This window comes from Natator depressus, chromosome 5 (genome assembly GCF_965152275.1).
Source record: "Natator depressus isolate rNatDep1 chromosome 5, rNatDep2.hap1, whole genome shotgun sequence".
In the NCBI taxonomy this organism is placed as follows: domain Eukaryota; kingdom Metazoa; phylum Chordata; order Testudines; family Cheloniidae; genus Natator; species Natator depressus.
The window spans coordinates 4,950,077-5,087,339 of NC_134238.1; the positions used below are offsets into that span (position 1 = coordinate 4,950,077).

General features: G+C 45.4%; 4 protein-coding genes and 1 long non-coding RNA gene across 6 annotated transcripts; 2 read left to right on the forward strand and 3 right to left on the reverse strand.

Annotated features, from left to right (window-relative positions):
* The first annotated feature begins 774 nt into the window (after positions 1-774).
* LOC141987170 (uncharacterized) lies at positions 775-19,090 on the forward strand. Of its 2 annotated transcripts, XM_074952267.1 has the most exons (5): positions 775-1,402; positions 14,368-14,508; positions 14,860-14,925; positions 15,599-15,689; positions 17,727-19,090. In XM_074952267.1, the coding sequence occupies exons 1-5, from the start codon at positions 1,252-1,254 to the stop codon at positions 17,929-17,931; spliced, it is 654 nt and encodes a 217-aa protein (XP_074808368.1). In that variant the 5' UTR covers positions 775-1,251; the 3' UTR covers positions 17,932-19,090. The 2 variants fall into 2 exon arrangements, 1 of the variants encoding a protein (XP_074808368.1); XR_012639463.1 differs by lacking the exon at positions 14,860-14,925 and having other exon boundaries at positions 784-1,402; positions 17,727-19,088.
* Positions 18,687-29,698, reverse strand: NUDT2 (nudix hydrolase 2). The gene is made up of 3 exons (XM_074952268.1): positions 29,580-29,698; positions 25,489-25,638; positions 18,687-20,761 (listed from the first exon to the last, which is right to left on the reverse strand). Exons 2-3 carry the CDS (start codon positions 25,622-25,624, stop codon positions 20,448-20,450), a joined length of 450 nt encoding a protein of 149 aa, XP_074808369.1. The 5' UTR covers positions 25,625-25,638; positions 29,580-29,698; the 3' UTR covers positions 18,687-20,447.
* A 140-nt stretch (positions 29,699-29,838) lies between these two features.
* KIF24 (kinesin family member 24) lies at positions 29,839-70,069 on the forward strand. Its single transcript, XM_074952269.1, has 13 exons — positions 29,839-29,977; positions 37,870-38,508; positions 43,787-43,976; positions 45,756-45,853; positions 47,322-47,537; positions 49,730-49,817; positions 51,850-51,971; positions 53,173-53,278; positions 55,909-55,980; positions 58,104-58,213; positions 59,055-61,517; positions 63,106-63,199; positions 66,996-70,069. Exons 2-13 carry the CDS (start codon positions 37,883-37,885, stop codon positions 67,134-67,136), a joined length of 4,326 nt encoding a protein of 1,441 aa, XP_074808370.1. The 5' UTR covers positions 29,839-29,977; positions 37,870-37,882; the 3' UTR covers positions 67,137-70,069.
* LOC141987175 (uncharacterized) lies at positions 51,907-64,953 on the reverse strand. Its single transcript, XR_012639464.1, has 3 exons — positions 64,789-64,953; positions 63,680-63,835; positions 51,907-51,949 (listed from the first exon to the last, which is right to left on the reverse strand). It is a non-coding gene; the product is annotated as an uncharacterized LOC141987175 (long non-coding RNA).
* Positions 70,070-73,311: 3,242 nt separating the features above from the next.
* Positions 73,312-129,993, reverse strand: UBAP1 (ubiquitin associated protein 1). Its single transcript, XM_074952279.1, has 8 exons — positions 129,830-129,993; positions 100,366-100,406; positions 92,088-92,212; positions 87,347-88,261; positions 80,099-80,134; positions 79,321-79,521; positions 76,624-76,725; positions 73,312-74,563 (listed from the first exon to the last, which is right to left on the reverse strand). Exons 2-8 carry the CDS (start codon positions 100,397-100,399, stop codon positions 74,423-74,425), a joined length of 1,554 nt encoding a protein of 517 aa, XP_074808380.1. The 5' UTR covers positions 100,400-100,406; positions 129,830-129,993; the 3' UTR covers positions 73,312-74,422.
* Positions 129,994-137,263: the final 7,270 nt, after the last annotated feature.

Below are 137,263 nucleotides of genomic sequence, written 5' to 3' on the forward strand. Positions count from 1 at the left end.
GACTGAGCTGTGTCCATTGTCAGGGAGCACATATGTACTAGCAGAACTGTAGACATCTGATCCGGGGAGCTACAGACTGTGTTTCGTTTGGCCATAAACCCGGCTGGGTGCCTTCGTACCTTATCGGAGCCTGTGGTCTTTGGGGGTTCTCTCGGGGTCGGCTGTGTCAGTGATCTGTGCAGAGCCGGGGCAGCACGCAGAGGGAGCACACGCACGCAGCCGACTGTTATCAACATGGGATAGAGCAGAGCACCACACTGGTGGCGTCTGACAACCAGGGCCGGCTCCAGGCACCAGCCTTCCAAGCAGCTACTTGGGGCGGCAGTTAGAAAGGGGCAGCAGTGTTTGTGCAGCGGCGGGAATTCGGCGGCGGCCCCTCCGTCCCGCCGGCCGTGGCGGGAAGTCGGCGGCGGCCCCTCCGTCCCGCCGGCCGTGGCGGGAAGTCGGCGGCGGCCCCTCCGTCCCGCCGGCCGTGGCGGGAAGTCGGCGGCGGCCCCTCCGTCCCGCCGGCCGTGGCGGGAAGTCGGCGGCGGCCCCTCTGTCCCGCCGGCCGTGGCGGGAAGTTTTTTCACTGCTTGGGGCGGCCAAAACTGTAGCGCCGGCCCTGCTGACAACAGAGCCCTGCTACCTCCACCATCTTTCTGTTGATCTCTGGCCCTACTTATGGGAAATCTGCTGTGGTTCCATTTGCCAACAACCACTTTTGTAAAAGGCTGTAACTCAGCACTTACAAAGGCCACCTCCAATCAATCATCCTAGGCTCTGCAGGAGCATGTCTCTTTAGAGACAGCAAACTCAAGCAGCCAGTGCCAGAGCCACAGTAACTTCAGCGTGCAGCATTCAGTAACTGTCCCGGGTACCGGGAAACTGGCTGCTCCAGCAGCTTTGTCTGCACTCTCCCTTTCTACTCCTAAGCCTGTCTCTGGATCCTTGGCCAGCCCAGGGTCTTTAGTATTCTCACCTCGTTGCCCACTAAGCAACTGCAGCTGCTGAGGAGCTGAGCTTTATGGCCTCTGACTGCTTTGCTGGTCCGTTTCCCCTGGTCTGGATTGTCATACAATTTCCCATAAGAGATCCGCAATTCCCAGCTGGGCATGGGAGCAACAGCCCCCTGATTGGAGCAGCAGGATTCTCTGGAAGCAGGAGCTGAGCAGAGTGTGGCTGGAAGCTGGTTCTTTGCCAGTCCTACGGTGCTAAAACAGAAAGTGGGGACTTTTTTCTTTCTTTCTTTTCCTTTGTCGTTGCTTTTGAATGAAAACAAGAGTGAGAAAAACAAACCAGCTCCCACTCTCCAGTCCTGATCATTCTTTTCGGGGGCTCCTCTTCCCCCTTTGTTGCTGGGAAACAATGGAGCTTTTCAAGTGGAGCCTGCACTGGATGTGCCTCCTTCCTTTGCTACAGGGTAAGTTTTTCTCCTTGGCAATAGCCAAACAAGAACCCCTTTGCCCCGTAGACCTGAGTTCAGTTTGCTGCGACTGTAGAGTCTGTATTTGTTTTATTGTAAAGCTCTAAATCCAGTAGCAGTGAAATGTGTTATTCTGCAGGTGCCTCTCCACACAGCATTGAACAACAGCTGGGTTTAAATACATCGAGTGACCATTTGTAGTTGTAAGCAGACATGCATCCCATGAGGCCAGAGAGCATTTCCAATGGTGTCCCAGCTGCACGGGGTGTTGAGAGGCATTGCTGGCTAGTGGTATGCAGGCAGAACTCCTAGGTTCTAATTCTGCTTCTGACCTTGGGTAAGTCACTTAACTGTCCCATGCCTCAGCTTCCCCATCTGAAAAAGTTTGTCAGAATGCAATGAATTAGTATGAGTGTTCAGGGTGTGCTGGGGAAGATGCTTAACTGCTAGAGCCTGAAGGACTACAGCTCTTGTTGCTCATGAGGGATACTTTCTTTCAATTCATTAATTTTTGAAACTGCAGACAGAAATCACAGCTGTTTGCAGAGACGAACCAAACCCATTCACCCCAGAGCTTAGAGGAGCTCAGGCATAACAAGACTCCAACCCAAGCCAGCCCGACTTTTGGTCTGCAGGACCACCGCCTGCCTAACAAGATTTTGCAAAGCCACAAGGAAAGCTATCTGCATAGCATGCTCAGGGCTGGAATATCTCACAGTACTTTTGAGATCCTTCCCAGCTGTCACTCAGAACAGCAGCGATGAGCTCCAAAGGATGCCCTATCCCCAGGTCAGAGAGAGCCACCACTGTGATGTAGTCTGGGTGATGTTGGGCAGCAGTAAAGAGTTAAAATTGGGGGGAACCTTAAGCATCATGTCCCCACTCAAAAACAGGCACTAGTAAAATGAGCAGGGACCGATACAGCTGTAGATCAACCAAGGGGCTCTGGGTTATAATGGATGAACCTCTCCAGCGGTTTGCATAGTGAACGTAGCTGCCAAACTCTGATGCCTTTTGTCCTGCATAACCCCAACCTGGATTTCCCCTTCCATCCGGGACAGGCTGAAATCCAAGCTGGTTGACTTACAGATCATGTTGTAATAGCATGGGATGTGGATTGCACTCTGCTTGGTGATGACTGAGAGCTCTGAAGTGATAGTAACATTAATCATTTGGAGATAAAGGACATTTTCCCATTTATCCCAGCCCAGGCTGGGTAGCCTCAGAGCGACCCCCTCCCGCTTTCACCATTTCCTATTTTCATCATAATAACAGGAAAACTCTATCCACTTCTACCCTAATAGCAGCCATAAACATGCATGCCCCAGTTCCAGACACATTCTCTCTAGGCCCCTGTTGTGGGACAAAAGTGAAGAATCACCGAAAGCATTGCTTTCTTCTAACACTGACCAAGGAACTTTATTGGAATAAAGAAAAACAACACGGTTCCTCATGCTTCTTTCTCTCTCTCTGTCTGTGTATTTCACTCTAGAATGCGGGTTCTCAACCTTTTCCTTTTTGAGGCTCCCCCAACATGAGAACCACTGCTATAGAGCTTTTCCCTAAACCCCAATTCCTTCCTGCTGTAGCTTTTTAAAGAAACAGTACACACCCTTATACCTCGGTAGGAGCTACCCTGACTCCTAGCTGACAGGATAGCAATTTGGGAAGAAAGTCATCACTGAATCTCGGGGTTTAGAAAGCAAGCCCTCATTGAAGAGCTTTGCCGTGGGCACCAGATTTGCTTGAATGGGCCCTGGTTTTAGTTACCCAAAATCACGGGAGAGAACAAAAGTCAAATTTCTGTGGGAGAACACAGTGCATACAGCAACGTTGTCCTAGGCTGTAGCCACTGGCTGCTGATTCTATGAGCTCTGCGCACAGCGAGTCCTTAAGAATGTAGGACAGAGAAATCAAAAGGCATCATAGTCGGAGTGGCCAGGGTACAGATTCAGCTTGAATGAGCAAAAGTTCAAACCATCTAAAGATCACCCGTCTGCAGGACTGGGTGCAAAATCTCAGGAGAACAGATTTCGGAACAGGAGATTTGGGATACAGCTCTTCCTGCAGCTCTAGGGACAGAAAAACTGCAGATGGAACCTGGAAGCTCAGAAGCAGAAAGAAAAAATAAAAGGGGAAATGAACTCCTTGGCTGAGTTCTGGTGGAGCAGGTCTGGATCTGCCCTGGTTCTTATCTGACCTGTTTCTCTGCAGCCACCACTGGTTTAGTTGTGAGAGTAGAAATCACAAGTGGGCACCTCACGCTGTTTAGAATATCAGAGCATTACAACTGGTCTAAACCAGAGAAATTACCCAGATTAAAGCCTCTCCAATATTTGTAAAACACTCTGCAGACACACACCCAAATGCCCCAAATGGTCTAACGAGCTTGAACAGATGACCTTTCATCAGGTTTAATAACCAGCTAAAGCTTAATAGGTTTATTCTGAATCAGTTCAGCACCAGTTCAGCACACAGACAAGCTGAAACAGATCAGTTAGTTCTAGGGTTACCACCCTTGAAATGCAAAAAAAAAAAAAAAAGCCACCTCCCCCACCTTCAAAACAATCCCACTCAAACCCCAACCACAAGGCAACTCTGCATCCTCCCGCCCCCCTTCCACAGCCGCTTATAGTGACTCACACCCTCTCTCACTGTTGGAGGGCTGACAGCTGCTGTATTTTCAACAGTTTTGATCTACCACTTAAACTGCAGAAGTGGGAACACTACAGCATCCTTACTGGACACAAACTTTGAACATTAGATACCCCAGTGTATTGCAATAATAATGCAATCTTTAAATACACGTAAAAAAAACCCCGGCAGATTAAATTATTTTTCTGGCAACTGGCAAATCCATAAAAAAAAACGGTCAGGCCGGTCAGATATTGGCCAGGTGGCAACCCTAGTTAATTCTCTCAGGGCTGACAATGCCAAAATATCTCCCAGAATGCACTGTGTCTGGGAGCGAGTCAAGAATTATGGGATATGTACCAGATGGTGGTGCAACTGAAAACAATCTAGGTGAATGCTTAAACCCATTCAATACAACTTTCAGAGTAGCAGCTGTGTTAGCCTGTATCCGCAAAATGAACAGGAGTATTTGTGGCACCTTAGAGACTAACCAGTTTATTAGAGCATTAGTTATTGTGGGCTACCACCCACTTCAGCGGATGCATAGACTGGAACATATAGTAAGAATATATGTATATATACATACAAAGAAAGTGGAAGTTGCCATACAAACTGTAAGAGGCTAATTAATTAAGATGAGCTATTATCAACAGGAGAAAAAAACTTTTGTAGTGATAATCAAGATGGCCCATTTAGACAGTTGACAAGGTACTACAAGTTCTCCTTTTCTTTTTGTGGATACAGACTAACACGGCTGCTACTCTGTAGCCTCTTACAGTTTGTATGGCAACTTCCACCTTCTCTGTATGTGTGTGTGTGTGTGTGTATAATCTTCTTACCATATGTTCCATTTTATGCATCCGACGAAGTGAGCTGTAGCCCATGAAAGCTGATGCTCTAATAAATTTGTTAGTCTCTAAGGTGCCACAAGTCCTCCTGTTCTTTATTCAGTACAACTGGTTCAGTTCTGTAGTCTAAACAGGGCCTAAGAAACCAGACATTCTCCTATCTGCAGCCTCTTTCTCCCCCACCCCTAATACAGTCCTGTCCTGCTGGCATCTTAAAATCCCTCCCCACCCCCCGCTCCTCCTGCTGTGTGCAGCAAAGGAAGTGTATTTCATTTACCAGAACTCAAGTGTATTCAAATTCTCTGCTGGGGTGTAATCAATGGAATTATGCCAGCAGACAATTTTGGGTCAATGTTGTTCACTGGAAATCCCCTGCAGGAGAGCTGGGGATTTGAGCCTCCAGGTCTGTGTGCAGAATTTTTTTTAAAATGAGAAACCTCTTGTTTGTAATTGTGTGAATAACTCACTGCTGTAACTGGGCTCACGCGAGACCTCCTTCCCCGTTTTCAAAAGGGCTCCACGTTGTCCTGACTCTGCTCCTATTGAAACCAGTAGTAAAGTTCCCATTGCACTTACTGTATTGAGTAGCTGAAATAGCACTCTTGAAATAACCCTTGCCGAGCGAGGCTGTTCCTTAGGGTATGTCGCCACTGCAATTGAAGGTATGACTGCAGCCTAGGCCAGCATGCCTGAGCTAGCTTTCATCTAACTAGCATAACTATACATGGGCGTGAAGATACAGTGGTAAGCCTGCCTGGAACCCTGGGTATACCTTAGGGTCCATGCACGGGTATGGCTAGTACTCAGCCCTTTTGAAAATCACACCACTTATTTATCTGTTTCTCTATGGTCGTAGTCCCCTACCTCTGGCCTTCATCTCTCTGTGCCTCACTTATCTCTCTCTATAATGGGTAAAAACTCTTCTTACCTACCTCACTGGGGTATTGTGTGGCCTCGTTGCCATATGCAAGCTCCAGCGATATATTTGGATGTGAGGCAGCAGCTTAGATCTATGGAAATCAGAGACGGAGCAATACGCGCCTCACTTGAGCCTCCTGTTCAGTGCATTGGAAGATGCACTCCTTAGGGTTTGTCTACACAGCGCGGCGATGAGCACTTCTCTAGACCTCACACTTCCGGTGTGCGTGTTGCTTTGCCGTGTAAACCAGGCCTAAGAGGGGACCTAATGCAGGGATGTCAGGCTCATTCTGTCCCAAGGCCTGAATTACCCTTTTGGTCCGAGGTCACAGCAGAGTGGCAGGTGGCAGCAGAAGGTGACTGACAGTCGGCTGGCAAACGAGCGGCTGGCGGGGCCGTCAGCCAGCACAAGTGCTCAGATTGTGGAGCGAGCAAGGTACTTTCTTCCCAGGTGGGAGGTGAACTCACAGAGATGCACCTCTGAACCCTGCGTCCTCACTGACCAAGGACAACCACTGTGAGTGGGGTGTGGTGAGGGAGCAGAGGAGGGCACAGAAAAGGAACTTTTGGTTCTAGAACTCAAGAACACGAGGCAGAAGACCCTGCCCCACGCACTCGGGGGTGGGCGTCCTGCTCACAGTTTTAGGTTTATGAATCCTGCTTGTGGCATTTTCCCTAATTAACGCTGAGTTACTTCCCTCCTTTCATTAAAAATGTCTTTTCTACACTCAGACTGTGTGCTGCAAGAGGGGAAATATTGCCTCTCAGAGGCACCCAGGGGTGGTGTGTAATTTTCCCAGGTTACTGGGTGGGGGCTCGAGCCAGTTCGATGTTGTATTGTTGAAAAGGAACCCCTAGGTATTGAACCCCAGCCCTGGCTGCTGCTGGCGCCACCTGGCAGAAGGGTTACAGGTGACGGGCTGTTTGAGTGATGAAATTGACCTCTGTGCACGGGACCAGTACAGGGCTTATTCGCTACTTAACATCCTCAAAAGAGGACTTAATCCCCATATAAACCTTGTGCTGGGCTTTGCACAGGGGCAAATTTCACTGTAGAGGAGCTATAAGAGAAATGGCCACAGACTCACCTGTGGCATAAGGAGCTGTCAACAGGGAATGGCAGCCCTGCCTTGGTAGTATTTTCCAGAGATTGTATTAACCATAAAAGCCTTTGATGGTTATGAGTGTTTAACCAGCTGCCTGCTGGGTTTTTCTTAGAAATACTCTGTGACTGTGTGTTTCTCTGTCTGGACTTGAAACATGAATGGGCAAACACATGTATTAAAACACTGTGGTGTTTACAGCCCTGCTTCAGGAAAATGAAACCACCATGCCCTCCTTTGATTCTGGCATGGGTTGTTAAGGGGGTGCCCTTATTTTAGTTCTCGACACTATGATCCTTCCTCTCCTTTCTTACATACTTTGACATCTGCATCCAGTGAAATGGACGGGGTAGTTCACGCTTCACAGCTATGTTTCAGGCTCTCTGCAAACTCAGATGAGTTCATTTGGGTCACATTTTGAAGGTTTTCTCTGCAACCATAATAGTTAGAGACTAACTTTTTCTTTTAAACAAAAGCTGAGACTCTGGAGAACAGCTGAAAGATCTGTAAGGGCCTCCCCTGGCAGCTGGTGCTTCACACCCTCAAGAGAACACACCCTATGCTTTGGATAATGCTGGTATGCTGAGGTCGAGGGTTACACCAAAGTACAGTTTTTCCTTTGGGACTGCTATTTGGAACCTAGTGCTCTTTGTTATTATGATATCTTCTCTCCCTCTCTTTGTCTGCCACCTTATAACTAAGCAGCTAAGCATGAAAGGGTAACATCCACCCCTGTTCAGAGAGCATGCACAAGGCCCACGTAGCACTTGCCTTATGCCCTAAAGGGGTTTGAAATCTGGATCCAAATTTCTGTGCTCTCCAATTGCTAATATTTAACTGTTTCCCCTATATTATTAACCTTCAGGCTTTGAGCTTTAGGAATCTGCGTTTGCTTTTACAACCGGGCTTTCCACTGCTGTCTTCCAAATCGAGGCACTTTAAAAACAAACAAAACCCTCCTCGCTTGGCAAACAGTCCTTTGACTTTGCTGTGAGTCTTATCTGTGTCACAACTGCTGGATAAGGCCCAAAGGGCAGCTACCAAAACAGCCATCCTGTAGTACTGCCCTCGGCTCTTCTTGGTTTGAGTCCTTACTGATCTCTTTGCTGATTGCCAGGGGCTAGGCCCTCAGCTGATGTAACCTGGCATGATTTCCACGGAGCAGTGCTGCTTTAAACCAACCGAGACTCTAGCCCAATAATCAGGAGGGTGAGCTGGATTCATTCCGCCTCATGCATCAGCCATAAAATTGCCACGGCATTTCAGCTGCAATGTCTATTACCAGGTGTGATGGAAGAGGCAGAAAGACACAGGGGTAGATTCACCTCTGAGCCGTTTGTATGTCCCTATTCAGCAGCTACAGGGGGCCAGTGCAGGCTGAGGCAACTCCAAGGGCTGCCCTAGGAGGTACCTTTGCTTCATTGGTCCCTTTGGGGCTTTGCAAGGGTGCAGGTCCATTGCAGCCATGCCCCCACCCCTTCCTCCTCCAGTCCACCTCTGCCTTGGAATTCCCCTGTGATGAATGTTGCAATCCCATGCAGTATGTTTGGGGACCGCATTGTGTTAAGTGTATGGATCACTGTGGGCCAGAGACTGTATGCAACTCGGGGGTGGGGGGGGTGGGTTTACCCCAGCTCCTCCAGGAACCAGAAGCAGTGGTGGGTGATTGAGGTAAACCCCTCCCAGAAGGGCACTCCCCCCGCCCCCACCCAGAGGCTCATACAGACTGTCTCAAACTGGATTTTCAAAAGACCAGCAGACAAAGAGAAGATTTTGGATATAAAACTGGATATATATTAAACTGACTCAGGGCCTTCTTTCTGAGCCAGCAAACAGACAGGACCTTCTGTTCAAGGGGGCCCCCAACCTTGCAAAAGGACTGGGAAAACGTTGGCCTACTAGGGCCCCATAAGACTGAGGGGTGATTCGTGGTATGCTTAGTGTGTGTTTATATCTGTTTGATGCTTTTGATGTTTTCTCTGTAATACTTTTACCTTATAAATAAAGGTGCTGGCTTAGGAAGCGGTTGGTGGTAACTTGTAACTGCTGACAGTACTCTGATCAAAGCCCTCGGAGAGAAAGCAATGCACCAGTGCTGGCCTTTAGGAAGACTGGCTCACTGGGGTTATGACAGTGTAAGGCAGGGAGATGTGAAGCCCTAAAACTCCCATCAGGAGGGAGAGAGGCTCGGGTGTCCACCCAAGAGAAGTGACAGCTCAGAGCTGGGAACCTTAGTGGGTGCCCTCAAAGGACCATGAAGGTGCAATACAGGTGTAGTTACCCTTGACATTATGACAATGCCCAGATTTGCTGCAAAGGTGGTGCAGGGCCAGCGCAGGGCCTGGGAGGGATAGAAGCTTTCTGCCTGTAGGGGTATTCCCCAGGTTGAACTATGCCTGCTTTATGCCACCTTTGCACCAGTCTCACTGTCAGCCCAAGACACGTCTTTATAGAAAGGGGGTTCCCCTGAATTCTGCTAGATCTCAGACACTGGAGATAAGTTTCTCAAGGTGGGAGAAGTATATAACCCACGCTAGGGGAGGGTCTTGGTCCCCCACTTCTAGTGGCTGGTCTGTACAAGAGGATATGAGTCTAATACAGGAAGTTATTCATTTAACTCAAGCATTTGAGGCTGTTGCTTTTAGAACTGCAGTTCCTGGGTTCAAGCCCTGACAGCAGCGTAAGCATGGTGATTTACATCCACCAACTGGTTGACATGAGTCTCATAGCTTGCTCTGGAGGTCCTCAGGACCTGCTGCAGTTTCACAAGAGCTGTTCAGAAGCATAGCGATGAGTCTTGGAGGAGCCCTCCTGCAGCTTTTGGAATTTGCTGGGATTGCCTGGATGACTTACAGGGCAGCTGTGGAGGCTGGCTGGAGCTCCTGCTCACTTTAGTTCCAATGGTTTAACCCTGATGACAGCTGTGCATTGGTGGGGTTAGATGATTTGTAAATGACTACCTCAATTCTCAAGGCCTGAGAACATTCTGGGGAATTGGCTTGGTCATGAGGCTACTGGGGCCATTTGTAAAAGCCTGAAACTATCACAGCCAAACTGGGATTTCTGGTCACCATGTCTTTCCTGCTACCAATACCTTAGCAAGGGGCTGCTTCAATCATTTCCCTCCCTGCTTTACAAAAAGGCCCATGTCCTGGGGATACATGTGCCACTGAGAAGAGGGGTAAGTGACTGGGGAAACCTATTCATTCGTTTTCCTCTCTCATAACCAGGGAGGAAGGCTGCATCACTGAGAAAACAAACAAACTGATATCAAGTGCCATTCACTGGATACATTTACACTGTTCCTGAAAAAAAAATTTGTGGATCGCAGATTGGATGTGGATACAAATTTTGTATTCGCGCAGGCCTCTAGAGATACTTACTCTGCTGTGGACCATACTGTAACCCGTCTATGGATAAATGGAGCACTTCACCGTGTAGGCCTCTCTAACCCTCCTTGTTCACCAGCATTAAGCATTTAATTTATTAATATTTAAATGAAATAACATTTTAGAAGCTGAAAAGTGAACTCCGTCCATTCTCTTCTCAGTAGGTTCAGGAACAGCCAGAAAGTCCCTTAGTACTTTTTCCTGAATTAACAAACAATATTAGACATGTAGTCTAGCAGGAGACTGGAGTTTCCTACAAGCAAACCTAACAGTTCTTTAATCTATTGTTTCCCTTCGCACCCTGCTGTGCTCGAAGTTTTGTTTTGCGTTGTCACTCTGTCCCTTCACATACTGAGTTAGTGACTTGGTGCCAATGAAAAGTATTGTTCTTTGTGCCAAGAGGGGAAATTCTGCAGAGGAAGGTGTTAAGATCATTATCAGGATTCCATTCTAAAGTCGTCTTTCAGTCTCCTTCTTGCTCTTCACATTTCAGACTTTTTCCTTCAGGCTTTGCAGGTTTTAACTCTCAGGGTGAATGTGAGAATTTTTCACCACTGAGGGAATAAATGATCAAATTCTTAAAGTTACAAATATTATATAAATGACCTAGGGGGAAATGTGGTGAGAATCTGAAATGTTTGTTTCCATACCTCTCTCTTCAAAACCAAATTATCATTCAAAATTTGGTAGGGACATAATATGTTTTATGCAGCAGAAGAGACGCATCTATTAGAGATGTACGGCAGAGTGTTTAAAGGGTATTTCAGGATGCTCGTGGGTCAGATTTATGGTTGATTTTGGAATGAATACAGATGAAATCCTTTCGGTTGGCTGGCTGGTATCTACCACTTAAAGGTCCCAGAACCTTTGTTGCTCATTGCAAAAAATGATCACTACAGAAGCTCAAAAGCTAACAGTATTGTGATTCGGGCTGTCTTCCTACAGTTATGAGAGAATTATAGGGCAGTTCTATGGACCATCCAGCCCATCTGGACACTTACAGGAGGGACAGAGTACACACAGTTTGACTGGAACAACTCAGGATCAGGCCCTTTATAACCACACAGCACTGTAATTTATTTCTAGTGAGAACAAATATGTTTATTAACAAAGGTTCGGATTTTAAGAGATAGTAAGAACAACTGGCTACGTGTGAAACAAAAGGTATAATATGCTTCTTAGAGTCTAAACCTGATTTTAACAAGCTAAAATCCCTGTCTAAAGCTGTTTCTCACATAAAGCTTCCTTCCAGCATCATCAGCCCACAAGGCGGGGATCCACCATTCATGGATACAAAAAGCACTGTCCTTTTTGTTCCTTCAGGGGTGGAAAAAAGAGGGGTCCTTCTAGTCTTCCTCCTATGCCCCAATGCTAATTGTCTTTGCACCCCAGTGATAGGACAAACGCCTGCAGTTCTGTCTCCAGTGTCTTCCCATGCTGACATCACATCCTTATGTTAACTGGGAATGCAAATGTAGCTCCTATTGTATTTGGCTTACAATGCTTAATTTTACTTTGGAGACAGGGATAAGTGAATAAACATGCTTTGTCTGGCAGAAAAACCTGTTTGTCAACTGTGCCTTGTTACATAGTTTAAAACATATTTTTAGTAGGCCCATAGAACTCCTTATACAGTATGAGTACATACATTTCACAGCAATAGTAATGACCAGTGTGTCATCAGCTTTCATTTGATACCTTACAGGACACTTTTTGGATAAATACTATGAAAGTAGTGTGATAGGTGTAGTGAATTTGTCAGGCCTGACAAGAGTTGCTGATACAGAGTAGTTGGCACTGAGAGGCTCTTAGGGTCACACATGATATTGGAATTGGGAAATAACCAATGAAAAGTATAGTGGGGGGAGCTTGGTTGTTTCAATATTGCCAACCCCAGATGTTTAAACCTCATGCTGGGCCCTCCAAAATAATGAGATCATCTTTGAAATCATGATATTTCATACTGATAATTTTGGGGTTCTCCTTATTTGCCTTCTGGTTTGCGGGCCTTTAGGGTGCCCTTAGGTCACGTTTTCAAGCCTTCTTCAATCATGAGAAACTTACTTTATGTTTAAAAAAAAAAAAAGAAAAAAGGCTGAGGGTAGATGATTCCACATAATGAAACTTAAAGACGAACACCAGAAATCACAAGACTTGTGATGAAATCGCAAGAGCTGGCAATGCTATTGGGAGAGTTTTCTTTATGATTTCAAACAAAGCGTAATCTACTGGCTATGAGTTCATAGCTCTGTCCCTGGTCCTACCTCAGGGAGCTGGGCAGTGCAGCTCATGTGGTAGTCAGAGTTAATTTCTAAGAAGGAGAAACTAATCCAGAATCCAGAGGCAGCCTGCCAAGGAGCTAGAAAATCCTTGTGGGTCCCTTGGCATCACCATTCTTACTAGAGACTGGAGACAATATGGTCCGCTGGCCTGAGCGCAGGTCTGAGAGCCAGGATCACCTGGGTTCTAAACCTGACTCTGCTCTGGTACCTTTGGGCAAGTCACTTACCTTCCCTGTGCTTCAATTTCCTCATCTGTAAAATGGGAGCACCGCTTTTAAGTGACTGTTGCCGTCTTAGTAATAGATGTTAGAACAGATTAGACGAACACCTCTCAGGATGGTCTAGCTAATACTTAGTCCTGCCTCAGTGCCGGGGACTGGACTAAATGACCTGTCTAGGTCCCTTCCAGTCCTACATTTCTATGATTCTGTGCTTTCGCTAGTTCTAGTGTCTAAGCTCTAGGCTAGCTCTCAGCAATAGATATCAGATGTTGGTAGCGTTTCCAGGATCTTTAGTAAGAAGCAGTGTGGATAATTAGCCAGCTCACCATCCAATCAGATTCCTCCTTCCTTTCAGCCCATTTGGGTTATAAACTGGGAGGTGGGTTCATGACAAGAACATTTTCCTTACAAAGTTGTCTACGGAATTAAATACCTGGAGATCACATCCGTTCCCCACTCTTCAGCTCCAGGGTCCACAAAAGGATTGGGACATGCAGTGAATGTTCCAGTGCTTTCTGTAATGGTTCCTACCCATTCCCCTGGGGACACTATTTCACTGTCACAAGGTTTTTCCTGATATTAAGGCTTTACTCTTCTCTTGGGTTGTTTGAGTTGCTTGGTAAATTAGTCCCTTTTCCCCCACAATCCCTTTACTTTCTCCAAGACTAAGACCAGCTGGACCCCCCAACTCTTCATTCAGACAATGAAGCTGTCACCCCTGGAGTGCAGGTCTCCTTTTATTCCTTACACTGCTTGGTGTAATAGCATCACTCCTGGTTATACACACTGCAAATTCTCCAGAGAGGCTGGCATGTCACCTCTGCTCCCACAGCAGCGTCTAATGGAACAATTGTATCCCAGAGGCAGGGAACCTCCTCTCCTTCTGCTACCCAGTCTAGACTGATGATCAAGAACAGGGAAAGGGGGCTCTGATTTGCCGCTCTGATTTGCCGCCCAGTGCCAAGGTCAATATGCTAGTCATGTACCCCCAGACCACCCGAAATAACTCCCCTAGTCTTTGGTGCTTAGAGCTCTCTGATATTTAATCACCAGCATTTGAGAACTGAAAAGCTTGTGCCTACTTCACTTGTCAGTAATGCTCATAGACAACATATCCTATCATTTAACATCAATTTGGCCACGTCCAGTCATTTAACATGTCGGGAAGGCGTGTGCGTGTGTGTATCTCAGCTCTGACTCTGCCTGTACTCTCCGTCGTGCTTGATCTTTTAATGGTTGGTTTGTACCGTGCCCATCCTCCTTAGACTGGATGTTCCTCAGAACAGGGACCTCGTCTAAGCCCATGGGCCAAATTCTGCCCTGACCACCGGTCTGATCTTGCAAGCTGCTGAGCACTCTCAGTTACATTTGAAATTCATGAAAATGGAGGGCCCCACTGGATTGGGCCCTTGCAAATCATGCAATCCAAATTGCCTCAGGGAGGCTGCAGGAGAAATAAGCCAGGGCAGGCTTTGTCCCAGTGTGGTTTTTTGAGGGACACGCAAGCCCAGGGTGCTGTATAGAGGGAAAACACTAACTGTCTGCATCTTTGTTCTTTTTTTCTAAGCTAAAACCATCAGTTCCTCAGCAAAGAGCCACACCAGCTCCAGGGGCTCTCTGCTGGAGTTGCCTGCCTCCACGTTGGCTGAGTTTAACAGCACAATTCCTCCACCATGGAGCCACCAGATGCTTCTAGCAATGGAGGAGGGTGGGTACTTTGCTTTCCTGAATGCACGTGTCTGAAGAGCAGCAGCAGCTGCAGTTTGGTCCCGGTCACGTCCCACCGCTGTGATGCTTGTCTTGGCAGTGGGAAGCAGTGCACTGAAGTGGGGCTATGGCTGCCCCAGATGTGCTACAGTCAGAACTATAGTGGCGCACAGCCACTCTTAGCACGATGGCACGTCAGCAGGGCTCCCAAGCTCTTCCCACCCTGATAGCAAGGGGTCCTGCAACTAACACGCAGCCATAAAGAGAAAGGAAAATGCAGTGCAATTCTCCCTCCTATTTGGCAGTACAGCCCACTAATGTGTGCGTCTCTGCTCCTTCCCCACCCTCGCAGAGGTGCCTGGCCAATTTAAAAATCAACCTGGACACCGAGGGAAAGGTGCTGGGGCCAGGTCTACAGGTATGTTGAAACAACCAATGAGAAAAGGGAAAAGACAGGGTGGAGTGCGGGTACCAATATCCCTTCATCTCCCTACAAACAGGAAACTGATCCTGTGGGATATGCCCCCCACCCCCTTGGTGCTCTCTGATGCTGATGCTGCTCAGTGCTCCAGAAAGAACTAAAGCACCCCCCTTCATGCAGCTGCCTGCTGTATGCCCTGGGGGAGAAATTCCTCCTGGGGAAGAAATTCCTCCTAGGGATCAGCTGCACCCCCGGCATGGGAGTAAGAGTTACTATGATTGAGTGCTGAATCCCATTCCACCCTGAGCTTACTGTTGATATCCAACAGTCGTTGTCCCTTGCTCCTGCCACCCCTTGCATCCCAGAACTCTGGATTGTGGGGCAAAGAATTTTGAACATTCATTACCCTCTGAGAAAGGGGGGGAAACCTGCCAGGGACAGGCTGTAAAACTGCAGCCCTGAGCATATGGCAAAGCTGGCCCATGACCCCATGAACAAGGAGACCACCCATAAGTCATCTCCCCCACCCACATCCTCTGCTACTCTTGATGGGGCTATAACAGTCCATTTTAGTCTGGAGCGATATTACAGGGGTTTTTCTTGAAAGAATAACAGAGCAAAGGTTAAGTGAGGAAAATGTGTGTGAACATGCAATTTGATTCCATTTCAGCCACCAACTGGAAGACAGCCATGCTAGTCCTCAGCCCCTTCGCATTTATATTAGGGCTGATTATACTGACACTGAATGTTCGTTACAACAAGTAAGTGGGACGAAGTTTCTCCCTTAGCTGCTTTACTGTTGTCACAGCTGTGCAATTAAAGGCCTGAAAGCCACAAGTGTACTAGCATATCAACCTCCAGGCCACATGCAGGCCCCCACCCCTTCCCATCCCCATCTCTGAAAGTTTTGTCCACGTTCTGGTCATCTCTCCCCTTGGACTACAGTAGAACCTCGGAGTTACAAACACCTCAGGAATGGAGGTTGTTCGTAACTCTGAACAAAATGTTATGGGTGTCCTTTGAACAATTGACTTCATACAGCGTTGAAACTTTACTATGCAAAAGAAAAATGCTGCTTTTAACCTTTTAACAAGCACCAGGACAGTTTCCTTACCTTCTCAAATCTTTTTTTTAAAGGGAGTTTAACACAGTACTGTACTGTATTTGCTTTTTTGTTGTCTCTGCTGCTGCCTGATTGCGTACAGTAACTCCTCGCTTAACGCTGTAGTTCTGTTCCTGGAAGATGCAACTTTAAGTGAAACGATATTCAGCAAATCCAATTTCCCCATAAGAATTAATGTAAATAGGGGGGGATTAGGTTCCAGGGAAATTTTTTTCACCAAACAAAGGTGTGTGTGTGTGTGTATATATATATATATATATACACACATACACACACACACACAGTATAAGTTTTAAACAAACAATTTAATACTGTACACAGCAATGATGATTGTGAAGCTTGGTTGAGGTGGTGAAGTCAGAGGGTGGGATATTTCCCAGAGAATGCCTTACGGCTAAATGATGAACTAGCACTCGGCTGAGCCCTCACGGGTTAACACGTTGTTAGTGTAGCCTCACACTCTACAAGGCAGCACGAATGGAGGGAGGGGAGACAGCATGGCAGAGAGAGACAGAGATACACACGGTGTGTGAGAGAGAGACGCACATTGCCCCTTTAAAGTATGCTGACCCCACTCTAAAAAAAGAAAAGGAGTACTTGTGGCACCTTGGAGACTAACAAATTTATTTGAGCATAAGGTTTCGTGAGCTACAGCTCACTTCATCGGATGCATGTAGTGGAAAATATAGTGGGGAGATTCGGATACAGACTAACACTGCTGCTACTCTGAAACCTGACCCCACTCTAAGTACACTGCCTTTTTAAGTGGATCAGCAAGTTGAGACAGCAGCTGCCAGCAAGATCCCTCTGTTCTGAGCCCTGTCCTGCCCCCCCGTGGAGATAAAGTGCAGTACAGGAGCAGGGGGAGGGGGGAACCCTGACATTAGCCCCCCTCTTACCCCTCTACGCCCAACTGCAGAGCGAGCAGGAGGCTCCCAGGAGCAGCTCCAAGGCAGAGGGCAGGAGCAGCACACAGCATTGGGGGAGGGACAGCTGAACTGCCCAGCAATCGATAGCCTGCTGGGAGGCTGCCATACAGGGAACTTAGGGGAGCGGGGAGCTGATGGGGGGGCTGCCGGCCCACCCTGGTTTCAAGCCCCCACCAGCTCGCTCCAACGGGCTGCTCTTCCTGCAAGCAGTTGACAAAGCAGGTGGCTGCCAAATAACGTTATAAGGGAGCACTGGGCAACTTTTAACGAGCATGTTCTCTAATTGATCAGCAACATAACAACGAAACGTTAACCGGGGCAACTTTAAGTGAGGAGTTACTGTACTTCTGATTCCAAATGACGTGTGTGGTTGACTGTTCAGTTTGTAACTCTGAGGTTCTACTGTATAATCTTCTCCTCTCTGGCCTCTTGCTGCTTCATCCCTCCTTCCCTCCAAAATGCAGCTGGTAAAGTCTTCTCCCTCTCCTGTTTCGATCACATTATACCCAGAGAGGGGCCGGTCTGTGTGAGAATCTTGCTGCTGCTGCCCATTGCATACCTGTTCTGGGGATAAAGGAATTCAGGCTCCAGGGCTGCTGATCCAGCTCTAAATTCACATGGGAAAGCAAGTGGCAGGCAGATACAATTACTGAATCTGTTGAGAAGGGCATTGCCCACCTTGGATATAAATGAAATTTTAGGCAAAATAACTGATTTTTTGGTCCCACTTTTTTCTGTCCTTCTAGGAAGAAGAAGCTCTCTGCTTTGAAGAGCTACCCAGAGAGCTGCAGCACAGCTGGCTTACAGGAGCAGTCCCCATTAACGGTGACAGCAGGCAGCTGGCAACGCAGCATTCCAGACTCTCGCTCCCCTTCCTTGCAGCACGGGGAAATACTGATTGAGTGGAAGGATGGGACCGTCACTCCCCTTTTTGATAATGCTAACTTTTAGATGGGCTACCTCAGCACTAACTGAGCCCGTTGCTTCTATGCTATAGTGCCCTCTGCTAAGATACTCCCACTGGGAACAATCTGTCCTTAGTGATTTTTTTTCAGTAGCCTAATGGCTTTGGTAAAAACCAGCAAACACTATTTAACACTTGAGAACAATCACATGATGTGGCACAAAGTTGTAGCAAGCAGGGCAAATTGTGTTCTGTTTGTTGCGATGCACAGTGCTTAACCGTTCTCAAGAGTTCTGATTTATTCTGTAAGGAGACCCATATGTAACCACAGAGTGCCTGGCTGGTTTTTAATGTTCCTTGCCTTTTGCTTTCCTTTGGATTCTAGCACCACTGATCACACAAGAAATGTTATTCCTCCAAGTCAAATGGAAAGGTGAATAAACAAATCCTGGTAGGTTTGATTTGACTTCAAAATGGAAACCTGGATCCCCGAGCCAGCTATGCGCTCAAAAAGCTGCTCAGTGACTTTGGCCATAAGAGAATGTGTCACTTAGCAGCTCCGCCTTCAGCAGCCAAAACCAAAATGATTGTCCCGGACATTCTCCAGCCATTTGCTGAAGTTCCCCCCCCCTAAAATATTAAGGGAGAACAGTTTCTTTTTTCTAAATAAAAGACATCACACTCCACCTTTCCATCCGGAACCATTGCAAACCAGCTGGTGGCAGAGCAGCTGACTCACCAAGAGTTTTATGTTCCTGGTACACAACACTAATTTACAATTCTACAGCACTTTTCATCCCTCCAAATCATAAAGCACTTAAAGAATGCTACATATGCAGTGCCATTAACATGCAGCTACCAACCATGGCTTCAGCTAATACACCACTCTTTGTTTTGGCCAATGGCTGTTCACCACTGTTGACTGAGTAGAATGGGTTACTTGAAAATGGCTCTATATTCTTGTTTAATATATATTCTTGCACTTAAACAAAGCAATGCCATTGTTTACATGGTGTTGGTTAAGCAGAAGCTGAAAAATAATGAAAATATGACTGTGAAACAGCACACGTTGTTAGTCATTTTCTCTTGCGTGTTTATGGATTGATTTTCTTTAAAAAAAATAAATAAAAAAAATCTTTGCTCTTTTGTTGTTCTGACAGTTACTAACACAACACCCCCCACATGCTCTTCATCACTCGCTGGCATTTGGTTTGAAACAGTGTTCATAATAAAGCTGAGTTTAAAAAAATATCAGGAGAATTGAAGTCATTTCTCTTGCTAAGGCACAATGCACTGCTGTATCTGTGCAAATCAGCCAGTAGAGATAAAATGGTCCCAATCCTATAAGGAGCTGAGTGCTCTCAATTCCTACTGATGTCAGTGGGAGCTAAAGGTGTTCAGGTTTCAGAGTAACAGCCGTGTTAGTCTGTATTCGCAAAAAGAAGAGGAGGACTTGTGGCACCTTAGCGACTAACCAATTTATTTGAGCATAAGCTTTCGTGAGCTACAGCTCACTTCATCGGATGCATACTGTGGAAAGTACAAAAGATCTTTTTATACCTTTATATCTTTTTATAAAGGTGTTCAGTGGCTTAGCACCTTGTGAGATAAGGCCCAGAGACAAGAGTTAATTCTAGCTCTCACCTCTAACGTTCTAGCTTGTGCGTGCATAGCACTGCCAGCTATTGCATGGAATGCCAGACATGCTCAACAGCAAGCGACCACATTGCCCACTAGGGACTGCAACCCATAGATACTATCACAGCTACTGGAGATCAGCATTAGCTTAGATTTCTAGAGCAGAAGGTCCTCTGCTCAACGTAGGCATAGACTCATTATGCCACCAAGACCAAGTGTATAATATACTGCTGACCTTCAACGGGTGAGACAGAGACCAAAATAAGAGACAACAAAAATAGCAGAGGGAGTTTGAAATTATCAGTTAAATTTTGTTCATCTCTAACACCTTCCATCCCAGGCTCTCAAAGAACTTTGCAAACTTTAAACGTACAAGGTAAGGAAATACAACTCATGTTACAATTGGCAAAGATGAAATGGTTTGCCCAAGTTACCAGAAGGAGTCAGCGAAGCTGGGAATAGAGCCCAGCAGTTCTGGCTACTGCTCTTCTGCTCAAAACTCAGGACCTAATTTTTGTAATTGTATTTTATTATTAAAATTCTCCTTATGCTCCCTTTCTCAATACCGTCCTTCTGCTGTCAGGAGAGGTCAAGGATTCAATTTTCAATAGGACCTGCGGCTGCTCAGCACTTCTGAAATTCAGGGCGTAAGTGACCTGACAAAAGCAAGAAGGGGAGTGATCGTCAGTGCAGGGATTTGATCTCAGAGCTCTCTGGTTCATTATTAGATCAGACCATGCTTCTCTACATGAGCTAGGATAACCTAGGGGAGGTAAAAGCACAAGCTCCACAGAAGCTCAGAGTATCTTAACCCCATACAGCAGGTTGGTGTAAAATTTACATTTCTGCACAACCCCCATTTTATTCTTGTTTAAAGAGCAGCCCAGGTTTCTTTAAAAGTCCCCATTTCCCTCCATGAAAGCATTTACGCTTTGGAACAAAGAAACTGATGCACAGCTCGGAATGCTGCCTGCATCTCCTTATACTCAGCACATTTGCAGGCCTCTTCCAGCTTCAGCCAACGAAAAGCCTGATGCTCATCTGAGAGCTTGATCTCCGTGTTACAGTCATTCATTTCTGCCAGCCAGTAGATAACTGTTTTGGGTTTGTTTCTGACAGTGTATTGCAGTTCCTTCTTAAACCCTTCAATGAGAGTGAACTGACTGGAATTGAGTCCAGCCTCTTCCTGTGTCTCCCGCAGGGCTGTCTGCAGGTCATCTTCACCTGGATCCACATGGCCTGCCGAGGGAGGGGAGAAAAATAAGTTTCTGAGAAGAAAACTGGCTGTTCTGATTGTGTTCGTTCAATTGGCAATAGGGAAAACACATATGCAGTATCTCATTTGCCATGAAGAACGGCTCACGTGTCCTGTCGTTTAGACCCATTTGCATTAGAGATTGCAGAACACATTACATTTCAAACCTTTTTATGTCCATCTCAAGGGTTTTAGGATTAGTGTTCATCCCACATATGCTGACACTGCCAATCAGCACCCAGTGCCCTATATGTGCCAGAAATCTCTTCCCATGTTATTCTCCTCCTTTCCAGTTCTGTGTTCCTATCGGAGCCCTGTACACCTGCAAAGTCCCATATGAAGAGACCATATTTCTGGCTAAGGAGAACAGGATTCATTAATGCTGTGCCTTAAGTGGCTTAAGGCCTGATTCTGCATCTTTTAATCAAGCAAGCAAGCCCATCAAAGTCAGTGGGATGTCTCCCATGAATACAAACTACTCAACAAAAGGGACGCATAAGCAGGCCCTCAGGAACCAGAATGAGGAAGTCAACAAGCCTGATGCTCATGAAGGGCAGCACCAAGCACTTGATCTTCAGTTTTCATCATTGTTTTATATCCAAACATGAAAACTGCTGAGTAGTGAATAAAACCAGGCTTCCCTTCCTGCCCAGGGCATCTAAAGCAGTCAGCCACCAAGACTGCTTCACAGACTGGCAAAAAGGGAACTGATGAAGGAAGAAGGCTGCTATATCATCTTATGAGATGTCACAAGCCACGCTAATCTGGACAAAGTCAATACTTGGGTGAAGGACCTCGAAGGAACACCTGGTTTCATGGGTCAGTAGGACATGCTCTTTCCTCTGAATCTAGTAGTGAACCATTGGCCTGCTGTGGGCACTGTGCGCAGGAAGTGCCATCTTTCATCCGAGACATGGAAGCGCGGTCCTGAGCACTTATGATCATTAACAACCCCCCTGGCATTTTTAATAAGAGAAGGGTGCTAGCCCATGTCCTGGATCCAACACGGGTACATTACGCCTACCTACATTTCCCCAGGCAGTTTGAATCAGATTTGGAATTCTTCTTCACTTCTTGTCCCAAAATTTTTTGTAGTTGATACAAAATAATTATTATTAGTGTAGCTGTGCAGTGTTAAAGAGGAGCCGTGGTTCACCTCCCCTACATGTGGCTGCATTTCAGTGGAGAATCAAGAGATTATGAATACAATAGATATACACACACAGTTAGTAATGTTTCTGAAGTGGTTTGGATGGAAGCTGCCGTGTAGCTGTAAGACCAATATCGCTGCAATGGGATGACAGTATGCGGCATGCAGCAGCTTAGAGTAAGGGTATTTCTCTTTCCCTCTACAAGCCAGCCCTCTAGCCAGACATGTTACTATTCTAGTTCTTTCCATTCGCGCTGGATTCCTCAGGATCACAACTGCCATTTCAAATAGGGATAAATATAACATTCCCAAGTTGTTTTTACTTTCCCTGAGAAAAGCCAGATTTAGTTTTCTCATGAAAACTCCAGACAGGAACATAAATAGAACAAACCAGGCATGGGCTCAGAAAAGCACATGCAACTGGGAGTCAAAGTAACTTTCAGAAGGAAAACAATATAAAGGGCTCAGTTCATTCATGGTGCAACTCTATTGGTTTCAAATAGAGGGCTGTAATGGGATGTGCAGCCTCCCAGCCATATATAGAGGGAAAGACTCATTTCATACCACTATTTATAACTACAAGTCTAGGATCAGCAAGGGGACAAACAGGCTCCCAGTAGTGGGCACTAACTTGATAATCTGATAGCAGACATCCTCCAGAAAGGCAGAGGTCGATGTACCAGTTTCTCTAATAATTTCCCTCTCCCTATCAGCACCATCTCAAGTTTATTTAGGTTGAAAACACTGCCTTATATAATTTTGTTGAAGCTCAGATACCATGCTGATGGGAGTCAGTAATCCAGATGCTTTTCATCCACCCTTCTTAAGCACCAGGGGCATATGGGCAATGACACCGACTACCCCAGCTAAGGAAATGGAGGAAGGTTATGGTGAAAGTAATGGTAAGACAGCTGTGGCATTATCAGGAGTGAACATGTTTTCTGGACTCCCTTCAGCCTGTCTTTAGGCCTGCTATAGAGACAGCTATAGGTTTTTTTTGGTCCACACCTGATGATGGGGAAAGACAAAGACCCAGATCCTCAAAGGGAAATCAATTAAAGTTAGGAGCCTAATACCTTTGAGAATCTGGGTGAGGGAGTCTGTGTTGATTTCTGCCCCTGGATCTGCAGCCTTCAGTGTGACTGATCACAGGGTTTGTGCACAACACCTGCAGAGCCCAGAGCTGCCCTCAAGTGGCTCTGCTCTTTTTCCCCAGCGAGAACCAAAGACATGAGTGGGATCATTCTGCCTTTGTCCCAAGATATCTGCCATGTGTACTATAAAGCTCAGTACTCCTTCCCCTCCTGTTAGGTACGCATGCAAGGCGGCTATGGGGGATGTGGTATTGAAAGCATCACCTGCATGAAGTCCTGCTGTAGCATGATGGTGAGCTTCAGATGGTACAACATGCAGTAGCCTGTGCATGAAAGGCCAATGAGAGTACATCATACTGGGGCTCCCTGCTCTCCAATGACTCCCCATCTGAGACCCGATTCATTTAAAGGGTTAGGCTGTCATGCCATTAGGCTGTGGGAGGACAGTTAGCTCTACATCTGTCTTCTCATCAGGTTCAGCTGACAGTGTCAGTTTTCGAAGTATTTAGCTGAACTTGGGACTCACATCAAAGGAGATGCAGTTGATGCTTGTAGGCTAAGGGAAGCATCCGGAGACGATGAAGCAGAGCTCGGCTTGCCTTTTGGTATTTGGAAGTACAAAGTGATACAATGGGGCTGAGAGCTGCATAAGTTACTTTTAAATGATTAAAAAACAGCGGTGGCCCAACGTGGCTATTCCAACCAGGTGCTCTTGGCAAAATGGTTATGACTTTTTCTTTCAAACCTGGACCTTGCCACTTTTATCCATGACTTCATCACCTCCAGATTTTATCAGTGCAATGTGCTCTACCTATGTCTGAAGCCCACTCAGCAACTGCAGATATTGCAGAATGCAATGGCTCATTCACTTAGTATTCCAGGATCTGCAATGGCTACCAGTTTGTTTCCAGACAAAATTAAAGGTTGCCATAATGGTATGGATCTAAAAAGTCCTAAATGGTGTGGCTCCTGGCTATCTGAAGTGCCTCTATATCCCTTTGGGATACTGTGGCAGCTAGGATCAGCTGGAACATTTGTGGCTAATGTCAGGGCATTCTTGATGAGGAATGCTCAGTCACGGAACTCTCTTTATGCAGTGGATGGTAGCAGTCCAGAGTGTTGGCTTTCAGGCACACTGCAAATTCTACTTACCAATGTTTTTGGCTCAGAGGATCCGGAGAGAGGTTTGCATACCTTTCTCTTTATATGGGGCAGAGTTGCACTGAGATTATGGGTTTCAGAGTAACAGCCGTGTTAGTCTGTATTCGCAAAAAGAAAAGGAGTACTTGTGGCACCTTAGAGACTAACCAATTTATTTGAGCATAAGCTTTCGTGAGCTACAGCTCACTTCATCGGATGCATACTGTGGAAACCTGAGATTATGCTATGAGATAGTTTTGGTTAGTGCACTGTACAAAATAAATATTTATCTAGGTGTGGTCAGTGTGTGGGGCATCGTGTCTGGGATATCCAGGAACAATCAAGAGAGAATAAAATCTGAAAGTTAAAAGTTATTTCTGTATTGAATGCTCCCCACCGCCAGTGTCTGAGGGAGATTTAACCAAATGCCTTCTCTGCCATTCACCTTGAGTGATGAGTAAGGCTACGATTTAGTCACGGAGGTCAGGGCAGTCATGGACTCCGTGACTTTACCGGACCTCTGTGACTTCTTCGGCTTCAACTGTCAGCAGCTGAAGCTGGCTGGAGGCAGAACTATGAGCCCCTGCCCTGCAGCTGGGGCCGGATCTTGGGCCATGCACTCCAGACCCACGGCTTACACTGGTGGCTGGAGCTAGGGCTGTGTGCCCCTGCCCTGTGGCTTGCAGCAGGGGCTGCACCTCCTGCACCATGGCCAGGGCTGCAATGAGGGCTGTGGGCCCCCTCCTCGGCTGTACGCCTTTGGCTGGAGTTGGAGCTGGGACTGTGCCCCTCTGCCCTGCAACTGCTGCCAGCTCCAGAATGGGGGCTGTGTCCCTGCCACGGCGGGGGGCTCGGCCTGTCAGTTTTCCCCACAGCCCCCAACAGGACTCCAGCTGTTATTCCTCCCCCAACCCGGTTATTTTTAGTGACATCACAGACAGGTTACGGGCTCCCCTGAATTTCTGTTTATTGCCCATGACCTGTCCATGACAAAATCTTAACCTTAGTGATGAGCCTCTGTACTACGCCCCAGGGCACTGCCTCCCTCCCATTTAGTTATGCACATTCTACTTATCATAGAGCTTGGGCTAATGCAAACCCAAGTCTAGCCGTTGCCCAAGCTTCAGCGCAGGATAAGGTGCATGCAGTTCGATAAAAGGTGGGTGACACAGCTCTGGTGCTAATATAGTTAATTGTCTCAGTTGCCCCAAAAGACTGGTAGCCATTAGACTATTTGCCCTTAGAGGTCTTTACATTCTGTAATGTCTCTGGTTCTTGGATACAAGGAACATTAGCGTTGATTTCTTAGCGTTATTGGAACAATCACCTTTTGGCGGGGTCCAGTGATTTGTGCCATAGGATGTCTGCAGAAGAAGGTATTCAATGTTGTCACCGACTTTAGAAGAAGGGGATCCCGCCTGTAGCCTCCTGTAAATTATCAAGCCACATGCTCTTAGAGCCATGGTCCTCCTACTAACTGCAATGAGAGCAAATATGAATGCAGAGGATTAATCATTACAAACAGGAATAACAAGCACTGTAATGCAGCATCTACGGAGGCAATTGCACTAGATGTGAAGTATGTGATGGGGTAACACCCTTATTGAACCAGAAGTGAGGGGGAAGAGAGCTGATTTGCTCGACAAACTGTCAATCACCCAGAGAGACGGGAGAGACTTCCTTTCTCTGCAGGATTCTGAGTAGGGAAGCCCTCTGTAAAACTTCTGTCTCCATCTCAGCTATAGTCATAATTTTAGGACTGGTCATCTAGAGGAAGCCAGGCCTGTTATAAGAAATAGGGAGTAGTCTGGACACGTAAATGAACTGATAATATATTATAGAAAAGTGTGTTTTGCTTGTTGGGTTTTTTTCTGATTTAAAATATATTTTTGTTATTACTTTTTGTTAAACTCCTCTGAACTGGACCCTGGTGATTTGTTTGGCCAACCTAGCTACGGCACTCTGCTAGAGTTCAGATGGACACCTCAAACTTATCCATGATGTTTATCTCCAGCATGCATGAAGACATGCACATAACAATGTCAGTAGTTATAGTTAAACCTCTGCCTAGCAGGGTGAAAGCATATCCTCTTCCCTTTGACTTGAAACCACCAAGTCACGAACTACATAAAACCTGACACAAAAATCAAGCAAGCTCAACTGGTTCCACCTGGTTGAGCATGAAATCTTAGCAGTTAACTACAAACCATAAAAAATGTTGGAAGAGAAGAGAATAAAACAAAGGGAAATTAATGACAAATACTCAGTTTCTAAGTCTTCTATCCTCAGAGACTCCTTACACCTTAAAACTCACGGGAAGTAGCACTGTATTAGACAAGCTATTTTCCAGACGTGATACAGTTTGTGCAGGGCTGGCCAGCAAGTCAGTGGCAGAAGTGAGAAAGGAAAGCCCAGTGGCCCAGGACCCATTTCCATGGCTCTAGCCGCTAGATTGTAATGTAAAAAGGCACAGAAGTAGTTTAAACCCTAATTTGATGTTCAGTGCCACATTTAAATAATACATTTGAAACATGTAATGTTTCATGTTTAGATTGTTTAGTAGTATACAGAGGTGATACTGTCACCTCCATTTTACAGATGGGAAAACTGAGGCACAGAGAGGAGAAGTGACTTGTCCGGGAAGCTATGGCAGTCCCAGGTTAGTATCCAGCTGTCCTGACTAACCAGTAGCAAGGCTGCTCCCCTACTGTTCAGTTGTTGTCAATAGGCTGCAAGCTATGCCAGTATTTGCACCCATTAATAAGGCACCTGTGGTACGAGGGTAATCAGCAAAGCTCTAAGATTTGTATGTATCCATTCTGGAGGATCTGAAATCATTAGGAGTGATACTACCTGCTCTTCAGGGTCTGTAGCAACGCAAACCAATTATGTAGGCTATTAGCACCATCTCCTATACATGCCTGGAAATTCCATGCTTCAAGAGTGTGGAAGCTAGACATGGGAATAACCTCCACTCTGAAACCTGTCAACAATTCTCAGTTGCAAAGCACATCTGTGTAAAAACAAACACGTCCAGCTGTGAGTTGTGTCTAGAAAGCAGAAACCAGCCCTGCTGTGAAACAGGTGCAAGCAGAACTAGCCCTGGTGTGTATCAACCAGCAAACATGTCCCCCACCGCCAGCTGGTTCATTCTAAACATCTACCCAGGACCTTAGCTCTTTGCATCCTATGTGCATATTCAGAGCTTTTAAGACCAGAAGGAACCATTATATCATCTCGTGAGTCTGACCTCCTGTACAACACAAGCCAGAAAATGTCACCCAGCCATTTCTCCATCAAGCACACATGACTCTCAAGTCCGCTCACCACACTTTTCAAGGACAATTTAACACTACGCCTCTTCAACCTCCCTCTCATTCTTATACTTCTCACAGAGCCAAGAAAAAGCAGTCGGCGCGTGAAGGGAATAACACTTTGCATTTCGAGAGTTCATCACCTACAGATATTAACTGATTCATCCTCCAACCCTCCATGAGCTCTCCGGCTGCCCAGCTCTGAATGCAGTGCCGCTGCCAGGGGCAGCACAGAAGTAAGGGAAGCAGTAACAACCCCCCCCCACAATAACCTTGCGAACCCCCCCACAACTCCTTTTTGGGTCAGGATCCCTACAATTACAACACTGTGAAATTTCAGATTTAAATATCTGAAATCATGAAATTTACAATTTTTAAAACCCTATGATCATAAAATTGACCAAACTGGACCATGAATTTGGTAGGGCCCTATCCATGAGGGAGTTAAGTGCTGTGATTCCCGTTTCACAAAGAGCAGTAGAGAGACATCACTCTCTCTGATGGAGCTGGCTGTATCATTTGTAAGTCCCCAAAAACCCACAGGAGAATTAGGCAGGGAGTAGCCTCACCCTCTGCTCCCACCAACTGCCAGCTAGCTCCTAGCATGCAGTGTTCTGACTTGAACCAAGGAGGTAAGAGTGCTTGCTGGAGACACAGAGTTCAAGGCAGGGTATGAAACAGAGAGACTTTTAGGTAGAGGTGGAGCAGCACACACTGAAAAGTGATGGAAGTGGCTTGGACCACTTACATGGTAGGAAGTGGGGGAACCAGGCTGCTCCACTGAGAGAATAGTGTACATGGGGAATAGAAGGGGGAGCTGGCTTGCTGGAAGTTGAGTAGGAGATGCAGAGAGAAGAGGAAATCCAGGTTGCGCAGAGAAATAATATCTACCTCTTCTATAATGCTTTAACTAGCTCCAGGGCCAGCCAGGTCAGTGGCAGAGCTGGGAAGAAAACTCAGCCAACGTGATTTTATTATGATTCTTGCACTATGTGGTGTGTTTTTTAAAGCCACATGGAAACATGAGACACTCAGTTGAATCTAATCCAGACTGTGGTGCAAAGCTTGAGAACATGACCCCTAGGGGCACAAGCCCTGGAAGGCAGGTACAAAAGAACTCCAGCTGCGTTGCGTTTTTAGACGCCTCGTCATGGTTTTCAAATCAATCCCATGATTTTCTGGGGCCCGACTCATGATTTTTGAAAACGTGGCGTTGCAATGCTAGTAACGGGAGTGGTAGGATGGGAGGGGGTCTGGAACTCTTCGGTCAGGGCAATGCTGGGAAGAGGAAGGGTCTGGGTGCTCTGGGTCAAGAGAGCAGTGCACGCGGGCTAGGAAACAAGGGGTGTGTGCCCCGCAGATTGAACCAGGGCAGCGCACTGTGAAAAGTATGTGCCAGTAAACTGGGAATCGAGGGGCTGGGTCCACCCACTCCCACAACAGTGTTAACTCTCTGCCCTACACTGCCCCAATCAACCCACAGGGCCCCACCCTCTCTGCCCCCTCTCCCCCAATCAACCCCAGTGCCCCCCCTGCCCCCTACTGCCCTCTCTGCCCCAATCAACCCACAGGGCCCCACCCTCTCTGCCCCCTCTCCCCCAATCAACCCCAGTGCCCCCCCAGCCCCTACTGCCCTCATCAACCCACAGGGCCCCACCCTCTCTGCCCCCTCTCCCCCAATCAACCCCAGTGCCCCCCCTGCCCCTACTGCCCTCATCAACCCACAGGGCCCCACCCTCTCTGCCCCCTCTCCCCCAATCAACCCCAGTGCCCCCCCTGCCCCCTACTGCCTTCTCTGCCCCAATCAACCCACAGGGCCCCACCCTCTCTGCCCCCTCTCCCCCAATCAACCCCAGGGCCCCCCCCCCACTGCCCCAGTCAACCCACAGTACCCCGCCCTCTCTACCCCAATCAACCCCCAGGGCCCGCCCTCTCTGCCCCCTACTGCCCCAATCAACCCCAGGGCTCCCCCCCCAATCAACCCCCCCTCTCCCCCACACTGCCCCAATCAACCCCAGGGTCCCTTCTTTCCCCCTCCCAATCACTCCCAGGTCCCCGTCTCTCCTAACCGCGCCTGCCCTGCCCCAACCCACCCCTCTCTCACCTGACCGCCGGCTCCTGCTCTTCCAGGACAAGAGGAACACCGCTAAGGGGCGAGGCTGATACAGACTGACACCAGCCTCAGCCAATCACACATGGAGAGAAGAGCCAATAGGAGGGCTCGATTTGGGACGCTCTGGATGGGATTTGGCAGCTCGCGCGGTCCGTTGCCCACTCCTAGCTTCCGATTGGTCAGCTGGGAAAACTCCGCCCCTTCCTTTGCGTCCCATTCGCTTGTTCCGGGCCCGGGCGGTGCCAGCCCGGGCGCGAGCGTTCGAACCGGGCAGGCGGCGTTGCTATGGGGACGCGGCCTAGTCGCTGCTGCCTGAGCCTGCGTGGGGTGGGAGTCACGAGTCTGCCGGGCTCTAGCCCCGGGGCGGGCGGGAACGGTGCTGCCCGCAGGTAAGTTGCACGGGGGCTCCTGGGGTCAGAGGACAGCGGGGTCAGAGGGCGGGGGGGGTTAGGGTGCAGCTGCCAGAGAGACGATGGGCCCAGTGGGCCCTGACCGGTCTTGGTCCTGGGCGTTACCGTGGAGACAGCGGGGCCCGGTTCCCCCACTGCCGCCGACACCAAGAGCCCCAGGTCTGCCCCTGCCCTGTCTCAGAATGGATGACGCCCTGGAGACAATGGGTCCTACGTGGTGCTCCCCCATCTCATAGAGACACAGAGTCCAAGGCCAGCCGCAGCGACCCCCAGATCAGCTAGTCTGACCCCTGCTTAGCACAGGCCACCCAGCTCCCGGCCCGCGAAATGAGACCAAAGTATTATAGCCTGCAGACAGCCAGGGTATTATGTGCCACAGGCAGAGAATGGGAGGGACTCCGGCCCAATAGCAGGGAAATATTGACGTGAGATACCCCCAGGTAATCCTGGCAAGTGATCCACACCTACATGCTGCAGAGGAAGGTGAAAAAACCCCAAGGTCACTTCCAGTCAGACCTGGAGGGAAATTGCTTCCCAGCATATGGAAACACTGGTGTTGAGAATATGGATTCTAGGGGGCACTACCCCATTGTGATCCAGGTGCCACCACAGAGCTGCCAACTGCCTTTGGGCAGTGCCCTGTCTCGACCCTCTACTATTGCCAAGCCAATGGGTCTCATCCGGCCCTGCCTTATTTCACTGTGGATATTGCCCTGTGGAGACAGGATCTCAGCAGGTGCTGCCCCATCTTGATCTGACCGTCACCACAGAGATGATGGGTACCAGTGGACACTGCCCCATCTCAGTCTGAGCTTTGCCAGGAAGGTGACAAGTCCTAGTGGATGCTCCCCATTGTTTGTTCAGTTTGAGTGTCACAAAGGATGTGACTGCTGGACCCAGTGTGGAATGCTCTGCCTCGATCCTCTTGGTTATCCTGACACATTGTGGCTCCTGCAATCTCAGGTGGACTGCCACCTCCCCATGTCTATTAAGGAAACCAGATTGGCTGCAATTTGCTCTACTTTATCCAAATGAGGTCAGGCCCATGGATTCCTTCCAAGTTGTGAACATGACACCTAGCATGGCCATTTGCCTGCTCAGATTTATATTCAGCTCATTATGACAGGATGTTTATTTAGATTGTAAGCTCTTTGGGGCAGGGACTGTGTCTTTCTTCTATTTATGCAGTGCCTGGCGCAATGGGATCCTGGTCCATGACAGGCTGTGAGGAGCCACAATAATATAAAATTATTAAGAATAATAGTAGAGATAAAAGGCTTTTTGTCTCAAAGCATCTGGCACATGGATATGCTGACACACACCCAGGAATCACTGAAATGCAGCCTGCTGAGGGAAAAGGCCTAATAGATGTTTGAAATAGATGCTGTTAAGTTAGACAACATATTTATAACAATTATGCTTCTTCTCACATATTCTGAAGGAGTTCTCTGACATACCCAATCTGTCTACCTTTACGGCCCCCACTATGTCTGAGTGCCTGGTACTTTCTCTTTGTGTGCACTAGCAATAGCGACCTGGTCACGTTCATGTACCTCTCTGAACACCATATGCCCTCTTTCCCATTCACTCTGTAAGCGCACTGTGCAATGAGATGAACTGCTCATAATTGTCTGACCGAGAGTGTCTCCATAACAGAGCCTAAATTGATTCTGGATTTTTTTTTCTTCTCCACTGAACTAGAAAATCTAAGCAATTGGTGAAATGTGGGGGCTCTTGAGTTGGGGAAACTATAAATACAGAGGAAGCTGGTTGCTATGAAACTGAACTCAGTAAACACATACACAGAGGGAAAGGGTAACTGCAGACATACAGCACCTTGCCTTTAGGTAGTTACAAAATGAAGCAAACATTCTTAACCACTTGGAAGCTTTGCCTGCAAGAGGAGCCAAGGCGCAATTTTCAAATAATCAGCACCCTAATATAACCCACAGATTATTTTTCATTAGCATGTGGTTGAATATTAGACATTTCCCATCTCCATTCAGCTGCTGTTTTAAGCAGTTGTCGAGTATCAGCTGTGGAATGGAGTCTTTTCTGCTGAGGTCATCAGCCTATAATTAATAAGAGAGAATGATTATAATAATTAGCAGGCTTTTGTAAATTAAAAAAACCCTCATTTATTTCAAAAGAACAAAATTAGTGTTTGGTTGGGGCTTTTTAATCAGTTTCAGATCACACTTAAATTTAGTGGTAGTCCAGCTACCAGACTGGGGCACGACGATTAATGTATCAGTAACATAGGGATTAGGAAACTTGGTGTATGGGGAGGATAGAAATAGCTTTTCGTTGTCCAGATGTAAAATGTTTATCGGATAACGTGGAAGATATATGCTCCTCTTCCAAATGCTTTTCTCATACTAGAATCTGTAAACAGTTGTCCTTTTCCAGTATTCAGCTTTCTTCCCTGTTTCTTCAAAATGGGCTTATATAATTCTTGTTCCAGCAACCGACAGAAGTATATAATATCAAGGTGCATAAATACACCGTGAGTTGCATGGTATAATAGTGTGGCCTTGTAAATGTGTCCTCTGCTCTGATAAATATTTTATATCTACAAATCACATAGCTAATTTATGGAAAATTGTGCTCATATTACTGTTACCCATTCCCTCTCACACTTTTGCACCTGTTTTGTTCCCACCCCCACCTGTTGCATTTTGTATTCACTATAATTGTGAGCTCTTTGTTGGAGGGACTGTCCTTTACTATATGTCTTGTACAGTGCTTAGCACAATGGAGCCTTGCCATGGCTGGCACCTCTAGCCACTGATCATAATAACTGATAAAATAATAGGGAGCTACAAATGGTCAGAGAAGTGTAAAATACCTTGCAGAGTGTAATGGGATAATGCACTTGCCCAGTGGTGCGCAAACTTTTCCAGTCGCACTCCCACTTACCATTAACGGAATCTGTCCATGCCCACCCTCCCCCCACATTACTGCACAACCAAGACTTCCGCAGCAACGGAGCTTGGGCTGAAGGTGGAGCTGAGGGCAGGACTGGGGATGGGGGAGGAGCTGGGGCTAGAGGCCGAGCTGGTCTGAGAGTGGAGCAGGGGGGAGGAGTGGAGCAGGGGGTAGAGTGGTACTGGGGACGTATCTGGCGTGAAGGCGGAGCTGGGCTTGGAGGTGGAGCAGGACTGGGGGCTGAACGGGATCAGAGGCGGAGCTGGTCTGGGGGCAGAGTGAGGCTGGAAGCATGGCGCTCACTCCCCACTGTTGTGGAGGCTGGGCCAGGCCCTGCCACATACCCTCTTGAACATTCCTCTGTGCCCCCCTAGGCATACCCCAAAGTTTGGGGACCACTGCACTAGCCTTTCACCTTTAGAGTCCTGAGTTCATATTCAGCCTTGGGCTACAGCTGAAAATCAGTTTGGAGTTCAAGGAAACTGAAGCTGGAGTGAGATCTATGAGGTCATGTAGTTTATCTCCACCCTTGCACCCTAGGCCAATGCAGAACTGTCTGGCTAGACTGGTCTCATTCTAGTCCCCTATTTATATACTTCATAAAACCACCAAGAACTTTGGCATGATTGGCAGTCTGTGCTCAGGAGAGGTTCAGGGCTGGAGTAGTATTGTTGCAGATGACAAGTGAGATGTGTTGGTAGAACTGAGAGCTGGAGAGGTAGCATGCATAAGACTTGCCTGTTCTGTTTCCCAGTTCCTCACTTTCATGAACTTGTTTTTAAAAAGTAGTTTAAAAAGCCAGGGATACTGCAGTGCTAGGCACCATGCAAATACATAGGCAAATAAGGTACTCATATGTTGTAAGACATAGATCGCCAACTATTAGTTAACCTTGTCTGACATCAACTAAAATCACCATGAGTAAAACATTAACAATTAAACTGTCATTAAGATTTAGAGAGACAAGGTGGGTGACGTAATATCTTTTATTTGACCAATTTCTGTTGGTGAGGGAGACCATTTTCAAGCTTACCTCACCCACCTTGTCTTTCTAATATCCTGGGACCAACATGGCTAGAACAACACTGCATACATTAAGCTTTAGAGTTAACATCCCACTGCCTTACACCTGTTGATTTGAAAGGCATCATTGCATTGGTTCACATTTTTAAGGTTGTCACCACTTTGTGTCTCCATTTCCCCATGTCTGAAATGGGGATAAAGATACTCTGGTTTGTAAAGTACTGTGAGAGCTGTGGGGGAAAAGGTCTATGAGAGCTAATTTACTATTACAGTTATTATTATTAGAAATATTTTTAAATTATGGCTCTGATCCTAGATCACAATTTTGTGGCAAGAGGTGGATTGTCTAGCAAATTCCCTGGCTTCAGAAAACAAAGTTTCCATTGGCGTCCACTTCCGTTGCCCAGCTTTTCTCTATCTGTATGTCTTTTTTTTTTTTAGAAAAGCAAAAATCTAATACCACGCACTGGAATTCTTTTCTGATGACAAACCATTCATGGTGTGATTCTATGGTTCTGATGCCACCGTGATGTAAAACTAAAGTACTGTGTTACATCACTATTTATCTATTGTTTTGCTTATATGTATATTAGCCATCTGTTCCAGGAAGTATAACAGGCACAGGATTGTCAGAAGATAAGTTCATAGTATAAGAAAACATGTAGCAGTTTACACTAAGTTTTGAATATAGGTTATGATGATATTGATTTATATTCTCATAATGCTTTTCAACTTACATATATTGGTACTGAAATGGAGCCAGATGGTTATTTGGCACACAGCACTGCACTCTGTGTGTGTAACACTTTGGCACAGGACTCTTTGCCACTTTGGCTGAGGACATTCCAGCAAGCCCCTCTTATACCAAAATGCCATGGCATTTTTAATGTCCATGCACAGCAGACAGGCCCTCATTTTTTAAGATCTTGTCTGAAAGACTGCAAAATATATAAAGCAAATTGTATGGAACTCAGTTTACCATTCATGTAAGATAATGGGCTGAACTGTCTCTAAGCCAGAGATCCTGGGTGTTTCAAATCTGAGACTTAAATGAGTCAATAACTATCCCTCTGTCAGGTTGCATGTATACTAATAACTAGAGTGCTGTAGGTAACAGACTCAATGTATTTCATTTTTTATATGACAGGCCTGCTTCAGTGTCTTTTGTCAAAGCAACTGTGTCACTTTGCATGAGAAGAATGTGAGTATTACAAAATAAAGCTGAATCTTTGTGCCATCCAAAGATGTGAATGACAACCACTTTGAATTGTAAAGAGCTGCAAAATGTCCAGTGTTTCTATGAAGAACAGAAATCTAAAACAAATTGAGTGACAAATTGCTCCCTACACCTGATGTGGCTTGACCTTATAAATATGTTTTGATAGAAAACTCTACTTGCACAGAAACAGCTCCCCTTTTTCCAAATGTATTTCATAGTCGAGTATTTTAACAGATCCTAGGTTTGGGGCTTGATCCTGTTCCCAGTGAAACCAGTGGGAGTTGTGCCATTTACTTCAATGGGAGCAAGATCAGGCTTTGATATTAAAATATTGTAATGAAGTATGTTGTTTTAGATTTTTGCTTGAGAGAACATCATTGCCTGAGGTGTACAAAATGAAAGTACTTGCATCCTGAGGAAAACTCAGAAGACTGATGGTTATTCGTGATAGAAAAATCAGGGAAGTCTCCTTCACCAGCAGATGGCACTGGAGTTAACAATGTACTGTTTCTAGAAAACATGTAAATTATTGGACTAGCCCCCCCTCAAGAAATGAAACAAGAAAGCAATTTTCTTGAAGAATTGAATTTTTTTTTTTGAAAATCAAAATCTGTACTCTTCTTGAAGCCTAAAAAAATTTTACATAAATTAAATTATCTTTTCGTGGGGAAGAAGCCATTCAACTCTTTGTACACTTCATCATGGAATATATATAAAAACTTAATTTCTTACAGAATCTTGGAATTTTTAAAAAAAAACTCATAACTTCTGTACCCAGGCAAGTCTGCCTGTTTTCCCTTCTTCTTCCACTCTCCACAAAACTGAACCGAATTCAGTTATATGGGAGTAAATATTGTAACTGGCTTTTGTGCTGTTGTTTATGTGTTTGTGTTTAATATTATATATAATTAAAGATGGTAAATATAATCTAGGGCATAATCCTGCACTGGCCAATGGGAAATGGAAAACATGGAATCTAACAGATCTTTTCCATTTTGAACGTCTATGATTCTTGGCATCTGAAATTAGTTTGCCAGCCTTGTGTTCCATTTACTCTTTTCATCACACAGACAAGGTCATCTGTACCAGTGAGTGGGATCCTAACTAGAGTTACTGTTTGAACATATAGGCTGGGATAATGATGGCTTAACTTTTCTCCCATTAACTTCCAAAACAGTAGAGTTAGCGGAATGCTGAGTGCTTTTGAACATTCCACCCATACTGTATATGGTGGCTAGACTACTTGAGCTGTTGGATTCCTCACACCTTTCTCTTTTAATTCTCTATTCTTTTTTTTTCTGAGGAACTAATAATCTCAGCAGCAGCTCTATCTTTACTTGGAATTTCCCACAGAAATATTGATTAGGACTCCCCATTTAACAGTGGTTTTGCCTTCAAACTTCTTAAGTTTTATTGCTCAACCACTGGTAATTTTATTCTGGTTGAGCCGTCTTTATAAATCAGACCCCTGCTCCTAAGTCTAATGCAGCTTTTAAATTTCTGTAATATCCTATTCAGTCAGCATATTATTAGACAGAAGGTATATTTTTACTAGACAGACTTAGTTTGCCATTGATTTTAATGATAGCAGGTGAAGATTTGGGTTTTTTTCCCAGCAAATTAATTTTCTTAAACAATATATTACTGTGGAAATGAATGTAACCAGCATTACTGGGGGGGGAAGGCTTTTAGTAACACACAATTTCTTATTTGTAGGGTGATGTTAACAGTTAAAAGTCTCCAGTCAGGACTGAGGCCCCATTGGTTTTAGGTTCTGTCCAAACATCTAGAAAGATATTTTCCTATATTCAGTAGGCAAAGGATATAGATAGTGTTAGCATTTGTTTGTCTTATAAAACAAGTAAGAATTTTTGCAGATGTTAATCATGCTGGAAATAAACATTTGCAAAATACATCATGGTAGGAAGGCAAAGGTTTGAGAACTGAGAGTAATTTTCACATATTTAACTACAATGCCAGATATTTTTTGAAATTTCCAGAAAACCTGAGTATGGAGTTCCAATAATTTTATACAGATTTGGAGACTCTACAATACATTTCAGTTTATCGATAATAAGTTCCTGTCAAATACAGCTGAGAAAATGCAAATGGTACACAGAATACACAGGAAATCTAAACTTAAAAAAGAAAGCATGTAACTATGTCTATGCTGTAGTGTGTGTATTCTATATATAATACATATAATAATCCTTAGTCTTTTAGGCTTGATCTTTGAATCTGTCTTTATCCATTTCTTATACTTTTGTTAATTAATCGTGGGTATCAGTAGGACCACATGCCTGGACATTAAGTTGAGCATCTAAAATTAGGCATGTTACATTCTGTAGCTGGTGGACTGTGTTTCAGTAGCCTGTGGCATTCATTGAGTAGACATCACAAGTGCAGGGAGTCTGCAGCAGTAAGTGACTGTAGATATGTGTATATCTCTGTATGGTGTTTTATTGTACATTTCTGTATGTATAGAAATAATTTGCTTGCCCTTTATTTGGTATATTTTTTCCAGTTACTACATTTCATAATGTTAGACAGTCCAATCTATGGCAGCCTGGATTTTAACTTGTGCCTATCCTAGTTGTAGATAATAACATCTATAGATAGCTGGGGAAATGCTATGTTTTTTCTTTGTTACCTTTGTCAGCTATGTATGGCTCTAACGTTTCATTCGTTTGATTTCTAATAGAGCTTAATTGAAGATGGCATCATGTCTGTACGAATGCCTTTGTGAGGCAGAACTTGAAAAATATTATCCTCAGTTTGTTGCCCTGGGCCTTCAGAAGATAGATGAACTAGCCAAGATTGCCATGAAAGATTATGCCAAACTAGGGGTCCATAACATGAATGATCGCAAGCGCCTCTTTCAACTCATTAGAATTATCAAGATTATGCAGGAAGAAGAGGAAGGAGCAGACACGACCAAGCACGATTTTCAACCATGTGACCTCTACGTCCAACCTCAGGTGACCAGGTCAGGTCCTCGTAGACAACTACATTTTGAGTCCCTCTTTGAGAAAAAGGATGGAACAGTTAAAGACTGTGAACTTGAATTGCAGAGTTTCTCTGATTTCTATGCTAACAAAGAAAAGGAAAGTTTGGTGAAAATGTTAGGACATGTTCTACCAGGAGACTCAGCGGACAATAAAATAACCAGAAGAGACATTCTGACTGTTCCTGGAACATGCACACAAAATGAACTGGACTGTCCTACAATATATTCATCAAATAACATTGTCCCTCTGTTGGGGGATTCTGAAGCTCCGATCATACAAAGAGTAACTCATATTTCCGGGTATAATTATGGACTACCTCATTCTTGTATCAGGTAATAACCATTAACTTTTATTTCATAGACTCATAGAATATTAGGGTTGGAAGAGACCTCAGGAGGTCATCTAGTCCAATCCCCTGCTCAAAGCAGGACCAACACCAACTAAATCATCCCAGCCAAGGCTTTGTCAAGCCGGGCCTTAAAAACCGCTAAGGATGGAGATTCCACCACCTCCCTAGGGAACCCATTCCAGTGCTTCACCACCCTCCTAGTGAAATAGTGTTTCCTAATATCCAACCTAGACTGCAACTTGAGACCATTGCTTCTTGTTCTGTCATCTGCCACCACTGAGAACAGCCTAGCTCCATCCTCTTTGGAACCCCCCTTCAGGTAGTTGAAGGCTGCTATCAAATCCTCCCTCACCCTCCTCTTCTGCAGACTAAATAAGCCCAGTTCCCTCAGCCTCTCCTCGTAAGTCATGTGCCCCAGCCCCCTAATCATTTTCATTGCCCCCCACTGGACTCTCTCCAATTTGTCCACATCCCTTCTGTAGTGGGGGGACCAAAACTAGACGCAATACTCCAGGTGTGGCCTCACCAGTGCCGAATAGAGGGGAATAATCACTTCCCTCGATCTGCTGGCAATGCTCCTACTAATACAGCCCAATATGCCATTGGCCTTCCTGGCAACAAGGGCACACTGCTGATTCATATCCAGCTTCTCGTCCACTGTAATCCCCAGGTCCTTTTCTGCAGAACTACTGCTTAGCCAGTCGGTCTATATCAGTCACTATGTTTGGAGTTAACTGGCACAGTTAATCACTCCTTTAGAAGCTTAAAAAGGAAGATCCTTCTTCATAGACTCTAAATGAACTTTATGTATAACTAGAATCAAACAATGCATAACTTCTGCAAGGGTGATGGAAAATCCTGTGTGGGAGGGAAACATTAACTAGCACTTGGGACTTTCCAACACTAGTAAAAAAAATTCAGTTGAATTCACCAGCTGCTATTTACCAGAATTGGCTAAGAATAAGCTTTAGTATCTTGCAGTGCTTATGCTTTTGTTTTGCTTTTGTTCTGGTCAGTTTCTCATATTTTTCAGTGTAGCCATCTTGTATAATTAAAACTGTTTTTTCACAAAATATTGCACTCCAAGCTGAAAGCAAACTGTGTCACAAGTTTTCCCCAGTAAAAGTGACACATATTACAATGGATATAGTTTTTTATTAAGGGAACTCCCGAGGTATCACTTTAAAAAAGAATCTGGATATATTTAATGTTTATGAAAATTAAGAACTAATAGTATTGGCTTAGACTGGGCAGAGTACGGGCAAATACTGTATAAACGTCACCGGCATGGAGACCAGCTGATGAACTTCCTTGCTGAGCTGTAGCACTCCCAAGTTAATCCAGTCATGGAACTCCCGTACTGAGGTACTGACCACCTCCATGCTGTTCCGATATAGGGCATTTCTTAAGTCTTGGGTATTTTATGATATGCATAGATAAGACTAGAGGAAACCAACAAAGTCATTTTCATTTGTGAACTAAATCAAAATTTGAACCAGAGAGTCTCTAGAGGTGAAAATTTAGTGCATATAATGCCTCTGTGTTTCCCAAAGAGCATTGCACTTTACTGGAAATACATCTGAAAACCTGTTAGCATTTTCTCTTATTTTGCTTGAAATATTTCCATGCACACAAATCCAAATCAGAACCAAAATCACTACATTCTACAGAATGTTTCTGAAAATACTTTTATAGGCTTGGCAAATTCTACAATGACATGATGTTTGTAAACTGCCCAAGACTGAGTTGCTGTCAAAAGCTAGTTTTACAGCTGTACTGCTGGAAAATGATGTGAAACATACTTTGGCATGGAGAATTTTTAATCCACATCATATTTAAATCTATTTTTTCCTACTTATAAATGGGTTTATGATAAAATTAAGTAATATTTATTATTATTGCCTTTTGTATTACTGTAATATTTAGAAGCCCTAGTCAAGGATCAGGACCACAATGTATTAGGTGTTCTACAAACACAGAACAAAAAGACAGTCCCCGCCCCAAAGAGCTTATAGTCTAAGACAAGAGACAACAGATGGATATAGATAGAGGAGTCCAAGGAAACAATGAGACAGTATAGGTCAGCATGGCAGGCAGTGGTCTCAGCACACCAGCAGCTTAAATTGTTAGAGAGTTTTAAGGAGGGAGTGAAGGTGGATAATGAGGTGGGGCTTTGTGGATATTTATGGGGAACTCCTCCTAAAGGTGAGGGACATCACTGGAGAAAGCATAAAGGTACTTCTTTGAAAATCTAATAATGGGTAATGGAGGCTGGCATCTTGGGCCAGTCAGAAGTGGGAGTTTACATTTCAATAGTGAATGAGAGACTAGGTTGGATGGGACTAGGTACCGAAGGGCCTTGGAAGTGAAGGCAAATATAACTACATTCTCAGCTGTCAAGAACACTGTAGAATGATGTCATAAAACTAAGCATACAGAAACATAAATAGCTCTTGTTAACATGTTTTAAAATGTTTTTCACTTGTCATAGCAAATGATTTGATGTTAATGTTAGCAGACAGAGTCACTTGTAAATTTCTTCTGCCCTTATTGCCTCTGCCAGGCTCCCAATTGCCTCTCTTCTTTTGAAGATAATATAAAATATATCTCTATGCCACCTGAGAACAGAATCATTATTTGTTTAGATTTCCTATAAATCTGTCTTAAATGCCGAGTGCAGTACATGGAATTAAAACAGATACTTTGATCCAGTACAAAGTATATGTAATAAAATGTGTCTCTCAACAAGACAGAACTTCTAAAAATCCCTTCTCTAACATCAATAAGGTCTCCATTAAGACTTCAAGCATTCCTTTTCATCAGTCCCTCACTAATTCTCCCTGCTTCCTCAATGCCCAGGAAAAGCCTGGAAGAAGAGTTGACTCCTTCATTGTGTCCTGAAAGTCACCAAATCCAGGCTCTGATAAATTGAGCTGGGAAGTAAGTTCCAGAACTAGTGACCCTTCACTGAGAACGTCTGGCCCCTAGCATTATCCTGCTTATGCAGGGGGTTCCTGGTATACGTCTCCCCCTTATCTGTCATTTCGCATATCCATCACTCATCAATAGGGGAACGTGTTCCGATTCACTCTGATCCCGATCCACATATCCATCACTTCACCTTTTGCATAGCTTTTCTTTCGATGTTTCCCCTGGCGTTCAGGAGGTGCTGGGAGGGAGGGGGAGGAGCAGGGACAGGGCACGCTCGGAGAAAGGGGTGGAACTGGGCAGGAAGAGGCTGGGTGGGAAGAGGTGGGGCAGGCCATTATTTCTTATGGGGAAAAATTCCCCAGTATCCGTCGTTTCAGCATCCATTGCCCTTTTCAGGAACGCAACCCTGACATATACCAGGGGACCCCTGTATCAGGAGGGGACTTTTATCTCAAGCATGTCAGATGATCTCAACTGTAATGTTCTCTCAAGGGTGAAGAGGTTTCCATTCAAATATAGGGACTGTAATCCTTATTCATGTGAGAAGTTCTGCTGCGGAAAATTGATGGGAATACATGTTTGACTAAGAGCTGTAGGATCAGGCCCTATATTGGAATGGAAACCTCTTTTCCCCTTGAGAGAACAGCTGTTAACATTTATTTCTGAGCACTGTACTTTTAGATTAATCAAAACTGGTAATACAGTAGCATTGAAATCGTAAGCCTGCAGTCCCAATAAAAGTGGAAGAGCTGGTACAAATACCCTTGTTATATTGTTTTTAATATAATAGAAGTCTAGTGCATGTTTGCTTTAAAGTTGTGCATTAAAAGATTTTGAAAGAGCTTTTGGACATCAGGACAGAAATTTTAATTTCAAGTAACGCAAGGGTTTGATTAAAATGATAGTTACTGACTAATTCAGATTCAGAGCCAGGTGGAAAATCATTTTTCATTTGGCTGAAGAGTGCTTGAAAAATGGAAAATTGGAAATGACATGTTTTATTTTAATGACAGCATCTTCCATACATTGTATTTCAAGGTGTTTTATACAGTGGGTTAATCAGCTAGAGAAGAAATGATTTAATGTCTCTGAGGGAGGCAGGAAGAGAGTTGAAGTAAACTTGGCAGGCAACACAAGTGAACCTGTACCCCCTCTCCTTCTTAGTTCTTCTTAGACTGAGTGTTTCAGGTTATAGACAATGTCTCATGATTGCTTTATACAGCACCTTGCACATTGTGGGTGCTACTGTCCTACTATAACTAATTATTATGTGATAGGAATTTAAGGGTCAAAGAGGTATAAATTCTAGCAACACCATAGGGTTGATAATGGGCAGATTTACAGCCAAGGGAAATGTGGGAGGAAAAGATCATTGAGAATCAAGTTTGACTGAGATTTCTGGCCTTGGAACATAGGTTATATCTTAATTATGGAGTGTGACAGATATTAGAGATGTGAGAGAATGGGCTTCTTACCAACTAATCAGATTTCAGTCTCTGAAGCACTGAGTAATAGGAAGTTATGGTGTAGTCAGAAGCTGACAAAGTAGAGACACAGACAGATGGAAAAGAGAAGGATTAATGGGTATGTTGAAAGATATATAATGCTGGATGCCAACCACACAAAAGTTGTGTCCACAGTTGAAACTGGCAGTGAGACAAGAAAGAGTACTAAAGGAAGAATCTTGTGGTATTCCACAGTGAAGGGGATAGTTGGAAGGTATAAGCCTCTACCCAAAATGAAAAGGAATGATTAGAAGAACAGGATTCAGGCCAGGAGAAGAGACTGCAAGAGCCACAGGTTTCTTAATGAAAGTGTTCAAGAAGGACAAAGAGAGACCGATATTAATGAAAGCTGTGTGGAGAGAGCTGTTAAGAGAGCTGGGTCCATTATGAGAGGCAAAGAATATGTCATCTCCTGGGGCAGGGCAATCTTCTTATGAAAAAGTCCAAAGAAATTCCTGGTCAGAACAATCTCCAGAAAATTGGATCTTATGTTATGTTATTTTGGATCATCAGTTTGTGGACACCCGAAGTTATGTGGGGTCAGCAATAGGCTCAGAATTACAAGGAAAATAGATATTAAAAAAATCAGTGCTGTCACTTTAACAAAAGTACCCAAAAGAATTGCATCCCCGCTTTTAAGAGACACAATAGAAGCTTTCACATTTATAATATCTAATTCTTGGAGATCTTTCAAAATGAGAGAAACCGAGCTAGCTTCGCTAAACAGTAACAGTTAACAATTGAGTTTATGGCCAAGTCCATGGATATTTTGAATTGTCTAGCATCCTCTTTTTTTAAACACAAATTTGTGATCCTGTGTTCTAGATCTAGTACCTCTGAGAAGGAGATGCCGTGGACAGAGACTGACAAAATCCGAGTGTGTGTCAGAAAACGCCCGCTGGGCCTGAGAGAGGAGCGGCGGGGGGAAGTTAATATCATCACAGTGGAAGATAAAGAAACTCTTCTTCTCCATGAGAAGAAGGAGGCAGTTGATCTTACCCAGTATATTCTGCAGGTAATATGAGCTCCTTTTGCTCTTAAAACCCCTTTCCATTTATAATGAGTAGGAGTAGTGTGCTAGCTGCCTGAGTGGTGGAGCGACAGTGTAATGCATTAACAATCAAGTGAGAGATGAAAACAGGCTTGGGATTTCAGTAATGGAAATAAAAAAAAGACCTTTCTTTCTTTTTCACATTAAACACAGAAGTTTGGGTTCTTCTCTCACTTACCCCATGTAAATCCATTGGAACTACTCCTGATTTACACCAGCGTGTGAGAGGAGAAGCGAGCCCAGAATTTTAATTCCCAATAAACACCTTTTTTTCTCTAAAAACTAGCATTTGCTCCCTGTCTACCTTGCTTGTCAAAAAATTAACATCCTTTTTCTGAGGCCTGGGTGCCAAAAGAAGACCCTCTACCAAAAGCGGGGTTAGAATGCAGTTGCCTGCTGAGTTCCTTATAGCCACTTTCCACAGGATTTCAGTGCAGTATCTCTATTTTAATGAGTCACACACGTCCTCTGATTCTTTCCTAGTTTTCCCTCACTCCAGAGCCAAATGCTTTTCAAAGAGCAGTTCTCATTTGGTCTTTGTTTCTAAATCCTGGGTACCTTCTGCTGACATAGTTCAAATTCTCATTCTGACTGACAGCACCAGGAACAGAACTGATTTCTAGAGAGCAGCAAGCTATACTGACCCTAGTGTGTGTTATTTTTATAATCCGAGGACTGGCAACTGTTCAGGGTAGTAAAATTAAATTTGCTAACTCTCTCAGGCACCATTCATATAACGCCTTTCACAGTCAGATACATGCTGTAATTCCACTCCCTCAGTCTCCATGTAGCTAGCTATCTTAGGTGCTATATAAATGCCTATCACCTTGGCATCTAAATGCTAAAATAAATCTCCCCAGCTAAATTATATTCTGGCAATACTGTCAAAACAAATCTTGCTATAAATCACTGGTCGTGCAAGCAGAAATATGCCATAGCCTTACTGAAACTGATTTAGATTTGCATGTATGTTCGTATGGATCATCTATGCATAATTCATGTAGTCATCAGTTCTGCAACTCTTCTATTTGAGATTACCCAGCGCTGTTTTGTTTGTACTGTACTGAAGTATAATGTTACAGATGCTGTCCCACTGGGGCCCTCACTGAAGTGAGAGCAACCCCAATAAGCAAAATTTAAAATCTATAAGGGGCTGATCCAAAGTCCACTGAAATCAAAAATATGTTTTCATGGACTTCAGTGGGCTTTGGATCAGGTCCTAAGTGCAGGAGTTCTACTTCTCAGATAGTAAAATCCAGCTTTGCATGCGAATGGTTTGATCCTCTCCAGCACACATTTTAAGTGTGTGGAATAGCTAATGTAGATCACAATGGATCTATGACCTGATTTTGATCCTGTCTACTATATAACCATACTGTGTTGCTGTGGGTTGGTTCATTTCATAAATAGATTAATTTTGTTTTTAAGTTACACTCATGCTTTTGTTTCTTGGCTGCTGTACATTATGCTTGAAGATGATGGGGGGGGGGGCAGGGAACAGAATCTTCTCTTAATTTTCTACTTCCATATTCTATTTTTTGGTGGGTTGTGGCTTGATGCTGCTAAAAAGTGAGTTTTACTTGGTCACTTAGGACCAGCTCCAAAGCCTCCTGAAGTCAATGAAAAAACTTCTGTTGACTTTAGTTAGCGGTGGATCAGATCCATAGCATGTGCTACACATTATGGAGTAAAGGAGAACTGAGAGAAATTTCCTTTAGTATAAAAATCATATTTATTTTTCAGCATGTTTTTTATTTTGATGAAGTCTTTGGGGAGGCATGTACCAATCAGGATGTGTATATGAAGACTGCTCACCCCCTCATTCAGCACATTTTTAACGGGTAGGGAGCCATTGCTTACATTTATTCCTTTTATCCTTTTAGTTTTCATTTTTCATGTATGACTTTGATGTGTAACTTAAGTTTTCTCTAAAAAAACATTAATTTCACCTTTTCCACTTACCCTGTTTAAGGTTGTGTGTATGTGTACATAAAATATAGAAAAATGTCTGTGTATACAATTTTGACAAACAAAGGGCCTGACCTTGCAGTCCTTATTCAGGCAAAACTCCCCTTGTATTCAGTGGGAGATTTGTCTGCAGAAGGGGTGCACACTCAGACACCCAGGATTACTAGGGAGGCAGTTTGGTCTAGTTAGAATGAGAGATTCGGTGTCAGGATTCCAGGATCCTAATTCTCTGCTCTGACAGACATCCTCGTGATTTAGAGTAAGTCCCACAGAACTCAGTTGCTCAGTTTACCCATCTGTGAAAGAGAAATAAAACACCTTCATGGGACTGTTGTGAGAATGTTTGTAAAGCACTTTGAAATGTACTTATATAGTTCATAGTAGTATAAAGGAATTATAAACTTTATCAATAAAGCTGTGGTTTATCTTTATTTTATTTACTTATTTCTATTTAGAGAGAGACTTATAATATACTTTCTGGTTAATGGAAAAATCAGGGTGGTTTTACATGTATAATTGTATTTGAGTACAGAGAACAGCAAGCTTGAATAGGTCATAATTTCATTGTGACCTCTTGATGGAAAGGAATTACATGTCTATACTGGAAAATGAACAAGATGAAGCTTTCTGTTATCAAGAAGCTCCAAGTGTCATCAGCTGGGCCAGAAATTCTATCACCAGTGTTCTCATTGTTGGATTTACATGAATCAGGCCCTTGGGAAAAGGGGAGGGAGATCTAAGAGGGGAGGATAACTTGCTGTGTAGTCACTGAGAATTAGTTTGCATTTTATGGACTTTGTTCATGTAAGGTTAAAGTGATACACCCATAGACAAAAATATAGCAACTGAGAGTAAACTGAGGTAAGCAAACTTCAACATGCAAAGTGTAGTGCTAGGGTTGTTAAGCTTTTTTCATTGAGTGGACCATATGTTAATATGGAAGTGGCTTCATGGACACCCTACTCCTTGCTTTCATAATCATGCAGACCTGCTCTCCTTCAGTTCACAATCAGTCCTTTCCCCCACTCCTGATCACATAACATCCCTGTGGTAGCTACAATTGTTTATGTGGAAAAGTAATACTGCAAAAGTTTTTAATGTATTTTTAGCTTCTTTTAATGTCATTTTAGCACCTGGAAACAAGGACAAGAGCCAGCGCTGTGTCTCTACCCCCTCTCCACAGAACACAATTTGAGAATCTCTGATATAACAGATGGATATGCATGATAAAATCCCATCACTGAGGGTCAGCAGTGTGTGTAGATATTAATATTGCAGAATCTCTTTTAATAGACCTCAATGGATCAGATGTAGTACTAAAAATAAAAATTATCTTTACAGAGGCAACGCCACTTGCTTTGCATATGGACAGACTGGTGCTGGCAAGACTTACACTATGATAGGGAGTCACCAGAACCCAGGACTCTATGCACTGGCTGCTAAAGACATTTTTAGACAACTAGAGGCATCCCAGTCAAGGAGAGAGCTCCATGTATGGATCAGTTTTTATGAGATCTACTGTGGACAGCTTTATGACCTGCTAAATGGAAGGAGAAGGTATTTAAATAAAAGAGACACATTGCTGTGAAAAAAGGATGATAAATCAGTTTATTTCATTATGGAGTTGGATTGAACAGAATTAAGTTTTCTAATAAGTGAAACTGATTTAAATGGAGCTATTTATGGAGTAAGGTATTGCTCAATGTGAGTAAACATAGTAGAATCTGGCCCTAAATTTTGTAGCATATATAGACACTCCCCCTTTGTGTTATTTCTACAGGAATAAAATCAATCCAAGCAAAGACACAAATCTGAGAGATGAACTCTGTATTAGATACACTCTGCCAGGCTTCACCCCTTGTGATGAACAGTGATAAGACAGTATCATGTGGCAGAGTCACATTAGCTTTTCACCTTTCTTTAGCGAGGTAACCTGAGATTGAACTGGAATTTTACACACTCTAGGAACAGTTGAGTAGCACAAAGCAGCTGAAAATAAGCAGAATGAATTACGGATAGGAGTCCCATAGGAAGGAAAAAATGCAAACTGCTCCTCAGTCTTCTCTCAACCCTGGCAGTGCGGTGGGGCCCCCGACTCCCCCAAGATGGCTGTTTACTAATCTCTTTTCTGAAGAGGGTGTGACTTGGAGTGCGGACATTAATAATTCTGTAGCAAAAGTATCTAGGTCAGTACAGTGGCACTAAACCCAAGGTTTCAGAGTAACAGCCGTGTTAGTCTGTATTCGCAAAAAGAAAAGGAGGACTTGTGGCACCTTAGAGACTAACCAATTTATTTGAGCATAAGCTTTCGTGAGCTACAGCTCACTTCATTGGATAAGCTAAACCCAAGGAAAATCAAAAGAACTCAAGATGTTCCTCAGATAAAAAAAACTTACCTGACCGAAAATATCTAAACACAACGAAACAAGATAACATTCAGGCTAAATTCTGCTGAATAATAAAAGCCTGGCAGGATGGTTTCAGCTTTCAGCGGGAACCACTGGGGCTCTTGAGGGGAGTGCACTTTGAGAGCATGCTGCAATGCAGTGCAGTGCAAAGAGGCTTCCTTGTGCTTCCGAGAGTCTGTGCCTTATCATGAGGCAAGCATGTTTCTCTGTGTTGGCTCTCCTACAGCCCTTTTTAAAGGCCTTCTTGATGTTGAGCTATAGTCCATAGGGCTGTTTCCTTGGACGTAAGCCAACCAGCTGGTATTACCAACTATACCATAACATTCACTTCTCTGTAATTTGTAGCAGAGAGTCACTCATGTACTCTGATTCTGCAGCTGTCGGATCTGCTGCAGAATCCACCTACTGCCACAGAACTATGTTCCAGAACCTAAGCTGTCATTAAAACGAATTTGAGCCTTCATGATTGTGAAGATATACTCAATTCATGTTTTCAAGGTTAAGTGATGCAGTGTGATCTTCCTGAGCCTGGAGGCAGCCTGAAACAAAAGCTCTCAGAGAGGTGTGAACTCTGAAATCTAAAGATGGCAATTTAAATGCCATCATTAACTATTTCAGTGCTGATCATTTTAGCAGGAACATCCAGCTAATACACACTTCCAGTGTCCCTTTAACAGTGAAATTTGAAAAGTACATATTATACATGACAGGTGGTATATCAATGACAACCTGATTCATTGCCTTGCTAGTCACTCCTTGCAGTACTTCTCTGTAGCAGTGGCTCTCAAACTGTGGGGCGTGCCCCCTGGAGGAACATTCGGGGAGGCATGTGGCAGGGCTGGGGCCAGCCCCCATGTGGGGCAGGGAGGGAGTGCCACACTTCCAGGTGCGCAGCAGGGGCTGGGCCAGCCCCCTTGGGGGGCAGGGTGGGAGTGCCACACTTCCAGACCTGCTGCGCCCCCAGTCCAGCACTGTCTCCAGGCCCAGCTCTGCCCTCACTCCCTGTCCACCTCCAGCCCAGCTCCAGCAGCAGGTCCATTCCACCCCCTGCTCTGGTCCCAGACCAGCTCTGACACCAGCCCCAGCTCCTCTCCCATTCCCAGTTCCGCTCCCCACCTCTGCCTTCAGCCCAAGCTCCACTGCTGAGAAAGCCTTGGCTATGTGGTCATGGGGGAGTGTGGGGGCACGGACAGATTCCATTACTGGTAATGGGGTGGCGTGACTGAAAAAGGTTGAGCACCACTATTCTATAGCACTGACGTGTAGGCAGAATCATTACTACTGTATAAGACTTTCTTCAGAATAACCCTTTTCTACTAAGCCCTGTTGTTTCCTCTGCAGACTTTTTGCAAGAGAAGATAGTAAGCATGTTGTACAAATAGTTGGCCTGCGTGAGGTTCAAGTGGATACTGTAGACCTACTATTAGAGGTAATTTGATTGTTAATGCTTATTTTATCTTCTAAAGCCTCTGTTGCACTAACTTATCAAATAGGTTACCGTGGAGTGGAGAAGGTCATTTTTGGCATACGCAGGTGTTGCTGCTCCAGGTTGTATAATGTACACATGTGCATTCCATTATGGGACTCAAAAAGAGCATCAGTACAACTCTGAACAGCTTGGTGGCCACAGCAGAGCACGAAGGGACACTTTCAAAACTGCCTTTAATGAATGAGTTCATATGCAGCTAAGACAAGTTACAGTGATGCACATGAAAAGCTGACTTGGAGCTGTCACTGCTATGGCCACACCTCAGGTGGGATCTTTGCCATGAGGTTGAATGAACCACCCAAGAAATGACAATATCCCAGCAAAACCAACCCTGAAATATCTTGGAATATAAAAAAAATGGCTATATCCATATTTGCAGAAGAGATTTATGAAATATTTTTGCATTAACCTTACATCACTAAAAATAGTTCTAAAAGGAAAATGTAAGTAAAACTTTACAAACTGGCATGCACTGCATTTGGCAAACAAGACACAGATGGCTGATCTGAAAAGTTGATAGCATTAGGGCAGGTCTACACAACTGCGGGGATCGATCCACTGGCAGTCGATTTAGTGGGTCTAGTAAAGACCCGCCAAATCGACTGTAGATCACTCTCCAGTCAACCCCTGTACTCTACCCACAACGAGAAGAGTAAGGTAAGTCAATGGGAGATTTTCTCCCGTCGTCTCCCCGTGGTAACTTGACCTAAGGTACGTTGACTCCAGCTACGTTATTCAGCTCAGTAAGGAATTGAAAACTATTACCTGATAGTGTAGTTGACTTATTGTTTAGGACTTGGAACAATATTGTCCATTTATACACCACTTGACAGACACTATCTTCTGGGGTTTTGTTTTTCCATTAACTCTAAGCACAGGATACGGTGGAGACATTTCTGCAAATTCGAGTGCAGATCTGGTATACAGTAGATTAATACATTCCTCTGTATTATCACATCCTGCCTACAGAAGAGTTATTACATGGTTTTGTTCTCACAGATATCTTGGCAAAACAGCTCATTTCATATTGTCCATAGGCTCTTTCTGTGTTCAAAAGAGCCTTTAGACTCATTTGATGCTCTTGAATAGCATGCTACCAAATGTATTAGAAGAGTCTTCAATGCATACCTCATGATTATTCATTATTTACTGCTGCATTGGCTTCTGTTCACAAACTCTTCCCTGAATTTAGCTCTGGTTTAACAAATATTCAGGAGCTATAGCAGCCAGCTAGATTGCTGATTAAGAGTGGATGTCCAGCAGAAGGCATGAATACTGTATATTTGTATCTAAAGAGTGGTTTGATTTTGCTAGGTTGACATTTTATTGTATTCTTATTGTTCCATAAACTAAAATATAGACTCTGTTTTGTTTCCTTGCGATGCCCATTGTTGGTGGGCTCGCTGAAGCAATCTTGTGACTCTTCAGAGATTTGGGACAGAGAATTATCCAGAGTTGTAGCCCAGAAGGCCCTTAACCCATCTTCCACCTCTCACCTTGTTCCGTTCTTGGTAGTTAAATCTGAGTATAATTGATCACGTCAACCTTGCTGCTTGCTTTGACAATGTTTCATTTGCTCCTGGGTACAGGGATGGATGAGTGGATTGGCACTTGGTGTCACACATTACTTGCCTCTTAGATTTCTGGCTGACTAAACCTTTCAATGAGATTAGAACATGAATTTTTTTTAAAAATCATCCTGCTCATGAGTCCAACGGTAACCTCTGAAGCCTCATTTTGTTATTTTCATTTCCACCATACATTTATTCCATGTGATTTTGTATTGTAGTAATTTAACAAATAGGAATGGAAGTTCAATACACTGACATTCTTATGAATGGTCTCACTTTATAAACCCTTTGTCAGCCGCACTGAATACCAATAAATGGGGTTCTGAATCAATATACTACATGAATAGTGTGCATGTTTTGTATGTACAATTTACCTTTGTTTTGTCCCGTTTGTTTTCCAGGTAATTTTGAAGGGTGGGAAGGAGCGTAGCACTGGGGCGACTGGAGTCAACTCAGATTCCTCCCGTTCTCATGCTATCATCCAGATTCAAATTAAAGACTCTGCAAACAGAATGCGTGGAAGGTGAGGTTGGAAGCTGACTTATCGAATTTGATAGAGACATTTCAATTTCATCCTGTTGGCTTTAAATGAGACCGTGCACATCTGCAATGGCAGAGCAGCCATAGATGGTTAGTAAGTGGTAGTGAAGCAGTCAAGTGCAAGGACAGTCAGGATACAAGCTGTGATTTGCAGGTGTGTTTGCTGAGCTCCTGGGCTGTGTAGAATAGTGACCCAGTACCAGAGGTCCTTACTGAATGGCCATTGGTTGCAGCAGTAAGTGGGTATCCTTCCCACCTAGTCAGAGAAAAGATGGTCAGCTGCTTATTATTATTTTTGGATGTCAAAAAAAAAATATGGTAGGCACCTTCCAAACAAGTAAAATACAATCTTTATCCCAAAGAGCTTATTCTAACTGTAAGACAAGAGAGCAGGTCTGAGCAACAAATAATTGGGAGGGTGGGGAAGAAGGAGGGAGGAAGAGTGCATAAGATTACAAAGAGAAGGATATGTGGTTATGTAGGTGTGCCATGTTTTTAGTTATTGAAGGAGTGACGAAGCTGGGAGGGATGCAGGTGATAGTAGGAGAGGGTGGGGATATTGTGGAAGAAGAGGAAGATAGAGGGAGAAATTAGAGATCGGTAAAATAGCTAGCAGCCAAAAGAGGAAAGTTAGGGAAGAATATGAGAACAAATGGAGATCTTGAGGGAAAAAAGATCAGCAGGAACATACATTAGCTCTGAAACCATCTGACAATTCAGTGCATCAGTTAGTTCCCTTTAATTGGCTTTATAAACTGCACTGCATTTCTATCTGATTAGGACAGAGAACACTGGAATGAAACATCTGTTTTAGCTGGAAGGAGACCCAAAAAGTTATTCTTTTTTAAGTAATCTGTGTTCTCTCTCAAATTACTGGCATTGTGATCATCTAGAGATGGGAATGTGTTATACCTGAAATAGCTGCTCCATTAAACCGTGGCGCACTCTCATCACAAGTAATTAGACTTCCTGTTATGACTGTCTGTTACAGTGCCAGAATGCTCTGACTCTGTTCCAGTAGCTGCTGGTATTTCATTACTGTGATGCCTCTGAGACACTTGCAGTGGGTATTTCCCCCTGTTTTATGGTAGTAATATTTAATCTTTCTACTGATGGCATAGTGTGTTCCTGCTATCAGCTTAAAAAAAGAAGCTAAAGTAAAACCATCTTTTTGTTTTTTCTAGGATCTCTTTCATTGACTTGGCTGGCAGCGAGAGGGCAGCTGATGCCAGAGACTCAGACAAACAAACAAAAATGGAAGGAGCAGAAATAAACCAAAGCCTTTTAGCTGTAGGTTACTCACATTTGTAGAGAAGGTTTTTGTAATTATTGTTCTTTAGGTTGGTTCTTAGACTGACAGTAAACAAGGAAGTAACATGTGGATGGATCTCAATGGAAAATACACAATGCTAAATGCTGACAATTAAATTGCTCTCTAGTCATGAATCCGATTAGAAGAAAAAGACTTTGTGAGGAAAAACAACTTTTTAAATATATTCCTACAGCCAGATTAAAATAACACTGAAAAGTCAGATATTTTATCGTAAGTCCATGCCATATTTTCTATAGTAAATTCATGTTCTCTTTTTCTGTGAGGCTTAATGCAGGTTTGTAAAAACACTAAGATCCACTACTGAAAGGCCCTCTAGAATTGGAGAGTATTTATTATTATTATGGTGATAATATCAACTCTGTGTGCATATAAACACATTCTAATACCCAAGAACAAATGGTTGGAACCATTGTCCATTAGTATACCACAAAAAACTGTTACAGGACACAGAAATCAGGCAATTTAGATCCAGGGTTCCTACAACAACCGTATCTCCATCAACTTGAGTCATATATGCAGGTAAATATTTTACATTTCACACTGCTGTGTGATTTTTATGTGGTGGACCTGATTGTAATATTTGTGTACAACACCTTTTATTTTGTTATCGGAATGCAAAATTATGCCTCTGAAAAGTGGGAGGAAAACCATTCCCCTGATTGTCTCTGTTCTCATACAGTAAAATATCAGAGTTACGAACTGACCAGTCAACCACATACCTCATTTGGAACCGGAAGTACACAATCAGGCAGCAGCAGAGACAAAAGGAAGAAAAAGAGCAAATCCAGTACAGTACTGTGTTAAACATAAACTACTAAAAAAATAAAGGAAAAGCAGCATTTTTCTTCTCCATAATAAAGTTTCAAAGCTGTGTTAAGTCAATGTTCAGTTGTAAACTTTTGAAAGATCAACCATAATGTTTTGTACAGAGTTACGAACAACCTCCATTCCTGTGGTGTTCGTAACTCTTTGATTCTACTGTAATTCCAGAAAATCTGGATGAATTTTTATCATACTTTCCAGAAAACTTCCCTTTGGGACAGGGAAAAAGCATGAGACTTTTCATGCTGAAAGGAAATATTATGAAGACATTTATAAGCTCATTGAAACAAGTGTTTAAAGAGAGAGAGTCAACCTGATATTAGTGAGTTTATGAATTTAAAGTATTTTCCTGTTAGAAGGAGTAAATCCCGCCCATGAGTCTCCCTACCAACTTTTGTGGTTTTAGAGTCGGATTTTTCTTTTACTTCTTGTTGTGTGAATAACCCACACAAATTAGAAAAAATTGACTGTGCAAGACAGAGTGAAACTGATTAAAGGTGCATTACAAAGCAATTTGTGAATAAATTGAAAAGAGAAACTTTTCTTCTCTAATCTCCTCTGAAGGTGCGATCACAGGGGTCTACCATTGAACCCTACCCCAAGCAGAATTTTTACCCCAAAAAGGGAGAAATACCATAGAATTTTAAGAATAATTCACCATTGGAACAACTTACCTAGGACTGTGGCAGATTCTCCATCACTTGAACTCTTCAAATCAAGGCTGGATGTCTTTTCAAAAGATCTGCTATAGCTCAAACAGAAGTTTATGAGCTCAGTGCAGAAATTATTGGATGAGGTTCTCTGGCCTATGTTAGTAGCTCAGATTAGATGATCATAATGGTCACTTTTGGCTTTAAAATCTGTAACATTCACTAGGGACTTTGTTGCTATTGATTTCATGTGGAAGGTGCTCAGATACTTGTTATGGTAAGCAGTATAAAACCCTAAAATAGAGAGAGAATCTCTTTCAATTAGAGGCCTCTTAAGTGTAATTTCTAACAATAATTAAAATACATTCAGAAAAAAAAAGTGATTTGAAGTGGATGGTGTCCCATTAAGAATGCAGTGTCTGTCTCAAGCTAGAGTTACTACCACAGTACTGTAATCTGTCTCAAGATATTTTCTCCTGTCACTGCTAGTACTCTCACTAGTAATGGCTTCCCGCAGTGGGCCCATGGTTCATTTTCTCAATCGTAGAAAGCATCCGAGTCTGGTATGGATTGTGACACACTTTTACTTGTGCTGGTGAAGACACATGGTAAAAAGAGATGGACATTTGAAAATATCAGTCTTTTAATAGGCAACGAACAAATCAAGAGGCAGATGTTTCTCCAAGATTACATGCTGTTCTTGCTGATAATTATTAACAAGAAAATAGATCATGGGTACCTTTTTCAGGAAGGCACACTTGCATTTAGCTGCTCAGGTCCCATTAATTTTAATGGGAGTTCTATAGCTAAATCCCACTCTCTGTGTTGAAAGTGTAGCCCTAATGTTTTGTGTGTGTCCATTATTAATCTGCCAAAGGGACTCTCTTGTTATGGGATGGTGAAATAGTCACTCAGATGTTAAGACTGCAAGTGTTATTGTGCATATGTTTATCTGTGGGTCTCCGGAAGCCGGCAGCCTTCCCCACTCCTTAGTGTAAGGAAGCGTAGTCTGCTGCTGTCTGTTCTAAGGATATAAGGGTGATAGGGGAAATAGTGAACTCTCATAGTTTTGGGTACCGTTTCAATACATTTTTTTCTCTCTCTCCCCTTTTTAGTTAAAGGAATGTATTCGGGCTCTGGATCAGGAACACGCTCATACTCCTTTCCGGCAAAGCAAATTAACTCAGGTAAAACCAAAAACCAAGCCAGTGATTGACACTTCACTGAACAGAGTTGAAATGATAGTAATAAAATTAAATAAGCCATGATTTGGTGACTGCATATTGTTAACCCGTTGGAGACTGGACACTTGCATAGCTTCCCAAGCATTCATTCGGATTATAAAGGAAACATAAGCATTCACAAGGTTAATGCCAGCTGACAGCAAAAGCAACAGTTACTCACTCCCTGGGGAATTGTCTATTGGGGGAGGTCCCAGAAGTTGGAAAAAGACTAATGTAGTGCCCATCTTTAAAAAAGGGAAGGAGGATGATCTGGGGAACTACAGGCCAGTCAGCCTCACCTCAGTCCCTGGAAAAATCATGGAGCAGGTCCTCAAGGAATCAATTCTGAAGCACTTAGAGGAGAGGAAAGTGATCAGGAACAGTCAGCATGGATTCCCCAAGGGCAAATCATGCCTGACTAACCTGATTGCCTTCTGTGATGAGATAACTAGCTCTGTGGATGAGGGGACAGCAGTGGATGGGTTATTCCTTGACTTTAGCAAAGGTTTTGATACGGTCTCCCACAGTATTCTTGCCAGCAAGTTGAAGAAGTATGGGCTGGATGAATGGACTATAAGGTGGATAGAAAGCTGGCTAGATTGTCGGGCTCAACAGGTAGTGATCAATGGCTCCATGTCTAATTGGCAGCCGTTATGAAGCGGAGTGCCCCAAGGGTTGGTCCTGGGGCCGGTTTTGTTCAATATCTTCATTAATGATCTGGAGGATGGTGTGGATTGCACCCTCAGCAAGTCTGTAGATGACACTAAACTGGGAGGAGTGGTAGATACACCGGAGGGTAGGGATAGGATACAGAGGGACCTAGACAAATTAGAGGATTGTGCCAAAAGAAATCTGATGAGGTTCAACAAGGACAAGTGCAGAGTCCTGCACTTAGGACGGAAGAATCCTATGCACCACTACAGACTAGGGACCCAATGGCTAGGCAAAAGTTCTGCAGAAAAGGACCTACGGCTTACAGTGGACGAGAAGCTGGATATGAGTCAACAGTGTGCCCTTGTTGCCAAGAAGGCTAATGGCAATTTGGGCTGTATAAGTAGGAGCATTGCCAGCAGATCAAGGGATGTGATCATTCCCCTCTATTCGACATTGGTGAAGCCTCATCTTGGGTACTGTGTCCAGTTTTGGGTCGCACACTACAAGAAGGATGTGGAAAAATTGGAAAACGTCCAGCGGAGAGCAACAAAAATGATTAGGGGGCTGGAGCACATGACTTATGAGGAGAGGCTGAGGGAACTGGGATTATTTAGTTTGCAGAAGAGAAGAATGAGGGGGGATTTGATAGTTGCTTTCAACTACCTGAAAGGGGGTTCCAAAGAGGATGGATCTAGACTGTTCTCGGTGCTGGCAGATGACAGAACGAGGAGTAATGGTCTCAAGTTGCAGTGGGGGGAGGTTTAGGTTGGATATTAGGAAAAACTTTTTCAGTAGGAGGATAGTGAAGCATTGGAATCGGTTACCTAGGGAGGTGGTAGAATCTCCTGCCTTGGAGGATTTTAAGGTCCACTTGACAAAGCCCTGGCTGGGATGATTTAGTTGGGGATTGGTCCTGCTTTGAGCAGGGGATTGGACTAGATGACCTCCTGAGATCCCTTCCAACTCTGATATTCTATGATTTTATGAATGGTGTGGTGGAGAGTTCACTAAACTCCAGGATAAAGTTATTTTATTCCTGTGTGAAGTTCTATATGGAGAATCTTGTAGATCAGTTGTTCTGAGATGTTCATATGGTGGACAACCACTTAGAGATAGTCTCGTGATTACATTCTTTGTAGTACTATCATGCAAGCTGTAATCAGGATCACGTTACTCTAATTGTAACATATGCTTTATTCTCCCAAACACACCGGCACTTTTGGGGTGCCCAGTAAGAAAATGGGCTTGTTTAAAGGACAGATTCAACACTTGAATTCAGTTTAAATCTTATATGAAAAAAAATCACAACAGAGGCAAGTTGTTTAGGTGGGAGAAGAGAGGGACACTTGGTTCTAAACTGTTAAACTGGATTGTTTAAAAGAAATACATTAGTTGCTGAGAATCTTAAGCTATATTTTTCCTCCTCCTCCAAGGTATTAAAAGATTCTTTCATTGGAAATTCTAAGACGTGTATGATAGCTAATGTGTCACCTAGTCACATAGCTACGGAACACACCCTGAACACATTACGATATGCTGACAGGTAGGTGACTTAAATTTTCCATGTTGAGAGTCAAAAAGGAGTTATGGTTTGAGATGAAAATATTTGGATTGCATCAACTGGTGAGTTCTTAGGGCAAAGAGCAAAAAATGCATCTTACAGTGCATAAATATAATCATCTGCTACACTATTCTATTGGGGCACTTAATTCTCATGGGTGTTTTAAATTCTTCTTTCAGATGATACATAATTTAGGTCCTAACAGCTTGTAGTGATTCAAATCTCATGGTACTCCTCATAACAGTAAGGTTGATAACCCCAACATCCTTGACAAACTCTAGTTTTATTTGTATGATGGTACTTCCCGGAATATGTTAGATGCTGTCCGTACCCAGAGGAAGATGCATTGTGAACTCTTCGGGTCAAGGACTCCGAACACAAGCAACACAGAAAAGGGTGGAGGAGAAAGATAAGAGACAATCAAAAATGTTCTTGATATCAGCTATCACCAAAAGCCATGTTAGTTCATTAATTTCCTATAGACATCAAGATGGACGTGGGTCTTGAGGAGGGGTTTTGAGGAGAGGAGAAGTAGATACAATTTCCTTCAGTTTAAATTGGTCAGAGGTATTCTTCACTTCCTAATTTAAAACTGTTGTGTATTGTTATTGTTCCCCATTGAAACTGCTACAGAAATGCAGTTACTTCTGTGGAGGTTTGCAGCAGCTGATGATCTGATGCCTCCATGGATTAGCCAATGATTAAAATCCAAATTGTGACATTGAAGTCAATATTTAATGTACCAAAGTATTAGTTTGCTCTAATGATATTGTAAATTATTTGAAAACATTTAATTTTTCTAATGCACAGTCCTTATTTACAGGGTAAAAGAACTAAAGAAAGGGATTAAATGTTGTACCCCTGTCACAAACAGATGTCGGATAGCTGGAAATGTATCTCCAAAACGTATCCAGAACTCTCCTTCCACGCACATGGGAGATAAGAGCTCTCCAAAGAAAGTAAAACTAGGACTCCATCATCCTTTAAGTTCTTTGAGAATAAAGGCATCCCCTTCAGTGTTCCATCCAACCAATGTCCCTTTTTCCTCTACCCCAAAAGGAGCCAAGGGTCATGTCCACAAAGGAAATCAGAGCTCACCATGGCTCAGTCGCACCAGTCCCATTAAAGGAATGCTAAAGATAGGGCATCCCGTGAAGAAAAAGATTGATGATCTGACACTGCCATCTGAGAAGCATCACACTGGAAAAGATTTTGTTGTCGCAGCAGCTGCAGTCCCAGAGACAAAAGAGAATGGCCAAGGAGATAATTGTATTCAAGATAAACAACCTGTCAGATGCCTGAAAATACAGACAGTGCAACCTGTACAAAAGCAGCTCATTTCCAGAGATGGCTTTTCCTTTGGAGATGGCAATCACCCATCAGACAGCAGTCAGCGCTATGCAAATGTTTTTACTAAACCATGCATTGAAACTTGGGCAAATCTCCCTCCACATCAGAAAGAAAGGGAACAACATTTGCGCCTTTACCACCAGCAGTTTCAGCAGCTACCTATTCTACAGCAGAAGTTGAACTATCAACCACTTGAGAGGTTTTTAGCCCAATACAAGCCCCAGGAAATTACAGTTAAACAAGACCAGAGCCTTCCTCCCACGGACTCACAATGCAAAGAGGGGATGCTGCTGGAAGACCTGGACGACAGTGATTTTAGTGAAGACTCTTTCTCACCTATATCCAACCAAAGGAAAGTTAAAAGAAACACCAGTGAGAGCAGCCAGCTTTCATTTTTCCTTCATCAGAGAGAACAAGAAAGTGAGGAGGAGAAAGGCCGAGAGAGACAGGGTTTATTGTTTGAACATGCAACACATACACAAGAGCATGAACTTAATGACAGTTGGGACTATGGGAAGGACTTTACATTTCCAGAACCAGGGGAGCCTATTATAGATGGAGAAAGCAGCAAGACTCAGTCTGAGTGGAGCACAGAGGACGACTTCACTATTGATTCTTCTGTGAACAATAATACTGCAGAAAAACCTTATTGCTTGCGGGAAGAACTTGTCCATAACTGGAAAAACAGCAAGGATTTACCAGCTGATCACAAGCAATACAAATCCGAATACCGACATCTAGTGTATCCTGGTGAAAGCTCCTCATTCCCAGAAAAGGGGACACAAAGTCCCCATGTTCTCCACACATTGGATTCGGGGACTACAAAATGCAACAAGGTCAGCCTTCCACATGCACAAAGGGAAGAATCCATCAAAGATGGACAAGCTCCAGTTGCAGGAAACGTAGAAGGGAAGAAACTAAAAAATGGAGCTAGCCCCTGTGGAGCTTCTAATACTTCATCAGAATTCACTTCTGAGCTGATGGCCCCTCTGACAAGGTCATTCCTTGATAGTGAGGAGGCAGCTGATCAAGAAGAGACTCTCCAAGTGAAACAGATGTTGGAAAGAAAAACCTGTAGCCCCAGCAAAAGATTAGAGGGAGAGGCCAGGCAGTTTCTTAGAACTAAAGCCTCACCAACAGAGAGCATGCCTGGGCTGGGTGAACAAATGTACCACGGTGAAAGGAAGTCCACTCTGCAGCACTCCCCACAAACTGAGAACAAGCAGCTCTCACAGTCCTGTCATGATGCAAAGCCTTCTTGTAGCCTTGGAGGTTCATCTCCGTGGAACACACGTCAAAGTTCTATTAATGGTTTATTTGTCCGAGATGAAGATTTGACAGAAGCATCAGCATCTGTCAGAGTCAAAAACCCTTGTGGAGAGAATGAAGATGAATTGTTTCCTCATAACTTAAAGTGCAGAAAATACCTGGGTAACAGCAGGCAGTATGATGCTGATGCTGAGAATACCACTGGTAGCCTGTTGAGCGGCCCAGAAAAATCTAGCATGGGTAAAGGACCCAACATTGGGCCTACGTCTCAGACCGTACATGCTGATTTGCCTGAAAAGGGTTATTTTTCCTGTGCCCCATCCATTCTGAATGCAGGAAGAGTGGAGTGTACAACTTCATCCCCCTCTAGAGAAAGCAGCCCACTGCAGCCCAGGTCAGAATTCAGGAGCAAGGACTTGAACCATTCTGAAGATACATTCAAGTTTTCATTCAGTGGTGAGGAAATAGGGCTGCTTAAGAGTAAACTGATGCAAAGTATTTTTACCCAAGACTGTGGTGGTGCTGCGGAACAGGATTCAAGATCCGTTACCAGAGAGATCAGATCATTAGCAAATCAAGACACTCGCCCAAATGCGTCCATCATTAGCGACCAGATCAATACATCAGAAACATCAAACTGGAACAGAGAAGCACTGGGAAAGGCTCAGTAAGTTTGTATCAAGTACACTATCTTCTGTTGCATGGACTAGAGACACTGACCACACACATTGTACTTTTGCTTAAATGTTTTATATGGTGCTATATGTATTTTACAAACACGTACATACACCTTTTTGGAGTCAGATATATAGAGAAGTTGTTAGATAACTACTGCATCCCTACGGCAACAAATATGAAACGGCCAGTCCAGCTAACCAGATAGCGAAATCAGATACCCACATTCAAGATAGTAAAAGCTAGCCCAGGGGCGGGCAAACTTTTTTGCCTGAGGGCCACATAGGGTTTCTGAAATTTTATGGAGGGCCCCTCCCCTGTCCCCTGACTGCCCCCGGGACCCCTGCCCCTGACTGCCTCCCGCTGCCCCATCCAACCCCCCCTCCTTCCTGGCTGCCCCCCTGAAGCCCCTGCTGTCATTCAACCCCCCTGTTCCCCGCCCCCTGACCACCACCCTGAACTCCCCTACCTTCTATCCAACCCCCCCTGCTCCCTGACCACGCTGCCTGGAGCGCCAGTGACTGGCGGCACTACAGCCACGCCGCCCAGAGCACCAGGACAGGCAGCCGGGCTGCCCGGCTGGAGCCAGCCATGCCACCATGCAGCACAGAGCACCGGGTCAGGCCGCGGCTTTACAGCTGCGCTGCCTGGCAAGAGCTCGCAGCTCTGCCCCCCAGAGCATTGCGCCGGCGGCGCAGTGAGCTGAGGTTGTGAGGGATGGGGCTAGCCTCCTTGGCCAGGAGCTCAGGGGTCAGGCAGGAGGGTCCCGCGGGCCGGATATGAGTTTGCCCACCTCTGAGCTAGACATTGCCCTCCCATTATCTAACAGACATGGATCCAGATGAACTGGCTGTGACTCAACCCCTTTCAGACAGAAGCAGTGCTTGCTGGCAGAGAGAAGCACCTAGAGGAGTTAATAGAGGTGTCTGCACTGTGTATGGAAGGTCACGTGCCAGACTTTCACCAGCATGGTTCACAGTCTCAAGGTCCTACTGGGCAGCATTTTTGCTCCTGGATTCCAGCTGGTAAGAGGCATTATGGGCCACTGTGCCATCTATGACTAGCCAAGAAGCTGTGGGCCACTCCCCTCTTAGTCATCCATGGCTAGACTACTGCAATCCACTGTCCTTGGGACTCAAACTAGTGCAGAAAGTAGCTGCTCAACCTTCTGTGTGGTGTGGGCCAGCATAAATACATAGCTTCTGTGCTAAAGTCTCTGCACTAGCTACTTGTTTACTTCTAGACTCAGTTCAAGGTGTTGAAGACTCTTCTTTTCTTGTACCCCGTCATCACAGCAAAGACCAGCTGAGAAGTGCTTGCAGCTGAAGCCTGTTTAAATGCCCAGGCCAGCTTTTCAGTTGATGTAAGTTGGCATAGGCCACTAAAGTCAACGGAGCGACATAGGTGTACATGACATGAAGATCTTGCCTGGAATATGTTCAGTGGCAGAGCTTTCCCAGCTGAAGCCCTCCATCTGTGGAATTTCCTCTCCTTAGAAGTTTGTCAGAGCCCACTAATAATTGTTACAGGTGGCACGGAGAGGTATGTAACCATCATTATTTTTTTGTTATGTTAATTAGGCAGGTTGTGATTCAAGCCCATCGAGAGCAGCTGGATGAAATGGCATCCCTGTGTTTTAAGGAAGAGACCTTGATAAATCAGATGTCGGCAGCAGTAAGTGTTTCAAATGATGACTTCAGTGCTCACTGAACTTCTGTAAGAATCCTAAAGAGCATTAATCGGAATTAGTGACATCCTACCCATCAATTCCCGTTCTCAGTCTCTCCGCTTTTTTGGAGCCGAACCTTATCTGATACCTGAGTCAGATTTCTAGGAGACTGTTCAGTTCCAAGGCTTGTTGTGCCTTGGCTGATCTCCACTCTGCCAGTTACTTGGCTAGAGATTGAGAGTGACATGCTGACTATGAACAGTTTAAGTTAAAACATCTTTTTCTTATCTCATACCAGTCTCCAGGGATATCACAGCATTCAGAATGCTTCTACTTCCCGCATGAAGCTTTTGTCACTGCCGTGTGGGTCAAATTACAGTCAGTAGTTCAGAAAATCAGCACACTGGTGAAACATGATGTCTCCCTGTATATAGACATTAGTAAAAGGTCCTCACATATCAATCTCTCACCTGGGATTCCCTTACCTGTCCCACCACAGATCTGCTGATTCCTAGTCAGCAGGGCCTCGCTCACCCAGTTCTTTCCACTGTGTCCTGCTCCATCACCGCAGCTCTGGCTTGCTTCCCTCAGTCACACTACGGATTCCTTAGGATAGGTTTCAGAGTAACAGCCGTGTTAGTCTGTATTCGCAAAAAGAAAAGGAGGACTTGTGGCACCTTAGAGACTAACCAATTTATTTGAGCATGAGCTTTCGTGAGATGAAGTGAGCTGTAGCTCACGAAAGCTCATGCTCAAATAAATTGGTTAGTCTCTAAGGTGCCACAAGTCCTCCTTTTCTTTATTCCTTAGGATAGTGGTTCTCAACCAGGGGTACATGTACCCCTGAGGGTACCTAGAGGTCTTCCAGGGGGTACATCAACTCATCTAGATATTTGCCTAGTTTTACAACAGGATACATAAAAAGCATTAGTGAAGTCAGGACAAACTAAAATTTCATACAGACAATGATTTGTTTATACTGCTCTACATACTATACACTGAAATGTAAGTACAATATTTATATTCCAATTGACTTATAATTATGTGGTAAAAACTAGAAATTAAGCAATTTTCCAGTAATATTGTGCTATGACACTTTGGTATGTTTACTTGCTTACAAAATCAGACATAGTTTTTAAGTGAGGTGAAACTTGCGGGTATGCAAGACAGATCAGACTCCTGAAAGGGATACAGTAGTCTGGAAAGGTTGAGAGCCACTGCCTTAGGATATCCTTGTCACTGTTCAGGGTAGCTGCCCCTATATTCCCCCTTTAGGGTCCAGGCAGGGTTCCCACTCCAGGCTCCTCTCCTATCCCCTCTCTGGGGTGGAGACCCATGTCTCTCTCCCTCCTGATCAGGGTATTTCCAGGCTGCACAGTTCCCAGACTATGTTGTGATATCCCCAGCAAAAGACAGACTGCCTAAGCAGGCCTGTTTCACTTCTCTCCTCAGAGAGAGTAAACAGTGTAATTGACCACAAGTAAGTTATCACCCAGCTCATTCTATGAAAATACATTGATCCTTAAGGTAAAAGCATTACAGAGAAAATATATTAAAATAATTAAAGAAGCTGCATGTATACTAGTAAGCTTACCAGAGATCACCCCAGCTGCAACCAGCGCTCAAGGTGGTGATCAGTCCTTCAAGCTCCACCCAGGGGTTTTTTTGTGGTCACAAGTTCATAACAGCTTTCACTCAGAACAAGCACACTCATTAGTAAGTCAGTTACTCCTTTATTCAGTTTGTGTGTGAACTTCCCTCATGTAACAGGTGAGCAGCATGCAAACCCCCTCCCCCGCACCCTGCCCCGCCCCTGCAAAGCTTCAGAGATTGAGTCCATATGAGGGAGTCTGCAATCCCCTCCTCCTAAGTAGTTCCTAGGAATTCCACTTCACATATATTGTCCCAAAAGATCAATCAGGTCTGCTCCATTGTTCAGCATAGTTTTTTGAAGCTCACAATACTTCCCAGAGATTGCATTAATCCTGTCTTCCTCCTAAAGAAGTTCCATGCAGGCCCACAATAATACATACTCCTTTGCATTTGTAATGAACTCCTAAAATACTCAGACTTAGTTCAATAAGGCTTAACTTAGTCAGTTTTCTCCAGGATATCACAGGAAATTGGATAACTATCACAATCCGCACCTTGGGTTTTAGTCCCATTACCTTGTGCAGGCATCCACACAGCCCTACGTGCATCATCACCAGCCAGTCCTCTCAGGTTATCCTCTTCTCTTGCTTGTAAAAGCACACAGCTCTCATCTGGTTTTGTAACAAGCCCCTCTAAACCCAGGATTGTTTTACTTTACATTTCCCAGATCAAAGTCTTGCTGCCTTTTCAGCTCTCTGTCTGTATCACTGAAGCTAAGCTCCCCTTCTGAATCCCCTATTGTCAAAGGCATTTTAATTCCAAACAGCTTCAAACTTCAAGTGTGGCTGCAGGGACTCTTGCCTCACAGAATTCAGAATGGGAGCCACCATGTGGCAAGTCTACCATGCTTTCCAGCTGACAGCACTGGTGCTGCTTTACTGAATAATGTTTCCAGGGATGTTCAGTAAGGGGCTTGACAAGCAGCATCTTAATACTCCATTTGTTTAGCCAGAGGCAGCTCTCCTTTTTTAAAATATTTAAGTTTTTCCTCCTGAATTTCTGTCATTCACTGGAAGCGACTTGGAAAATATATTCACCTGCTCCCTATGGGCAAGTAAGAGTCCATGGCAGTGGTGTGTTACCCCAAAAAACAGGTTTCGGGGTGCTCCTAGAATAGCCCACCTATTGCCCATCAATCTCTTTTCCCTCGGGCATGGGTCTTGAATGTAGCTAAGGAAGTGCATGGGAGACACAGATACAACCTTCCAATAAAATGGTTGACACAGGCAGTATTCTTTCCGTAATAAAACCAACGAATAATCCCTAACACAATAATAATCTAGAAACACAAATCCCCTTATAAGAAGTTGTAGCGCATCCAAACCGCATAACACACAGTTCAAATGATTCTAAGTTACTGTGCTCTGTAACTGATCGCTGACAGCAATTCTTCAATTGAAATTTACTTTGGGATTGAGTCAGAGCTTTCTTACCAACACCACAAATTCCTACCATGTGACCTAAAGGTTTCCGTTCAGTTCTTCGTATACAGGTATTGATATCACCAGCCCATCCCCACCACCTTCCCTGCCCCCCCAAAAAATCGCATGGACAAGCCCAGCTGAGTGGGGCCTACAATTGAATGGGCTGTGGAGACGGTCACAGTGCTGATTCCCACCAGGTCAGGACTGAGGTGCATTGATAGGAACGGGCTTGCGTTGCATCTGTCCTGGAGATTGGAGAGAAGAGGGTGGGACAGCTGAACTGGAGAATGGCAAGAGCAGAGACCATTTCAAATGTGCTTTTCTTACTACTGTATTTGGCACCCAGTAAATACCATAGTTATGTAGGACTGTTACCATCCCGATCTATGATCCAGCCCCCTTTGCCAGCAATAACTTCACTGGAAGAAAAAAGTACAGGGGGAGCAGTAGGGAGGCAGACTGTAAATAAGCCAGTTAGCCCCAGTAGCTGGGGCCCCAAGACTCTTGCAAACAGAGCTGTGCTATTTCTCAAGGTCAGGCCTTTAACAAGAGAATATTGAGTGCACTGATGGCACTGGAAGTAGAATGCCAAACATACTTTTATTTACTGCTTCAGAAGAGCAGCTCTTTTCCTCACGCCTCACTCTGTGCATGCTAGTTATTCCCCCCCAGCCCCATCATCCACCGTCCAGCATTAATTTTGTTGATTTGTTTTCCACTCTAGGATTTTGAAAATTATGTGACCAAACTGGACGAAATCCTGATGCTGAAATCAAAGTGTATCCAAAGCATGCGAGCCCAGCTTCAGCTCTATTTAGCCTGTCCCGAGACTGACGCTGCCCTGCAAAGAACTACAACACCTTAGTCCGCTTCAGGTTGCATTCATCCCGCACTGACTAGTTACTGCAACAAATGCTCACTATTTCCCCACCATTGGTGGTCAGGTACCCCTGCAGCAAGGGAGGTGGCGAGTGTAACGTTTGGTGTTTATGATTAACATATATTTTAGATAATGGCTGAGAGAAATTTAAGTAAATGAGAAATCTTTATAGATCTGGTTTGAAGCCAGGGGCTCTGTATTCTTAGGTCCATCCTTATAATAGGAAACCATACGCTCTGAAGCAATAATTCTGTAGCCTCAAAATGCACACTGCAGCAGCAGGAGTCCCAGTCTGTGGTTTTCAGACGCGCTCCTCTCGTTAGAGGCACTTGTGTGCTGCTGAGAAAATGACGCAGCTAGGAAAACACTTTGAAACCAGAAAAGCCTGTGAAAAGAAAGATTCCAGACTTACAAGAACTGGTTGAAGAAGGGAGTGAGGAAATGGAGGCGAACAGCTGTTTGCTGGAATAAAATAACCCAGACAGAGGTTTAATGAAAATCTAGTTGCAGCCAGACTGGTTTATAGTTTCAGAAGAACCAAGGTGGTAGCTACAGTCATTCTGTGCCCGCTACTAACACTGCAGACCTATCGTAAGGATGTTTTAAGTGATGGACAATAAATGACTTATTAGAAGGCTCATGTGCAAGAGAACTTGCACTGAAAATTCACGTAACCTGCTGCTGCCTGTACTGAGTTTACATTGGTGCCAGTTAATCAGAGGATCTTGGCCTAGTGGTAGGTGGGGTGGCTGTGGGTCTGTCCACTGCTGCCGTTTATGCGGTAGTACAGTTCTCCCGTTCAGATCAAACTGCAGAACTGATTTTTCCCCTTCTGAGCCAGCTGCAAAATATCCCCAGCTTGTTGTGGGGGGGTTAGACGCTCATTAGCCTCACTATTTCCTGAAGTTGGCCGCTGAACCCCACCCATCAGAGCCATCAACTGGATCCCTCCACAGATGCAACAGACAGGTCTCTTACGTCCCACATTTGCTCCACAAAGGAGTATACCAGCTTAAGCCATAAGCGACCTTGAAGAATATGCTTAGATCATGTACTCCAGAAACTGAACACATTCTAAAATCTATTCTAAAAGGAATCTGAGTTTATAAAGAACTTTGATCTAGCCAAAAGGGGCTTGATCAAAATATTGCAGTTAATCATAAGTGTCAGGGGTGAAATAACAAGTGTATCCTTTGAGAATCTGAATTTCCAGTCTGCAACCATAACTGCACTGGAGCCTGGGCTTATGACCGGCATTAGTACAGTAACCTTTCAGCTAGATAGACATACAGTGTTAGCCAGCAGCTTGGGGCTTTGCAAAGGTAACATCCCTGTGCAAATGCTCCTAGAAACTTCACATATAACAAATGCTCAGGAACAGAATTCCAAGGCAAGAAATATGCAAAGCAACCCTAAGTTTAGAAGTGATCTTTCAAAGCTCTCTGACTTCCCTTGCTGTCAGGTCTCCCTCTTGTAACCGGTTGGCTTATCTCTGGGAGCAGAGAGACGATTTATTCCAAGATCTGAGGAGTTAAGGTTTTTAATGTATTCAGATTACATTACATTACAGATTACATTTTGCAATAGTGTCCATAGCAATTTCTTAGTATATTTGCAGAAGACAAAGCTTGGTGGAGTGCTGTGGATAGCATGCAGGTTAGGCAGGAGCTGGGGGAAGGAGGTGGGAGGGAAGTGGATGCAGCGGTCACAGGAAGAGGAGAGGGTTCCTCTGAGCAGATGGTTATATACAGAGCAGGAAGTGAGCGCCTGCCAAGGCGAAGACTAGAAGCAAGTTGCAGGACTCGGTGTCTTTAAATTTGGGAAGCAGAGGGGCCCCAAAGGCATGCAGGCAGGCACAGAGTGTAATAAAACCTCCATTTACCAGGGAGAAGAGTTTTAAAGACAGGCTCAGCAAAGCAAAAGCCTGAAAGTTCACCGGGAGGGGGGTTAGACACGTTATTTAAAATGGCCATTTCTAAGCAGGGGGCCGGAGAAGAACCATTTGTGACACCAGTTGCATGAAAAACCCATTGAGCTTACCTCACTAGTTTTCCAGGATGTATCAGTGACAATCTGGATGAGCGAACCAGCCAGCCGTCCAGGAGGTGGTAGCTAGTTTGGATACAGGATTTTTGCACCTCAGCTGAACCACCATATAAGCCTTAAATGCTCTGTCTCAGTGCTCGTTCTTCTCAGTTCTCCTGTATGAAGGGGATTAGAACTGGCACATTTCAGCCTAGCAACCCCATTTCACAATGAGAGTTCACTGAGCAGAGCGTGATTCTCCCTGTAAATGTTAAGTTAAAAGGATACCCAATAACTTGAAATCTAGGCAGTTTTTTCAAAAGGAGGTAAGTCCTCTCAGGTACTACATGTGTCCCTGGGTTGTGGTGGCACAATCGAATTTTTCTATTTAATGCATTTTTTTCTCCTGTTACTGTGTAAGAAACTCTCATAAACAGGAGAGGAAACTAAGGCACCAAGCCTGGAAACATTTGCACGCATTAACATTCAGCACACAGTAGTGTATTACATGCCCACTTGTTTGGAGAATTGGGTTCTGAGTGTGGAGAGGAAACAGAAATATTGACTACACAAGCTGCTGTCAAATGCACTAACAATATTTCCCCCTCCAGTCTTTCAGTTCTGTTATTTAGGTGTTACTTTAATTCGTCTGCAAGTTGGTGTCTCTTTACAGCTATGATCGAGATGGTTTTCATTTCAGATTGATGAATGGGGTGTGCACAGAGTCTTTATAAAACAACCTTGTTGTATGAAGAGCCTGACCATGTAAAATCACGTAAACTAAGAACTAAAATTAATTCACTTTGGAATTTGAGTGCAGTGAGTGGATGCTAGCGTGCATGGCTGACTTCTGTGTTGTGCTTAAATTTACTGTATTTAAATTAAAATTCTATTGACTACAAAAGGCTCTTGTACACTTTGTCCAGGATTAAATGCATTGTTGAGATCTAATCCAAATTAGATTGTAAAAGATAATACTCCACGGGGCAGAAGTATTACCCCCACATCCCCACACACAAGCCCAGCACTTCTATTGACATCAGAAGCATCATGCCAGTAACTTCACCAGCTGCACACGACTGATAATTTTTTTTAAAAATGATTTGCAGCCTGCAGCCCCTCCCGTCCGAGAGTCTTGCACGCTGTTACAATGAGCACAGCGACAGGGAGAGATGACTGACCACACCAGAAACCTGTGGCAGAACAAAGAATAGAAATAGGTTTTGAAGTTTAAAAACGTGCCCTGGTGTAACAAGTGCCATGATAGGCTGCCACTGGTGTTTGCATGCTCCGGAGACGAACAGATGGCGCTGAGGCAGCGTGAGAATCAGTTATAGCAGGGAGACCATTGTGGACTGGTCCCGAAAAGGTCCAGCGGCAGCTGTGCATGGGAGCCACAGCGCTGTACTTAACTCATGGAACGCAGAGTGGCAGCTGCCAGCACCTCCCCCAGAGCCGCAGATTGTGGGTTTTCTTCAAGGCTTTCACCATTAAAACTGGTGGCAACCATAAGGTTCTCTCTCAGCCAGCAGGCAGGGGATGATTAGGGTTTTGCAGCCCTGTCATTTTAACCCTAAACCATTTGGAAGGCAGACAGATTCTAAGGCCAGGAGGGACCAATGTGATCATCTAGACTGACCCCTAGAGCAGATTTTAGAAAAACATCCAACATTGATTTGAAAATGGCCAATGATGGAGAATCCATCACAGTCCTAGGTAGATTGTTCCAATGGTTAATTACTCTATTAATGTACACCTTATTTCTGGTATGAATTTGTCTAGCTTCAACTTCTAGCCATTGGTTGGTGTTATACCCTTCTCTGCTAGATTGAAGTGCCCATTATTAAATATTTGTTCCCCAGGCAGGTACTTCTAGACTATAAACAAGTCACCCCTTAACCTTCTCTTAGTTTAGCTAAACAGATAGACTCAAAGAGCTCAATCACTATAAGGCAGGTTTTCTAATCCTTTAATTATTTCCATGGCTTTTCTCTGAACCTTCTCCAATTTATCAACATTCTTCTTGAATTGTGGGCACCAGAACCACATTGGAACCCCACTGGAAACGGATCTGCTAGATAATTTCCCATTTACAGCTGCATTTTGAGAGCTAGCAGTTTAATATGTGCCCTGCTAATTTTATATCATTTTTGTTTTTTAATCAAAATATCTTGGAGCAGTATGTCAAATGCCATACCAAAGGTTAGGTATATTACATTAACATTATCTTTTTGTCAATCAAATGTATAATCTCACCAAAAAAATATAGATCGTTTGACAGACTCTGTTTTCCATTAACCCATGTTGATTAGTATTTATTACATTATCCTCCTTTAGTTCATTATTAAATCAAATCCTGGATCAGCCGCTCCATTATCTTGCCAGGGATCAATGACAGACCTATAATTCCTGGGTCATCCCATTTACCCATTTTAAACATTGGCACAACATTAGTTTTCTTCCAGTCTTCTGGAACTTCCCTGGTGCTCCAAGACTTAGTGAAAAATCAACATTAACAGTTCAGCAAGATCCTCAGCCAGCTCTTGTAACACTCTTGGTTGCAAGTTATCTGGACCTGCTGATTGAAAAATATCTAAATTTAGTAGCTTCTGTTTAACATCCTCTAGAGATACTAGTGGAATGGAAAGAGTTATCGCCATATGAGACTGAGTCATCTGTTTTTCCCTAAATACAGAACAGAAATATTTATTGAACACCTCTGCGTTATTATTGATATTTCTACCATTTCCATCTAGTAATGGACTAGATACCATTGTCAGTATTCTTTTTGTTCCTAATATATTTTTAAAACTCCTTATGGTCCTTAACGCTGCTGGCCATACATTTCTCCTTGTGTCCCTTAGCTTCCCTTTATCAATTTTCTACAATTCCTAACTTCTGATTTATAGTCATTACTCTTCACTTCCCCTTTCTACCATTTGTTTTATATAACATAATTTAACCACCACCACCACCACCTTTTCCCTAGATTATGGCTTTTGGGGCATCTCATAAGACATTAGTAAATGATTTCCAATCATCGTTTGCATTTTTCTGATTAAATTATCCCTCCCAGCTTACATACCTCACGTATTCATTGTTCTCTGCCTCAGACAATATCTCTAGAGGCTGCAAGCTGCCCCATTCATTTCAACGGGTTAACTCTGAAACCTAAAAATGTCAACTGAAGTGTCACACATTGATCATTTTGCTGCCGATTGTTTTAGTAAAAACCACCCAAATGTGCTTATCCCAGTCCCAAACTTCCTGAGGTGAGGAATAAGTACTGGCCTATTGTCCTGACTGTATTAACTTGTATATATAAACCACTAAGCTTCCCCCCACCCTTTCCTTAAGGTAAAAGTGAAGGTGCCAGAGAATTTTCATCCTGTTGCACCAGGCACGACAGAATTCAGAGACCCTGCAACATAAGTTAGGACCAGCTGGCTGGGGAAGACATTGGTCGGGTTCTTCCTTGACGATTTTTGTTTAACAACCTGAAGCAGGCTGGCTCGATATATGCTCACAGGTAAGTGTCTCCTTAGCTTCTCTCACAAGCTGGAGAGTGGTATTGAAACAGCTGCATGAGTTAGCATGAAGCAGCCAACAGCTCCAGGGCAAATCGGAGTCACGGCAGGTTAGTTTGTGCTTGGATACTCCACAAGTGCTGACATGGTGACTCTCCAACCAGACTTCAAAAAAAAACGTAACGACAGAACCACAAAAAGGTGAATCTGTATCAAAGGAGGTTTGGTTAAAGTAGGCTTCATTGGCAATGCATTTCATGCCTTTTCTCAGGGGGGTTCCTTCCTGGACAGAGATTTTTCTTGGGGAAAAATTCAACTTTCAGAAGTAAGGAGCAAATACAGAGACTTTCTCACTTGTCTGTGTTAACAGTGACATTTTAAAACCTGTTCTGATAGTTCCTTGTGAGTTGTGTCCAGCTCTGTCAAATAGACACAATACAAGCATGGAGCATCTGGGCGTGGCAGGGATTGCCTGGGTTTGGAGGACCTACTAGGTGGGACTGATTATGATTACATCCCTCCTCCCAATTGTAACAGGAGTTCACCTCCTCTACTGAAACCGGAGCGCAAGAGATAGAAACGGGACACTGGGAATTCCATTTTAGGGTTTTATTAGGAGTTTTTTGCAGAATCAAAATATTTAGCAAATTAAAGATTCATCAAGAAACTGCGTATATTTTATGTATTTAGATCTTTAACAATGTACAACATAATACACTTTGAACTATCAAAACCAAACCAAAAAAAACCTGATGTCTATTACTAGATGTTAGTGAATGTGTAACTAAAGCAGTGTGAAAAAAATGAAACGAATGCAGTGAGTATATTGTTTGTATTTAAAGAAAGTGCTTGAAAGATGAACCCCCTGCTTCACACTCAATATCATTTAAAACAGACCATCAACTGATTTCCTAGGAGGGCATTTGTTTAAGTAACCTATAAACCTGGAGGGGAGAGATTGCAGAGGCCCAGCTCTGACCTCTTCGCTTCAAGGACCAGCCACTGGGTGTGAGTCCAGCTAGAGTTCAGAGCTTACCTGTTGTGAAAAAACTCTGTTTACACACAACTCAAGCACTGGACACCTATGCCTGGCAGAAGGGCCAAAAACAAGAGGGAAAGGAACAGCTTCTCTCTTTATGCATAGCGACAGGTTAGAAACCAGTGTTCCACTAAGTTACAGACTAATTTTCAACCCAATACAAATAAAAGTCCATTGCACTAAAGAGCAACTTCAGTTAATCTGAACTGTGATACAGTCAAGTGTTTCAGTAAAGCTGACACCACGAAAGCAGCTTCAAAGAACCAGAGCATTCTTGTTTCAAACCCAACTTTGTATTCCTCTGTCCAAGTCCAGTGCAATAGTGAGGCGGGGGGTGGGGGGGAAATACTTCCAGCTTTGTCTATGTACAATTCCAGTAGTGCTCGGGCAGTCTAAACTCTTCGTGGCCAAACCAGAAAAGGAAACCTAGGAAAGGGCACTTTCAAAATTTAATTTAAGAAAGGAAGTTAACTCCTCTCAATGGGAAGAGTGCGCTGGAGTGACGCACACAGATGGGCTCAGTCAGTCGCATTCTCCAATGTACACGAAACGCAGGGCTTCTTCCCAAAGAGAGAGCACATCACACGCTCCGGCTGTGAAGATGACAGCGGTCTGGTTACGCCGGCAGGCTGCCTTCCCCTGGAGGCGCTCTCCATTATTCTCCAAGAACCCCAGTGTTTTCAGCTGGCTCCAGCACGGGCCATTAGATCTTCCAAAGCATTGTCCTGGTCATTGTTATGTAATAATAAGACCTCCTTAATGTCTTTCAGTTCAAAGCCCATTTCTTTAAATTTACTCATTAGCTGGAGAAGTTCTGTTGTCTAGAAGAGAGAGAGACATTAACTGTTTGAGAAGGGGAAGGTTCCCGGAAAGGCTCAGCTTTGATTCAGGGGATGCTGACGGGGGCTGGGAATGCAATGCAGAGGGGTCTCCTGCCACTGGCCAGAATGGAGGCTGCTCAGTTAATGGCCAAAACTCCCAGCTGCCCTAGATAAACCAGTTCAACCGCACTTGTTTAAAGGATGCACACTGAACGGCATGGCAGCCGTTTGGCTGTCCTCGTTATCCACCTTTAAAACCCTCCTTTGCCTTTGCAATCCCTACAGAAAGCTGCACAACGATTAGATGGCTGGTGTCAGAGACCACTGCCCATCACAGTTGACCTACACTGCCTCACTGTTTCCTTGTACTCCCCCGTCAATCTGGCTCGCCATCTATTGTCTCTCGACTCCCACTTAGACTGCTAGCTCTTTAGACAGTTCTGTGTTCGGACAGCATCTAGCACAATGGGGGGCTGATCTAGGACCAGGGCTCCTAGGCACTATGGGAAGAAGAAGAAGGAAACCAGCAGGCAATGATGCTTGGGCTGCAGTGTGTCTATTATGCATCACTAACTTCTGCGGTGTGAATTAACCATTTGAGGCTACAGACCATTGTTGGGGCCTACACAGTCTCCATCGAGAGTTAGGGATCAGTCCCCAACATGCTCTTCACTGAGGCCACCCTGCAGCCTGCTGGTTTCACGCCTTACCCATGGATTGGCCAGAACCAGTCTGGACCCCGCGCTGGCCATGTAGGCCAAAGCCCGCCCTTTCAGTTTCTGCTGCCTCCAAAGGTTGTATCAATTTGAAGTTGTGACCATGCTTGTTAGAAGCTAAAGGCTCATGGGGCTGAGTCTGGGAACTGTACAACTGCCCTTGCTATCACATGGCTCTTCAGAGCATATGGGACGTTAGTGGGATCACCCCAGTTTCCAGGAGACAGGATGTCCAACAACAGCACCACCACAACTGGGAGCCCTGAGTCTTAGCAGACACCAAGGGCTGACAGAAGGAGGAGACATCTGAATTGTGAATTCGCATAAAGTTGTTTCATTTGCAACCCACGTCCCTAACAAGTCCCCTGGCTTCCCCTCCTCCCACCAAACGTGTGTAAGCCTTTCCCAAAGGGGGTGTCATCTAAGGACTGGCTATTTCCTGGGTTTCGGTGAAGCTGGTTCTGTCACCAGGTTTGCAGGAGGGGCTGAGTGCAGATTCCTTCCTGCAGCCAAGTCCACGCCACTCCACATCTGCCATGCCAGGAGCTGCCCCTTGTGCTTGCCTGACCCTCCTTCTGCCAAGTCCCATTCCCATCCTGAGTCCAGGAAAGAGCAGGGGGGTCCGCATGTACCAGCCGCACAAGCTAAAGAGGGAGCGTGGGCACTGAAGGACCAGTGACTATGTGGAGCAGATGGGTGGGGTGAGGCTGGCTGCCTAGTCTTGCTGTCAAAGCTGTAAGTCAGGAGACAGCTCATTTTAAAGAGGGAATGGTACAGTAAAGGGGGCACAGGGCACAAGCTGAGGGCCCAGCCTCACCCTTGAAGTGCTCAGGACATGAGCCCCAGGACCTCAGTGCAGCGTTTGGAGAGTGAATGCAATGATCCTTAGCATCCGGGAGATTAAACACCAACCCTTCTTACAGTCAGCTTCCCAGCCTCACAGGAGCCAAGTCTCTGGCATTAAAACAAAATCAGAGTTTCAAATAATTTACTGCTGCTGAAATCAGTCCTTTGTGACATCAGCTGCAGCAAGCAGTTGGTGCCACAAATGGCTAGAGGACTTCAAGCAAGGCAGCTGGAGCAGCTGAGCTCTCAAGGCAGGTCTCCTGTTTTCATGCAAACATTGCAGTAGCAAAAATAATGAAAGTGGCTGGCATTCGGAAGTGGAGGAAACAGTTCTGTAATCGGAGCAGAACTGCTCCCAAACCAGAGGTTTCTCAATGGCCGAACCGGCATGTGCTTGATTTCCATGGCGAGAGATGCTCTCTGAAAGTCAGTGAAATAACCCGGCCGCCACAGCAGAGCAAAGCACCTCCCCTTGGCATGGAACCAGGACAGCCTCACCTTCTCCTCTGAACACTGGTACATTTCCAGAGCTGCTTCGACAAGGAGAGGATCGAAGCCCTTCTCACAAAGCTGGCCGTGTGCAAACAGATAATCAAGAACCTGTGGGGGAAAAGGGAAGATGGGAGAGTGGAACTCACCACTAGGCTACTCACCCGTGCACCACAGCCCACTGACAGGGCTTCACTAACTGCTTGGAGAAAGTCCTTCTTGTTGGGACTAACAGGTTCTCAGCAAGGGAAGTTGTTTAGAGAAGCTGAACTAAACTCTTTTGGCCTTTCATCCTCTCCCTCCCTGAGCTTTGGTTTTCATGCTTTCAGCCAGAAGCCCTCTATAAATTAAAGGCTGGCCATTCTTTTGCCTTTTAACGCGGATACAATTCCTGCCGTCAACCCTTTTTTCGGAAGTGGCTAGTACTCCTACACAGCAACTATTTTAACACCCGGCTGAGGGTTCAGTGATCAAGATGAAAAGCCTTTTGAATCCTGGTTTCCCCACAGACTTCAGGGAGCTGATCCAATCTGAAAGCGGTCGCACCTTTTGAGATCAGTTCAGCTTACTGGATGCTCTGCTGAGATAAGAGCCAAATTCACGGTCCATTTTGGTCAATTTCACGTTCCTAGGATGTTAAAAATAGTAGTTTTCATGATTTCAGCTATTTAAATCTGAAATTTTGGGATATTGTAACTGCAGGGGTCCTGACCCAAAAGGGAGTTGTGGGGGTAGCCATCAGGTTATTGTAGAGGGGAGGGAGATCACGAGATCGCCACCCTTACTTCTGTGCAGCTGCCTGCAGAGCTGGCCCTCAGTCAGCAGCTGCCGCTCTCTGGCCGCCCAGCTCTGAAGTTGGACTTTTCATAACTTGGCACCTCATGCAGTCTCCAGAAGTCACATACACCAAGAGTGCCAGCTCTTGAAGTACACAGAGCAGTATAAACAAGTCACTGTCTGTATGAAATGTTAGTTTGTCCTGACTTCGCTGGTACCTTTTATGTAGCCTGTTGTAAAACTAGGCAAATATCTGTATGAGTTGCTGTGCCCCCTGGAAAACTCGTGCGTACCCCTAAGGGTCTGCAAGCCCCAGGTTGAGAACCCCTGCTCTAGAGCACAAGGATGCTTTAAGTTCGCGATCGGCTGGAAAGAAGATGAGTCACTCAAGCAGCCAATACAAAGTATCCTTTCTACCAACTGCAAGCACTGATGGGGCACTAAACGCATCCCCCTCTGTGCTCTGGGTGGCTAGGGAGACACTCTGAAGAGGGCACAGAGCAACTGTGAGAATAAGGAAAATTTGGCAGCATTCTTCCCCTATTCGTCTGGGTAGAAACATTTTCTGGGTCTGAAACGGATCCAGACTCGTAACTGCCACTTCCCTATGAAATGAAGTGAGCTCTGTGCCCTCATTTTAGCAAGCGCCGTTCTGAGGTCATTTGCACCGTATGCTGTGGAGACTGAAGAACGCCACACGCTCAAAAGAGCCAGGTGCTGCATCACTGCGAAAGCCAGCATGTGTCATTTGTACCCATCAAACCCTTCGGGGCCAAGACTAAGTTCCCACTAAGCTGTGCGGCCAACACAGCAGCCTATTAAGGGCTGCGGCAGGGAGAGATGCCTCTCCCCGCCGGCTCCAGCCCAGCCCTGGACCTGCTGCGGCCAGGGGAGTGGCGTCCCTCCCCCAACCCAGCCCTGGCCCGGACCTGCCGTGGCAAGAGGTGCCTATAATGAGGCCCCAGCGCAGCCCTGGCCTGCCGCACCTCTCCCACAGGAGGGGCGCATACCCCCTGCCCCGCCAGCCCAGGTGCTGCTGCGGGGAGAGAAAGCTTGGGGGGGGGTGAGAGTCCCAGGGCAGCCTGCACCCCAAACCCCTCATCCCCAGCCCGAGCCCTCACATCCCTGCAGCCCAACCCTCTGCTCCAGCCCTGAGCCCCTCATCCCCAGCCCCACCCCAGAGCCCCCCCCCCCCCCCCCCCAGCCAGAGCCCTCACTCTCCCACACTCCAAACCCCTCAGCCCCAGCCCTGCAACATGAATTTTGTTATGTGCACCAATGTGGAGGTGATGTGTGACACTTCACCTCCATATTGGTGCACATAACAAAATTCATTCCACACGTGGGTGGGAAAACTTAAGAGGGAACACTGGGCCAAGATCTCCCAAACAGTGAGCCTGCATAAAAGCCTTCAGTGCAATAGCTGCAGGCACCCGTAACTGCAGTTGGCCAGGAAGCTGTACACAGAATCAGCCTCTTTACCTAGGTACTTGTGTGGCTTTCACCCCCGTTGTATCTGAGCAAGGCGAAGGTCCATGCTAAAGTTCCTCACTTGAAGTCTAGATCTCCAAGCCCAGCCTCTCTCCCCACAAAAGAGGAAAGGCCATGTGTGGTTCAGGGCCTGCCCCGATTTCAGAACAGTGGACAGGAAGCATTTCTAGGCTGGTGCCAACCTAAGGAATGTCTCATGTCTGAAGCTGCCACTGGCTGCGGCCAATGGACGCACTTTCCTTGTAGCCAGTTCACCTGGTACTAGTGACACCCACACTTCACCTCCAAAATCCATTCCCAGTTAATCTGCAAATTACGGCAAATTCCAGGCCTCCATTAGGTCCTAAGTGTTTTGGTTTTTGTAAGGCCATGGGGTCCACACTACTGACAGAGATGGCTGCACCTTTGGATCTCCCACTCCTTTGCAAGAGCTCTTACCTGTTCTATATTCTGTCCTTTCTTCTTCATGGCTGTCATGACATCGTCGTAAGAGTATCCCATGTTGACGACTGTTTCCACACACTGCCTCTCACTGGCGGACAGGGTCTGCAGCATGTCTGAGTACGTGGGGCCGCTTGACCATTTAGTGCAGCTGGTATTACTGGGCACTTTACACACTGTGAAGTTTTGGTGCGTTATCTAGGAATGGAAAGCCAAGCAGAAATGAGTGGTGATACATCTCTATCCCAGCACCATGCCTCTTCCCTCCCTGGCCAGTGTAGGACTACTCTTTACAGAACTCTGAGGGAGTTCTCTCATCTCGTTTGAAATGAATGGAGCTGGGCTTCCCACACTTCCTTTGGGAGACCAATCACTGTTGGGATGAAACTGAGCAGTGGGGTACAAAAACATTCCCTCTGCTCCCAATGATCTCTTCTAGGATCACCCTAGGCAGTTCCTCACCCGATATCCCCTACTACTTTGAAAGATACTAGATCTACGTTTGCTAATTTAGCCAAGCTCTGTCATCATGAGACGACAGCCAGCTAGAGAGAGTAGGTAACAAAAAGAGCATTTATGAAATAAGCAGAATCAACTCTTGGCCCTACAAAGGTACAGAGGACCACACCCATGTGCTGACCACTTTATTGACCGTCAGTACACTCATAGGAGCCATTCATTGCTTCCTTCACACAAAAGAACATTACCAATGTATGGGTAATTTAGGAATGTACTATGCAATATACCAACTTATGTAGGTAATTTGGGAACCTACCATAGGGAACTCTGATTCCTTGTAGTCTGTCTGTACCTGTAAAAACAACAGACGAATGAGAAGATTGAAGAGCTGTCTACTATACTGGCAAGCAAAGTTTCTAGTGAGAAGGGGGCCTGGAAGGACAGAGCCAGGAAAGATGGGCAGAGGAGCAACAATTGCCGTACTGGGTCGGACCAGTGGTCCATCTAGTACACACCTGTCATTGACAACGAAACATAAAACACCTTGTAGTGGAGAATTACGGAATAGCCTACCCGTAAGAAGAAAAGGAGGACTTGTGGCACCTTAGAGACTAACCAATTTATTTGAGCATGAGCTTTTGTGAGCTACAGCTCACTTCATCAGATGCATTCAGTGGAAAACACAGTGAGATTTATATACACACAGAACATGAAAAAATGGGTGTTACCATACACACTGTAACGAGAGTGATCACTTAAGATGAGCTATTACCACCGGGGGGAAGGAGGAGGGGGGCGGGAGAGAAAACCTTTTGTAGTGATAATCAAGGTGGGCCATTGCCAGCAGTTAACAGGAACGTCTGAGGAGCAGTAGGGGGGGAATAAACATGGGGAAATAGTTTTACTTTGTGTAATGACACATCCACTCCCAGTCTCTATTCGAGCCTCAGTTAATTGTATCCAGTTTGCAAATTAATTCCAATTCAGCAGTCTCTCGTTGGAGTCTGTTTTTGAAGTCTTTTTGTTGTAATATTGCGACCTTTAGGTCTGTAATCGAGTGACCAGAGAGACTGAAGTGTTCGCCGACTGGTTTATGAATGTTATAATTCTTGACATCTGATTTGTGTCCATTTATTCTTTTACGTAGAGACTGTCCGGTTTGGCCAATGTACATGGCAGAGGGGCATTGCTGGCACATGATGGCATATATCACATTGGTGGATGTGCAGGTGAACGAGCCTCTGATAGTGTGGCTGATGTGATTAGGCCCTGTGATGGTGTCCCCTGAATAGATATGTGGACACAGTTGGCAACGGGCTTTGTTGCAAGGATAGGTTCCTGGGTTAGTGGTTCTGTTGTGTGGTGTGTGGTTGCTGGTGAGTTGCTGCTACTCTGAATCCTACCCGTAAGAGATGTTTCTTCCCAACCTGTCAGTCAGCAGATGGCCCAAAGAGGGAGGATTTATAGCCCTTCTCAGAATAATTCTAAAACATTTTAACCTAATGTAATTGTGGCTGCTAATTACCCATACAAATGTCCAATAGATTGCTAAAGCCTACTAAACTCTTGACCTGCCTGATGGCTTGCAGCAGAGATCCACGAGCTGAGTTTGTGCTGTGTACAAGTATTTCCCTTTATCAGTTTGAGGCTGTTGCCGACAGATTTCACTGAATGCCCCTCTGCGTTTGGATTATGACGGAAAGTAAAAGGGACACCCAGCAATTTCTCCTCTCCCACATTCAGCATTTTGTTCTCTTTCATCACCCCTTACTGGTCTTCTCAAACTAACCTAGCCCATGATTTCTACTCGCTAGGCCTCAGACTACTTCGGTGGCCCATTTCTGTATCCCTTCGGCTATATTCTCTTCTGAGTTTTCATACAACTGACTGCAGTAATCTAGGTGAGAGCATGAGAGAATTTCAGTATTTTCTATCCATCCCATTTTTGATGCATCCAAACAAGGCCTGCTTTTTGACTACTGTGATGGGGCAAGGCCAGATGGCTATAGAAAAGTAGTGGTAGATAGATATGTTAGCTCCAGGCTAAACAAATCCCTGGTACCAGGATAAGTGAAATGGCAGCTGCTCCAGGTCAATTAAGACATCTGGGGCCAATTAAGAACTTTCCAGAAGGCAGGGCGGACGCTAGGTTGATTGGGACACCTGAAGCCAATCAGGGGCTGGCTGAAACGAGTTAAAAGCCTCCCAGTTAGTCAGGTGGGGGTGCATGTCAGGAGCTGTGGGAGGAAGTTGCGCTGTTGGAGAGACTGAGCAGTACACACCATATCAGGCACAAGGAAGGAGGCCCTGAGGTAAGGGTGAAGTGGAGCTTGAGGAAGTGAGGGTTCCTGTGGGGAAGTAGCCCAGGGAATTGTATGTGTCATGTTTCTAAAAGGTCAGCTACCATAGCTGATACTATTAGGGTCCCTGGGCTGGAGCCTGGAGTAGAGGGCGGGCCCGGGCATCCCCCTTTGCCCCCCCCCCCCCCGATTAATCACTGAGACTGGGAGACAACAGAGACTGTGCAAGGGAGGATAGCGTCTCCTTACCTCCCTCGCTTGCTTATTATGAAAATGGCTCAGTAGACTGTGACCCTTGTCTCTAGAGAGAGACGGGAGGGTCACAGTGAGTCTCTGAGGCTAGTGAAATCTGCCAGGAAATGTGGAAGCCACGGAGACAAGGACAGAGCTTTGTCACACTACGCTTTCACTGATTGACACATACTCTGTCTAAAGAAAAAAGAAAAGGAGTACTTGTGGCACCTTAGAGACTAACCAGTTTATTTGAGCATGAGCTTTCGTGAGCTACAGCTCACTTCGTGAGCTGTAGCTCACGAAAGCTCATGCTCAAATAAACTGGTTAGTCTCTAAGGTGCCACAAGTACTCCTTTTCTTTTTTCTTTTTACGAATACAGACTAACACGGCTGTTACTCTGATACTCTGTCTAAAAGCTGGGAGGAAGGACTCACTGTTAACCTTTTGCCGTGTTGAAAATTGGCGATTTATTCCTACTCTGTTTTGTCTCTGAGCCAGTTTCTAATCCTCCCATTCCAGGCTCCAGAAAGCACCTTTGGATCTTGGGTTTGCCTGCTATCTAGATTAAAATTCTAAGTTCAGGAGCATTTGTGTATCAAACACTGGAAACTGATCAGCTGCGTGTCTCTATCTCAGTTAAAGATTTGCTCCCCTTTCACATGCGCAGCAGAAAGCTTTTGCTTACCCACTACTAAATCAGCACAGGCCACCATCCAGCTAGCTGGAACTCAGGCCCACTCAGATTTACTCCAGGCTGGACCAACTTTGCCCAACCATGGGACATGTTGGAAACTTGCCAGGAGCCTCAGGGGCCCATCTATTTGAACAGAAAGGTGCGGGCTAAACCTACCCATGGAGAGAAGCCCTCAGACTACACATCCCAGCATGCAATGCTTCATCGCAATACAATAGCTCAAAAGTTGGTTGCCAGAACTTTACAGTCCTGAAGTATGAAGTGAGCACGCTCTCAAAATTCACCAGCACCATTTTCAATCTTACAGAAACGTACATTGCCTATTGACATGTTTTTCTTGTGGGTGTGGGAGCAGGACACAGATTATTACTGGAGCTAAGAGGAAGTCACCATATGAATTCCCTCTTCAGAAAGCTTTTTCCCTACAGCTTCCTCTGACCAGAGGGCTTACAGCCATTTGGAGACATGCAAGTTCAGAGATTTCAAGCAGAGATTTGCTTGGCTAGGAAAAGCATTGTATATTAGCACACTGCATTCTCCATAGCCCTTACTACTGTGCTGAAGCCACGGATAATCCTGGACTGCATCCGGCCCACACTCCAGCCAGATCTGGCTTACATAAAAGCATTTAATAAGAAAGCCAATGAGCAGCACCCAACTCATGGAGGTAGTTCTGTTTCACTGCACTTGTTCCAAACGAGCCATTCCAGCCTCAGACGCCCCAAGAGAATGTGACTTTACAGTTAGTCATAGTTGAGATCACTTCAGTGCTGGTGGGTCAGTAAGTGGATTCTCTTCTGGGAGCAGACACTTGTTAGAGAAGGCTCGTGTGTTCGCATACTGATTTGTCCCAGAATGTCTGATTTCTGTGGGGCAACAGTAGGTCAACTTAATTAATGGTACATCCCAGAGCTGCTTAATCTTGGGGGGAGGCAGGAGACATGAGAAGAGGGGAGTTGCTCCTTATCCTCCCCCTCCGCAAAAATATTCCTAACCAAAAGGAGGAAACTAAAACTCCAGAGTAAACTAGTGAGAAAGAAACAAGTGAACACCATTCGCCACACTCACCAACCTCCACTTCTATAAACCACAACCCTATGTTTAATGTACATACAGGATTGTGGCTTAGCACTTGCCCTGTGCATGCTTTGACAATACTGTTGCCTTATTCCATGCAGGCTGGAAACCACAACAAAGATCAGATAGGAAGTCCACTGAAAGAATCGAGATATAATTATATACTGAATTTTTGATGTTATCGATAGCCCAACTGTCAATACCCACATGCTAAGCAGCATCACGTAGAAAGAGCACACATCACAAAATGAAGCCTGCACGTCATTTGTCAGCGCTACACCCAGATCCATTTAATTTCAATCCATTAGTCCTCACAAGCAGTTTTTCTATTTGTCTTCTTGCCTACTTTGTATAAACTGAATTGTGAAGATCACCAATTGTCAGACACTAGATGACATCCAGCAGGGCAGAGGCCAAGAAGTTCAGCACCTAAAGATCTAAACTCAGAAGAGGAAGCCCCTTTTACAACAAAAGGCAACTTGTGTAGTTTCAGGTAAGTCCCAGTTTTAAATGACCAATATTCTTGTGCAACCACCGTAAAAACCTAGTCTCTACTGGCAGTTATTAAAACTTTAACAAGTCACGCCAAATCCAAACCACCAAAGTCAATCTCGACTACAGGAAAAGAAGTTGTGACAGGACACCATGACACACGTGGATGATCCCGACGCTTCCCAAATGGGGCAGACAGTCCGATTAAAGACGGATAGGAAGAAGCTCTGTATGGACATTTTAACCCAGATGTCAAGAGCTGCTCTTAATAGAAGAAACCTTCAAAATTACCTCAGATGACCCCTGGCTTTCATCCATACAACCATGATCTTCTGATGCTCAGGACGGAATTCTGTATTTAGTTATGGTTTCAGAGTAGCAGCCGTGTTAGTCTGTATATGCAAAAAGAAAAGGAGGACTTGTGGCACCTTAGAGACTAACAAATTTATTTGGGCATAAGCTTTCGTGAGCTACAGCGCACTTCATTGGATGCATTCAGTGGATTCACTGAATGCATCCGATGAAGTGCGCTGTAGCTCACGAAAGCTTATGCCCAAATAAATTTGTTAGTCTCTAAGGTGCCACAAGTCCTCCTTTTCTTTTTGTATTTAGTTATACTCTTGTTTAATTTTATATTTCCCAAGTCCTTAAGACCGTAACATGGGAATCCAAAAAATCCTCCAGCTTATTGTTAAGACTCCTAGAAATTCGAGACAGGAGAGCCCAGTTACGTCAGCTTACCTCTTTCTCAGCTCTAAAATACTGTTCCCAACAGCACTTGTCCCCTACGACTTTGTCCAGTCTAGTGTTAAGTGTCTCAACTAAGGAGACGTCCATGCCCTTTCCTGGGAAACAGGTCTCAAGTGTGGGAAGCTTTTCTTGCTATTCAATCTAATTGTTGAACAATTTCCTTCATTTCAGTCCACAAGTCCTTATCCTCCTTGAAGCATCCTACAGAACGCCTGCCTCCTTTGGTCTTGCGAGGATTTCTCTAGTGTAGATGGGCCCAGTGACGTCACATCTCACCAACTCTAGCTCCTCAGCAGAGCCATTATTTAGATTTTCATCTTTCTCTTCTCAAGCTCTCTAGAGCCACAGGATATTCTGCCTGAGCCATGTGTGGTGAAGAGAAAGCTATCACAACCACATGATTTGATGAATGATGCTCTCTAATAAGAAACAATATTCAGAGCAATGACTGCTCACGGATGGGTTGGACATATTTTCTTTTCCTGCTGCTTTCTGGATTAACAGCGTTTGCCTTCAGCCTCTGCACAATGCTAATTTTATTGCTAAAGGTAAAACTCATCACTTTTGCTGTGCCCCAACGACTACTTATTTTCCAAAATGCTGGGTTTCCGTAGTAGCATTATGCGTGCCTATGCGTGCCTATGCCTGCCAGCTGATTTATGGACTTTGGTTTCAAGGCTGTATGTATTGACTGCGGTAGAATGATCAGCAAAAGGCAAGTATTCCTCAAGGGCTCTCCACCCCTTTGTTTGGGTGTGTGCTAGGTCACTTGCTCTCTGACATCCTACAACCTACAATGCCTTTGAGTGGAGAATGTATACCAGTGTTACCATGACACCAAGATGTAATGTTTTATATTGAACATGAGGGGTCTCCCCGCCCCCTACCTTCAAACCCTTCCCTGCAATAGCTAGGGTTGAGATTTTCAGAGCCAACTATGGGATCTGAATGTCCAATTTCCATTTGTTTTAATGGGAACCGGATGTTCAAATCCCTTTGGTTCTTTGAGAAAGTTAAGCCTACGTTTTGAAGGGAAAAGGAACAGATGGGGTAAACGAAGTTTGCTTCTTCCCTTCAAGCTGTGCTGGACTGAAATGGTCTCCGATCTCCAGGCCAGAACCAATGTTTAGAAGCATTTACGGGTCATGACAAAGTAGTTCTAGAACTCCGAGCACAGGAAACATCTAACTTATTCCAAGCACTTTCGGCATGGGTTCAGGCCTGAGAAAAGCAGGTACCAGATTTCAGACAAGTGTTATTTTAACTCAAATAAAAACCCACTGTTGTGTTTGGCGGGGATGCTGGAGCGAAGAACATTAAAGGGGGTGGCTGCCAGTTTATTGTACAGGTCAGCACTGAAGCACACAGCTCGACAAGGGAAGTGGGGATACTTGCACTGCCAGTGTCTGGAGCAGGGCTACATCAATCTCTTGAGCTATAAGCCAGATCACTTTTAGCAGCTTGATAAAGTCATCTGAAAATGTCCTGCGTGGGGATGCCACGTCTCAATACTGACTGTCCTCGGATGTGCCTAACACAAGCATTTCAACTGAATGTTTGCTTAAAGAATTTGATTAAATCCAGCATGGTAGCTTAGAAATGAATGTCTCAGTTTGGGGTGAACAGCCAGAATGTATGAGAATATAGCAGCGAAAAATCTTACTAGAGCCTTAAACCCAAGGTGCCCAAGATCTCTTACCATGAATACCTCTAGCAACTTGCCAGGAGCCAGAAAACACCTCATGGGCCTAAAGTGAATTAGATTACAGCTGTCTACATCCAAAACAGTGACATGTGATCTTCTGAGACTAACTCCCAGCATCCAATGTTTCCTCTTTAGCTGATCAGTTTTCCATTTAGATCAAGATAGAGCAATGCATCAGAAGACATGTATTGTCAGCAGACCACATCCGAGTATTAAATCAAAGGAAGCTACAGGATGCATTTTAGAAATATGAGTCACATTCACCTTCCCCTTGAACATCCCAAACCTATTTTAACGTGTTGAATCCTTACCTTAGTTGCTGTGTTTTGAGATGATTGTTCTTCTGTACAAGGTGTTGACACAGATAGGGAAGGCAGCATGGATGAAGAGGATAATGTTGATGTCTCCATTCCACTGTCCACATTTAAAGCAGAAAGTCCAACAACTTGATGTCCGTTGAGTTCACTAGCCTTACTGGGAGAGCAGGCCTGTAAAGAGCTGAGGAAAGTGCCATTGTGGAGACAGGTAGCGCTGTGAAAAGTGCTTGTGAGCTTTGACATTTTCTGATCGCTCTCATCTGAGTCGAGCTTGGGAAAGGAGAGAGATTTGATATTGCTCACTGACGTGATGGGGGAGAGGGACACTTTGGAAGACAGGGACATCTTTTCACAGTTTTCCAACTGTGGTAAAGTGATAAAGCCATTGGGTTTGTGAAGGGGCTTGAAGTCCAAGGTAGCCCTTTCTATGGATGCCAGAACTTCCTGATCTTGTAACGCAGATTCCGGCCCTACTTTGGGCAAGTTATTCTCCAACAGTTGGGTGACAATTGGCCCAGTCGTACCAACGTGAATTTCAAGAATATTTTTCAGTTCTTCTTTTTCATCAATAGTTTTTAGCTCCAGATTGTCAAATGGGTCTTCTTCACATTCAAAATCTGCTGGGTTGAAGTCTGCCTTTGGGTAAGGCGGACTAAGGACCTTTTGCTTTATGGCACTGCTGTTGGCAGGGGTGGGAGTAAGAATGTTATTGTGCTGTAGACTAGCGAGAATAGGGTTAATGGGAAGTGGCATAGCCTCAGAGAAGCCCATTTTGCTGTTGTCGTCTGAAGCAGCCTTGGAATTAGCTATTGCTTGCGCAGCCTTTTGCTCTGCTTCTCTCTGAGCTGCTTGGATTTTTTTGATGTCTTCTGCCCACTCAACAGTTCTCTTTTCCAGGGAGAAGTCATACTGTAAGGAAAAACGAGATTCAAGGGTAAGGAACATAGTCACTACTTTATGACGGCATCATCAAGGAACATGGAGTAACAAATTAGGGGTATTACCCAAGGGGTGAGGAGGATTTCTCTTAACTAATATCTCTGCTCACCTACAGACAAGCAGAAGACATTCTTTGTGCCTCTAGAACAGGGGTTCTCAAACTTCATTGCACCAAGACCCCTTTCTGACAACAAAAATTACTACATGACCCCAGGAGGGGGGACCGAAGCCTGAGCCCACCCTGGGAAGAGGGGCCAGAGCCAAAGCCTAGACCCCACCACCCCAGGTGGGGGGGCCAAAGCCATAGCCCGAGGGCTTCAGCCTCAGGCGGGGGGGCCTGTAACCCTGAGCCCTGTCACAAGGGCTGAAGTCCTCAGACTTGGACTTTGGCCCTGGGTGATGGGGCTCGGGCTTGGCCTTTGGCCCTGGGCCCCAGCAAGTCTAATGCCAGCCCTGGCGACCCCATTAAAAAGGGGTCGTGACTCACTTTGGGGTCCCGATCCACAGTTTGAGAACTGCTGCTCTAGAAGCTAACCTTGGCTATATGCCAATGGATATATTATATTCCTCCTTTCCACATGATTTTGCTTAAAAACTGTTACGAAGATTAACACAATACCACAGCATCTATCTCCCACAGAAGAGAGCATGCGTAGAGTAGAAATCAAGCACACTATTCAATGGTAGACCTCTACTATGCTCTAGCTTCAGGATTTGCTGGTAGGCTGCAGATTCCCCTATTGATGAACTGGCCACAAGCCACACAAGAATAGAGTAGATTCTGGATTACTGCATCGCTGGAAACATCATGGAATTTTTTACCTCTCTTCAGAAGAGGTTAAAGTCCATAGCAGAGTTTAGTACCCAACAGAAAGAAGAGGTACGAACCTAGATACTGCCAGTGCTGCCAAGTCAAGAACCCAGCAAAGGAGTCATAAAACTGAGATATTAGCCCCTAGCTTAGTGTGCGTTTTTCTATAGAAGCAGATCTGCGTCACTATTGCCAGCATGACAGGGTCCCCTGAGCTTTCTCACATTTTAATATGAGCACTTCCTTGGAAGTGCAAGCACAAGGATCAAATCTTACATAACCCTCTAGGCCGAATGCCGCCCCCATCCCCATATTCACACAGCACATATCACTGTAATAATCTTTCTACAAGGCATACCTCGTGAGGTACCATTCGAAAACTAATAAACTTGCTGGTCAATAATATCATGCTGAAAGGTACACAGCAACGTGATCTGTAAAGTTATGAACACAAGCTGAAATGACTGAAATGTGTTTACCAGGCAAGTCTGGGGAGGGAGCAAACCTGTTTCTCAAAGACACAAAGACAAGCTGGCACCTCTAGCCAGGTGTCATCAAAGTTGACTGGCGATCAATCACCAGTCAAGTGGCCATTCTTTGGCAGTGAAGGGGGGCAGGAACAGATTGAGACTCCATGCCTCCACCCTCACAGCTGGAAGGAACTTTAACTGGGATAACCCTCAGGAAAATGCATTTCAAAGGGTGACTGGACTATAAATTGAAGGTCAAAAACACCCCAGGTACTCCCCCACCCCATCCCCTCACCCCCTTTGACCAGGGAGATAAAGGAACCAGCCTTTGGACTTTGTGTAAGATCTTGACTTGAAAATTTGATCAGCAATGTTGCTGGGAACCTGTGGTAAAGATTTTATCTTGAACCAAGTTTAGTTATTAAAAAGCATTTTTTCTTTGCTTTTCTTGTAGCCATTTTTTATTTTAATGCCTTATAATCACTTAAAATCTCTCTTTGTAATGAAATAAATTTGTTTTACTCAATCAAAACCAATTCAGTGTTGTGTTTAAACTGAATTGTTCGGTAACTCCAGCAAACCGTTGTACACTGACCCCTTTCAGTGTCAATGGACCTACAATATCCCAACTGTCCAGGAGAGGGCTGGGCAGTGCAGCACATGCGTTTCTGGGGAAAATCTGGGACTGGGAATGTGTTGGGGTCACCCTGCGGATCGTAACTAAGGCTGCTAGAAGCCAGACTGGGGCTGGTGTGTACCTGACAGGCTGCTGGGGTCAGAGTTACTGGACCAGGGCTGTGGCTATATGCAGACACTCAGCACGTAACCTGCATGCTGTTTGTGAGAAGCACAGGTTGGGAACTACAGCAGCAAAGCATTGTGAAGCACCCAAGGCAGCAGGATGGGTGGTGACAAAACCCCTCACTGGTCTGGACTGCACCCCAGAATGTCAGACCTGCCCACACAGCCAGTTTGCAGGACAAGAGAATTTACAGTTGCACAAGTGACAGAACAGTCCACAGCCAAAATTACTTAACGCGCTAATGCTTTACGAGAGGAAAACAGTGGTACCTTCTGAGAACGCAGGCTTAGCCTGTGGATATTCAGTGCAAAGGACAGACACTTCGCACTTTGGCCTTGGCCCTTATGCCGTGCTACAACACTCGACATGCTGAAAGCAGACAAGCCTAGCACCAGCAAGCTGGACTGTCTTCTGCTGCAGATGTCAAAGGAAGTCATGCACCATGATACATGACTTCACTGCAGCAGTCACATCAGGCACACCAAATGTGTGTGTCACTGGCTTGGAGGGAAAGGGAAAGGAGAGTTAGCGCTACGTCCCAGGCTAGCCATTTAAGGTTAAAATGGGCCTCGAACACAACAGATCAACTCCTTGTAGAAAGTATTCTATGCAATCAAAAGACTTAAACTATTGATTTGATTGGCTCTGTGGTCAGGACTCAAAATCCATATTCCAGGGAACTCTGTGGAAACATCACATGGCATAAAGAACACCAAGCCACTCTACTGCGACCTGCCATTCTCTCTGCATCAGGATTGGCACTAAACAGGACCTTGGCTCCTAATTTAAATTTCAGTTAAATTAGTGCGGTTGGATTTCTAGTACCAATTTTAAAATGATAAGCACACAAGGATTTTTTAAAAGTTAGTCTGTTTAATCAGTTGATTTCAAACTAACCAAAAAAATTAAGGCAACTTAAGACCACGTGCCTGGAAAAGAGAGGAGAGATTTATTTGCCAAATTACGTAACTTGGCCACATGGCTGGGTAAATAAATTGTCAGTGAGAACTACAAAGCAAAACAAGAGCTAGAAGTGTAGTTCTCCACCCAATAAAAGCAGGACAGGGGAAGTCAGAAGCCACAGAACATCATGCATACGCACCAAAGCACCAAATCTACTTTTTACACAAATTATAACAAAAATTAAATTCATTTGACAGCAAAAAAAAAAAAAATCCACTAACTCCAAACAACCAGGATTTTGTAGGAGTGCTAGAACGCCTATATTTGAATTTTCCATTCTTGTTAAAACTGCCAAACTGTAGGATAGTCAGGGACAGAAGGAGCAGAGTTAAGGTTGTTGTTGAAATCTGAACTGTGAATTTCCCGACTTTCCCACTAAAAAGTTCTACTTAAGTATACGTCTAACTAGAACTGTATCAAAGCTCTGCTTCAGAATTTCCTGGGCTTTTATTCCTTTTTGATAAATTATGACATGTAAAGCATTTGTGATAAGCACTGTAAAACTCGCAATTACAGCAGGAACATAAAAATTGCCATATTTGTCTCTATAGTCTAGTATCCTGTGTAGGACAGTAATTGGAACAAGATCTTTCAGAACAGGGTACAGGAAACCCCATAAATGGGCAATTCTAGGACAACCAGGATAGCTCTAGCAAACATTTATATAAGACCTAAATCTGGATATTTCAAAATTTATGACATACCAAAAATTAACAACAAAGGGAACAAACAAACAAAACACCCACTTACCTGGGCTTCTCTGACAAGCTGGGGAGAATCAGGAAAGCAGAAACCAATAGGTAAGCCAACCTTGGCTGGTGTTTTGAATTTGTCTCCGATCTTAAATGGGACATCATCAAGATAACTGAAAGGCCCTAAGATCAAAAGTAAAAGTTACATCAGAGACTCAGATGTATTATGCATTCCTGTTAGCTTTCAAATATGGAAATGTGAATCTATTTTATCTTTGCTAACCTACCTGCACAAAAATGAAAGTAGCCAGAAAAAGAACATACACGCAGAGCATGCTTGAGTTTGCTGCCCCACTTTTATCCAAAATATTTTGTTATACTCACTTTTCAAATGGCTAAAAGGTTGATTTGGTCTCAGATTTCTGGACAGATTATCAAGTAAGTTTCCCTGCACTAGTTTCTTTTGCCTTTCGCTCTGTATACACTTAAAAGTTATGTTGACGTAGCTATGTCGGCCAGTGGTGTGAAACAATCACGCTCCTGACCAATATAGCCCCAGTGCAGATACTGCTACGTCGACATAGCTAACGTTTGCACAAGGGGCGATCCTACGTGAACAGAAAAACTTCTGTTGGTGTTAGTTGTGTCTACACTGGGGACTACGCTGGCATAGCCTCCGCAGGGTAGACATACATTTAAAGATGCATCTACACTGGGGGTGGGCAAACTACGGCCCGTGGGCTGCATCCGGCCCGTCAGGGCTTTGGATCCGGCCCGTGGGATTGCCAACCCTGTGGCACTGTGGGCCCCGCACCACTCCCAGAAGCAGCTGGCACTATGTCCCTGCAGCCCGCGCGCTGCCCCGCCTGCAGGCCCCGCCCCCCGCAGCTCCCATTGGCCGGCAATGGGAAACCGCAGAAGGGGAGCTTCAGGGGAGGTACCTGCAGGCAAGGGCAGCATGTGGAGTCCTCTGCCCCCCCTCCCCTAGGGGCTGCAGGGACGTGGTGCTGGCCGCTTCTGGGAGCAGCGCGGTGCGGCCTGGGGCCAGGGAGCCTGCCTTAGCCCTGCTGCACACCACTGTCACCCCGGAGCAGCTCAAGGTAAGCAGCACCGGGCCAGAGCCCTCGCCCTGAACCCCCCCCGCCCCCCAACCCCCTACCCTGAGCCCCCTCTTACAACCCGCACCCCTCCTCCACACCAACCCCTTGCCCTGAACCCCTTCCTGTACCCCAACCCCCTCCCATACCCTGCACCCCAATCCCCTGCCCCAGCCCCACATTCATGGCCCTGCATGCAATTTCCCTACCCAGATGTGGTCCTCATGCCAAAAAGTTTGCCCACCCCAATCTACAGTGACTCAACTTCAGTTTTGGGATCCCAGTTTCTGTACCAATCTAATTTCACTTCCTTGGTCAGTCAGCTGGTATACTGTGCCCCCTGCTTATCACACTGATCACACACTTCTCACTGTTACCGTGTCCCCCTCGTCCCCTCACAATCTGTCTGTTTTATCCATCTGTTATCTAGTCCTCTACTTGAATTCTAGACTGTTTGGGGCAGGGACCATCTCTGTGTTCTACCTTTGTATAGTACCCGGCGCGGTCGGGCTACCAGAAAACAAGTAATAAACACCAACGACCATCTGAAGTTTTATGACAGCACTCCCAGCTGGGAGAATAGATGGAGTTCCAAACGCCAATCTGAATGGCAATTTGTTTGAAAGTGATATTAACCCCACTCCTACACCAGTGTTCAATGAACAGTTCATCTGTACATTCACTTTTGGGGTTGGAATATTACAGAGTACTGTCGCCACCTTAGAGGAGAGACCGAGCTCAGGAACTAACCTCTTTTCACAGCCTGAGCAATCCCAAAGATCACTGATGTGTCATCTCCCTTTGACCAAATTTCAAACTTAAAAGGCCATTCATAAATACCTCCTGCGCTCCTCTATTACTGAATCATCTACAAGAATGCAGCCAAGCGCTAATGAAGGACAGGTTTTCAAAAACAGGAAACACCCTATCACCTGGGGCTGAAGACTTTCAGCGAGCCCAAGTGATGACAGCATTGCAGGATGTGGCACATCAGCCTGCTCTCAGATTCGTGCTAGAGAGATAGTGTCCTTTCAGCTTTGAATCCCTGGGACTGACTATTCTAGAGCCGATCTTGTTCCTCACCATGACCGTGAACTGAAGAAGTCTCTCAGAGAATTTAACAGTAATTTTACTCGTTGCACCCTCAGCAGAGATAGCAACATATTCAGTGACTGCTCAACAGCACTGCAATTTCGGTGTTGGGAGGGGACCACGGCCATTACTGCAACAAGGCGTCTAGTTTAAGGATGTGTGTATTTGAACTGGCAAACAAACAACTCCCAAGTGTTAGTTTATGCAGAGATAGTGACCAGAGTGCCCATCAATGGGAATGGGAATCACAACCCATCTAAACCAGACCAGACGCCCTTTGACTGCATGGGAGAGATGAGGTGGGTGAGGTCATATCTTTTATTGGACCAACTTCTGATGGTGAGAGAGACAAGCCTTCAAGCTTAGACAGAGCACTTCTTGAGGTCTGGGAAACATAAGCCTGGTGTACATTACAGAGTTAGGCTGACGTAAGGCAGCTTACAGCGACCTAACTCTGTAAGTTTCTACACTAACACTCAGCTCCAACTGTCAAGTCATCCAATACACCGACTTAATAACGCCACCTCCATGCGAGGCGTAGCGCTTTGGCTGATGTAGTTAGGTCAACACAGCGTCAGCGTAGTCACTGCGTTGTTGACATGGACTGTTGCTGCCTCTCAGAAGCTGTCCCACAATGCCCCACACGGACAGTGCAATTGGTGCAAGCGTTCCTGGTGAGGACTCGCACCGCCGACACAGGGAGCATAGTGTGGACAATTTAATTACTGTGCTGGCTGTATGTCGACGTAACTTAGGTCAACTTAATTTTGCAGTGTAGACTTGCTTGTACTCAGTGTCACAGATAAATACACAGTGGAACAGATTGTTTAGCGTAAGTAGCTAACACACAGTTTACGGGACCATTCAAGGTGAAGTGGCCCATTAACACTCCTCCCTCCCATCGCCTCCTGCCCGCTGCAGATCAGCTGTTCCACAGCGTGCAGAAGGTGCTGGGGGGAGGAGGAAGGAGCAGGGATGGGGTGCACTCAGGGGAGGGGACGGAGCGGGGACGGAAATAGATGGGATGAGGTGGGGGCTTGACGGAAGAGGTAGAGTGGGGGTGGGGCCTGGGGCTGAGCAGCCAGCTCCCCCAGGCAAAGGGAAAATGCCCGTGCTACACTACGCGTTGTGACAGGCTTGAGTAGGAGCGCGACTACTGCTCTCTGCCTTGTCTTATCTGAGCACCAGGTAGGGAGAGATTAAAAGTTATGACTATTTTTAATGCCACGTGAGCTAAAGCCAGGATATACAGCACTAAGGTGAGGGACGGTTCAGGCAAAGGCTGGCTGCTCTACTCAGGAATTTGCTTCTTGCTAGTTTCACCTTAGGAGTCAGCGTGTGATACCTGACAAATATTACTGGGAAATTATTTTTAGTGTCTTCCCAGTATACCGATTTTCTGACTGTGACCACCACTGTAACCTGGCATTTACCGACGGGCTGCCATAGACATGGAAACCATCCTCTCTCTCGGGGTAGCCTTTCCAGAACACTTCGTGATGGGTTTATAGAATTTCCTTTTGTGGGGAGAAAGGAGAGAAAAACCCCAAAGGTATATTTCACTTGTTTTACCCAGGTCAGGGATTTTCCTTTGTATCAGAATATGGTTAGAGTCCTGCCCAGAATGTGATTTAAGCCAATGGCTTTTTTTTGCAGAGGGCTGAACATGCCAATGCCCCGGAAATGATTTTAAAAAGCAGATTGTTCAAAGCAGGGAGCAAAAAGAAACTGGATTTTAGTACAGACGTAGGCGTGGCTGTTACTCAGTGTTCATCCACAGCAGCATGCACACATGAGTTTGTTACAACTCACATTAAGTAACAGGATGATATTTAATATGTGGCTCCTCGGAATTTGGACTCTGTTTAAACAATTATTATAGCAGACCCAGGAAGTTCAGAAAAACATGCACCCACTTTATTCAAACCATCCTTTCTGCCTCGGCCAAGACCAACAAAAGAGCCAGTATCACTGTGTATCACCGATTATGTAAACACAGGCCTGGTCTGACCCCGAGGTGCCTCAGGTGCATCCCCAGGAAACACTGGCCTCCACAGTCTAGCAGCTTGATGAGTGAACGTGTAAAGAGGTCACCACCGACGTGGGGAATCGGTTCAAAACAATAAGGAAGGTACCATTAGCGGTCACACTGAGTGGAGGGGGTAAAATGGGGTCCAGCCAGGATCGCCCCTCTCCCAGCACTCCCTGGAACCAGAACTGTGCAGTGAAGACCCCCATACACACACACACACTCTGGGCACTAGGATCCAGGTGGTGTCTCCTCTCCCCGTCATGTAGCCTTGGGGGAAACCGTGCAGAGAACAACCAGCCAGAGACTCTAGCTGGTAGGAACAGACAGCCACTGCAGGGACCTATGGATAGTCCAGTCAAAACTGCAGAATGTTCTGACTGTCTCTGACCGATCGACTGTTTTCTCCAACCCTCCTGCTCTATCACAGTGTCTTCACCTCAGCTTCACTCCTGCCTGTCCCTCCTTGCTCTCTTCATTCGCCCCTTCCCTTTTCTTTCCATTTAGCGGATCCCCTCCTTGCTGCCATCACATGGTTCACCCTGCTTGCATGTTACACCCTTTCCCCCCATCCTGTGTCAGTCTTGTCTATTTAGATTGTTAGCTCCCCTGAGAAAGGACTTCCTGCTACTATACACAGCATCTGGCACGACGGGGCCCCATTCTTGGTTGGCCCTTCGCACTACCCTTATAAACACGAGGAATAACTGGAGCAGTTTTGGACATCACCTGAGGAAGCGGCAGCAGCAGCTTTCAACCTGCATGGCAACAATTAGCACTGTGTTAGCAGAACATCAAACACTGCCCTTGGGAAACTTCAGTTCACCTTTTCAACACACCTGCAGAAAGCTACATTTCCAGGCACTGCCATTCACTCGGCTTGCAAGTCTCTAGCTTCTAGTTCTTCAAACACCACCACAGTGCACTGAGCTCCGTGCTCAGAGAAACCTGCTGGAGCATTCTCTTCCTGAAGTATGAATTCAGAAGGTGGCTTCCTCAAAGCTCCAGTTATAACCTAGGCCCCATTCCCACACACCCTTTTATTTCTTCTAGGTATGGAAGATACTTTTTCATACCTGGTTCAAACCTTACACAGCATTTCTGCTTATAGCATTGCTGCTTCGTGTCCCTGCAGCCCAGAGAACAACAGACAAAGGGAAAGTTTCTTTCCCCATTTTTAAAAGTTCTGGCCTTCCCATTGGTTCTTTTGGACAGGTGCCCATTTTTTTTTTTTTTTTTTTTTAAACCCAGGGGACTTTTTAACCCTTGTAACAGGGTCGGGCCAGATGGCTACAGGAGAGTGATAGAAGGCAGATATATTAGCCCCAGGTTAAGTAGGTCCCTTTTCTCTGGGTAAGGTAACAGGGAAGGTTCCAGAACAATCAGGAACTTTCTGGAGACAATTACGACAGACAGGCTGATTAGAACACCTGCAGCCAATCAAGAAGCTGCTAGAATCAATTAAGGCAGGCTAATCAGGGCACCTGGGTTTAAAAAGGAGCTCACGTCAGTTTGTGGTGTGCGCGAGGAGTGAGAGCAAGAGGCGCAAGAAGCTGAGAGTCAGAAGGCGTACTACTGGAAAACTGAGAAGTGCAAGCATTATCAGATATCAGGAGGGAGGTCCTGTGGTAAGAATAAAGAAGGTGTTGGGAGGAGGCCATGGGGAAGTAGCCCAGGGAGTTGTAGCTGTCACGCAGCTGTTACCTGAGCCACTGTAGACAGCTGCAATCCACAGGGCCCTGGGCTGGAACCCGGAGTAGAGGACAGGCCCGGGTTCCCCCCACCCCTCCATCCCCCCAACTCCCTACTTGATACCGGAGGAGTTGAACTGGACTGTGGGTTCCACAAGAGGGGAAGGTCTCTGGCCTGTTCCCCGATTCTCTAGGTGGATCAGCAGAGACTGCGGGGATTGTTCTTCTTCCTTTCCCCATGCTGGCCAGTGATGAGGCTAACTGAGTGAACGGCAGATCTGAGCCACGAAAGCGGCCAACTGAGGGCTGCCGTGAACCTCTGAGGCGAGAAAATCCGCCAATAAGTGCGGGACCCACCAAGGCAGAGGAGGAACTTTGTCACACCCTTTACAGGTAAAGCAAGTAAAGGCCAGATACCAAGAGGGATTTTACAACTAACTGGCTTTGTAATAGCCTCATGTAAATTCCCATAAACAGCAACTACGGGGAGTGTGTTCATTTGAAGTGTCAGCTGTGTACAATTCTAGAAGCCTGCTGTACACACTAAGCTGCAACTACTTGCTGGGCTAGATGTTGTGTCGTAAACTGCAATTATAGGGACAGTGTCACCTATTTGCTCTTTTGGACGCTGGGAGGTGACTGAAAAGAGTTTTCCCCACTAATTCCCCAAGAGATGACAAAACAAAAGTTGTGCCCATCCCTCCCCAGAGAGTTTAAGTCAGCACAGCAATAAATTTAGTGTTAGAATTGCCAATATCAGCAGAAACACAGAGAGCCTCACAACAGGGTATTTCAGTTAACTACTGATGCTGCAGAGCCATTTCTTTTGTTCTTGTTATTTTGTTACACAAGGGGCGTTTCCCACCAGATTGTAACAATTAGAGTCCAGAATTGTAAAACCTCTGGCTCCAAATGCAATATTAATTCTGCATTGCACATATACTTATTACATTCAACAGTAAACAGCAACTAAACAGCACATGGTCCAGCTAACTTAGCTCCTGGAACTCTGACAAGACATATTAAAAATTAGATACCATTTCTTACCTATTCTCACATCTTTGATTAAAGAAAATGTTACAATCTGGTTTCAGGATTTATTATGTTTTCATTTTGCATTTCCTAGGCTAGTCAGTCTGACTTGTTTATAGTCCTTTCCCTGCTGTCGTCACTTTCTGATCCCTTTATACTACGGCAACGAGAAAGCTTAAAGGTCAACTTAATGGGGCAGACTTTTCCAAGCCTTCCTCTCCCCCATGGTGGAGTGCTCTAGTGTCATTTTGCTCACCTGAAACACTATCTGGAAAGAGAAGGGACTCTGCACTCTATGAAAAGGAAGAAGTCTGCATGGACAATCACTTTAACTTAGGTTGGTACTGGTAATTTCACACACAATTCTTGATTACACATACAATTGCAATATTTGCATGCAACTGCAAAAATCGGATCCTCAATCACAGAACTTTGAGGGTCAGAATAGTTTCCCACCCTCCTGTCCCCACAACTTTAGGCCCGACTCCAGCAAACGCACACTTAGCTTTACACAAACGGACTTCAGTGAGATTATTCATGTGTAAAATTAAGCACATGTTTAAATGTGTGCAGGATCAGGAGTTTACAGAAAATTCCATTCCTTTCCTTTCCTCCTTCACTTACCCGAAAGTAAGTTACTTAAATAGATTTAGTTCAAACTATATTTGAAATAAATTCATCACAGGGCAGACTCCAAGCATGAGCAGTTTCAGGCATAAGGAGACTTTATGGAAGTTATAAATGAGGAAAAACAGTTTAAAATTAAAGTGAAGTTGCAACCTTCGCTATATAGAGTTTGCTTCTGCAAACACTATTCCACTGGCCTACTGTTGGTTTAATTTCACACGCACATGCATACACCAAGCTAGGGATTTTCCCGTTTTCACGTTTGAAGTGTTCTTAATGCCATGAGTGAAAGATACCAGACTGAAGTCCTCGGTTTAGGCAGAGAACAGGCATCGGCAACAGAAACGTAAGTTTCCACGCCACTGCCCCACCAATGCCCTTCTAGCCCTGACATGAAAGAACCAGCTCTAGCAGAGACAAAGCAGACTAATCTCCATTGAGCACTCAAGCCATGGCCTCTGTGCTGACTGCCAGTTAATGCCAACAGTGGAGGTTTCTGAAGTGCACACATGTCCACTGAAAACCTGGATTGAGACCAAGTTTATTTCACACAGGTCAATCAACAGCCAACAGAAAATGGCTACTTTTGGTCAGTAGCAAAATGGTGAAAGGCTCTAGAGTCTCCTATTAATCCCAAGAGCCACCCAATCCCGTTATATTATTAGATTGGGGGGGGGGGGGAATCTATATTAGAGGCAACACAGAATGTTTTACGGGGAGTTTCCTCACATTAATCTTTCCAATACAAAAATACGGCACTTCACTTACCGTGAAAGTCGGATCCCGACTTCTTAGAAGCCATTTAGAATCTGAAAAACAGTTTAGAAGCATTAATAATCTTTCACATGTTAAATAATATAATACTATGAGCTTCTATTTTGTCTTCCACCCAAGGATCTCAGGAAGCTTTGCAAATATTTGTTCAAATTTAGCCTAATGCCCCTGAGACATGAGTAAGAAAACCCATTTTATAGTCTGCGAAACAGATCTGGATTGTTAAGTATTTATTTAGCGTGTGCCTAGTCGTCTAGCCAAGCGAGGACATTTTCAGTGGTGTGATGCAATTCTTCTAGGCCATCGCCGAACCTAGTCAGCAGGCATTCATCGACAATGTGCATCATCGTCGGTGTTGCACCGCAGCTACACAAAGGACTGTCACAAAGGCCCCAGCGATACTTGCCCGGTCCAGAACCTATTCAGCAGGGACCTTGGAGACGGGGCAGGTCAAAACCAGGCAGGCAAATTGTTAAGTAACTTGCCCAAAGTCACACCATCGGGGCACAATCAGGAAGAACCTAGGTACCCTGACTCTGTGTTTGAAGCGCAAGAGCATCCTTCATCTCCAGCTGGTCTTAAGATACTAAACATGTTTATCCTACATGGGGGAAAAAACCAAACCAAACCAGATTTAGCTCATTTGTGTCCAAAGCCCTATTTTCACTGATACGCTTAGAAAGTGAGAGCGCCTTTCAGGAGTCAGGAGATGCAGAGAATTATGCAGAAGCCAGCAGTGAAATGGACATTTGTCCATGTGCACTTTCCACTACCTAGCGGGCAGAAAACTACAGAGTGTAGATTCCATAAACATCGTGTATTATCTTAGAACATTTTAACCGAAACTCTCTTTAGTTAATGTTAAGAAAACCTCTGCAGAAGCTGGGACACAGGTCAAAGGGAATACAATGTGCCTAAGATACGCACGAATCTACTAGCAGTCTGTGCACTACACCTGCCACCTGTGGACGAGCACAACAGAGGCCGCAGCTGACTAAACAAACACAACATGCATCTGTTTTCTCTAGTTACTGAGTTTACAGTGGCAAGGTTATTAGATCTAGAGGCCCTTGGACGTGGTTTCATCGGGAAGATCTTTGTTTTGATGAGTACCGAGGGAAGGGAAGGAGTCTGCTCTGGTGACTGGAGGAAGAGGATGGATTCGGCACTCCCAGATTTTATTAGCTTCGCCAATGACTCGCTCTCTGACCAGATTTAGATCTGAACGCTGGCGGCCAAGAAAGGCCCCTTTCAGCACAGCAGCAGGCAGCTCAGCAACACCCATTCTAATGAAAAGCTGCTTCTCAAACGCAGCTCGCAGATTACCGAGAACACTTCCTGCCCGGATAACTCCGAGCACTAAAAAGCCCGAACGAGTGCCCAGCTCGCCTTGTCTAGGAAAAGTAGATGGTGGTTTCAAACAGTAAAATTGTGCTCATGTTTTAATTAATATGATTTTAAACAGCACTTAACACCTAACGTAGACAGGATTTAGATCCTAGAGTTTCATATTATGCATGAATCAAGGTCAGCACATTGGATGGGAGGGGCCTACCATGCATTCTTGAAGGGACCTTAACATGGTCTGGCCCCACCAACTGGCAGCAAAGAAATCTCACCCTGACTGGGGCAGACCTATTGTTGACACCCACTTACCACAGGCCATCTTCCTAGAGAAGAATGAGCCTAATAGATGTCATCATTAGGAAGTTCCCCCTAAAATGTTCCTTTTCTTAATTTCATCCCACTATTCCTGGTCAGACCACATTTATGGCACCCAAGGATTCTTCTCCTTCCTTACTGTGCATAGATATGAAGGGTGTAGGCATTAACACTCTCCCCCTGCCTCCCCACATCACTCCAAAATGGCATTGATTTACCAAGCTCACTCTTACTCAGTCTTTCTTCAAATCAGTCTCCTTGGATTCCCTCCAATATGTCTACCTCCTATCAATGAGAGGACCACATTTGAACAGAGCATTTTAGGTGTAACATCACCTGAACCAAAGAAAGGAAAAGAACCACCTACCCTGATCCACAAGTAACGCACATGAAAACAACTCCAGGTTTCTGGTGGGGTTTTTGGGGTTTCAGGTTACAGAAAGCATTGCCTACTAACCCAAGGAGTAAGTTTCCTAGCTTGCCCCCCCCCCAGCTATAATTGCGCTGCAGTGTCCCTTGCCATTGAAAGAAACAAGACAGCTGTGCATTGTTTATTGCGAATTCAATTTAGTGAATGTTCTAAGTGTAACTTTAGCGCCTCTCTTCCTGCTATTACACTTTCCCTCCAAACTTCACTCCGCTTTCTCTTGCTTTTCATTCCTCTACTAAGTCCTGGTGCAGCTCTTCCTGCGTTTCCTTCTCCGTCCCCTCCCTCCATACCATCCCCTCACACCCAGGCCTTGGAAGTTGTCAATAAATACCCAGGACACAGGACTAAACCTGTGTTTAGAAGTTTAGTAGCCAAAGGGATGTAATATAGGTACCACTCCTGTCCCATTCCCGGCACTGTCCAGGGGACATACCCAGGTAAGAAACCAATCTACCCCAACCTACTGCCCCGGGACCAGGTTCAGGGTTAGCAACTTTCACAGCCACATCCAGCTTGGGTTTGATTGCCCACAAATTCCTCTTTGCTGAATGGAAGAAAGAGCATGTCAGTCCCTCTGCACCCGAGCCAACAGACACCTCAACTGCCCACAAGCGAGTTAGGAGTTTCTACAACTTTACCTACCACCAGCTGCCTGGCTGCTACCCACCCCCCCACACTCCTTTTTGGGTCTTCATCCTCTGTGAATAGCTCCAGAGGTGTCCTCTGCTACTACTAAGAGCTTTGACAGTCAGCAGCTAAACTACAATCTATTTCATTGCAACCCAGAGGGCTCTGAGCAGCAGTTTTGAGCATGCTCCAGCCTGCAAAGTACTGAGTTTGAGCCATCTGCAGACTCAGGAAGGGAGCAGTGCCTCAGTTTACATTCAGTTCTCATTTGGAATGTTTCCTTTGCAGTTATAAGGACTAGAAATGTAACGCGCACACTGGGAAAGTTTCCTACTCACCATGGGCAGAGGAGTCTTCAAGATCTGTCTTTAATCCTGCTGTACAGCCCTCTCCCCCCATTCCTTCGTGATTCCATATGCAAGAGCTTTGGTGAAGGAGCAGTGCCCTTTATGACTCTCTGGGATCTGTCCAAGGGGGAAGGACTGGGGTGATTTTAGCACCCTAACAGCCTCACCTGCCAGGTCTTGTATGCAGGTCACCAGTATACAATCACTAACAATGATAAAGGCAGAGAGATCCAGTAGTGACTGCATGAATGTGAGAATTTATTCTGTGCTCTTAAGGTCCCCCATCACCATCCCCAGATCTGTCTGTTCACCATGTCCCAACATGAAACAACTGTCCAGAGTCTACCTGTAGCGGGGTGGACACCCGCTCGGGCCCAGAGGGGTTTAAAATAGCCCTGGAAGAGGGCTGGGGCAGAGGAAAAGCTGGGCTGATGGCAGAGCAGCCGCAGCTGGGGGCCATGCCGCAAACAGACCCAGTGGGCCTTATAGAAGCCAGGAGCAGAAGAGCACTCTCTCTCTAGCCCTGAGAGGGAGGGACCTGGCTGCAGAGAACTGAATAGAGGACCTAGTTTGGAGCAGGGCTAGGGAAAGGCCAAGGGAGCTGGGTAGCTCCAGCCAGGAAAGCCCCAGGCTGCAGGCCTGGGAAGGCCTATTAGGTATGGGGGTTGCAGGGACAGCCACGGGTAGGCAGAGGCAGCAGGTCCAAACCCAACCTTGCCTGTGATGAGTGGCTCATACTGTAGTCTGCCCCAGGGAGCTGGGGCTAGCTGGTGACTGGCAGGAGCCTACAACTGAGGCGAGGTAGGGATAGTGGGTGGGGGGTTCCCCTGGGAGGGGGAGACCCAGAACTGTTGGGGTACTGCCAGGGGGCAGCACCCAGTTAAAGCAGCACCGGGGTCCTCGGAGGGACACGGGAGCCAGCAGCAAGGCGAGACACCGGCCGACAGAGGGCGCTCCAGAGGCTGGAATGCTAATTCCCTGAGACGTCCAGCAGAAGGTGCCACCGGTGAGTCCGCGCCCGGCTACACCACCAAACCTTCCTGGAGCACCATGGGCTCATTTTAGGCTGTAAGCAATGAGTCATGTTAGGTAACTCGGAATCTATTTTTAACTCAACCAGGTGTCATTCTGCTGATGCTTTCTCTAATACACCTCTAGGCTTGTTTATTTCACAATTTCTCTTAATTTCCGTACAATTTCCAAAAAACACTAAACCAAACACTACTGGCTTTGGAGATAGCTTGTACCCCTGAAGAGGGAACAAAGAAAGTACTTCAGCTTCTCGAGGGATGCAGAGAAAAGAGTACACTAAGTCTGCAGCCCAAATAATGCAAAGAAAGGCGACCAAGGACCAAGCAACCTATGGATTACCTGGCACAGCTGCACTGTAACTGCCAGTGTAAATGGGACTTAAACTGACCCCAATTCAACAAAGAAAGACATTAGATAGTAGATCACACACTATATTAAAGAGACTATGCCTTTTAGACACCAAATCATAGGGCTGGGCAATAACTGAAGATAGAATTAACATACAATGACTAAACAAACGAGGATTTGGGGAAGTCAACTTGATATTTATTACAAGAAAAAGCAACATGAGTTTATATGTAGGTAGAAACCATATTTGATTCCATTATCCTCACCCTTCATATGTCACTAGCCTTGGATTGTAAGATCTTTGGGACAGGCACTGTGTATACCTCTAATTTCAGCACCTAGCCCAACGAGATCCAACTCCAAACAAGGACCTTTGGACACTACCATGGGTTATTACAAATCCTACATTCCTTACTATGATCACGTCTCTATTTACTGGCTAACGCTGGAGAACTGTCAGAAATAAAGTTGCAAAAGATACCTTAAACGGGAGGAGAGAAAAACCATTTTCAAACTTCAGTGCACAAAGGGGAGGGACTGCTCTGCGACTCCAACAGGAATTATCCAGAGTAAACTCACACCCTACACTACTGGCTGCACATCAGAGTACCAGAAGCAGCTTAATCCTTCCTGCTGCAACAGAAAGACAGATTACAAAAGTTTGGCCCTGAAACGGATGAGATTGTAGATTATTATATCACTATAATCCTGATGAACCCTATCAGTCTGTGCAAAGAACAGGCTATGCATAAATGTTATACACAGGAATCTGCACTAGCTAAGCACTGCCAGTGAATAGGACACTGAACTTGGCCCAGGAACACCAAAGGCTAGTTGAAATATCTTACAAAAATAAAGATGTAAAAGCCCAGCACAAAAAGACTTCAATGGTAGTAACAGGTATCAACCAGGAATCGCAGTCATGCCAGAAGACTACAATTTAGGCTGTCTTCACTGCCCAAAAAGGTGCGTTTTTCCCATGGGATAATTAATGCACATTACCCATCTCATTGTAAAATCCTACCGGACACACGGCACGCTGCAGTGTTTGCTGTGAGAGAGCTCGGGAAGGCTAATACTATACTCTTTTCACAGTAAATTTTATTAAAGCTAGTGTTTAAAATCAAGTTTACACAAATTAAGAGGGAAGATACTGTACATCTGGGGTCAGGCTTGCAGTGCCTCCTCTCCATTGGGATTTTACAGCAGTATAGCTACCCCACAGTAAATACACATCTGGTTTGCCTTTAGGGCTTGTCTACACTTGAAAGATCATTCAGATTAAGGTAGAGTGTGAATTTGAATTTGCAAGCCCTTACCTATGCATTTAGCAAACACTGGAATAGCAGGAAAATGCAAGACAGGGAATTTATTGCACTGGAGGGCTTGGCTGTCTGTGGGTTAACATTCACCTCACAAAAAGAAAAGGAGTACTTGTGGCACCCTAGAGACTAACAAATTTATTTGAGCATAAGCTTTCGTGAGCTACAGCTCACTTCATCGGATGCATTCACAATCCACTGAATGCATCCGATGAAGTGAGCTGTAGCTCACAAAAGCTTATGCTCAAATAAATTTGTTAGTCTCTAATGTGCCACAAGTACTCCTTTTCTTTTTGCAGACACAGACTAACACGGCTGCTACTCTGAAACCATTCACGTTACAAGCTCCTTTTCGAAAGGGGTTTCATTTTGAAAACCTCCCTCTTCCACCATTCTGCAATCTGATTGTGGCAGAGGGCAATTTCCTACAATGTCCTGGACAAACCTTATTGAATTACATTAAACTTTATCGAATTCAATTATTTCAAAATACAATTGTGTGTTATTGTAGGATCATATGTAACTTTTCCAGGAAACTGCCTAACGTGAACCTTGGAGAAATGTTAGAAACTTCAAAGAACAGTCTGGGACAATACGTGGTTAGTGGGTTTCCTAGGAAGTACTTGGGAGGCCTTTTGAAGCTAAGTCCTGGGAAGAAAAACCTCATTGTCTACTGACTACCTGTTCCTGAAAACTCCAGCTCAAAGACCCCTGAACTATATAAAAGGAGGGACTAAACTTTTCATGAGTGTGCTAGTTCTGAGCGGAGACTGCTGTGAACTTTTGACCACAGAAGAGACGCTTCTGTGGGGTTTGAAGTACTGATCACCAGCCAGAGCCCTTGCTGGAGTTGGGGTGATCTCTGGCAAGTTTGTTAGCACGCGTGAAGGTTCTTTCACTATGTTTTAATACCTTTTCTCTGTAATGCTTTTACCTTAACAATAAATAAGCTTGCATAGAAACAACTGTTTGATAGCTTAACTGTGGGCAGTTACGTTGTTAGTCTCTGAACAGAAAGCAAGCAGGTCTGTGTAGACAGTCTGTCTTTTGTTGTGGGTAACACAGTGAGGGCAGAGAACTGCTCAGCCTTGGAGATACCCCGGTCAGAAGCGAAGAAGACGCGGGTCCCCACCCAAGTGAGGAGATGGCTAAAGGAGCCAGAAGCCTAGAGTGGGCGCCCTTGCCGGACCACAGAGGGGAAATATGGGTGCAGTTGCCTTGAACTGTGATCCCTCTCTGACGGTCTGTCCACAGACTATTTCCGTGTGTGCTGGTTCTCCTCTATCAGGGTGGACTTTGGGTGGCTGCAGCTAGTTTGTCACGCCTCTTAAGACTTTTTTTTTTTTTTTTAAGTTAGAGAAGCTCTCTCCAGACTCTGCCATCTTTATAGCTGTTGACAATGTCATTAACACTGTCCCCAACCCTGCAATGAGCTTCACACAGGTAGACCCTGCGAGCACAAGGAGCAGTCTCAATAACTAATAAATGTTAGTTCCGCATTCGTGTCCACCTGCCTGGAGCTCACTGCAGGAGCTGAGCCCTTATTCGCTTTTCCTCATTAGGTAAGTAAGGTTCCTCTCTATCAGTGTCCACTTTCAGCTTAGCTATCACTAACAGCTCATTCAACAAATTCTCTCTGCAAGCAAGTAAATATGCCATCCCGAAGGCCTTCTGATATACGAACTGGGAAGTCTGCTTTCGAGGCGCTTCCTCCAGCGTCACGCTAAGGTTGGAAAGGAGAGCGCTGCACAGCCATAGAGGCAAAGACATTAGCAGCTCCTTCTGCTAACTTTAGGCTTCATTAGGCCCACCCCCAAACAGAGGGTCAAATGGCACAGAAGGAGCTAGGCAGATGGGTGTGAAGGTGCGGTCAAGGGACACTGTGGGACATTCTCACCAGTGGGTGAGAAGGGCATTAGATGGACTACTGCTGAAGTTACCGGGGAAGAGGAGGAGTTAACTCTTCATTTGCACACATATTCTGTTACTGTATTTTCCCGAGTTTATGACTGTGTTCCCTGTCCCCTAATAAAGGTTCCCTTATCTGTACACAGTCTGAGTGTTTGGGAGTGGGGAAGTTCTACCCGTTAAGGGCACCGGGGAGGGAATATTTACTTTTCTCAGGTATCAGAGTGGGCTTTAGCCAGTTTAGTTACATGTCAAGAGGGGACCCTAGATATAATTTCGCTGCCATTCACCACCTGGCAGAAGGGTTACAGTTGTCTAGACTCCAGACCACAGGAGCCCTTTGAAGCAACTCTCCCGCTAAGATTCAGATGCCTAAGAAAATATTTCTTGCCTCATTTATTTTGATGCAATCAGCAAACTTTCCAGCGTGATAGGCATCCACCACACTCAGTTCAGACCCAGCTCCTCTTTGATTTCTAAACAATAAGGAGACTTTGTTCTAAGTCCTTGATCTTGCAATTTACAGTGTGTGCTAGGCCGACTACACACACACACACACACACACGCACGCACGCAGATCCCACTAAAGTCAATAGATTCAGCTGCCTTCCCACATGCTGGAAATTGCCAATCGAGGCCTCAATTATATAAAGGGCCATTTGTTTGTCATTTATATTGCATCAATTAAGTACATGGTCCTGCCTCAGCACAGGGGGCTGGATTTGATGACCTATTAAGGTCCCTCCAGGCGTGCACTTCTATGATTCTACAAGCGATTTGATTCAAATATGTAATTTCTGACGCAAATGCCACAGAAGGTATTTTAGATTGACAATATTTTAAGATGCAAATTTGATATTAAATATTTGTGTTATGGTAGCAGCCAAAGACCATAATGGGCATCAGAGCTCTGCTGTGCTAGGCTATGAACACACAGATGCAGGTACAAACTCTGCCTTGAAGATCTTACAACCTACAAATTTTAATTGAAACCTCTTACTCCTGGTAAGTGTTAAAGCTTTGTTACAGGATTCAAATATTAATTTGGAAGTCTAAAGCATAGTAAAACCAAGGCAGGCCAGAAAAGATAACCAATGTACAAGGCACAGACTCAATTACCAGTCTGTAGTCACTTCTGCTTCCATGCAGGTGACATTTCCCAAAAGTCTGCAGCAACAAATCCAGCCTTGTACTTCTAATGTAACTCTGCAGACACCACTTGCATTCACATCACTGCAGTCGGTATTCCCCTTTCATGAAAGGAGATTTCACTGAACTACCCTCCATAATGATTTTGATACCTAACGTCATTCGAAAACTGGATTTATGTGAAGTTACAACCACATCCCCCTAAGCAGAAGCAGCTGCTCTTTCACCAAGCTTGGCAGAAAGGGAGGTCTGAAGCAGACCCACTCTAATCACTTCAAGCGCCACTGCAAGCTTTGAAATCTGTAAGACAAAAGCCAAGACATTCCTTGTTTCAGGGCTGAGAAATATGCACTAGCCCCCATTGCAGCTCAACTAAACCTACGGAGTTTGAAAGTCCCGCTGTGAAATTAAAACAGTTTGGCCACTAGCCAGGATTTAACAAGAAGCCCCACACTGTGATGCGACTCCACAAAGGGAGAAGACTGTACTAACAGCAGAATCTGATGAAAGCCACACTGCCAGTGCAGAAAGTTTATACCGAAGGATCCACGTAACATAGCATGTGACTGTCTAAATCACAGGATTGGAAAAAAATCTGGATGGAGAAACGTTAAGCAGTTGCATTAAGGACAACACAGTTTGCAGACCCAAAATTTATCTCCATTTTGCCCTTTTTTTTTTTTTTTTTGGCAGGGACTGGGGGTTAGGGGGGCTGGAACAAAGAGCTGTTAAGAGCTTCCCTAAAATAAAACCAGAGTAGGAGGAAGGGAGGGAGGGAGAGAGAGGGGAAGGGGGAGAGGGAGAAAGAAAAAAAGCAAATCCCAAAAACAAAAACATAAAAACATACTAAGGAAACAGTTCTGTGTCTCCCACGTGTTACTGGATGGTTTGAAAATATGGTTTAATGATCCCAGTAATATTCACTAAAAGCTCCTTGTGCCAATAGTACTGTATAGATTCAGCAACTGCACCATTTAGGGAGATCAATTTCTTTTCAACACTCCCCATCTTTTTATTCTAAAGAAAATGTATGAAGCATGTTATTATATTGCCTCTTTATGCCTCCTGCTAAACCAACACCATATATCAATGGGAGTTAAACTTGAAAGCAGACCAAAGAAAGTATAAATACAAAGGCTTGTTAGAATAGCTATTAAAGTCACTGGATTTAAGAGTACATCTCATAAGGAGGACTTTCAAGACCCTTCTTAGCGGTAAACAGGGCAGCCAAACAACGGTTTTCCTTTATAACCCCAGTACAACCAAGACACTTTTGACCTTTACATCCCAAATCAAACTACACTATGTTTCCCATTAAATTAATCTATCTTTATATAATTGAAAGAAAATAAGGACTGATGAGACAGTAGGTGAGTGTCCTAGTTTTTCCATTGTAGAACAGCCCACCAACTATCTGAGTCAGGGCAGTAATACTCAGACCTCAGTGGCTCACCAAAAGAGCCACAGTAGTGTGAATTTACCGTTTTCACACACACGTACACTGTTCTCACAGCAAGATGACTGACCAAGTATTATTTCATCAACTACAACTGGTTAACAGCATAGTAACATTTGGGTGAGAGCAAGATCATTAATGAGGATGTTGAACTAAACTGGCCCCAGGTGAGACCCCTGGGGCAGCGGGGCTCAGGTTGATGGGGGCCCACTCCTTAGTGTCAGAGCAGCCACCAACTCTTGCTCTGAGGCCACCAAAATTTTGTTGCGGGAACCCTTTATGCTACTGTCTGTTAATACAGAAAGGGATTTATTCTTCAGCATCTCTTTACTGACAGGGCTGCTTCCTGCTGCAGAACATATCACAGACCACTCTACAAAAAGAAGAAATACAACTCAGATAGCAAGTCCGATTACATCATCTTCAGGATCCAGAAAGAGGAAGATACAGGCAACAGCACCCTGGTTTTGCAGTCAAACAATTATGTTTATGTGAACTGCTGCACTTACACTATCTAAGAAAAATTCATGAGTGTGATCAACCCTAGCTCTTCAGGGCATTAGCAAACCAACTGCCTACTGTTAGGAAGCAGTATCCCTCCAAGGCAGACAATTGCAATATTGGCCATTATGGATTGCCTTTTTTTGTTAGTTTTTTAGACCTGCCCATAACAGACAAGGCCCCATCCTTCTCCTGAAGTACCTGATATTAGCCACTGTCAGAGACTGGATACCCGACTAGATGGATCCTGGTCTTGATCCCGTATGATAACACCTATGTTCCAACAGTGGTACTCTGAGTGTAACTATGTCCATTATTTAAAGCACTGATCAAGTTTGTTCATTCAGAATCACATGAAAGAGAAATGAAAGAGACCTCTTGATGACCAGGTGTAGGATGTACATCAGCACTTCACCAAACTGACTCAGAATGGATCTGATTTAAATTCACGTACAGAAAAACACACGAAACTATGAGAGACTGAAGGTGACAAACACACACAGAAATAGAAGCCTACCTAGACCAACCCCACAATGTCCTAGCATTGCTTGGACAAATGGCAATTTCGTACTCGTGAGTGGGGAAAGGTGTAGGGGGAAGGAAAAGCACATCCAGAAAATAAGCTGCTTCTAAATAAACATGGGGAAAAAAAACCCATCAGCTTCATATCCCATCCCAGAAGAAAGCAGAATTTCACTGTTGCATATGCTTCCTTAACCATCCCCAGAGCAGAGAATTATCTTGCCACAGTTCCATAATAAAGAAGAATAGCAGCACCTAGCTCGTTTACTGCCCTTTTCTTCAATAGGTGTCAAAATGCTTTACAAAGGAAGCAAGAATCATTATCCCCATATTACAGAAGAGGAAGCTGAAGCACAGAGGTGCAATGACTTGCCCAAGGTCATCCAGCAGGCCAGTGGCAGAGCCAAGAACAGAATCCAGTTCTCCCAAGTTCCAGCCCAGTGTTTACATTGAGCATTTTATGAAAGTCTCCCAGCTTTAATCTCACACCGGTGCAGCTCAGTTTTATCTTTCCCTTCCACTCCTTGCTTCCAACTGAACACATTCAATTTTCCCCTCTTTTATGTTAAGCAAGCGTTCATTGACAGTTTATTCTCCTAGCCTTTTGATATGAAACTACATTTTGTTAAAGGAACAGCAATTCATAAACTGGTCCACTGTCTTCATACAGGCTAGCAATTCTGCACTGATTTTTGCCTACATCACCTTCAGTTGCCCAGCAATACACAGCGCAAACTAGCCTTTCTCTCTGCACATTAACAGTTGCAGCTGCAGTTTCAAGACAGCAGCCACCACAGAAGTGTTTAGGGCAGACAATGCTATAACAAACCAAAGCTACTAGCTTTACAAGTAAGAGGAGTCTTAAGAAATACATTAGCCTCTTTTTCTTCTGACCCAATTGCACCAGTCCCAATCCAGTTACAAAATGAAACTAAGACTAGAGTTAAACTATTGGTTGTGACGGACACATGACTGTCCAACAGCTGTTCCTGTAGATATCTCCACTGGGAAAACCAACAGACAGCCAGGTCACATGCCTGAGTGCAGAGTGCACAGCTGATTGTCATTACTACAAGGGAGAAGTGAGGCAAACTAACCCTTGGACTTTCTTCTAGGAGACAGAAAGCTGTGAGGGAGAACATGACAAGTCGCTGAACACTAGATTCCCTCCCCCATCACCTAGGAACCATTCCTTCCCCATCATGTCTGAGCCAAGCCGGTTTACTTTAGAAAATAAATCCCGTGCTCCCTGGTGACAACAAAGTGTCGCATTTGTGTGTCAATAGTCTGGGTAAAAGACAGAAGAATATGCATTACCGGGCTCCATGAAGGCATAAGAATGATCAATTGTCCTTGCTCCAAACTCCAAGGGTAACTAGGAGACAGCCAGTTCCCTTTGCAATACTACCCTGAATACTGCCCTGTTCACCGCCCTCAGTATTAAAATCACAGGTCTTTTCATTAATGTTTCTCCAGAATGCATTTGAAGTCCTCCTTTGGACTGATACCACAATACAGCCAGCAGCTCCCGAAAGGAAATAAAATGTTCAGAACCTGTACACCGTGATGTGGAAGCTCAGTGCAAAGAAAGGGAAGTTACACAGCAAGGGTATGTCTATACTGCAAAAAAGAACCGGTGGCACCGGGTCTGGGCCCAGGTCAACTGACTTTGGCTCATGCCACAGAGCTAAAAACAATAGTGCAGATGTTTCCGCTCAGGCTGGAAGCTGGGCTCCAGCCCCGGCACCAGGTTCAAACCATGGGCTCCAGCCTCAGTGGGAACAGCTATGCTGTTATCTTTAGCCCCATAGCGCAAGCTCAAGTCAGCTCTCCAGACTCGCTACCGAGGGGTATTTTTTTTGGCAGCACAGATGTACCCTGAGTGAAGGCAGCTCATCTAAGTGGAGAAACAGCAGCTCCATTGGTTACAATGGGGATGAGCATTTCTCAACTCTCCATGCAGCTCCTGTCTCACTGTGTCACCATGGGCAACTCACAACTATCTAAATATTTATACCGCAATGAGTGTGGGATCTGAGCACTCCCAGCTTCACAGTCTCGCACTACCTCCGTTTACCCTGTCTTTAAAATGGAGACAATACATCCCAGGATCACAAGGCTACAGTCAGTACTATTTGTCAAGTTTGGGATCTTCAGATGGAAGATACTACATAAAAAGTCTGTGCCCACATTAGACTTCTCAAGCTACCACTTTGCAGTATCACTTAGCTATGACTAAAGCAAAAATTAAGAGCAGTATAGTTATAAATTAACAGAAACCTCTGATCTCTTCTCTTCTGAACATAAAAATCAGTTTAACTGCTCATAATCATCAGTGCCCGGGAACACAATAAATGTTTGCAATAACAATCAAGAAGGTAATCAACATGACACAAGTGTCAACCCATTTCCTACACCCAAGGAGGAAGCTTTGGGGTACAGGATAGCTAAGTGAATTGGAGCCTCACCTGTCCGAGGACACAATTCAAATGTAGTGATTCACTTGTTCCCATCTGACAGTTTGGTGACTCATGTGAACAGATTGTTTCAGTCCAGTTCTAAGTACTGGAAGACTAGGAGGTCGCAAGCCTCAAAATAAAGAGACTGAATACAGAACACTTCAATCTCTCTGGTCACTCTATTTCTGACCTAAAAGTGGCTATTCTTCAACAAAAAAACTTCAAAAACAGACTCCAGTGAGAGACTGCTGAATTGGAATTAATTTGCAATTGGATACAATTAACTTCGGCTTGAATAGAGACTGGGAGTGGTTGAGTCATTACACAAAGTAAAACTATTTCCCCTTGTTTATTCGCCCCCCCCACCCCTCCACTGTTCCTCAGACGTTCTCATTAACTGCTGGAAATGGCCCACCTTGATTATCACTACAAAAGGTTTCCCCCCCCCCCCCACTCTCCTGCTGGTAACAGCTCATCTTAAGTGATCACTCTCCTTACAGTGTGCATGATAAACACCCATTTTTTCACGTTCTGTGTGTATATAAATCTCCTCACTGTATTTTCCACTGAATGCATCCGATGAAGTGAGCTGTAGCTCACGAAAGCTTATGCTCAAATAAATTGGTTAGTCTCTAAGGTGCCACAAGTCCTCCTTTTCTTTTTGTGAATACAGTGAGTTGCTCTTGTCAGCTATTTCCTGGCCCATGACTGCTTTACAAAAGAACCATTCCAGACAAAGATAGTTCTGTGTCTACCTCCCTATTCTCATGATTCCGCAATTAACTCAGGACAAAAAACCTTTATAAAAATCTCTTTCCAGACACACACCTGCTAAGTCAGAAGAAAAAGAGCTTCACTCAGAAGAGTATGAGAGTCAGCCATTTAAATATAGCAATGTGATTACTTGTAAAAATGACCGCAGAACTGTAAATACAAAGAGCTTCCTATCTGTCAATAATGTTAATTAGTAACTCAAGTCCAGTCTTGTGAGGAGCTTACATCACAATGATATGCAAAAACCTGAAATATCATGGAGAGAAGCAAAACTTTAAGGACACAGTAACCACTGAGAAGGAACTGCCCTTTTTTGTATTACTATCATTCCCCCCCCCCCCTTTTTTTATTTTTAAACACTTCTTTTAACTGATGTTTCCATGAGGGATATATGGGAGAATTTAATTTTTTCCATGTTTAATTATACAGTAGAACCTCAGAGTTACGAACACAGAGTTACTAACTAACCAGTCAACCACACACCACATTTGGAACTGGAAGTACACAATCAGGCAGCAGCAGAGTCCAAAACATAGGGAAGCATTATTATGCCCATTTTACAGACCGGGAACTGAAGCACAAAGAGGCTAGATGATTTGCCCAGGGCACACAGGAAGTCCACAGCAGAGCAGGGAATAGGATGTGGGAGACCCAGGTTCAAAGTCAGTGCTCTAATGCTTAATTAGAAACTAAGATGCCAGATACTCTTTTTCCTAGGTTGCATAGAGCACAGCACAATTGGATCCATTTCCCACACACTCAACTCAATGTGTTCCATTAAAGGTAATTTTCCCATTCTTACAAATTCCCATCTCTACTAAACTGTATAACTAGAAGTACTATACTTCCATTTCAGCTTGTCTTTGTACAGAAATATAATGTAGTGCATGAAAACAAAATTGATGATATCCAGGTAGCACGCAGTTGTTCTGCAAGAGTGAATGGAAACCTAAATCCCAAGTCATATATAGGATTCTTTTACATGGTGCTTAACAAGAAGTCTAAGATTTTATGAAGATATTTTTATTTTAAGGAGTTTATTGTTGATGAAACATACCAAACTGAAAGCCTAAGAATCCTGTCCTCTATCCCTAGAACAGGTGTAACATAGGCACTGTCATGCCAATATGCCTCCACATCTAGAAGTATCACTTCCTCAGACAGGACTGGAAGGAAGAAGGTTAAGGCCATCACTACACTACAAAATTAAGTCAATCTAACTTATGTCAGCATACAGTAATGACATCATTTGTGCATGTCTGCACTTTGCTCCATGTGTCAGCGGTGTGCATCCTCACCAGGAGCGCTTGTATCGATTGTACTGTCAGGGTGGGGCATTGTGGGATGACTCGTGAAAGCCAGTAACAGTCGACATAAGCAACACAGTGTCTACACTGACACTCCGTTGGCCTAACAACATCGACCTTGACTCTACGTCACTCGAGGAGGCAGCGTTATTAAGCAGGCATATCTGGGCAGTTACGTCGGTAGGAGCAAAATTTATGTATAGACACTTCCATAGTTAGGTTGACGTAAACTGCCTTGCAACGAACTAACTTTGTAAAGCAGACCAGACCCAAGACTTCATAGCCATTTTGATCTGTGGCCTCTTGAGGTTATCAATAAGTGGGGCCAACTGTAGAAATGCTTTGTGTGTGTGTACATCTGTTCATTCAGACTGGACTTAACCAAACTGACTTCACACAGGCTACCAGACAGCCATTGTGCGGGAAGACAAAGTGGGTGAGGTAATAATATCTTTTATTGGACCTACTTCTGTTGGTGAGAGAGACAAGCTTTTGAGCTACACAGAGCTCTTCTTCAGAGACTTGAGGAAGAGCACTGTTCAGCTTAAAAGCTTGTGTCTGTCACCAACAGAAATTGGTCCAATAAAAGATATTATTACCTCACCCATCTTGTCTCTCTAATATCTTGGGACCAATATGGCTACAGCACAGCAAACATCATATGGAATATGAATTCAGGTGCCTATAAACATAGGTTGGACTTTAACTAGCAGTTAAAAGCTCCTGATCCCATTACCAGCCTCTGAACTACCCAGTACCACCAGCCAAATAGCTTTTTAAGTGCAGTTCACGTTCAGCCTGTTTTCTAGCAGCAGAAGCAGTGACGACTTCAGGGGTGCGATTCATGTCCTCCTAAGCTATTGAACTTCCCAGTTAAACTATTACTCCTATGATGTCAGAGTTGCTGATAAGACAGCTAAAAATATAATGCGTTAGTCATAAATTTCTGTTCTAACCCTAATCATAAGGCAGCGGATGCAACACAGCATTTCAAGACTCCTGTAGTTTATAAAAAGAAAAGGAGGACTTGTGGCACCTTAGAGACTAACCAATTTATTTGAGCATAAGCCTTCGTGAGCTACAGCTCACTTCATCGGATGCATACTGTGAAAAATACAGAAGATGTTTTTATACACACAGACCATGAAAAAATGGGTGTTTATCACTACAAAAGGTTTTCTCTCCCCCCACCCCACTCTCCTGCTGGTAATAGCTTATCTAAAGTGATCACTCTCCTTACAATGTGTATGATAATCAAGGTGGGCCATTTCCAGCACAAATCCAGGGTTTAACAAGAACATCTGAGGAACAGTGGGGGGGAGGAATAAACAAGGGGAAATAGGTTACTTTTTATAATGAATCAACCATTCCCAGTCTCTATTCAAGCCTAAGTTAATTGTATCCAATTTTCAAATTAATTCCAATTCAGCAGTCTCTCGTTGGAGTCTGTTTTCAAAGTTTTTTTGTTGAAGGATAGTCACTTTGAGATCAGAAATCAAGTGACCAGAGAGACTGAAGTGTTCTCCGACTGGTTTATGAATGTTATAATTCTTGACATCTGATTTGTGTCCATTTATTCTTTTACGTAGAGACTGTCCGGTTTGCCCAATGTACATGGCAGAGGGGCATTGCTAGCACATGATGGCATAGATCACATTGGTAGATGTGCAGGTGAACGAGCCTCTGATAGTGTGGCTGATATTATTAGGCCCTGTGATGTTGTCCCCTGAATAGATATGTGGGCACAGTTGGCAACGGGCTTTATTACAAGGATAGGTTCCTGGGTTAGTGGTTCTGTTGTGTGGCATGTTGTTGCTGGTGAGTATTCGCTTCAGGTTGGGGGGCTGTCTGTAGGCAAGGACTGGCCTGTCTCCCAAGATTTGTGAGAGTGTTGTGTCGTCCTTCAGGATAAGTTGTAGATCCTTGATAATGCGTTGGAGGGGTTTTAGTTGGGGGCTGAAGGTGACGGCTAGTGGCGTTCTTTTATTTTCTTTGTTAGGCCTGTCCTGTAGTAGGTGACTTAGAATCATAGAATCATAGAATATCAGGGTTGGAAGGGACCCCAGAAGGTCATCTAGTCCAACCCCCTGCTCGAAGCAGGACCAATTCCCAGTTAAATCATCCCAGCCAGGGCTTTGTCAAGTGGACCTTAAAATCCTCCAAGGCAGGAGATTCTACCACCTCCCTAGGTAACCGATTCCAATGCTTCACTGTCCTCCTACTGAAAAAGTTTTTCCTAATATCCAACCTAAACCTCCCCCCACTGCAACTTGAGACCATTACTCCTCGTTCTGTCATCTGCCAGCACCGAGAACAGTCTAGATCCATCCTCTTTGGAACCCCCTTTCAGGTAGTTGAAAGCAGCTATCAAATCCCCCCTCATTCTTCTCTTCTGCAGACTAAACAATCCCAGCTCCCTCAGCCTCTCTTCATAAGTCATGTGCTCTAGACCCCTAATCATTTTTGTTGCCCTTCGTTGGACTCTCTCCAATTTATCCACATCCTTCTTGTAGTGTGGGGCCCAAAACTGGACACAGTACTCCAGATGAGGCCTCACCAGTGTCGAATAGAGGGGAACGATCACGTCCCTCGATCTGCTCGCTATGCCCCTACTTATACATCCCAAAATGCCATTGGCCTTCTTGGCAACAAGGGCACACTGTTGACTCATATCCAGCTTCTCGTCCACTGTCACCCCTAGGTCCTTTTCTGCAGAACTGCTGCCTAGCCATTCGGTCCCTAGTCTGTAGCGGTGCATTGGGTTCTTCCGTCCTAAGTGCAGGACCCTGCATTTATCCTTATTGAACCTCATCAGATTTCTTTTGGCCCAATCCTCCAATTTGTCTAGGTCCTTCTGTATCCTATCCCTCCCCTCCAGCGTATCTACCACTCCTCCCAGTTTAGTATCATCCGCAAATTTGCTGAGAGTGCAATCCACACCATCCTCCAGATCATTTATGAAGATATTGAACAAAACCGGCCCCAGGACCGACCCCTGGGGCACACCACTTGACACCGGCTGCCAACTAGACATGGAGCCATTGATCACTACCCGTTGAGCCCGACAATCTAGCCAGCTTTCTACCCACCTTATAGTGCATTCATCCAGCCCATACTTCCTTAACTTGCTGACAAGAATACTGTGGGAGACCGTGTCAAAAGCTTTGCTAAAGTCAAGAAACAATACATCCACTGCTTTCCCTTCATCCACAGAACCAGTAATCTCATCATAAAAGGCGATTAGATTAGTCAGGCATGACCTTCCCTTGGTGAACCCATGCTGACTGTTCCTGATCACTTTCCTCTCATGTAAGTGCTTCAGGATTGATTCTTTGAGGACCTGTTCCATGATTTTTCCAGGGACTGAGGTGAGGCTGACTGGCCTGTAGTTCCCAGGATCCTCCTCCTTCCCTTTTTTAAAGATTGGCACTACATTAGCCTTTTTCCAGTCATCCGGGACTTCCCCCGTTCGCCACGAGTTTTCAAAGATAATGGCCAAGGGCTCTGCAATCACAGCCGCCAATTCCTTCAGCACTCTCGGATGCAACTCGTCCGGCCCCATGGACTTGTGCACGTCCAGCTTTTCTAAATAGTCCCTAACCACCTCTATCTCCACAGAGGGCTGGCCATCTCTTCCCCATTCTGTGATGCCCAGCGCAACAGTCTGGGAGCTGACCTTGTTAGTGAAAACAGAGGCAAAAAAAGCATTGAGTACATTAGCTTTTTCCACATCCTCTGTCACTAGGTTGCCTCCCTCATTCAGTAAGGGGCCCACACTTTCCTTGGCTTTCTTCTTGTTGCCAACATACCTGAAGAAACCCTTCTTGTTACTCTTGACATCTCTTGCTAGCTGCAGCTCCAGGTGCGATTTGGCCCTCCTGATTTCATTCCTACATGCCCGAGCAATATTTTTATACTCTTCCCTGGTCATATGTCCAACCTTCCACTTCTTGTAAGCTTCTTTTTTATGTTTAAGATCCGCTAGGATTTCACCATTAAGCCAAGCTGGTCGCCTGCCATATTTACTATTCTTTCGACTCATCGGGATGGTTTGTCCCTGTAACCTCAACAGGGATTCCTTGAAATACAGCCAGCTCTCCTGGACTCCCTTCCCCTTCATGTTAGTCCCCCAGGGGATCCTGGCCATCTGGGAACTCTTCTGGCTCTATCAATCTGTCTCTTCACTTCCGCAGGTGGGTACTGTAGTTGTAAGAAGTTGTCTCCGTCTGAGGGGTTGGAGCAAATGCGGTTGTATTGCAGAGCTTGGCTGTAAACAATGGATCGTGTGGTGTGGTCAGGGTGAAAGCTGGAGGCATATAGGTAGGAATAGCGGTCAGTAGGTTTCCGGTATAGGGCGGTGTTTATGTGACCATCGTTTATTAGCACTGTAGTGTCCAGGAAGTGGATCTCTTGTGTGGACTGGACCAGGCTGAGGTTGATGGTGGGATGTAGTTTATAAGTATACCACAAGTTTAAGGATCCTGAATAAAGCCTGCAGCTTCTTAAAGGAAAACAGCAGAATCAACTCAAATTACAGAGTGTAAAGGCAGTCCTTTTAAAACTCACATAGCCTATTTTCCATGAGCTTTCTCAGATAATCTAGCATTTATTGAAATACCCAACAGAAGCAAAGATTTAGAACAACTCAAATCTGATCTCTCCTACTTTAAAAAGGCAAAAAACAACCAACACTGGCTTTTCTGAACAGACCCTCTTGTCTCAAGAATGCATCAACTGCAACTGGTCATTAAGGATACTGAATTTAGGCACTTACTCAAATACTACACACACAAACACTGCATACTCAGGCCATATCAAAGGACCTTGGCACTAAGCAATGCAACAACATACCAGAGAGGATTAGCCACCTCGGTGATTAACATGGAGGTACTGTGTGCTCAATTTTGTATCAATCAACTGCAATCCCAGAGGTAGATACAGAGCACGCGCCATACAACTAATGGTTTTTCCTTCCTAGGGCATCAGGGGTAGGTAAATATAAAGCAGAGGGACAAGAACCCAAACAGTTCGGTCATGACACAGAGAAGCTCTTGTAAAGCAAAACAGCTCTTTTACTGTTCTCAAATAATCTCCCTCTTTTCCTACATATCTCTCTGTAAATACACTTCTCCCAGAGCTTTAATATTATAGCCCCTCCAGAAATTCTCTAACACATCACACATACTGGGTTGAATTGTTCTGTCTTGTGTCTTAACAAGACTAAGATCTTTAGGGCAGGGACCCTGTCAAACAGTAGCCGATAGTCAAAGCCATGGAAACTCATATGAAGAGGTCATAAGACAGGGATTGTTTACCTAACAAATGATGAAAAAAAGGAGGACATGACAAAAGTATATAAATAATGAATGGGCAAGAAAAGGAAATTTGTGAGGCTCTGTTCTCCTTGTCTCATAACTAGGTTTGGCAGAATCTGATTTTTATAATAATTGACAGATATTGATTTTTATTTTTAAAGCATTTTTTTTCTATTTTTATCAATTTAAATGTTCACAGTTGCAGGAAACTATGGGGGAAAACAGAGAATGGAGCAGGTTGCACAAAAATGTAACGACAGTAGATGCTGAGATCCAAAAAGTTAAAACTTTATAACTATTAAAACCCAAAGGTCAACATCACAGGTCAAAACATACAAGCTCAATATGCTTAAATCAAACTCTATTAAGTTCTCAAGCAACATTTTTCTTAGAATTTACAGATAAAGTCTGATTGTCAATAAAAATATTTTCCATTAGTTTATGTGCATACAGACAAACTGATGTTTACCAATAATTACCAGTAAAAATCTAATGCTGCCGAGGCTACTCATAGCACAAAGGAACAATCAATTAAATTTAAAAGGCGAGGAATTTAAACCTGATAAAAGGAAATACTATTTTGCAAAACATGTCTTTTTCCCCACATGTATTTAAGTAACTCTGGAACTCACTGCCACAGGAAGTTGTTGAGGCCAAGAGCTTAAGATTCGAAAGAGAACTGGATATTATAGGAATATCAAGATTAATGATAAATTTTGTGAAAGAGATATTAACCTCACGCTTCAGAATTTAAAGGAGTACTTGTGGCACCTTAGAGACTAACAAATTTATTTGAGCATAAACTTTCGTGAGCTACAGCTCACTTCATCGGATGCATGCAGTAGAAAATACAGTGGGGAGATTTTATATACACAGAGAACATGAAACAACGGGTGTTACCATACACACCATAACAAGAGTGATATGGTAAGGTGAGCTATTACTAGCAAAGGGGGGCAGGGGGGAGGAAAAAAAACTTTTGTAGTGATAATCAAGGTGGGCCATTTCCAGCAGTTGACAAGAACGTCTCAGGAACAGTAGGGGGGGAAATAAACATGGGGAAATAGTTTTACTTTGTGTAATGACACATCCACTACCAGTCTTTATTCAAGCCTAAGTTAATTGTGTCCAGTTTGCAAATTAATTCCAATTCAGCAGTCTCTCGTTGGAGTCTGTTTTTGAAGTTTTTTTGTTGAAGAAATGCCACTTTTAGGTCTGTAATCGAGTGACAAGAGAGACTGAAATGTTCACTGACTGGTTTTTGAATGTTACAATTCTTGACGTCTGATTTGTGTCCATTTATTCTTTTACGTAGAGACTGTCCAGTTTGGCCAATGTACATGGCAGAGGGGCATTGCTGGCACATGATGGCATATATCACATTGGTAGATGTGCAGGTGAACGAGCCTCTGATAGTGTGGCTGAGGTGATTAGGCCCTATGATGGTGTCCCCTGAATAGATATGTGGACACAGTTGGCAACGGGCTTTGTTACAAGGATAGGTTCCTGGTTTAGTGCTTTTGTTGTGTGGTGTGTGGTTGCTGGTGAGTATTTGCTTCAGGTTGGGGGGCTGTCTCTAAGCAAGGACTGGCCTGTCTCCCACGATCTGTGAGAGTGATGGGTCGTCCTTCAGGATAAGTTGTAGATCCTTGATGATGCACTGGAGAGCTTTTAGTTGGGGGCTGAAGGTGATGGCTAGTGGTGTTCTTTTATTTTCTTTGTTGGGCCTGTCCTGTAGTAGGTATTATTATAAGGTGGGTGCAAAACTGGTTGTAAAACCCTTCCTAGAGTGTAATCATCAGTGGTTCACAGTCATGCTGGAAGGGCATAACGAGTGGGGTCCGGTTCTGTTCAATATCTTCAGCAATGATTTAGATAATGCCATAGACAGTACACTTATCAAGTTTGCAGATGATACCAAGCTGGGAGGGGTTGTAAGTGCTTTGCAGGATAGCATTAAAATTCAAAAAGATCTGGACAAACTGGAGAAATGGTCTGAAGTAAATAGGATGAAATTCAATAAGGACAAATGCAAAGTACTCCATTTAGGAAGGAACAATCAGTTGCACACATACAAAAGGGGAAATTACTGCTTAGGAAGCAGTACTGAGGAAAGGCATCTGGGGGTCACAGTGGACCACAAGCTAAATATGAGTCAACAGTGTAATGCTGTTGCAAAAAAAGCAAACATCATTCTGGGGTATATTAGCAGGAGTGTTGTAAGCAAAACATGAGAAATCATTCTTCTGCTCTACTCTGCACTGATTAGGTCTCGTCTGGAGTTTTGTGTCCAGTTCTGGGCACCACATTTCAGGAAGGATGTGGACAAACTGGAGACAGTCCAGAGAAGAGTGACAAAAAATGATTAAAGGTCTAGAAAACATGACCTATAAGGGAAGATTGAAAAAACTGGGTTTGTTTAGTCTGGAAAAGAGAAGACTGGGAGGGGACATAAGAGTTTTCAAGAATGTAAAAGATTGTTACAAGGAGGAGGAAGGAAAAATTGTTCTCCTTAACCTATGAGGATAGCACGAGAAGCAATGGGCTTAAATTGCAGCAAGGGAGGTTTAGGTTGGACATTAGGAAAAACTTACCTTACCTGACCACTCTTGTTACAGTGTGTATGGTAACACCCATTGTTTCACGTTCTCTGTGTATATAAAATCTCCCCACTGTATTTTCTACTGCATGCATCCAATGAAGTGAGCTGTAGCTCACGAAAGCTTATGCTCAAATAAATCTGTTAGTCTCTAAGGTGTCACAAGTACTCTTTTTCTCTTTGCGGATACAGACTAACACGGCTGCTACTCTGAAACCTTCAGAATTTAAGTCATTCTCTAACCATTACAGATCAGAATGAGACCTATTGTGGGGGCAGATCACTTCATTTGCCTATTGTCGGGTTCTTGCACCTGCCATCACCTGGTGGACAGGATACTAGACTAGAGGGATTTGGATCTTGTCCAGTATGGTAATTCCTATGTTCCCAGCTACAAACTCCACCTCTTAGATTAACAGCAAGCACTTTCAGCACCGTATCTTGGATGATTATGACTAGAGCTGGGCAGAAAACAGTTTTCCCATCCCATGAAGGTTTTGAGATTTCAATTTTTTCCCCTGCTCCTCCTTGGAACAAAACAGAAACGTTTCTCCACAAAAAAAAGAGACCAACCTCAGAACAGCTAACGGCCTGGAGGTTGGGGCACTTCTCTGGGATGTGGGAAACCGAGGGTCAAGTCCCCACTCTGCCATTCTTCTGTATATCCCAGATGAGTCTCAATCCCACTTTGTTTCAATAAATATACATAGGAGTAGGAGCTTGAACCCAGGTTGCCCACATCCCAGGTAAGTATCCTAACCACTGGTCTATTATCTATTCTTCATTTTCTCACTCTCGGTTTGACCAGAAATTCCACCGTGGACCTAAGAAACTTTTCGCACCAAAACTTTTGTTGAAACTAGTACATTCCCACAAAAAGTTCTGGTTTTGATGAATTGGTGGTTTTTTATGGAAAACTATTCCCAACAAGCTCTAATTATGTCTCCTTCCGCAAGGTCTTTAAAGGTACAATCACAGTTTCTAAAAATCCAGTAAGATTTGTCTACCCCTCCAGCTACAAGATCAGTTTTCTTTTAAGGTACTCAAACTTTTTTCCTTAACAATATGCAATTTAAATTAAAACCATTTTAAAAAAATGGAAGATCAAATCTAATTTAATCTTATATTAAAAGGAAAACTGACAGATTATTTCTTTATCTGTGTTAGTAACATTGCCTGAAATTTCTGGGGGGGGAAAAAACCTAATTTAATTTTCTCCTTTATGTTTATTTTTTGTGTTTCACTGAGTTCAGATGCTATTAAGTCTGGAAACTTTCACTTTTGTTTCTAGTCACTTTCACTTTATGACATATGAATCAGAACAATGCTGATTACAAATATCACAAAGGAATGTTTACATCCAAACAAAAAACAATACCATTAGAATTTTAAAACCCTGCCAAATGTTTATATTAATTAGACATCTTTTAATCCAATCCTCAACTTTGGGATTCCTGATAGAGTTTTTACTTTTGGCAACATTCACCTGTTAGTTATGAAATACAGCACAAGAGAAATGACATTTAAACTTCGGGAACAATTTTTATATCCAATCCAGGACTGAGAGTCAGGAGAACTGGGTTTTGTGACTCTGTTTGTCAGACTTCCTGTGAAAGCGTGAGCAAGACACTTAACTTCTGTGGCTGTTTACCCTCTGTACCACAGAGGCATTACCTATCATGTGGGATGATTTTTGCAAGGTTTAGTTAGCAGACATAAAGGCTCTGTGATCCTCACTTGGGAGGCCTATAGAACTAAACGTATTTAGTTGTGTGTTTACTTATCATTTGTATGATGTGAAAATTTTTCATAAATGAGTGCACCACATGGTACTTTCAAAAGCAGTTTCCAGACATCTTAAAACTTAAGATCTGAAACGGAAGACAACCTTTAAATACAGATCACCCCACTCTCACCAACACCTCCTGTTCAACTCCTTCCAAATGGGAAAAATTCCCATCAAAATCCATAGAGCTAACACCTTATCCTCCTTCCAATCCCTCCATAAGACTCATCTCTGCCATGATGCCTAGAGACCGTTACCATCTGAAAACGGCTAAGCCGTGGACAAGCCAGGTATACTGCCTATTTTGGAACACATGCGCCTGTTTTAATGTTGCTTGTTCTCTATCACCCTATTTGTCTGTTCCATCCACCTGCTATGGTTTGTTACAACCTCGAGTGTGAGCTCGCTGGGACACAGATTGCCATTTAGGTGCTTGGCCCGGGCCAGCTAACCCAATTGCTCCAATAACCATAAACATTTGAAAGGTGGCAGTCAGCACCTAGGTGTCATTCATCAATTCACAGCTGAACATCAGAGGGAGACAGTACTGTTTTCGCGCTTACAGTGCAGCCTCCTTTAACTGAAGTGCCTCAATGACCAGGCAGAGTACCGAAATCCTGTGCCTAGGAAAGTGACTCACACTGGGTGAAGCAAGACTGTGACTCAGGAAAAGGGTTAGGGTTAGCACTGGGAGAGGCCAGCAGATCAACAAGGTGAGTCCCTGCCTGCAGCCCGCCCTGGAAGACCAGGGCACAGAAAATAGCAGCAAGCTTGAAAACAAAGGAGCGGAAGTGGAGACGGGTACCCCCAGCCATGCACAGCTGGAAAGTGTGGTAGCCATTGAGAGCCAAAGGTGTGCTTTCGACAGGGGAGGAAGAAATAAATCCCTCAGTAAATTCCCCAGGAGAGGAACATCAGAGCCCTCACTGTCTGCCAAGAGAGGAAATCAGTCTCCAGTCAGTATGGGGGGAGAGAAATAGGAGGATGTGTGTATAACCCCTACTAAAGCCGTGAGGGGGCTGCATCTGGTATAGATAGGTATGTGTAGTAAGGAAAAATAAAAGAGGCTCCCCACAAACTATAGGGGGCAGGGGAGAACCTGGGCTGTATGGGAGGGCTAACAAGACCCTGCTCAAGATAGGGAGGAGAAGGAGTCAGCGTGCAGGGGAAGCAGGGGAATGAGAGGCCTTGCACTCTAGATATAGGGGAGACGTGGGGTGCACGAGGAAAGTGGAGGATAACAGAGGCTCTCCACTGAGGATCGGGGGCCGGGAGGGTGATCTGGTGACACAGAGGCTCCCTGCTCAGGATCTCGAGCGGGGGAGTCGGGCGGGCTGGGGGCAACAGAGGCTCCCCGCTCAGGCTCGGGGGGGGGGGGGCGGGAGGGAAGGGGAAACAGAGGCTCCCTGCTCAGGATCGGGGTGGGGGGGAAACGGGACGGACAGAGGCTCCCCGCTCACGATCGGGGGGAGGGGGAAGGACGGACAGAGGCTCCCCGCTCACGATCGGGGGAGGGACGACGGACAGAGGCTCCCCGCTCGGGATCGGGGGAGGGGAGGGGAGAGACGGACAGAGGCTCCCCGCTCGGGATCGGGGGAGGGGGAGGGGGGGAGAGACGGACAGAGGCTCCCCGCTCGGGATCGGGGGGGGGGGGGGGGAGAGACGGACAGAGGCTCCCCGCTCGGGATCGGGGGGGCAGGGGGGCACAGACAGGGGCTCCCCGCTCGGGATTGGGGGGGCGGGGGAGAGACGGACAGAGGCTCCCCGCTCGGGATTGGGGGGGCGGGGGGAGAGACGGACAGGGGCTCCCCGTTCGGGATCGGGGGGGGGGGCGCGGACAGAGGCTCCCCGCTCGGGATCGGGGGGGGGGACGGGGGACGGACGGACAGAGGCTCCCCGCTCGGGATGGGGGAGGGGGGACGGGGGACGGACGGACAGAGGCTCCCCGCTCGGGATTGGGGAGGGGGGACGGGGGACAGACAGAGGCTCCCCGCTCGGGATCGAGGGGGGGGATGGGGGGACGGACAGAGGCTCCCCGCTTGGGATCGGGGAGGGGGGACGGGGGACGGATGGACAGAGGCTCCCCGCTCGGGATGGGGGAGGGGGGACGGGGGACGGACGGACAGAGGCTCCCCGCTCAGGATCGGGGAGGGGGGACGGGGGACGGACAGAGGCTCCCTGCTCGGGATCGGGGAGGGGGGACGGACAGAGGCTCCCCGCTCGGGATCGGGGAGGGGGGATGGGGGGACGGACAGAGGCTCCCCGCTCGGGATCGGGGGGGGGGGATGGGGGGACGGACAGAGGCTCCCCGCTCGGGATCGGGGGGGGGGGGATGGGGGGACGGACAGAGGCTCCCCGCTCGGGATCGGGGAGGGGGGATGGGGGGACGGACAGAGGCTCCCCGCTCGGGATCGGGGGGGGGGATGGGGGGACGGACAGAGGCTCCCCGCTCGGGATCGGGGGGGGGGGATGGGGGGACGGACAGAGGCTCCCCGCTCGGGATCGGGGGGGGGGAGACGGGGGACGGACGGACAGAGGCTCCCCGCTCGGGATCGGGGAGGGGGGACGGACAGAGGCTCCCCGCTCGGGATCGGGGAGGGGGGGGGACGGGGACGGACGGACAGAGGCTCCCCGCTCGGGATCGGGGAGGGGGGGCGCGGACAGGGGCTCCCCGCTCGGGATCGGGGGGGGGGGGAAGACGGACAGAGGCTCCCCGCTCGGGATCGGGGGGGGGGGGGAGACGGACAGAGGCTCCCCGCTCGGGATCGGGGGGGGGGGGGGAGACGGACAGAGGCTCCCCGCTCGGGATCGGGGGGGGGGGGGGGGGAGACGGACAGAGGCTCCCCGCTCGGGATCGGGGGGGGGGGGGGGGAGACGGACAGAGGCTCCCCGCTCGGGATCGGGGGGGGGGGGGGGGGAGACGGACAGAGGCTCCCCGCTCGGGATCGGGGGGGGGGGGGGGGGGAGACGGACAGAGGCTCCCCGCTCGGGATCGGGGGGGGGGGGGGGAGACGGACAGAGGCTCCCCGCTCGGGATCGGGGGGGGGGGGGGAGACGGACAGAGGCTCCCCGCTCGGGATCGGGGGGGGGGGGGAGACGGACAGAGGCTCCCCGCTCGGGATCGGGGGGGGGGGGGGAGACGGACAGAGGCTCCCCGCTCGGGATCGGGGGGGGGGGGGGGGAGACGGACAGAGGCTCCCCGCTCGGGATCGGGGGGGGGGGGGGGGGAGACGGACAGAGGCTCCCCGCTCGGGATCGGGGGGGGGGGGGGGGAGACGGACAGAGGCTCCCCGCTCGGGATCGGGGGGGGGGGGGGGGAGACGGACAGAGGCTCCCCGCTCGGGATCGGGGGGGGGGGGGGGGGAGACGGACAGAGGCTCCCCGCTCGGGATCGGGGGGGGGGGGGGAGACGGACAGAGGCTCCCCGCTCGGGATCGGGGGGGGGGGGGGGGAGACGGACAGAGGCTCCCCGCTCGGGATCGGGGGGGGGGGGGGGAGACGGACAGAGGCTCCCCGCTCGGGATCGGGGGGGGGGGGGGAGACGGACAGAGGCTCCCCGCTCGGGATCGGGGGGGGGGGGGGAGACGGACAGAGGCTCCCCGCTCGGGATCGGGGGGGGGGGCGCGGACAGGGGCTCCCCGCTCGGGATCGGGGGGGGGGAGCGCGGACAGGGGCTCCCCGCTCGGGATCGGGGGGGGGGCGCGGACAGGAGCTCCCCGCTCGGGATCGGGGGGGTGGGCGCGGACAGGGGCTCCGCGCTCGGGATCGGGGGGGGGGGCGCGGACAGGGGCTCCGCGCTCGGGATCGGGGGGGGGGGGCGCGGACAGGGGCTCCGCGCTCGGGATCGGGGGCGCGGACAGGGGCTCCCCGCTCGGGATCGGGGGGGGGCGGAACTTCCCAGGGCCCACATTCACCTGAGCGGCGGCCCCGGTCCCGCTGACGGCTCCGGTTGTCGCTCTCGGCCTCGCCCCTCCCCTAGGAAGCCCGAGCGGCGTCTCCACCTCCAGAGCCGCGACGGGGTGACGCCATCTTGTGCCGCTGACCTCACAGCTCCCCTGCCGACCCGCTCGGCGACGTGCTGCGTGCTCACGCCGGACCGCGACGGCCAATCGGAGGAGGGGACGCGCGATGACATCTGCCCTCTCGAATAGGGGTGGGAAGATGGCGGGCTGGGGGCGGGGCTTGGATTTGGCTCCGCCTCCAGGGCGAGGGCCAAGGGCGGGGCGGGTCGCGGGCGGCTGCCGGCTGCTGCCGGGCGGTGGCGCCGTTGCTGAGGTGGGAGGCACGTGTCTTCCCCGCCCCCCACCCGGAGCGGGAGCCGCTGTTGGCCCCTCCCATTAGCTCCATCCCAACCCTCTCCTGAGGAGGGAGCCCCCCCCCCCGTGTCCCTGCTGTGTGGAGGGAGTGTGAGCCCTCCCGCCCCACCAGCATGGGGTCATGGAGGGAGGGGTGAGCCCTCCCGCCCCACCAGCATGGGGTCATGGGGGCATTGCAGGCTAATGCATGGTGCCCTCAGCCAGGACTCTGCACCCTAGACTCCTGGTCCCAGCTCTGCCACTGGGCTGCTTGAGTAAGCCACCTGCCCGCTGTGTGCCTCAGTTTCCCCTTCTGTAAATCAGAGCTGATGATACTGACCCCTCTGGAGCTGCCTCGAGATCCAACACTGAAAAAGGGTTATGGGCAGAGCTAGGGGTTAGTGCCCCACCCTGTGGCGGGAGGAAGGGGTGCCTCAGGTGCCTCTTTCTGGGTCGAAGGTACAGCCCCCATTACCACAGTATCTGAGCACCTCTCAGTCTGTATGGTTTCAGAGTAGCAGCCGTGTTAGTCTGTATCTGCAAAAAGAACAGGAGTACTTGTGGCACCTTAGAGACTAACCAATTTATCTGAGCATAAGCTTTCGTGAGCTACAGCTCACTACGCTTATGCTCAAATAAACTGGTTAATCTCTAAGGTGCCACAAGTCCTCCTTTTCTTTTTGCGAATACAGACTAACACGGCTGCTTCTCTGAAACCTGACTATTTATTTGAACGTAAGCTTTTGTGGGCCCAAATAAATGTGTTAGTCTCTAAAGTGCCACAAGTCCTCCTGTTCATAGGATCTCAGGAGATCATTGAGTCCAACCCCTGCTCAAAGCAGGACCAATCTCCAATTTTTGCCCCAGCTCCCTAAATGGCCCCCTCAAAATTGAACTCATAACCCTGGGTTTAGCAGGCCAATGCTCAAACCACTGAGCTATCCCTCCCCCTCCTCTTTTTTCTCAGTCGGTAATGTGTTTATCCTCCCTGCTCCCCTGGACAGTAGATCCCCATTGCACAGGTGGGACACTGAGGCAAAGAAACTAAGCAATTTATACACCGTCCTCAGAGAAATATTTCTGAAACAAAACTGTAGAATAGAAACTGGGAGATCTTTCGGGATACCCTATATTCAGGGAAGCGCATATTCATTTTGATAACATTAATTTTGCCCCCTAAGGACAAGGGATCTCCATAGGCCCAAAACTCTCACCACCTAGACTAAAATGGGCTCTAAACTAATGTTGACCAGATTCTTACAAAAAAAATCTGTGGAAGAGCAAGGAATCAAACTCAGGTCTCTTGCTAGCGCCTCAATCACTAGACAATCCTTCCTTTGCGCATGGCGGGGGGGGGGGTGGTATAATTCTCCACTTCCTACTCTTAGGTGTTTCTGTCTGTCTGTTTACAGTGGAAATTGGCTTCCTTGGCATTTTTGGCTTCCTCCTGCACCCTTCTGCCCAAGTCTTCTCTTTTTATAAGACCCAAAAAAAAAACCAAAAAACCCTGTCTTTTAAATCAAGAAAAGAATATATTCTCTGACTTCACGTGACTCTAGGCAGCAGAAGTTTTCAAGAGCTCAGGAATTGTCCTCTTTGCAGTCTGCTTGAACAGGATCCATCTCTGCCTTCTCTATTCTGTGCAATGTCACTTTCAAAGTTGCCATACAGAAAGGCCTGAGATTCTGGAGACAGGTCTGACAGCATAAGAAATCCCACACAAGGCTGAGGCTTGGTGATACACGGGTCTCACAAGCCTGGTTAGGTGGTACAAAGGTCTGTGTTCATCATCCATTCAAAAGAGACATTTAGAAAATTGTGTTTCTGTTGTTTAATACTCTAATTTTCATCTTCACAAGTAACATAGGGAAAAACATATAAGCTCATACATTTCAGGTATTAGTGCAATATAACCAATACAAAATATTCCACATATCCTTTCAATACCTTAGAACACGAGGACTTACCAATAAGATGGAGTTGGTCAAAAGCATCACTAAGGCCCTGATCCTGCAGTGAGCTCCATACATAGGACCTCTGATTTTAGCAGGGCTCTGTCCTGGTACAGGTTCTATGCACATAGAATTTGGGCCAAAGTATTGCAAGCTTGAGTGGATGCAGATGTATGCAGTATTGTTGTAGCCATGTCAGTCTCATGATATTAGAGAGACAAGGTGGGTGAGTTTATCTTTTACTGGACTAACTTCTGTTGGCGAGAGAGACAAGCTTTCGAGCTTACACAGAGCTCTTCAGGTCTGGGAAATGTACACAGACTATAACAACTAAATACAAAGTGGACCAGATTGTTTAGCATGTGATAACACATATTGGATCTGAATTGCGAGTGAAGGAAGAAGTGGTGGTGTGTAATGTCTATAGACACATTCTCTAACAAGAAATCAGTCAGATACTTTAAGTAGATGTTATGACTAACAGTAATGCTTCCATAGGTTAGCTAGCTATACAGGGATATGTGTAGAATGAAGAATGTGTATCTGCCTCTGAAGGCAGATGATCTACCAATATACCCCTCATACCACATAGGCACAATAGTGTCAACTCACTTTCTCTAGCCCGGCCCTCAGGCCTGTGATGTAACGGCCCTTCTGTCTCTCTCCCCCAGTGCAGCCATGGTGACTGCCAGAATAATGTCTGTCCCTGCCTTCCAGGCAGACCTGCAGCAAGTGTTATTATTAAAAAAAGGAAAAGAAAAGAGAGAGACAGGAGGAAAGCAGCCAGGCTGCAGCAGCTTCTCCTACCTGAAATTGGCAAGGAGACAATATCTTACAAGTTGATTTATCATATATAAAAAGAAAGCAGTAGGTTTAGGATTTGTATTATAAATTCAGCAGAACCTCAGAAATTTGCATTTCCCGTATAATCTATACACAAAATGCAAGTAGTATCTCCCCACTTCTCAGCAGAGATAATAATAGCAAAATGCTATAGTGAGGTTTCCTATCAGAATCAGAAGCCAGAGGTGGAAAAACAATATTAAGCTAGGGTGATGGTCGCATTAGGATAGCTGACTTTATTAATAACAACAAAAAATGCACATTTATATGAAATTATAAATATTTGACTGTGTCTCCCCTCACTTTTCATGTAACCTGTCTTCTCAGGCTCTGTGATGGGGTATCTACCCCACACAAGGCTTGGAGGGTTTAAGATGACCAATTAACTGCCCAGGCTGCACCTGGAGAAGGGTTGGGGGGGGATTTAATTAGAAAAGGCTCAGCTGGGCAGGAACAGGCAGGGCCTATATAAGCCAGGAATCTGACAACAGAAAGGATAGCCAGGAGGAGATAACATTAGCAGTGAGTGCACCTATCACAGGCCTGGAAAGATTTGTGCACATGCTAAGTTTTAAGCATGTGAATAGTCCCCTTGAAGCTAAGTGGTCTCAATGAATGCACAAAGACAGAGAATCAAGGATCCTGTGTTCTCCAGCTCAGCTCTGCCACTGGGTGACCTTGGGAAAGTCACATTGCCTATATGTACTGCAATTTCCTCATCTGTAAAACTGACCTATCTCCAAAGGAGTACTAGCATGAGTTTATTATTAGATAGGAGGTGACAGGCTGAATGAAAAAAACAACCCTCAATTCACGTGCTCACATCTGCCAAAATTTCACTCAGGGAGATGCTTAGAATGTAGCAGTTCTGAATATGCTCCCACAGCTTATACACAAAGGGCCAGATCCTTGGCTGGTGTACGTCAGCATAGATCCAACAGATTCTCATAGATTATATATGTACAGCAAAATATGCATCCTCCTGGGAAAGCTGCATGTATAAGACATTGCTCCCTACATTTATAACTACATAAAAGTGTAGTGTAATAAAGGACTGTTATCCACAGCTTCTGTTTTACTAACATTCCAAATCAGAGGCAAGTTAACTGCTTATTCCAGAACTAGGATCGCTTAAAAAAACCCTATTTTTCACATATTATGGCTGTGACAAGCCAGACATGACTGGGGCTCATGGTGGGGGAAACTTGCCCAACTAGTTACTGTTATTGGGAGCTGCAGAGTGACCTTTGTAGTCTACAGAGGCTGAGCTGTGATGACTTTGCAAACACCCTCCCTTCTCTGTTACCTCACTCTTCCCCAATGCAGTCAGGATAGCTGGATGAGATTGGCAGGAGATGTCCCCTGGGGAAACAGTGTCTGGAGCGACCAAATGTCCCTTTGGGAATGGGATCTGCATAAGGATGGGATGCAGCAGCCAGGCTATCCCAAGGGGTGCCACAAACAGGGTGCAGCATTCAGGAGGGTTGGGCTGTGGTTGGGTGGGGTTCTCCCGGGCAGGGGGGTGCAGCATTCACAAGGATGAGCTATCCCAGGGCTCTCCTGAGAGCAGAGGATTCTCAGGGTGGGACACAACATGCAAAAGAGGTGAGAGTCAGCATTCAGAGGGATTGCAAGCCTGTGATTGGACACCCCAAGGAGGCATGGTCTTCGGAAGGCACTGGACTGTTTTGAAGGGTCTCCCCAGAACTGGAACACAGCATTCAGAGGGATTGGGGTATTGTTGTATTGAGTTAGGAGTTTCTAGCTTCATCGGATGAAGTGAGCTGTAGCTCACGAAAGCTCATGCTCAAATAAATTGGTTAGTCTCTAAGGTGCCACAAGTTCTCCTTTTCTTTTTGTGAATACAGACTAACACGGCTGCTACTCTGAAACCTGTCTTTATTAAACAGCTAATTGTAGTCCAGGGTTTGCATAAAGTTAAGGCTGGAAACCAACACCATAATACCATTGTAACCATTTACGAAATGCACTCCAAAAGAAGAGGGGGAACAATAAGTAAAAATTTAATTTTAACTATTCCCCATGTTGTGGTGTAAAGAGCACTTTAAAGTGAACATCCCTTGCTCAACAGTCCTTTATATGATATCAAAGGTCCTTATTAGGGCAAAGAGGGTCAGTTTTAGATGGTAACGCTTACATTACTCTTGTTGAAGTCCCATCCTGTTTCTTTTTAAGATAAAGCAAGAAGAGCAGACACAAAAGGGGGAGAGTCATTCTAGTTGTATGAACAACAGAAAAAGTGCACATATCTCCAAGCATAAAACTGTTTTGGGACTACACAGATGAGGGATGGGATTGTCAAAGGAGCCAAGCAACAACTCCCCCTGAAAGTCAATGGAAGTTGGGTGCCTCATTCTCTTGTGAAAACACTAACCGAAATTGCTACATGTGATGGGATTCTGTACAAAGTACATTGTGTCCAAGCCTCATACGATAATGTTGAAATACTAGATGTAATCCATAGGGTGCACGGGAGTATTGAGAAGTATAAGAACAGAGCCTGAGATGTCTTTTTCAGGCCAGACATGAATGCTGCTATGTGAGAAGAGGCACCCGAGTATGAAATCATAGAATCATAGAATCATAGAATATCAGGGTTGCAAGGGACCTCAGGAGGTCATCTAGTCCAACCCCCTCCTCAAAGCAGGACCAATCCCCAATTAAATCATCCCAGCCAGGGCTTTGTCAAGCCTGACCTTAAAAACTTCTAAGGAAGGAGATTCCACCACCTCCCTAGGTAACGCATTCCAGTGTTTCACCACCCTCCTAGTGAAAAAGTTTTTCCTAATATCCAACCTAAACCTCCCCCACTGCAACTTGAGACCATTACTCCTTGTCCTGTCCTCTTCTACCACTGAGAATAGTCTAGAACCATCCTCTTTGGAACCACCTCTCAGGTAGTTGAAAGCAGCTATCAAATCCCCCCTCATTCTTCTCTTCTGCAGACTAAACAATCCCAGTTCCCTCAGCCTCTCCTCATAAGTCATGTGTTCCAGACCCCTAATCATTTTTGTTGCCCTTCGCTGGACTCTCTCCAATTTATCCACATCCTTCTTGTAGTGTGGGGCCCAAAACTGGACACAGTACTCCAGATGAGGCCTCACCAATGTCGAATAGAGGGGAACGATCACGTCCCTCGATCTGCTCGCTATGCCCCTACTTATACATCCCAAAATGCCATTGGCCTTCTTGGCAACAAGGGCACACTGCTGACTCATATCCAGCTTCTCATCCACTGTAACCCCTAGGTCCTTTTCCGCAGAACTGCTGCCTAGCCATTCGGTCCCTAGTCTGTAGCGGTGCATTGGGTTCTTCCGTCCTAAGTGCAGGACCCTGCACTTATCCTTATTGAACCTCATCAGATTTCTTTTGGCCCAATCCTCCAATTTGTCTAGGTCCCTCTGTATCCTATCTCTGCCCTCCAATGTATCTACCGCTCCTCCCAGTTTAGTATCATCCGCAAATTTGCTGAGAGTGCAATCCACACCATCCTCCAGATCATTTATGAAGATATTGAACAAAACCGGCCCCAGGACCGACCCCTGGGGCACTCCACTTGACACCGGCTGCCAACTAGACATGGAGCCATTTATCACTACCCGTTGAGCCCGACAATCTAGCCAACTTTCTACCCACCTTATAGTACATTCATCCAGCCCATACTTCTTTAACTTGCTGACAAGAATACTGTGGGAGACCGTGTCAAAAGCTTTGCTAAAGTCAAGAAACAATACATCCACTGCTTTCCCTTCATCCACAGAATCAGTAATCTCATCATAGAAGGCGATTAGATTAGTCAGGCATGACCTTCCCTTGGTGAATCCATGCTGACTGTTCCTGATCACTTTACTCTCGTGTAAGTGCTTCAGGATTGATTCCTTGAGGACCTGCTCCATGATTTTTCCGGGGACTGAGGTGAGGCTGACTGGCCTGTAGTTCCCAGGATCCTCCTTCTTACCTTTTTTAAAGATTGGCACTACATTAGCCTTTTTCCAGTCATCTGGGACTTCCCCCGTTCGCCACGAGTTTTCAAAGATAATGGCCAATGGCTCTGCAATCACATCCGCCAATTCCTTTAGCACTCTCGGATGCAACTCGTCCGGCCCCATGGACTTGTGCACGTCCAGCTTTTCTAAATAGTCCCTAACCACCTCTTTCTCCACAGAGGGCTGGCCATCTACTCCCCAGGTTGCGATGCCCAGCGCAGCAGTCTGGGAGCTGTCCTTGTTAGTGAAGA

Bases quoted from the DNA above. Each gene is read 5' to 3' on its own strand.
- UBAP1 (XM_074952279.1), bottom strand. From the start codon at position 100,399: ATGGCTTCTAAGAAGTCGGGATCCGACTTTCACG. The intron at 88,262-92,087 runs GTAAGTGGGTGT...TTTTCCTTACAG, and splicing joins AGCTTGTCAGAGAAGCCCAG to TATGACTTCTCCCTGGAAAA. The intron at 76,726-79,320 runs GTAAGAGCTCTT...TTTCCCCCACAG, and splicing joins AAGGACAGAATATAGAACAG to GTTCTTGATTATCTGTTTGC.
- KIF24 (XM_074952269.1), top strand. From the start codon at position 37,883: ATGGCATCATGTCTGTACGAATGCCTTTGTGAGGCAGAACTTGAAAAA. The intron at 49,818-51,849 runs GTAATTTGATTG...TTTGTTTTCCAG, and splicing joins CTGTAGACCTACTATTAGAG to GTAATTTTGAAGGGTGGGAA. The intron at 63,200-66,995 runs GTAAGTGTTTCA...TTTCCACTCTAG, and splicing joins TAAATCAGATGTCGGCAGCA to GATTTTGAAAATTATGTGAC.
- LOC141987170 (XM_074952267.1), top strand. From the start codon at position 1,252: ATGAAAACAAGAGTGAGAAAAACAAACCAGCTCCCACTCTCCAGTCCT. The intron at 14,926-15,598 runs GTATGTTGAAAC...ATTCCATTTCAG, and splicing joins TGCTGGGGCCAGGTCTACAG to CCACCAACTGGAAGACAGCC. The intron at 15,690-17,726 runs GTAAGTGGGACG...CTGTCCTTCTAG, and splicing joins CTGAATGTTCGTTACAACAA to GAAGAAGAAGCTCTCTGCTT.
- NUDT2 (XM_074952268.1), bottom strand. From the start codon at position 25,624: ATGGCTCTAAGAGCATGTGGCTTGATAATTTACAGGAGGCTACAGGCG. The intron at 20,762-25,488 runs GTGATTGTTCCA...CTCCCTCGGCAG, and splicing joins TCACTGGACCCCGCCAAAAG to GCCATGTGGATCCAGGTGAA.